The following is a 104,764-nucleotide window of genomic DNA, read 5'->3' as shown; positions in this document are numbered from 1 at the left end:
TCAAGGGGCAGCCAGCGCTTGAAAACTGAACGTTTCCCAATGTTTAATATGGCGATAAAGAAAATAGACGGACTTTGTATCAGTCCGTTGCGGCGAAGAGGGAGCTAAATTGAAAGGCGAAGTTCTCAATTTACCAGTCGATCTACGTTCCTACCCTCACCTATGGGCACGAGCTGTGGGTCGTGACCAAAAGAACAAGATACAAACGTCCGAAATGAGTTCCCTCCGCAGAGTGTCCGGGCTCTACCTTAGAGATAAAGTGAGAAGCTCGGTCATCCGGGAGGGGCTCAGTGTTGAGCCGCTGCTCCTCCGCATTGAGAGGAGCCAGATGAGGTGGCTGGGGCATCTGATTCGGATGCCTCTTGGACGCCTCCCTGGTGAGGTGTTCCAGGCATGTCCCACTGGAAAGAGACCCTGGGGACGACCCAAGACACGCTGCAGAAACTATGTCTCTCGCCTGGCTTGGGAACACCTTGGGATCCCTCCGGAAGAGCTGGAAGAAGTGGCTGAGGAAAGGGAAGTCTGGGTATCCCTGCTGAAGCTACTTCCCCAGCGACCCGACCCGGAAAAGCGGTAGATAATGGATGGATGGATAAAGAAAATAGAAGTCAGAAGTGGGATCCAATGATTGATTAGGCCCACAATTCCACAAAAATATCGCACTGGGTTTCCCTGAATGTTTATTTAAAAAATATAACGTACTGCTACAGCTGGTGTCAGAAGCCTTATTGATTGGACTGCTCCACAAAAAGTTAATTCATATGGAAGTAAATATGTGCCATCGAGATTTGAATTTGAAATGCAACAGAAAACAGGATTAGAATTTGAAATGTAAAGTGATCATATTTTCAATTCTTGTATTTGAGTGTAACTTTTCAATGTTCACAATTCAAGTGGCTACAATTCGCTGTCCAAAATTCACCGATTATATGTATGTATGTGATGTCACATGAGTAAGAAAACGTAACTGCGATTGGCCGGGTGTTCGGTTCTGACCTGAAGTAACCCCGCCTGGTGGCACAGACGATGAATTTTAGACAGCGAATTGTAGCCAGTTGAATTGTTAACATTGAAAGATTACACTGAAATACACCGATTGAAAATGTGATCACTTTACATTTCAAATTCAAATCCTGGTGGTATTTCTTTACTTCAATAATTACAGGGATACAGAAAATATTGCTAAAATCATCATGCCAGAGGTGGGATCCTAGGATTGACCACCCGCATAAAAAGCCCTATCTCGGTGTACTCCGAGGTGAACGAAGTAACGTCAAAAATAACACAGCGATTGGTGTCAAAAGTGGGATAAAACAATTGCTCAACGCAGCTGAGTAGCCAAATAGCAAGCCTTGGTGTTTCCTAACATGTATTACAGTAATTGTATCAACATCAAAACATGATGGCACGTAAAAGGTGTCAGAAGTGGGGTCTGTGGATTGAGGACTCGCTCCAAACAAATCTTGATGTTTTTGTGGTTTATTGCAGTCATTCAGAAAACATTGCCACAATAATTGGTATCAGGAGTGGGATTCAGTGGTTGACCTGGCCCATAAAAGAGCAAATAGATGACATTTTTTGTCGATATTGAGTGCCCTAATATAGCACGTCACACACATCCTTGCACCAGTTGGTCACAAAAGGGATCCAAGATGGAGACTACAAAAAACAGGCCTTATTTTACAGTGGGCACCACAGTGGTTCAGCTGGTATACTCTAAATTGCCCAAAGGTTTGATTGTGAGTGCGGCTGTTTGTCTCTATGTGCCTTACGATTGGCTGGCAACCAGTTCAGGGTGTCCCCCGCCTCCTGGCCGTTGACAGCTGGGATAGGTTCGAGCACTCCCCGCGACCCTCGTGAGGATAAGCGGAAAAGAAAATGGATGGATGGATTTTACAGTATTGAATGAAGTCATATACTGCAGAACACATTGTCACAAAACGGCTGTCAGAAGTGGGATCTAAGGATTGTCCAGACCCACAGCAAGGCAGCTCTTTGTGTATGCCGGCATTTAATAATATCTTACCACCACAATTTATGTTCAAATTCAGTTGATTTTCATGCACAAGATTATTAACTAGTTATTTTAGTTTATTTGATCAAAATTCCAATGTAATTTTTATTGACCATTCCTTTATTGAATTTCTCTTGGACAATATTTCTCTCACTGGACTCCATTTCATAATCCACCCTGGATTGTAATCGACCAGCTCTTTGGTAACGGCATTTGTTTGCGTTCCGAGTTTGTTTTGGACCTTCGCTCGGCTGCTCGGCCTCCGACGGTGACGCAGAACTTGCGCAAAAAAAGAGGCCAGCGACCCCCGACCTCCGTCCAGACCCAACCTCCCACCCCACCTCCAACAACACGCACACACCTCCCGAGAGAGGTGCACCCACCAGAGTCAATGTGATTGCGCAAACAATGGCAGAAGCTGAGGTTACACAATGACACCCGCTGATCAATGATCAGCTCGCCGGGTCGCCTATCCTCACAGGGGTCGCAAGGAGTGCTGGACCCTATCCCAGCTGTCAATGGGCAGGAGGTGTGGTACACCCTGAACTGGTTGCCATCCAATCGCAGGGCACATCGAGACAAACAGCCGCACTCGCAATCACACCCAGGGGGAATTTAGAGTGTCCAATTAATGTTGCGTGTTTTTGGGATGTGGGAGGAAATCGGAGTGCCAGGAGAAAACCCACTCAGGCACGGGGAGAACATACAAACTCTACACAGGCAGGGCAGGGATTGAACCCTGGACCTCAGAACAGTGAGGCCAACGCTTTACAGCTGCGCTACTGTGCTGCCTTGACATCCTGTTTTCTTACACTTTATTTTAAAATAATATATAAGTTATCAACACAATTATTGGCATCTGGAGTAGGCTACATGAATTGGCTGGCCCTATATTGTGATTTTCCAGGGTTTAGTACAGTAATATATTGGAGAAAATTGCTACGATTGCCATCAGAAGTGGGATCCAAATATTAACTGAACCCACAAAAAGGCAAACTCTTGGTGTATCCCAAGGATTTATTTCAGTAAAAGATAAAATATTCAGGCAGTCATCGATATCAAGAGCAGGAAGTTTCCACTTCTAACCCCGCAAAATGATAAGAGACAACGCTGAGATTTCTCAGTTTATCTCAGTGACGCTTCAAATACAAACACAAAAATGGCGACAGAAGTGGGAGTCAGTGATTGACAAGTGTCACTAAATGACAAAAAGTCAACTCTTGGTGTTTGACTCTTGTGGTACACACGCCTGATTTTGGTGCAGGCAGTGTGGGATCGATTCCCGTTCAGTGATTGTGTCGATATCTCCTGTGACTGACTGGCGACCAGTTCAGGGTGTAGTCCCCCTTTTGCCCAAAGCTAGCTGGGGCCGGCTCCGACTCCCCCGTGACCCTTGTGAGGATAAGTGGCTTGGATAATGGATGGAATTGTTTTGTGAGAAAAGTTGGATGGTTCCAATAAATATTTTTTTCTCAGAAACAAAATAGTCATGGTGTATGAAAAATGTATTTTTTTTTAGCAGAAAAAAAATTCTCTGTGTATTTTTTTTCCCCAAAAAGTTCGATTTTTTTTTTTGTTGTTGCTGTTGTTGTTGCACAGTTGTTGTCTTTTCGAGGAATGACAGAGTTGCTTTCACCCAAAAGATTTTTCTTTTTTTTACAAGATGAAAGAGTTTTTGGGAGAAAAAAATCCAGAAGAAATAATAATTTTAGGAGATTAAAGACCTGATTTTTTTCTCACAAAAAATGTTACTTCTTGAGAAAATTTCAACTTTGTTTTTCCAGAAGAAATGTTTCCTCAGATGTGAATATCAATTTTATGAGAAAAACAACAGGGCATTTCTTTTGATGAAAAAAAAGGTCACGCTTTTCTAAATCAAACAAGCAAAGTTACAAAAATAAATCCCCCAAATTCCCATCTCTTCCCCAAATTTCTGGAGGAAAAGATGGCGATATTTGTTTGAGGAAATACATTTTTAAAATACTTTTTTTAAATAAGAAATTGACATTTTCAATGGTAAAATCTGTAACTTTTTTTGCAAATGAAATTTTTGGAATGTGTTTTTGAGCAGGAAAATCATATTTGGGAGTTTTTGTTGTTGTTGTTGGTTAAATAGAAAAGATGTGTACTCTCTTTTGGAGCCTTTTTGGGGGCAGTCACGGAGGGGGCTGGTGGGTAACCCAAGGTTGCGGTCTGAATGTGAGCGCAACCTTGCTCAAAGCAGTTCTAACTGCTTTAATGGAGATATGTTTCAGTTAACCATCAACCTGCTGCAAACACACGCGAAAGTTTCGATATTGAAAAAAAGTGATATAATTGAAAAGAGTTCACAAAACGGACGTCCAACTGCACAGTAAAAAAAAAAAAACAACAAAAAGAAAAAAAAAAAACAATTGAGCAGCCCGCATCTACTGAAGCATCGCAACAGAAAAACTGTGACCCTGGATTGGGATTTGAGACTCCGCGTACTACATACTGTTCTGTGCTGTTTCTTTTTTTTTTTTTTTTTTTTTTTTTGAGTGGGGGGGGGAAACCATAAAAATATGGCACGATTGTCAAAAGACGAAGTGGAATGCTGCGAAGGGAGGGACGAACCAAACGTTTTTTTCCGAGGAGAATACAGTGTGTGTCCTGTTGCTATTTCTGCTACTAGATAACTAATCATCTACTTCTACTAGTATTACCATTACTACCCATCTATTAAAAACACTACCTGTTACTACTACTACTACTACTACTACACCTACTTCCACTACTCCTACTTGCAATGGTAGTGGTAGCAGTACATCGATAGTAGTTCTACTTGTAGTAATGGTACTTCTACTTCTGCTACTATTTGTAGTAGTATTGGACGGGCAGTGGTATTAGTTGATGGGTAGTCGTAGTGGTGGTACTAGGCAGAGTAGTACCAACAACACAACCACTACTGCAAGTGGGGTTACCACTCATACCACTGCTAATACTACTACTACCACATATACTACTTTTAGTTGTAAAGTATTGTCATGAGCAAGGCTGGACTACAGCCAAGACCTGCCGCTGGTCACAGCTTTGTCACGTGAGGCACTGCGATTAGACAATGTATTTAAGTTGGAGTTTTGTCACTGTTTTTTTTCCAGTTTGTTGATTATGCTTTCCCGCATCCAGGGTTACTCCCCCACTGCGCCATTATAGTCCAGTCACGCTCTTGGTTATCCTTTTTAGTAATCTGACATTATTTCTTGTGTTTTGGATCCTGCCTTCTTGGACTGTGTTGTCGTGCACAACTTTCGTTTATAATAAACCCCACTGAACATCATGTCCTCGTCTGGGAGTCCTGCATTTGGGTCCGCCCGTGCACCGTTGGTTCGTGACAAGTATTGGACAGATCATGATATTAGTAGATGATAGTAGTGGTACTACTAGTAGTGGCACAACTACTACTACTACTACTACTTGTATTTGACAGTTAGTGGTAGTAGTGATAGTAGTCCTGGTAGTAGTCCACAGCTACTAGTCGCACCGTTGCTCGTATCACTGCTATAACACTACTACTACCACTACTACTATTTATAGAAATGCTAATACTTCAACTATTACAGTAATTCTATTAAAAACTACTAGTAGTACGTCTATGCCAAGTAATACCACCCCTACAACCGCATGTACTTGTCCTGTACACTATTCGCCGTAGTCGGTGTGCCACTTGGCCTTCTAGCTGCAGTGCATCCAGTGGCCAGAAGGTGTCAGCATCGTCCCGGACGCAACGGCATAATAGTTTGACCTTTTTGTAACTCACAATTTGCTGCAAAAAAAACCAGCAACATTTGTCTGTTTGACGTTTGATTGGAGTACAAGTGTGTTTTCCAAGGCTGCATTTGCGGGTCAGTTTCCTCCCCTTGACGAGCACTTGAGTTTGCAATTCTCCGGTCGGAGGATGTCGAGGACGAGGAGGAGGAGGTTGTGCGCGCAACTCAAGCCTGAGGAGCTCAGCCCACGGAGGAGAAGTCCTTCTCCCAAGTTCCAGTTTGGGTGCGGACGCGCTGCCGGAGATGAAGCTGTTGACGTTTTGCGTGTGCGCGCTGGTGCCGGCGTGCGCGTGCTGTGAAGTGTTCACATCGCTGCTGGACGTCCGGCAGGCCGCCAGCGTGGAGAGGAAGCTGATGGCACACTTGAGGACGTACATCCACGCGGAGTGGGACAGGCTGCAGAACGTCAGGCGGTGAGCACAATTCCCGACCCGTGTTCCCCACTTCGAGTGAAAATCATCGCATGCCAAATAAGCAAATGGCAAATAAGCAATCCTGTAGTCATGTGTCCTACACCCTTCCAAAAAATCTAGGGTTATTTCATGGATATTTATTTAATTGTGCAGGTTTAGCTTAATTTGACAGAAATATTAATGTCATTTAAAAGATATTTTGGTTGTCTCATCCCTTACCCGTCACCTTATGGTGATGAAGCGGACCTGTTGGGGCTTTACACCCCTTTTAGGTTCCTCCAAGGGAAACAGTTCTCAGATGAGAAACCAGAATAAGCACAGTCCAAAGACCTCTAATGAAGAGAAACAGTTCTGGACCTCATTTTCCCTCCCCTAGACCCAGGTCTTGAGGGAACAGCTCTGGAGACTGGCCTCAAGGTGGCGCCTGATGGCGAGTGCCTGGCACCTGATGGCGAGTACCTGGCGCCTGGGCTTGGACCCACGTGGCGCAGTCCAAAAAGCCAATGTGGGTCCCCCTTCCATAGGTTCACCACCTGTAAAAACGGCCACTGGCGTCGGGTGAAGTGTGAGCCAGGTTCCGGCTGAAGGTGCACCTTGACCAGTGTATTGGGGACCTTGGGAATCGATAGGCCGAATACTCCTAAAACCTACTCAATTCCACCGGCATGCTTTCCTATGAAGAAGCACAGTCCGGGTAATTTGTGGCAGGTTTCCCTGTCTCTCACTTCAAAGTCACCATCATAATTAAAAAGCTCCTCGGTGGCAGAGGGTGGATGAGATACCCCCAGAGTTCCTGGAGGCTCTGGACATTGTGCAGCTTTCCTAGTTGACTCTCCTCTAAACATTGGTGACAGTGTCTCAAGATTGGGAGACCGGGGTGATGGTCCCCTTTTTGAGATGGAGAACTGGAGGGTATCAATGCCCCTGATATAAGGGCTATTCAATCCCTTTTTGCCTTATGGCAGAGTTTGTTCCGCATTGCCGGCAGTAAGTCGAGTTGACTCTGTCAAGGCTCCCCTTTTGTCACCGATTCTGTTTGTGACCTTTATGAATGGCACTTCTCGTGGGGTCTGATTTGATGACATCGGTATGGCATTGCTGCTTTTTGCAGATGATGTGGTTCTCTTGACTTTGTCAAGCCGTGATCTCGAACTCTTGCTGGAGCAGTTCGCAGCTAAGTGTAAAGCGGCTGGGATGAGAGTGAGCAACTCTAAATCGGAGACCATGGTCCTCCATCGGCAATGGGTGGCGTGCCCTCTCCAGGTCGAGGACGAGATCCTGCCCCAAATGGTAGAATTCAAATATCTCAGGGTCTTGTTCACGAGGGAAGAATGGAATGGGAGATCGACAGGTGGATCAGTGCTGAGTCTGCCATAATCCAGACTCTGTATTGGTGTCTCGTGGCAAAGAAGGAGCTAAGCTGACAGGCAAAGCTTTTGATTTACTAGTTGATCCACGTTCCTACCCTCATCTATGGTCACAAGCTGTGGGTTGCGACTGAAAAAACAAGATTCTGGCTCTAAGCACCCAAAAAGGGTTTTCTACACAGGGTTTCCAGAATCTTCCCTTAGAGATAGGGTGAGAAGCTTGGTCATCCGGGAGGGTCTCAGAGTTGAGCCACTGCTCCTCTGCATTGAGAGGAGCCAGATGAGGTGGCCGGGAGTGCTGGTCAGAATGCCCCCTCCCGGTGAAGTGTTTCAGGGAAGTGCCACTGAAAGGAGACCCTGGGGACGACCGAGGACATGTTGGGAGACTATGTCTTTCGGCATGTTGAAAAGGCTTTTTGCGTTAGGTGTTTGAGGATGTTGGAAATTATGACGACTTGAGGATGCTAACAGTGACTGCCCCCGTGTTTCCCCTCATGAACTCGTCCTGACTCACACACTCAGGTTTTATTCCAAAGTGTCGAGCATGCACAAGGTGCTCGACGGGGGCGCGTCAGACGGCGTGGCGAACCCGCTGCTGGCCTTCACACTCATCAAGCGGCTGCACGCAGACTGGCTCAACGTCGTCTACAGCGACCGAGCGTCGGACAACGCGCAAGGTTCACACTTTTACAAAACAAGGAATGACGATGATGATGATCTTGTTGCTGTGGTCGCCTGCAACCTTTCCGCTCTCCCATGTGCATGATCGCCAGCCCTCAGGTGGGGTTTGGAGCAGGAAGAAGCCAACTTGCCCAAAGAGGAGGACGTGCAAGGCGCGGCCAGGGCCCTCATGAGGCTACAGGATGTCTATGCGCTCCACGTGGCCAGCCTGGCTGCTGGGCGCTTCCGGCAAGCCGGCGGAGGCCAGCTGGTGGACGTCTACGTGCCGGCTGTTGTCACGCCACTGTCTGCCGATGACTGCTTTCTAGTGGGGAAGGTACGACTCACACATTCCACGCGATGGCGTGCCGTCGCTATACTTGCTGTTGGGCAAGAAACTTCAGTGCTTATCCTAATGGGCATTTTTTTTCTGGAAAAATCAATACAACCTTGTTCTCATCATGAAACTCTAGTCTTAAAATTTGACATAAATGTGACTTTTTATATACATCGTACGATACATATACTGTAATAGTTGAACAAGTTTGACTTTTTTTCTCAGGAAAAATGAGACTCAACTGGAAAATAATCAGACTTTTTTCTTGTAGGTCAGGATTCGGGCACACAATCCAAATTTCTCCCTCCAAACTTTTTTTTTCCCCGACGGCAACTCCGTTCTTGCCACTCTGACACGAGCGAGGGAACCTCCTCATCTACTGTAAGCAATTTGTGGGCACGCCACGTCACGAGTGGATGAAACGTTCAAGTCGCGCTCACGTCCAAAGCACGCGGTGGTTGGAATCCAAAGTATATGACGGGCGCAAGAAAAATATTTCTTCTTTCAAGGGAATGACGAGGCCGCGGGACCGCAATTCATTCCGACATCGGCGTACGCTCATCGTAACTTTGGCACACGGCTGGAGAAGTCATTATCTACAATACTTGCTTCGACCCTTAAAAATCTTCTTCCACGTCTCATGCGCGCACAAGCAGCTGCCTACTCTCGTATTTCCCACAAAAGCAAAAGTTCGCGTTCCTGTTTATCTCTTGCAGAAAGAAAGAAATTTCCAAGACTGAACGCAGTCCACGAGGTCTTCTGAGTAACATTGAAGTCAAACAGGATGTTGCCTTGAGGGTCACAAACATATAATTACCTCCTGGAAAACACCAAGAGTTTTTATTCCTGTTTATTCCTTGCCAAAAACTTTTAGAAATTTCCTAGACTGAATGGAGTCCACGTGGTCTTCTGGCGAGCTGCTGGCACACGTTGGCTAACCGTCATTTGTGATTGCAACTGTACAATTGTGTAAACGCGTCAATGCGTATTGCCCTAGGTGGCCTACGATCAGGAGGACTACTACCACTCGGTCCCGTGGCTGCGGGAGTCCGTGAAGCTCTTCAGGCGTTCTGGAGGCCGCCGGAGCCCCGAGAATGGAGGCAATCTGGAGGACGCGCTGGACCACCTGGCCTTCTCCCACTTTAAGGTAACACACCCACAAGCAATGATACAAAGCCACCATCACCAAGTGCGTCTCCCAATTTCAGAGCGGAAACATCTCTGGCGCGCTCAGCCTGTCCCAGGAGCTGCTGCATCACGGTAACTCGTCAAATCGAACGGCAATATTTACAATTGGCCAATGATCGAGGACCAACCTAGAAAAATGTGCTCGTTATCATGATCAGGGAATAGCGAATAAGTGAATGATTGCAAATGCAGCCGCTGCTGGATAATCATCAATTCCTCCCTAATCACTATACAACAGGATAATTAGTGGATTTTCGGTCCAGATCCCAATAGTGAGAGAGCCGCGCCTACGTGAACGTTTCAGATCCAACGAACAGAAGAGTTTTCCAGAACGTGGCGAAATACGAGAAGCTGCTTGCGACGAGACCGGCGAGGTCAGCAAGGGCGCCCGTGTCGCCGGGCAGACCCGCCGGCAAATGTCCAAGGACCCAGGACGCTTACGAGAAGCTTTGCCAGACGCCGGGGCCGCAGGTGGGCTACAGTTTTCACTATAGACCGAGAAACCCTTTTTTTTGCTTGAAAAATATGACACCGAATTATGCTTTCTGAAAATCCATCTTTATTCTTCGTATATTACAATGTTTACAAAAGTACAAACTTTTGCTTGTAAGATTCTAACTTATCTTTTTCCCCATCAATATCCAAGAAAATCTGTAGCGACAAGTGAAATCCCAATTTCCTCAGAGCTCTGGCAAACTGAGAGCCATTTGATCCCATCCCTACATGAAAAAGACATGTTTGTTTGTTTTTTTAATAAATTCTTATTTTATTTTTCCTCCACGGGGCAGCCGACCTTTGCGCACGACGGCCGATTGTTCTGCGACTATTTCACTAACGGGAGCCCTGCGCTGCAGCTGCTGCCCGCCAGACGCGAAGTGCTGAGTCTGCGTCCTCAGGTGTTCCTCTACCATGACTTCGTCACCGAGCGCGAGTCCGAACGCATCAAAAACCTGGCCCAGACCGGAGTAAGCACCACAACTGTAACCTTTATTTCCAATTTCTGTGCAATTTCTCCTTTTTTTCATTTTATATATTATTTTTTTTTGCAAAAAATGGAGTAGGAAGACAACTTAAACCGGTGTTTGAAAAGCCATGTTTGGTTAGCATATGACAGCAGCTGATGTTTTTCATGAGAAGACTGCAGTTTTTTTTCTTGTGAGATTCAAACTCGCAAGGCAAGTTCAACTGAGTCAAGTGTAGCTTTAACGGTTGAGGATTTCATCGGGAAAGAATTCTTGGCCTAGCACGCATTTCTTCAGGGTCGATCTTGTTTGTTGAAAAGTAAGCTGTGCCCGCACATCCACGCAAGTAGCAGGCGGGCTCCCACGGGCGCTTGCCGTTAATTTTGGCACGACTCCCTGAGAGTTTCCTATGGGTGGTGGTGGTGGTGGGGGGGCATCGCGGGAATCCACGGCGAGCTCACATGTTGTGAAAGAAGCTCTCCCGCGGCGAGGTGTGTTTTCACAAAGTGACAAATTGCGCGGTTGATAAAGCGTGTCACCACTTTTCTCTCTGAAATTAATCGCGAAGCGGGTGCGGAACATCTGGAGCGCCTTCTGGCGTCAGTCCCCGCTAGCAGGCTGCGGCTTGCGGCAAACTTCCCAGGCATTAATCATCATAAATGGACTCAGAGGAGATGTGGCAGCTTAGGGGGAAAATCTCTCTCTCTTTTTTTTTTCTTGTCTGACGCCACGTGGAATTTACTGCGAATTTGTGCAGATGTCGTGATAATGTGTACGTATATATTTTTTGGGGGGATAGTTGAGAAGATCGGTGGTGGCAGCTGGAGAGAAACAGGCGACGGCAGATTATCGCATCAGCAAGAGGTACTTGTGCAAAATTCATTGTGTCTATAATAGTAGAAATGTAGTTATTGAAAATTCATGAATGGTCAGGGGAGGCTAACAATTTTTATTTACAATATTTTGTATCCATTGTATTTAGTTATATATTCATACATTTTGAGTCGCGACTGTTATGAACGCAACATGCTAGCTAACCTTGCAAAGGGTGTGCAAACCGCATCAAGACGTTTCTGCTCGTTCCAGCGCGTGGCTGAAGAACTCGGCACACGCCACCGTCGCCAAGCTGGACCGGAGGATCGCCACGGTCACGGGTCTGGACGTGACACACCCGTTCGGCGAGTACCTCCAAGTGGTCAATTACGGCATCGGCGGTCATTACGAGCCTCACTTTGATCACGCCACGGTAAGGCTCGCGCGCCCGCTCACTTTTCGAATTTTACCACGTCAGATGTTCACCTACCAACTCACATCGTTTTGTTTCCTGCCACCAGTCGCCGTCCAGTCCCGTCTTCAGGCTTAACACGGGGAATCGGGTGGCCACCTTCATGATATACGTGAGTATTTTTTCCGAGGGAATGGGCGCTCGAGTTGGAAAATGCCAAGACATTTCCCAGCTGGAAACTTTCCAGAAGAATTTGTGGGAATCTATAGGGAGGAAAAGGAATACAAAATTGAGGAATTGAGAGGGAACTTGAATATACGGTAGTTGGGTAAAAAAGATTTAAAGAAGCAGATTTCATGCGAATAAAGGGGTACGTTGACTTCTGAGTTCTTCTAAAGAAAAGTTGTCAAAATGTTTGCTATGAGTGAGGTCCAGGTATGCCGCACCTTCATTCCCATGAATCCTGAGAAAGTTTACCATTTGGAATATTTCCAAAATCCCCAGTTTAACTTCCCATGGAAATTAGCCAAAAACTTTCTGGAAATTTACCTGAATTTTTCCAGCGCATTCTACAATATGGTGACTAAAACTTCAATTTCACCTTAAGGATACGGTACATATGTATTTACTCTCCATCTTTGCATTTAAAATAAATATTTTCAAAAATAAATTCTTTAAAAAAATGCTTTTCCAATTTTTCATGATTTTGAAAACACATTTAAAATGGTTTTAGATTTAGTTTTACTAAATCTTATTATGATACCACTTTTATTTTTTTTATTTTAAACATGTTGTCATAGTTAAATTTTTGTTAATATTCAAGGAAATTGTAAATATTTTCCATCCTAATTATTTGTTAAATTTAACCCCACAATTTCATTACTTTTTGAAGAAATGGAGATGTTTATTTTTTTTTTTACATTATCAATTAGAATGCATGTAAAATGAATCCGTCCATTACCTGAGCTGCTTATCCTCACAAAGGCGTGGGAGTGCCAGAGCCCATCCTGGCTGTCCTCACCCAGGAGGCCGGGCACACCCTCAACTGGTTGCCAGCCATTCGCAGAGCACATAGAAGCAAACAATCACTTGCACTCGGATTCACACCAAAAGACAATGTAGAATCTCCAATGAACGCAACGTGTTTTTGAATTGTGGGAGGAAACCGGAATCCCCGGAGAAAACCCACACAGGCACGGGGAGAACATGCAAACTCCACACAGGCGCGGCCAGGATTTGAACCCCGATCCGAATTTTGCGGGCAATGCTCACTGTGCCGTATGACGTCTTTTTTTTTTTTTTAACATGAGCACAATTGATATTGTTTCTCAAGACCAAGCACTTTTTTTGTAACAAGATCCTTTGTCGCTAGGCAGATGGCTAAAATGGGGAGAGATTGTACAGAGCAGACATGTGGAGTGACACAGGCAAAATCTTGCACCCACCACAGCAGCTAGCTGCTTTTTCTGCTTCTTGAAACTGTGAGCCTGCCTCCTGTGCTCACAAACGTCCATTTGACACTAACATTGCCAACGGGACGAACTCGGTCAGCGGGCCACACGCCGCTTGACCCAGACATTTTGCTCTGCTCACCAGCTGATAATTCCCCTGCGAGAGGAGGAACATATTTCCTCGTGGAAATGTGGAAACCAAAACCTCTTTGGCCGCGTGAGCGCTGCTGAACTTTGGAAAGACCTTGGCCTATGAGCTCACGCTCCGTGGCAGACACGCTTTGAGATTTATGTGGTCTTTCGCTCACCCTATCATTGTCTCCAACTTCCGCCTGTGAGTTTCTTGCATTGTAACACTTTTTTCAATTGGAATTGGATGTCATGTTTAGCTGTCCTTGAGTTCCCTGAACAGGCGAGGCCTTTATTTGCAGATCAAATGAGATTTCACTTACATCAATATGAAAAATAACCATGAACACCACATAAGTTCCAAGATGAAATCAAAATACAATGATGCATGCAGCTGTCATTTTATAAACAAAAAGAAAATGACCCTACTCCGTTTTCCAAGGTAGCTGATCCAAAATTCAACACTGCATTTCTTTTCTGGAGCCATTGTCTTGTTTTTTCTTGTGATCTCTCGGGATTAAGGCCGGTCCCACATCAAGCGTGTGTGCACGCTTCCACAGGTACTTTCCATGGCAACTGCTTTTGCTGCAAATGTTTCTCAAAATTTGAATTGCCACTAATCGGCAACCCAGCATAGAAGATGTAATAGCCCAACAAAAATGCACATTTCACCCAAATGCATATTTGGGTTCCAAGTACCAGACTTTTATATAAATATGTGTAGTATTTGACAATAATACTCAACTATGGGCGGCACGGTGGGATAATCTGGTAAAGCATTGGCCTCACAGTTCTGAGGTCTCGGGTTCAATCCCAGACCCGCCTGTGTGGAGTTTGCATGTTCTCCACGCGCCTTCGTGGGTTTCCTCCGGGCACTCCGGTTTCCTCCCACATCTCAAAACATCCACCGTTAATTGGACACTCTAAATTGCCCCTAGGTGTGATTGTGAGTGCGTCTGTTTATCTCGATGTGCCCTGCGATTGGCTGGCAACCTGTTTAGGGTGTACTCCGCCTCCTGCCCGTTGACAGCTGGGATAGGCTCCAGCATTCCCCGCGACCCTCGTGAGGATAAGCGGCAAAGAAAATGGTTGGATGAATAGATGGATACTCAACTATGCTTATAATTATTTTTTGGAGTCTGTTGCTCTCCTTTATTCTCGCTCATCCCTTCTCTTGGCAGCAATCTGCCTCTTCCTTGACAATTGCACCATGTTCTTGTGGTTCAATTTAGAAACAACTGCAACAGCAAAAAAAAAAAATACTGTTTACTGTGTGGAGCCAAAGCAACCTGGTGGACATTGGGGGCACCCCCCACTTTTTACCCAAGGTGTATATGATATGCTCCTTTTCAGTTTTCAGGGGCACAAAGTGTTTCAGGAACGTAAAATCTCAACGGGGGATGTCATTTACACACCCCAAGTTCTGTCATGTCATTTCCACCATCAATCATCAAGGAAACATGACATTTTGCGTTCATCCCACACAGCTCAGCTCTGTGGAGGCGGGCGGCTCCACGGCCTTCATCTACGGCAACTTCAGCGTTCCCGTCGTGAAGGTAAACGTCCTGATTTGCACGAAACAGAACCCCGCCAATGTGGTACGTGGCTAATTTGGGAAAACTGTTTTGTTTGAATCGCAGAACTCAGCCATTTTCTGGTGGAATCTGCATCGTAACGGTGGCGGGGATGAAGACACGCTGCACGCTGGCTGTCCTGTGCTAGTTGGAGACAAATGGGGTAAGAGGCCCATCCATCCATTTTCTTTGCTGCTTCTCCTCACGAGGGTTGCGGGGCATGCTGAAGCCTATCCTAGCTGTCAACGGGCAGCAGGGGGGGTACGCCGTGAACTGGTTGCCAGCCAATCGCAGGTCACATCAAGACAAACATCCACACTTACAATCACTCCTAGGGGCAATTTAGAGTGTCCAATTAATGTTGCATGTTTTTGGAATGTGGGAGGAAACTGGAGTGCCCGGAGGAAACCCACGTAGGCACGGGGAGAACATGCAAACTTCACACAGGCGGGTCTGGGATTGAACCCGGGACCTCAGAACTGTGAGGCCAACGCTTTACCAGCTGAGTAAAAGGCCAATGCCAAATTTAATTTTAAAAGTAGTCAGTCAAGATTGGTGTCAGAAATGGGATCCAAAGATTAAACCCCCACCCCCCCAAAAAAAAACAACACAAACATTGTTCATTGTATTTACCTGTTTTAAAACAGGAATAATGTATATGGAATATCACGCCCCACAAAACGTGGTGTGAGAAAGGGGATTCAGATCTTGACCCCCCGCCACCAGAAAAAGGATCTTTGTGTAGAATCTACGGCTAAAACACCTGATTCACCTGCCCCCCCCACAAGGAAAAAAAAAACAAAAACACAGTATTGCTTTTTTCTAGTGCAACTGGTTTCAGAAGTGGGACCCAAGGGCTGTTGAGCCTAACAAAGCAACAAAATGAATGCTTTTTTTTTCAATTATTTAAACAGTAATATAGATAATATCCCCAAACTCGTTTGTGTCAGATGTTGGATCTAAATATTGGCATGGCACAAAAATTGAATAGTTCTGTTTAGTATTTTCACAACACTTGATGTAAGAAGTGGGACTGGAACACTCTACTGACCTTTCTAATGAAGTGGGACAGTGCGTGCCAAAGCAAAATAAACCCAATATTGCTAAAACTGTTGTCAGAAGTGGAATCTAATAATTGACCAGTCCCAAATAATGATAAAAAAAAACAATGTTTTTAGTGTTTACCAGTATTAGTTATGATTATTTTGCCCAAAAAATTTGTTTCAGAACTTGAATCCAAATGCTGGTGACAGAAAGAAAACTTGAGCTATATCTCGGGACATGTATGTATTAAGGTAATATCAAGAAAATATTGGCACAGATTGATGGGAAAGAGCGTCCCCACAAAACCACAAAAGTATTATTACTGAGTGTTTCCCTAGTGTTTATTATGGTAATATACAAGAATATTTCATCATAATATTCCAATTTTTACAGAATTGTTGTTGATGTTGCTGCATAATATGTAAAATTAATTGCTGTCAACCCCAACCTCTGACTCCCACTCTTTTCCCTATTCCAGTGGCCAACAAGTGGATCCACGAGTACGGCCAAGAGTTCCGCCGCGGCTGCGGCTTGAATCGTGAGGAGTGAGGAGTTCGGGCGCGAGTGTTTGCGCCGGGACCTTCGCGATCGTGAGACGCACGTGCAGGTTGCGTGGAACCAGGCCGAGTCGAGAGGACGGCGCGCGGCCGAGCCGGAAGGCGCGTTACCGACCGGCTTTAAGGATCGGGGGCCCTCCGGAGACCGAGCGCTGGATGGGCCAGTTCCTGTGGACGGACTCAAAGCAGACTACGCTGCAGGTTTCACTTAGTAGACGCTTTGCCCACAGCGAGAAGGCATGAAATATGCAGCAGCGTCTCTTGCCATTGAGTTGGACGTCACGAGAACAATGCCGCCCAGATCACTTTCTTTATCAGCCAGGGAGTCTTGTGCCCAAATCTTCTGCTACCATAATAAACACTGCGAAAACACCAACAGTCGAAGTTTTTGCTTTGTGGACCTCAAACAATTCTTGGATCCCACTTCTAATACCAAATATCGTGGCAAAAGTTTATTTAAAAAAAATTGCAATGAATACCATTAAAACATAAAAAATGAACTTTTTGTTGTTTGAGAAGATAACTGAATCTTGGATCCCATATCTGACACCACATGTCGTGGCAATCATAGCTTAGCAGGAATGCCCAGACTTCCCTTTCTTTAGCCACTTCATCCATCTCTTCCAGGGGTATCACGAGGTGTGCTAATGCCAGCCGAGAGATGTCCTGGCGTCCTGGGTCGACCCGGGGTCTCTTCCATCTATCCATTTTCTTCGCCGCTTATCCTCACGAGGGTCGCAGGGAGTGCTGGAGCCTATCCCAGGTGTCAAGGGGCAGGAGGCGGGGGGCACTCTGAACTGGTTGCCACCCAATCGCAGACCACATAGAGACAAACAGCTTCACTCACAATCATACCTACGGGCAATTTAGAGTGTCCAATTAATGTGGCACATTTTTTTGGGATGTGGGAGGAAACCGGAGTGCCCGGAGGAAACCCACGCAGGCACGGGGAGAACATGCAAACTCCACACAGGCGGGTCCGGGATTGAACCCGGGACATCAGAACTGTGAGGCCACGATGCCGCCCCTGAGGTCTCTTTTCAGAAAAAAAAAAAAAAAAAAAAAAAGGAAACACTGATAGTGTTCTTTCTGTTGCTGGTCAATACTTGTATCCCATTTCTGGCGCCAATTCATGTGGCTTTTTTTATGCATAAGGGAAGCAAGAATATTATTTTTGTTTTTGTGGTCTTGAATCTAGCTTCTGACACCAAGTTTTCACAACAGATTTTTTATATTATCCAAATAAACATTTGGAAAGAGTATTGTTGCTAAGTCTCCGACACCGATACTTCTGGCGACGCAGTATGTCCTTTATGACATTAATAAACAGTGGGAAACCCCATGCATTTATTCATCCGGTGGGCTACACCCTAACATATCTTTTGCAGAGCTGACCAAATCTTGGATCCCACATCTGACATAAACTGGTGGTATTTTCTTTTATTTTTTTAGACCTGTGCTAAATGTTTGGAAACAGCAAGAATTTCCTTTTAAGTTTCTTTTTTTATGTGGGCTATGAAACCTTACATCCAACTTGCGACACCCATTGTGGTAAAAACACCAAGAAAATTAATTTTGTTTTGTGGGACCTGTTATACCTCGAACCCCACTTACTAAAATAAACGCCAAAAATTATACTTTTCGGGCTATTTTGTAATGCTGCCTCATCTTTGGATTTGACTTCTGACACCAACGGCTTTGGGGAAAATGTCTATATCATCATAATAAAGATTGAGAGCCTTTTTGGAAATTTTGCAATGCTGCGTGAAGATTATAAATAAAAATAGAAATGTAACATTACCGGACCAAATTGGAGAATAATCACCTGAGGTTATAATTTATATTCATTGTCCGATTGAGTTCCTATTCAGGAATGGATCCGCTTGGTAACATCAGGGCCGTGAATAGAAGCTAAAAGCTATGATTCAAAAGGAACAAATTGCCGGTTGTTTTATTTTAGGCCAATGTGACGCAGCGTCTCATTTTATTGATGACAGCGCACGCGACACCCCCTCGCCGTTTTAATGAGCAGTCCCTTCTTCTTTTACTGTACTTCAAATCTCTTTGACCAAGTGGTTGCGAAGCTTTCATACACGGCCTCCGAAATGACTGAGGTGGGACGGGTGGGTGCGGCCCACGAGGCACCCAGGGCCCCCCTGAGCACACATCACGTGATGCGCCGTGCTGCTTGAGCGACAGGAATCTGGAAGGCTTAAAAATGAAGAGGGGGCGGCGAGGGGGAAAAAGAAATAGGAGCGGGTTTCCTCATTCATTGTCTGCGTTTCAAATCTCTGCAAAGGGCTGGTCGTTGCCGAGGCAACCAAACAAACATAGCCGCAGGGCCAGCTGTTGCAAAGCAAAAGAGAAGTGCCTCACTCGACACGCACTCTTTCTTGGGAGAAAAAAGTTTTTATTTAAGTGATGATTTATGAATTATTTTTTTTCACATAGTTTTATCAAATGTATACAACTTTTGGGTACAGCAGACTGCGAGTGGAGCAAATTTTACCACTGGTTTTGGCACAAAATGACTGTTACAGCAATATGATGGGAGAGGGCTATTTCCCATCATGCCTCTATGATAGGCAGAAGAGGAGGGACTTCCTTCGGATAAAATGTATTATTATTATTATTATGCATTCTTTGTAGAATCATTACAAACTAACAAGTACTGTCAATCTGCCGGTGTTAATGTAAAACGCCTGCCTGTCACTGACACGTGAACTGAAGTTCCCCTTGATGCCAAGGTGATTATATTATATTAATGACTTTTCCGAGCCGCTTATCCTCACAAGGGTCGCGGGAGTGCTGCTGCCTATCCATACTGGGATAGGCTCCATACCCCTGGCTCTATTCTGGCAATTTGCTCATTATTACAGTCCCAGCTAAGATAGGAGTCAGAACTACCGCGACCCTGGTGAGGATAAGCAGCTTGGAAAAGAGATGAATGGATATAGTATTAGATATTGAATTGTATAACATATTGGCTGATACTGTACATGTATTAACGGCTAACAAGTTAAGTGCCGCCATCTTCTGGTGATGGCAAAAAAATGTCCCACGGTCTTCTGTGAACTCCGTTTCCCATAATGCCTTAGGGGTGTTAGTGGAAATGCAGCTTTCATGAGTGCTTTGGTTTACTAGTAGTGTATCACATGTCAAATCTAAAATTAAATTAAATTAATCAAATCGCTACATGGAACTGTTGCCAGGGTGAAAAGTGACTATTGGCTGAGAACTACATTTCCCGTCATGCCTCAGTGGACACTGGGAAGCAGTGGAGGCGGGACTCGCGTTTCACTCAACAGTTGGGCGCGAGTCAGCTTGTATCATGTCAATAACGTCTCGGCGGTATTTCGCCTTTACAACTGCTTCTCAAGTCGCCGAGACGTGATTTTTTTTTCAACATGCCTTCGAACGTCGGTCTCGTCTCCTCGGCCGCTTTCGTCCGCCTACATCGCCGAGTGGCGTCATGAAGAACCGAAGTTTGGGATCCGTCAAAGCCGGGGGCACGAAGAAGAAAGGTAGCACAGCAGCAGTTGTTAGTAGCTTTTTAGCTTGCTAAGTTGTCAAGTAGCTGGCAGCCCGTCACATTGTTGTTAAGCATTATGTTTGAAACTGTGCCTCCGAACGATAGTTCTTCAGAGGCAGAACTTTGAGCTTTAGGGTTAGCATTTCGATGATTTATGGAGTATTAGGATGCTAGTCGCTCCTTAGTCCTGTTCTGTTCTATCGTGCCAAGCCGCTCTTTGAAGCAAGTATTTATTCAGTAGTTCTATTGCGTCGCGAGACCTTTAAACTTCCAAAATACGACCGCCTTTTTGAAGAAAGTAATTACACTCTACAGATGATTTTTGTCACACGAAATATTTCAATCGCAGTTATTTTTAGCAGATATTACAATCAAACCACAGCATCCTTCCTTCCGTCCGCCCGTCCACCCATCCATCCATCCGTCCATCCGTCATCTTTCTATCCTCACAAGGGTCGTGGTAGTGCCAGAGCCCACGCTGCTGTCATAGGCCAGGAGGCAGGGTACACCCTTAACTGGTTGCCAGTCAACTGCAGGGCACAGGGAGACAACAGTCACAATCACACCCAGGGGCAATTTCGAGACTCAAATAAATAAATGAATGAAATAAAATTTTTTGAAATGTCAGAGAAAACCCACGCAGCCACGGGGAGAACATGCAAAATGCACACAGGCGGGGCCGGGATTTGAACTCCGGTCCTCAGAACTGTGAGGCCAACTCTCTAACCAGTAATTTGATCGATAGAGAATCAACATGGCAGGGTGATGATGTCACGTCGTGGCATCCATAGTGCCTCCGAAGGGTGGAGACACGTTGCAATGTGTGCCTTGCTTGTACAATGAAAATAACCGACCCCCCCACTTTGCAATAAAATAAAATAAAAAATTCCAGTTGAAAATTGATTTCACGGTATGCTCAATTTTACATGGACGTATATGTAAAAAAAAAAATAAAAAATCAAAGTGGGCAATTTATCATGGTATAGTCACTTTGCATGATACAAATGAACAGAATGACGAGAAATCATCTGCAGTCAAGGAAGTCACGCTACATGCTGCCATGCACATTTAATTACAGCTGCAAAGGGGTGGGAAATTTACTGTTAATTTCATGGGAAATTAATTTTGGAAGTATTCATTAGAATTTATAGGGAATTAAATGGTAATTTAATGGGAAAACACCATGTTCAAACATGAAATGATTTTTCTATCAACAGGCATCCATGCAAAATTAATAGTTCTCCTTGGCTGCATACAAGGGTATGACAGAACCCAATACCTCCCCAATTTCCTCAAGACAGCATATCTACCTCTGACTTTTTCTTGCAACACAAAACCCAAAATGTTTTTCAGAGTCTTTCATAAGCAGAAGTTGAAGTGGCCCCCTCGCTTCCTTGAAATGTCATTTATGTGAACTTTAGTTTGAATACTTGAACAGGATCTCTTCGTAATTAGTATACTGGAATGTAATGACACGACCTGTAAACTGTTTTGCAGTCCAGTCCGATGTGGTGGCCTCTACCAGCCTTCCCCCACTGGTGGAAGGTGAGGTGCGGTGCTTCCTGCGCGTGACCGTCAGCCGCCTGCGCTGGAGCGCGGCAAGGCCCCTGCAGCTGTCGTCGGTGCGCCTGCGCTGGTGGGGGGAGTCGTCCGATGGCACGCACTTCATTCCTGAGGGTGCCGTGCTGCCTTGGCAACGGGGCGTCAAGACCACGGCGCGCTTCCCTGTGCGCTGCGGCCCCAAGCAGCTCACCTCGTACCTGGCAGGTAAATCGCTGTGGGGCTTGCAAGAATGTCTAAACAGTGAAAATTAGGCTTTGGAGCGGTAGATGACGGTGGCGATTTTTCACCAAAAACAGCACATTATCAACAATTCTTCACAAAAAAGGCCAAGTGCTTTCTTTTAGCTTTACAAAAAATATGTAATTACACATTGTGTATTTAAACACACCACTTAGCATTGACCAACGTTGGCTGGATTAATACTAACACACAATGGGAACCAACATAGACAGACAAGCTATGGAAAGTAACATAGATGTTACAGTATGTTGTTACACTTTAAGCAAAAGATATTTGAACAAAAATGGTGCATATTCCATACGCCCAGTGAAAAACTATTACTGTGGCTAAAAAATGGCTTACGCTGCCCACACATAAATGGAGCAGCACAACGTCAATGGGCATTGAAGCATGAATTCATGACAGACACATGTTTTAAATTGTGTACTTTCTATTTGATTTTATGTAATTACTGTATTTTTTATGAAGTGCAATACTGTAGACTGCTTTTGTTTCTAAAAAAAAAACAAAAACATTTCCCTGCGGAAATGATTTGTTTGTAACTTCCTGGCTCATTTTCAACAGATATGGGAAACCTGGTGCTGGAGGTTCTGAGCAACCAGGATCGCCTCCCCATCGCGCGAGCTCAAGTCACGGAAATCTCCCGCCTGTCCCGGTCGCAGCCCATCACCGGCTTTCACACCCTGCTGTCGCCTACATCGAAAAAGCTCGGCGAGTTGGAGGTGAGGCGATGACATTTTGTTGAGTGTGTAACAAAACATCAAAAGCCTTGTGATGTCACAACGGAAGGGCGCGTCCCTCTGCTGAGGATTTAACATCACTCACTCGGCCAAATAAATGAAGCGCTCCGGTGGAACAGCTGAGGTCGGAAACGTTCTGTTCTGCTTCCTTATTGTGTTGACTGTTTTTTCCATCGTAGGGAACAATATAAATGGCAATAATCACACCTTTGAAAACTTTTCATGACAGGTAGAGGCAATCTGTTAAGCAACAGAAATACTTTGTTCTGAGAGGTTTAATAAAGGAAGTGCTACTTCTGTGAGAATATGTGGATTTTTTTTTTTAAAGGAAAAAAAAAGTCCTTTCATCCAACATTCCCTCCAATTATTTACGTATCTGAGCAAACACACTAAGGCCGTGAGCGCTCCTTTTACCACTGAGCAACAACAGATCTATGCACTGCGGTCAATCAGTGTTATCCATTGAAGTTACATGCCTCAATAAAAGGTTCAGATAACATTTCCATCAGAACATTTTTAAGAACGATTTTGTTTTTGCAAACTTACATGCAAAATGTCAACAAACAAAAAAATACATTACAGTACAAATACATGCCAAGCCAAGCATTAACTATAAATTTGAAATGTCGCTTCCAACTTTGTTTCTTCTTTTTTTTTTTTTTTTTAAACCCACAATGATATCCCTGTCTGTTGTTCTTGGTGTAAAACTGAATTATTTCTTGCAGAATATCTTTCGCAATGCATGTTGAAAGCTGAATGACGCTCCCAAACGCTTCAAAGGTTAATGTTATGTTGCCTCTGTGTTGTGTTGCGTCTGTGCTTTCGTCCTCAATCAGGCTGTGCCAAGGTGAAATTTTAATATCATACACCATCTCATCATGTACTTTCTACTTTGGCTTCAGACCAGAACTTTCTCACTCAAAAAAGAAAAAATCTCGTCCAGTTTCACCATTTTTTTCTTCTATTATTCACATACCCCGGTGATTGTAATTATGAGTGTACCCCTTTAAAATGGAGGGGGGCGGTGTCACGTAAACTAGGAAGTAGCAGTCTGTGGCCTGGTGTGGCCGAGCAGCAGCTCTTTGTGAGCGGCAGTGTGGTGCCATGTTAAAAAAAACAAAAATAAAAACCATCAGGCTGTAGTTCACTGCGCTGGATCTGTTTTCCTCTGCGCTGAGTGTGCACAAGAGCACAAATGCACAGTCACGCAGTTTAGAGGGAACATTGCTATCAATCAGAATAGTTATACTTTGAGAACAAAAGCAAATTTTTTTCCCCTTGAATTAAGAAAAAAGATGTAATGTTAGAAGAGAATTGAGAGAAGTTGTTGAAGTCGTGAAGTCATAATTAAAAAAAAAAAAATTAGCATTGCCTCTCCACCCCAGAATAGTGTCATGATCCTGCCGCTTCAGCACGAGCTGTGCGGCTGCGCTGATTGGGAGGCACACACCTGTGCCTCATGCGGCCTGATCATCCCCCGTATATATAGGACCCGGTGACGACTGGTCCTCCGCCAGTTCGTTGAGCTTTATGTCCCGTTCCAGCACTCTCGTATTCCTGACTGAACCTGTGTGTACCGACCTTCGTCCGTTCTCCGACCAACCCTGTAAGCCTGACTCCTTGACACTTCTGCCTGCGTTGATTGTTTCCCCGTGTACCGACTCCTGCCTGTCCGCTCATCTGTTCTCGTCGCTCGACGTCCCAACTACCGCTGCTGCACCGGACTGCCTGCTCGATCCCCGACCTCTGCATACAATAAACGTGTCTCTTCTTGAACTACCTTGCGTCTTCCAAGTTCCTGCATTTGGGTCCTACCTCTCGTTCCGATGGGACGTGACAAATAGTTGTCATTTTTTGCAAAAAAAGATGCTTTTCAAGAAAAATGTCAACAAGAATTTTTTTTGTTGAAAAACTTTTGACTTTTGAGGTTCAACTGTACTAAGTCACAGTTAATACCATCCCATTATTGTGTACTGCAGGAAGCATAGTGTATTTCAAGCTGTCAAACAAATCGCAAAGAAAACACCCTTTCCTGCAGTAACAGTGACAATATGACAAATAATAAATCTGAATGGGCTCTTACTCCTTAGCGCAGGTAATCTTATGCTTCCTGATGTAGGCTTCTTCTGCTTGTAGGTCTCTCTTCATTTGGAGCCCCTGGCTGCAGAATGCGACAAGCACACCTCTGGTCCCAGCACTGAGTTCGGCAGCAACATCCCTCAGGGCGGCTCACTGGCCACGTTTGACGACCCTCCGCCGTCTGACGCAAACAAATCAGATGACAGCAGCGGTGGAAACACGCTGAGGTTTGCAACAGTGTTTTTCCATTTGTGCGCCAGAAAAAAAAAGAGACTGATGAAGTTTCTTTTTTTAGAGGAAAAGATGGCCCATGTTCTCAAACCACACAGACAGATAAAGATGAGTCGGTGGGGAACGTGAAGTTGCAAGCAAATGGTCAAATAGCTGTGGATCAGCCAAGCAATGACATCCTCTCAGGTGCCTCACTAAAGAAAAGAGCCCAAATATCCTTGACTCCAACGAAAGAATTCAACTTTATTGATTTGCGCTAATCCCCTAATCCGAATATATAATGTAGCCTGTTTTTTTTTTTTTTTTGCCGCAGTGATTCTGGAGCGTGGCAGCAAACTTCGGGACGCGATGGTTATGTCAGCATTGAAAAGCGACATGCCTTCTGCCCCCTTTCTCCAAGACTTCCAACTCCCTCTCCAGACAGACAGCGCCAAACCCACATCCATGTAAGTGTCCCAACAAGTGCTAAAAAAGCCAGTTTGAGTTGTGTATGGATTATTTCTAATTGTTGAATTTATTTCTTTGCATAAAATGGGGAGATGTAGGTCACTCATGATAGTTTGCTGCATAGTTCACTAAAATCCCCACTACAAATTCATTTATAGGAAGAAGCAAATGAGTGAATGATCAGTGATTCTTCTTGTCATTGTGTCTTTAGGCCCTCTGAAATGTTGCTTGAAAACATTCAGTTTGCTGATCCAGCCGTCAAGTCCGCGGATGATGTCGGAGACTACGGTCTCCGTTGTTCCCCCGACATGGAGCACAGAGCTGTGGATCTCATCCTTGGCAGGTACAGACGTATGCTTACTGGATGAGTGGTTTGTTTGAGGCGAAGCGTTTTATCTGCAGCTGGGGTTGCAAAAAACGAGAGTTAACCAGAAAGTTACAACATTGAATTGGCACTTACAATGGAACTCCTAATCCCACCCCTTAGCAGGGTTATTTATGACACCTGATGATGCTGTCCGCCTTCTCTTTAGGTTGAAAACGTCCCCGTCGCTGCTGTGGCAGGCCGAGGGCTCTTTCCCTGACTCTCTGTCCAGCATGAGTGGAGACAGTGACCTCGGCGATCCACAGTATGATCAAAGCTTGCTGGAAAATCTGTTCTACAAGCCTCCGGTCAGTATTTTCCATTTGTAAGAACAGCTTCAGCGCTGCAGCGGTTAATCCCTCGTTATGATTCAGTCACCAGATTTGAGAGCAGATGAGATGGCAGGGGACGCTGAAGGCCAGAAGAACGCTTCTTCCAGGACTGCGAAGCAGTTAAGACAATCTGTTTCCAGTACACGTGATAAGTAAGGCTGATACATACTCTCCAAAATGGGATGCTTCTATAGCAAAAGAAATCTCCCTTCTATGTTCAGTGACATTTTCTGGATACATTTTAAAAGTTGCAATGTTGCAACCTTTTCCTGTTCAGTTTTAAAGCTTCAGTTTGCTCCCACCGATTTCACAAGTGTGAAGTCTTTGGCTATGTCCTGTTTTTCGGAGGAACTAAATGACATTTTTCCCCGCATTCACAGTGCTGGGACTTTGTCTAGTCCGGTTTCAGAGCTGCAAAACACTCTGGCTGATTCCCAGATTCCTTTGAGTCGGGAGCAGCTTACGTTTCTGAGCTTCATGCGATCGGCAAAAGTGACCATCGACTCCATGAGTGTGCCCACAGGCTGCGCGAGCCCCCCGGCCACTAAGACCCCTAGCAAATCACCACTGTTGCGCAGAAAGAAGTGGTAGGTGATATTTTTCAACTCTCCTATTCTAAAAAACACAAATAAACCCAAATCACACTATTTTTTCCTGTCTTTCCTACATCACTGGTAATTTTACTGATTACTTTGCACTGTAGCATAGTTTCCACTTGACTACCGTAAATGGCTATCACTCAACAATTCACTCCTTTGATTGCTACTTTATTTTTTCCCAACTCGCTGCTAGCTTTAGTGGTTAGTACATCAGTGAAAAGAATCAACCAGGGTCCCACTGTTGCGGCGTGATGATTAACCAAAGCGCCCGTCTTTTTGGCAGCACGTATTTTGTCGAGTATACGTTCCCCAAGACTTTCTCGTCTGGCCGACATGGACAAAGTGTGCTGCCGGGGGTGGAGGTGACCAGGGCTGCTTCCAGTAACGTCACAGAAGGAGGTACATACAACCTGCTGGAATATTTGCTTCTTTTGATCTGTGGTGAACACATCTGGCATGCTGTTTTTTTCTTTATTTTTAAACTCTGGAAGAATCTTACACGTGCTTGTTTGTATTTTGAAGTGGTGAACTTCAATCAGCTGTCGGTGTTCCCCGTCCGTTTCAGCAAAACCGCGGTGGAAGCTTGGTGGTCCACAGATCTCCTTTTCCGAATTTATGCACGAAAGAATGACCAGAAGAGGGTGAGTGTGTGATAGAATAATAATACTATTCATACCTACCGTGGTCAAAAGGAGCGCTCATACCATAACCATAATATGTAGTGTTCTCTTATTTTTTTTACTGGAAGTGTATATCGTATATACAATTACATGCTTAGATGTCTTGAAAATTAGATTTTTATTATTGTTTTTTTTTTTTTTTTTACTATAACATCCTACAGTTATATGAAATACCCATAGTATATAATGTTAGTAGTAATACTGTTTTTTTCATATATAGAATGAAAAACTATATAAAAAATAAAATTTAAACGTTTCAATTGAACTGCCATGAAAACTGAATCTATTCTTTTCAGACTCAAGCTATAGTCATTGCAAAATTATTCATACCTTCACCAGCGTATAAAATAAAAGTAACAAACAAGTGAGCCTTTGACCATCCCATTGGAGAGTGAGAACATCCCTCACCTGGCTTGTCGCTGTCATTACCGCCCCAGGCCGTTCTCATCGGAGAAGCCCATCATCCGTTGCGCAGTCTGCTGCGGAGCAAGCAGCTCAGCGAGTCGCTCACGCTGGGAGTGCGCGGCGTGGAGGCAGCAACGCGGGAACTCTGTCTTCTCAAGGTAAAAAAAAAACCTGCGTACTGTGGAAAATTTGCTTTTATAATAATCAGGTTTGGTATTCTTAACAGAATAGTCCTTTTTTGCCCCCAAGTTGGATATTTCCAATCCCCATCTTTTCAGGACAAAGGTTTTAGTACAAATAAGTGGTCTTTGTTTGAGGAAAAGATGTAATCTTACTAAAATTGTTGCCTTTAAAGAAAAAAACGTAAGATCGGAAGAAAAGCCAAAATATTGCAAGGACAGTTTAGGTTTTTGATTTAAAAAAAAAAAAAAAAAAAAAAAAAAAAGAAGCCTTTTTGGAGTGTAAAATGTTCTCAAATTATGGGATAAAATTTGAAATATTAAAAGCATAAGGCTGTGATTGTTTCATAAAAGATTACATTTTTGAAGATTATAAAGTAGTTGCCATTTTTCTACAATGTAGACATCTTTGAAGAAAATTGTGTAATCTTGTGAAAATTAATTACCTGTTGGTCTGTTTTGAAAATATTTTATGAGGTGGAATGAGGGTTGGGGTTTTTCGCCCAAAACAAAATTATAATCATACTTTAACTATATTATTTATTACTAGTATCAAATTGAAGTTGTAAAAGTTGTCATACTCCCCCCCCCCCAATAAACAGCCTTATTTTTCTAAAAGCAAAGTTTGACTGTTTAAACAGAATACTGTATTCTTTTACTACAAAGATATAGCTTTTTTCATTATTCTTGGTAATCCTACAGGAATAAGTTATGAGAGTCAAGTGATTTTATCTGGCAACAATGAAGTTGTTTTTTTTAAGGATAAAATTATCTTGGTCAATAAAAAAAATGTTAAATAACGTTGCTGTTGCCCAGGTGCTGCTCGAACTGTCGACCAACAACAGAGTCTCTGAAATCTCTGGAAAAAGAGAGCCCTCTTGGTCACGCACTACACGTAGTCCTCAAAGAGAGCCCTGCACTACGTCGCAATGTGTCGACATTTGCTCGGACGAGCTAGCAGTTCGCACTTCAGAAGACTTCGCCGTGGATGTTCCCATTCAGTACTCCACGGCGGCCCCTCCTCTCACTCATCACGCAGTGCCGTACGTGTCTCGGGGTCCTGTGGCGGAAGAACCCGAGGTTCTGTTGCACACGTTGCTCATGGTGCCGGATGGCAAGAACTTCACTGGTGGGCTGGCGCAGGCCGTCAATGTCTACTTGAACTGCAAACTCTTCTGGTGCGACGAGGTGGCGAGGTCTGTGGTCAGCTGGGGGCGCGCCAACCCTTCTTTTAACTTTGTCCAGGTAGGTAGGCTGGAACTTTTATTTGGAAAGCACCGGCTGGCAGAAGCGTACATTGGCTGGACTTACAAACGGGGGTGGAAAAGAAGTAGAAAGTGTTCAAATGTACTAATAAATACTCAAGTTGGTTGGCCTGGGCGATTATTTGATTACTATTAGTGATTGCCATAAATCCATTTGTTACGATTGAAATTACCATTTGTACTTGTTTGTAGATTTGCTACTACAGACACAAGAATGCCTGTTAAGCTGTTAAAAGCTTCAAATAGCTTTAAAATAGCTTTGAAGTTAAAACTCTAAAATAATATGCTATCTACAATCATTTACTCTAAACATATTAGTTTGATCAGACATGGCAAAAATGTGGGCAATGACAGGTAGCCAGACCTCAAACTTTTCTTGCTGTACTTTTGCGTGTGTAGTGTTGTGAAGAAACTGTCTTTTGTATGAGAGCCACAGTGAATTTTCTCCTGTGCGACTCAGAGTTAGACATTGCACCCTCCTACTCTGTCATTTCTTTTCCCCCTTCTGAAAATAGCCAGTGATATAAAACAACCATACTCTGATCATGGTATTTTCATTCCCCAAAAGCACTCAGGACTGTTAACTAGATCAGTTATTTTAGATTTTTCTACATTGTTATAATATAGAGTAAAACTTATATTTTCATTTTTCTATAGTTTCTTTAGGTTGCTGTACAGATGCAGATGCAACTTAAAAATATTAAAAAATGTGATAAGATTAGACCCCCCCCCCCACCTTTTTGACCAGCCTTTTGCTCAATTACTGTAAAATACAATACTTTTAGGTTATTAGGTATATTTACCTGATGATTTCCCACTACTACCTGTAGGTAACACCCGTGGCTTTGAACTCACTCTTATTGGAGCGAATGAGGAACAACGTGATGGTCATCGAAGTGTGGCAGAAGACTGGCAGCTCCAGCCACGAGAGACTCTTCGGTCTCGTTAAACTGCCTCTACACCAGTTCTACATGTCCTTCAGGCAAGTTAGGTGATTTTAAATATTAACATTTGGTCCAGTATCGGGACCAGTCCTGTACCTCTTATGTGTTTTGCGCTCCTCAGTTCCTGTGAAAAAGCGCAAGCAGTCTGGGTCAGCGATTGTTTCTATGAACTGAGATACTTGAAGTCATGACAGGTTTTGCCCCATCTAGTGACAAAAAGGATGCATTTATTTGTTCAAGTGTAACTAAGTCTCGACGCTTTTCCTCACAGGGATCCAAAGATTACCCACCTCCTTCTCCAGGCGCAGTACCCCGTTTTAGGGGTGGATTGCTACATGCCGGTGGTGGACGTGTTCTCGGGCAGCTGCAGAGGAAGCCTCAGGGTCACACTGGCCATGGGCCTCTGCGAGCAGGTACTGGCCCTGCAGCGAGCCAGAGACGAGGAGTGCGATCCGCCGGGCCGAACCCCCCTTCGACCTCTTCACCTGCTCGACCACCAGCCCAGTGCACCTCCCAAGGTTTCAACTGCCTTCATCCTTTTAATTGCTGCCCTCCATGTTCCAAGTCACTGTAGTGTTTTTAGAGCTTTTCATAATGTTTTAATAGGTGCTGGGTAACTTGTGGGTGGCAGAAAAAGTGAGTGACTAAAGCTGACCTGAAAACCTGTTTAGGTTTTACTGTCAAAACGCAGAGTTATTTGTAGTCAGGGATCAAATACTACTGCTAATAGCCATAAGCAATGACTAACTGACACCCCCCAAAGAGGTTTTTAAATTTATTTTTGATGCTACAACATGGTGGCAAAGCACAATTGCAATACTACTACTTGTATGTAAATGAATTAGTGAATGTCTCAACCAGGGGTGATTCTAGTATCATAGGTTAAAAAAAAAGAAAAAAAAGCTGGAAATGCTCCTGGTCTCAACTAAGTTCTACTTATGTCCTTGACACCAACACGCCACCAGTTGGAGACCAAAACATTGAATACAATACAAAAACAGGGAGGAGATAAGATATTCAGGGATTAAATCAGCAAATAGAAGTATGTTGAGCTGTATTTTTTTTATACCTCAAGTTTGAATTCATCCAGTAGAACCTGTTGGTGAAGATGGGGACATCGTATTTAGTTGTCCAGAAAAGATCACGAGATGGCCTCGTGCCCAAGTATTCTCTTTACAGGGGAAAGACTAGCATCCAAACCTCCAGTACATTTGCCATCCTGGTGAAAAGGTCTACTTACAATGTGTGCCTCAAGTGCTTCCTCCTTCCCACTCAGGTAATCACCTCACAAGCACGAGCTATGACGGAGCACGTGTTCATGATCAGGGTCGAAAAGCTGTCGGGCCTGACCCCTCTGCAGTCTACAGTGTGGGGCGAGGCCGACTGTTACGTACAATACACGTTCCCGTCCCAGAAAGGTGCCGACGTCACCCTGGATGAGTATAGTAAGTAGTAATTTTATGGTTAACCCTCTTGAAATGGCTTTGTCTCTTTCACAAAAACATACTAATTCTTGCAGCTGATTAGGGAATTGGTCAGTGTCATGAGAAGACCCGCCAAAAAAAGTCTAAAGCAATTCCCAAAATGGCATTATGCTCTCCAGGATACATTTTGGACACTTTTGTAACTTGTCCTAGAGATTTTGTGACTGCTACCAAATTTTAATTCGACCAATGATTCTCAAAGTAGAATGATGGCTCCCTCTAGTGCAGTGATTTCCAATCTTTATGGAGCCAGGCCACATATTTTAAAATTTGAAAGATCTCATGGCACACCAACAGATACAAATGTCAGGAAAAAGTGGATACATTAATTAGTGTACGTAGTTCCTGCCATTGTTTTATTTAACTTTTAAATTTAATACAGATGCATTTGTTTAAGATCTGTTTTAAAATTTATTTCATTGCAATTTAATGTGCAACACAAATTTTTCATTCCCTTCCCCCCCCTTTGTTTTCCTCTGTTCAAGTCCAGATTTAGTGTTCAAACAGTGAAGAGTTATTTATCTGCTCTTTTCTTTTGATGCTCCCCTGTTCTCACTGTTGCGTCTCATCTCTTCACAGACGCCAACCTGAAGCCTTTTCGTACCACCACCACGCTGTGCGTCCCCGATCCGATCTTCGGCCACACGGAGGCGCACGCTCTTTTGGCTCCTGAGGGCGTTCCCATTCAGAAAGTGCTCCTCAGTTCTCTTTCCAGCCAAGGTCTCAGCGGTGGTGGGGGTGTGCATTTTGAAGTGTGGTGCAGGTTTGTAGGCATCATGTTATTACTATGCTCAAGCAAAGTGTGACATCCTTTAATTTGCTCACTTTCCTGCAGATATTATTATCCCAATGTCCGAGACCAGCTGGTGGCCAAAGGAATTCTCCCCTTGTCCAAGCTCTGTGCCATGGTCACCTTGCAAGGACGGCATCCCGACGAGGCCCAGATGTTCTCGCTACCCCTCCTGCCGAAAGTTGATGGCCTTGCGACGCCTCAGCCTCATCCCTCTGGTTTGCACTTTCAGCTGGATATTAAGTATTTATATCTAGAGTCATCCCCTGCATATTCGCAATTCAGTGTTCACAAGTTTGCACGTTCTCACGGTGCCTAGGTTGGCATTCTCCGGGCACTCCAGTTTCCACCCATATCCCAAAAAACGCATTAATTGGAGACTTTAAATTGCCCTGCGGTCTTATTGTGAGTGTGACTGTTGTCTGTCATCATGTGCCCTGAAATTGGCTGGCAAACAAACAGTTCAGGGTGGTGTTTTGTAATATAAACATTCCTTCTTTCAAGTGGAAAGTGCACAATTAAAAAAAAAAATTAAATTATTAAGATAGGTAATTCTAAAGATTTTTGGAGAAGGGCATTAATTACTAGATAGCTAAATTTAAAAAAGCCATGAGTTTTTTTTGCTATTTTGTAGTGTTTAATTGTGTGACTTCTGTGTGTTTATTCAGGCCTTCTGGATGTATGTGTTCGATACAAGTTCCGTCCACTGAGAGCAGACGTGCTGCCTGGCAGAGGACCCCCCTCATCCCTTGTGACCCTCGTGGTTCAAGTGCATAGGGGGTCTGGTTTGCAGGCAGCAGCCAGGTAGACCTCAGGTTTCAATGCTCGGACTGCTAACACAAATCCAAAATAATTTGATCGAGTTTCTGCATCACAGAGTCATAGCCCAGCAGGACGAAAGGTTCGACTACTTTGCCACCGTAGGAGTTAACTCCTACGTGACCGTCCACCTGTCCTTCTTGCCCAATGACGAGCCGACATGTACCCGTACGGCCGCCAGGACCTTCTGCCCCGAGTTCGACCACCATGCCGAAGTGCGCTGTGACATACTGGTCCACAAGAGCGGCGGAGAAACCTGCAGTTTAGCTGAGCAGCTGGCGGAAGCTTGGGCTGTCTTCACCGTGTGGAACAAAGACAGCCGCAAAGGTTTGGTACCACTTATTCAAGTAATTTGTAAGTAGGCTTATCCAACCTATATTGAGTCAAGGTGCATATTTTACATCACAAAAATATTACAGGGTATAACAGCTAAAAAAGTGGTCACAAATTTTTTACACTGGGCTAACTTGATCGTTGAGTTTAATGCTTTGTTTTATAGCATTACAACATCCTTTGTGGTAAATTAAGTTTTGTATGTACAAATTTGTGTCTATAAATGTGTTATACACCAAAGCTCTGTAAGGTGGTGGAAAAATTTAAACCTTGATCCTGTTGGAATTTGAAGTCTGATCACCATTTCTCATTATGACCCATGCTGTTTGGACTTAGTCTTTTTTTTTCCCCAGGTATTACCGCCAAGCCTCCAGATGTGATGTTGGGCACAGTGAAAATCCCCCTACTCGACCTCCTCCGTAAAACAACAGGTGTGCTTCTCCTCCACAACTATGTTAATATTGTTACTTTATAACGTCGTACAAAACAAACACTCCTAACCCCTGCAAATTATGCAACTGTTATCCCACACTAACGCACTTCCTACCCCCACTTAGATGTGAGTAGGAAGAAGTAAAATGTTTTTGCAACATATCCATTACCTTAACCTTTCTTGACCCAACCTCGACTGCAAACAAAAATACATAATTTTAATTTCATGTATGCATATAGTGGATTCAAAAAGTCTACACGCAATTGTTCAAATGTGTCATCTAAATTAAAAATAAGGCTTTTGGATTTTGATGATGGATGATTGTGTACAGCTTTGAGACTTTTTGACCATTTTTCATTTTTTAAGAATGTTACAAATGATTTGGGAGTTTTGGAATTATGTTTTCAGGAGTTTATAGAATTAAACAAATATGTTCATTTTACTCAAACATTCTTTTAAATAGGAAAATCAGTGAAACTAATAGCTGTTCCCTCCCCCCCCCGAACTGTATCCCGCTACCTTCCTTTTGTTTAGGTATTTTCGGCTGGTTCTCTATCTATGCATCCCGGGAATCCCCTCAAGGTCAGCACACGTCGGTTGGAGGCCTGGAGATCTCGCTTGGCTTTTCCCACCACTCTGAGCGGGAGCGGGTCATTCGGGCCGCTCAGGATTTGGGCTGGGATCCAACCCAGGCTCAGGTAGACTGTGACGACCAAGGCGCCTGGGAACAGAGCACCAGGAAGTTATCACTGACCTTTTCCATGCCCAGAGCATGGTTACCGCTCCACTGCCTGTTCCTGCCGGGACACGACACCCTGCAGCGCTCCACCTACTGCTACCTTCGTTACAAGTTCTACGAGAACGAGGCCTACTGCTCGCACATGAAGCATCCGTGTGCTGGCGAGGGTGGCCAAGCCACCGTTACATTTCAGGGGAGTCGCACCGTGGAGCTGATGAGCTCCCAGCCACTAATGTGGTACCTTCGAGAGGAGAAGCTGGAGGTGCAAGTGTGGGTGGCTTTCCAGAAGGACAAAAGCCAGAAGCCAAGGGACACCGACCGCCTGCTGGGGTCCGCCTTCATTCATCTGTCCTCGCTTGCTCAGGCTCACCAGGAGAAGTTGACTCTCAGTGGTATGAAATAATCAGCAATCTTCTTTTTCTTTCGGGTTGTCCCATTCGGGGTTGCCACAGCGTGTCATCTTTTTCCATCTAAGTCTATTTTGTGCATCTTCCTCTCTAACACCTACTGTCCGCATGTCCTCCCCCACAACATCCATCAACCTTATGAAATAAACAGCAATAGACTAAATTTTAGAACCATTCTGTTTGCATGACTCAAGTTAAAAAAATAAAAAATAAAAAAACAAAAGACGCTGATGACCAGTTTAAGGAGTACCCTGCCTCTTGGCCAAAATCAGATGGGATTGGCTGCTGCTTGTCCAGAGAGAAGAAAGTATATAGAAAACATGGATGGAAAATACATTCAATGAGTATTTGGTCTTAATATTTGTCGCAAAGACGATAAAATAAAAATACACTGTAGGTCCTGACATCATCAAAAATATATTAAGAACCTTTCAAGATTCCACATATAAATACAGATTTCTCAGTTCAGTAGCCAGCCATCTTTGCAAGGAAAACAGTTGTGAAATATAGCTGCATGCTTTGCGTGAGATAATGGTAGCCCCAATTACTGAACAGTTGTTAGTTCTTTTTGTATGCAGCTTTGCCATTTTAGGCCAGTTGATAATATACAACTCTTAAAAAAAAAAAAAAAAAAAAAAGAGGAGGTTGCTGCAAAATTATGTTTTCTATTTTTGCTACGTACTGGTATTTGTTTGCGTAAGTTAATTTTAAAATTCTTGTATACAACTGACATCTCCCAATTACAAATGCAAATATTGTCATGAAGAACTTTTATTTGCAGAAGATGAGAAATTGGTCTAAACACCACAAACGGTTCAATGTCTTCTTTTCCCCACAGCCATATTTCATCGTAATATAAAGAATTTTAACAAAAAAAATAATAATCATTATCCTCTGGCAAATTCAACCTGTCTATATTTAAAAAAAGCTAAATAACTTGGTAGGGCAAGTTTTATTTACATTTCTTTTTTTCTCTTTGGGCTTGTTGGTTAGGAGTGTATCCACTGTTCAGACGCTCGGCGGCAGACTTGCAGGGCGCCGCTCTACGGGTGCACATCAGCCTGACCGCCGGCAGCGTTCCAACTGCAGAAGATGACCCGATTGAATCCGACAGCCAGGAAGAGACGTTAATAGAGGAGCAGGCGCCGCCCACCTCACCTTCCACCCCGCCCCGAACTAAAGAAAGTCATCCCACAGCAGATGTCACGTTTTTGCCGCCTGTGGCGATAATGACTGAGGATGAATCCTTCCCAGTCACTGTTGGCGTGCATGGGGCCAAGAACCTTAACGGTGAATCTTCGCACCCCTTATTACCTCTGTAAAGAAGGGTTTCATGTACTCAGATGTTTGTTGATTACCAAAGAAAGTGAGCCTGTTTTGACGTTGGAAATGAAACCTGATAGTTTTTGGTTACTGGAACGTATTAATGGTATTTCCATTAATTCCAGTGGGTTATATTGATTTGTTGTGCAAATAAATTGAATTATTAGCTTCGTCACAGAACAAATTAAGCTTGTAAGACGAGGTACCAACATATTTTCTGGACTTATGAATGCTGATTTTGAGTCAACCCTGCCTTTTCTGTTAGGCTGTCTGCCATCTGGTAGCAGCGAAGGGAAGATGTGCTGCTTTGTCTCGTATGTCGCTGCTGACTGCACCGAGCCCATATCAACGGTTGCGGTGGCTGACACCAACTGCCCTGTTTGGGACCACGAGCACAACTGCAGGTGGGTCCTCTTTCGTCAGAGGTGACGCAGGAAGTCACCACAGTGGACTGTTTTAACAATGCTTTATTTTATTTCTCAGGCTTTCCAAGCAGCTCCTACTTGACCCTCAACAGAGCTTGGTATTCAAAGTCTGGCACAAAGGCACCGCAGAAGCGGAGCAGGTGATAGGCTTCGCAGCCGTTGACCTGTCCCCGTTGCTGTGCGGCCTGCGGTTGCTGTGTGGCTGGTACAACGTCACAGATTTCAGCGGCCATTGCCACGGTCAGCTTAAAGTGTCTGTTAAGCCTTTGAAGTGGGTACAAGACCTCCGTGGGGAGAGAAAAGCTGCGGTAGACGCAGAGGTAAGAGAAAAGATTGCATTGTCTGTGCAAAATGTTTTTTTTCGTTTTTTTTTTTTTTTTGCTGACCACATTTGCTTGGTGTAGTTTAGCTTTGTGAAAATTCGAGTTATAAAATGGGGCCACACGAATACAAAAAAAAAGAAAGAGCTGGATTAAGTGGGTGGAGAAAGTGAGGTCTAGGTGTACCTGCTAAAGCTACTGTCCCCGCAATCCGAGCTCGGATAAGTGGTCGCAGATGGATGGATGAATGGATGGATCAGTGGAGCTGCCTTTGGGGACTGAATTGACAATAAAGGAGAGCCATACTCACCAATATACTTTTCATATTGATTAAACAGCAAGCAACTAAACACAAAATCTCAAATGGAAGAAACACACACGTGGAAAATGGGAGGGAGGAAATTTAGCTGAAGTCAAGGTACCACTGTATGTTAATGTTAGTAATTTGTGTTATCTCTACAGCCTTTTTCCCAGGTTGCGCCTTGCAGCTACCAAACCAGCGCCATGTACACCAGCTTCCCTTCTCACATCAGTCGATACCCCGAGCAGCACATCTCTTCACCTGACAGCGTGGGCCCACTCTTTCACAAATTGTTTGTACCTCCACACTTGTATGATTAACATGGACATATCGACTTTTGGTTCCAGCTCAACAGATCAAGTTGCATTTTTTTCCTACTTGTGTCTGTAACTGCTAAATTTTCAGGATTATAGAAAATAATTATACGGTACTGACAAACTGATAGAAAGTGGGCCCTCGATACAAATGTGATTCACTTGTACGTATTTCTTGCCATCAATCAAAAATGTCAGAATACATTAAGAATAACCTTTCAAATTGAATACAACACAAAAAGCACAAACTTGATTTTCTATTTAAAATCAAGTTTTATAAGAGCACATAGAAACAACCAGCCATTCACGCTCACTTTCACACCTATGGGCAATTAAAAGTCTTCAATTAACCAACAGATTCCGCTTCTTGTCATCTCTTGACTAGACCTGTGCCCAGTGAAAGCGAGCGGCACCATGAGCACATGGAAAAGGTACGTCTTCATCATCAGAGCCTTCAGGAGCAGGCTGCCCCTCATTTGGTCTGCGACGGCAGTGGCGGGGACGTTAATCCCTCAAGTTCTCTGCTCTTTGCTACGATCAGGTAGCCCAGCAGCATTTACTTTTCACTTGTTTAAAAAAACAAAAAAAAAATCCCGAGATGCGACGTTAACCTAGGGGTCTTAACACGCAGGAAGATAATGAGCGAGCAGGACAACATCCAGAGATACTTCAGCAGCAAGCTCGGGTCGCCTGCCTTCCCGTCTACCACAGATCGAGACGAACAGAAGAAACAGACTCCGAGTGACACGTGTCTGCAACTCATCAGGTCCCCACCGTTAGCAGGCGATGGCCGCAGTGGTAAGCCTCTTGTGAATTCTCTGATAATTCATGCTGTGTGTGCAATGAATCATTTCCTATACCATGCTCTTAACTCAGAGCTATTGTACAGTATCTCAAATCACCTTTCACCATCGAAATGAATGGAAATGCTATTTATCCGTTCCAGCCACCCAAAAACATTTATTTGGAAAACTAGCATTGTAAAATATTGTGCCAATATAAAAACAGCAATAACAATTAAATAGAAACTAAAGAGGTAAACAGCTTTTCCTTGATTACTACATTGTTCTCCCACTTATTTATTTTATTATTATTATTTTTGCCTTTTTGACCACTCTTTCCTAATTTTCAGCAGCTTCACTGTATTCTCAAGGACAAAAATCTGCATCATTAAATGATCTTGACACGTTCAAGCCTGTATTGACTCCTCCTGCTCCAGTTTAATGCAGTGATTCTCAACTACTGTGTCATGAGAAATCAAGTGTGCTGTGGGAAATTATCTAATTTCATTTAAGTGGCCTCAAAACCTTTGGCTTAGTTCAAATGTTTCTTCTATTATCTATGCCAATGAATTCCAGTGACAATGAAATGCTCTTCCACTACACTGCAGAAGTGACATAGTCAAGCTTTGTATGCTCTTTTTGTTCGCATTGTTGCCTGGAGGTGAGATTTTTCTCACCCTTTCTTTTTTTAAGGGTTGAATAACATAGATACACAGTGTTACCGCTACTTACGAGATTAATCGGTTCCGGAACCCATTGCTTAACGTGAATTTTTCTTAAGTAGAAGCACATGTTACATGTAAATAGCGTAATCTGTTTCAAGCCACCTAACTTTTCTGCCAAAAATAGGCATTCAAAGTACATAACGTAAACAATAATTAAAAAAACTTATGTTAATTTACCTTTGCCGTTGACTATGCGAAGATAAGGGTGAGTGACAAGCAAAAGACATCATGGGGGGACGGAGGAGGAGGCAAACTTTGACAGGTGAGAGAAAACATATCTACAAATATATGCACGCACACAATTCCACTAAAGTTTCTTGTTGCCTGTGGAAAAGCAAGTGGAATAAACTTGCAAAAAACACAAACAAAAAAAGTGTACTCTTCCAATGTGTGCTAGCTTGTGACAGCGCTAGCGTGATTTGGTGACAGTCGAGTGTCCACATGTTCCATTCAAACTTTTAGAGAAGAAGGCTGACATCATCATTCAAGCCGTCTACCCCCTTTTCTCAATGGCTCTTGTGCTGCGATTGTAGCAACTGTCTCATCACTAAGATGGACAAGAGGTTCGTTGTTAAAAAAAAAAAAAAAGTTAAACTTTTTTTTTTCTTTTTAATTGAAGGTCAATGCCTACCAGCTTTGTCTTCCATCGTCCATGGGAGCTCAGCCAATGAGAACCACCCTGAGATGATGAGTTCTTCCGTAGGATCCTCATCTTGTCGCCGGCTGCCATTTCCAGCATCTCAACCTGAGGAAGAAGAGGACGACGGTTGCAACAAGGAACCAGAAGCCACCGATAATGATGATGAAGATGATGAAGAAGATGACGAAGAACATAAATCCCAGTGCAGCACTGAGGACGAGGAGGAGGATTATGAGGAAGAGGTGGTGGAGCCAAGGCATTTAAACGAGGTGACGTTTTCCACGGATAAGACGAGTCCCTGGAATAGCATCTTGTCAGATCGGGACCTACCAGAGGCACAAGACGAGATGAACTCCAGCAGGAAACAGGACCTCTCTCAACGCCGCCGAGCCGACAGTTTTGACAAGTCATCAGAAGCAGCTTCAAACTCGCAGAGTGACGACGGCGACACCACGGGGGCTACAGCGGCCCGTTCTGGACGGTCCATGCCAGAAAATCAAGTGTATCCTCAATGCTAGTTTTCGTTCTCATGGTAGGCCATTTGAACCTCCCGACGTGCATTGAACCCCCCAAAAAATATTTACCCTGCATTATTTTTAGTTCAGTTTACTGCTTCACCTTTAACTCCTTCACTGCCTACCTTTTTAAAAGCACAGTTTCCCATATTGCCAGCTGTTTTACAGTATTTTGACTGATCTTCCAAGACCCACAGAATATTATGTTCTTTTAAAATATAAGCACTGAAACCTACCTAACGGGGAAAAAAAATCTCATCAACCCAAAAAAGTTTTTTTCTCTCTCAAGTTAAATAATCACCAGTTGAACATGGGTTGCTTCCACCAATAACACTGCTGACTTAAAAAAAACATAACAAATGGAAGAACAGTGAGAGACATGTATAAAACTAAAACAGGATTGAGAAAGTTATTTTAATGGGAACATAATAATTCAATAGAAATGCAGCCCTATGGGGGCACAAACCAGTGCAATCTGTAGGCCGGTCCCAAGCCCGGATAAATGCAGAGGGTTGCGTCAGGAAGGGCATCCGGCGTAAAAACTGTGCCAAACAAATATGAGCGTTCATCTAAAGAATCCCATACCGGATCGGTCGTGGCCCGGGTTAACAACGCCCGCCCCCGGCACTGCTAACCTGCAGGGCGTCGGTGGAAATTCAGCTACTGTGGGTCGAAGACAAAGAAGAGGAGGAAACCGGATCCAGCTTCAGAAGAAAAAGAGGAATGCACAGAGCCTACAACTGAGTGTAGGGACTTTGAATGTTGGGACTATGACAGGAAAAGCACAGGAGTTGGTTGACATGATGATTAGGAGAAAGGTTGATATTCTGTGCATCCAAGAGAGCAGGTGGAAAGGTAGTAAGGCTAGAAGTTTGGGAGCAGGGTTTAAATTATTCTACCACGGAGTAGATGGAAGAGAAATGGAGTAGGGGTTATTTTAAAGGAAGAGCTGGCTAAGAATGTCTTGGAGGTGAAAAGAGTATCAGATCGAGTGATGAGACTAAAATTTGAAATTGAGGGTGTTATGTATAATGTGGTTAGCGGCTATGCACCACAGGTAGGATGTGACCTAGAGTTGAAAGAGAAATTCTGGAAGGAACTAGATGAAGTAGTTCTGAGCATCCCAGACAGCGAGAGAGTTGTGATTGGTGCAGATTGTAGTGGACATATTGGTAAAGGAAACAGGGGCGATGAAGAAGTGATGGGTAAGTACGGCATCCAGGAAAGGAACTTTGAAGGGCAGATGGTGGTGGACTTTGCAAAAAGGATGGAGATGGCTGTAGTGAACACTTATTTCCAGAAGAGGGAGGATCACATAGTGACCTACAAGAGCGGAGGTAGAACCACGCAGGTAGATTATATTTTGTGCAGACGATGTAATCTGAAGGAGGTTACTGACTGTAAAGTAGTGGTAGGGGAGAGTGTAGCTCGACAGCATAGGATGGTAGTATGTAGGATGATTCTGGTGGTGGGTAGGAAGATTAAGAAGACAAAGGTAGAGCAGAGAACCATGTGGTGGAAGCTGAAAAAGGAAGAATGTTGTGCGGCCTTCCGGAAAGAGGTGAGACAGGCTCTCGATGGTCAACCGAAGCTCCGGAAGACTGGACGACGACAGCCAAGGTGATCAGAGAGACAGGCAGGAGAGTACTTGGTGTGTCATCTGGTAGGAAAGGGGAGAAGGAGACTTGGTGGTGGAACCCCAAAATACAGGGAGTAATACAAGGAAAGAGATTAGCGAAGAAGAAGTGGGATACTGAGAGGACTGAGGAGAGGCGAAAGGAGTACATCGAGATGCGACGTAGGGCAAAGGTAGAGGTGGCAAAGGCTAAACAAGAGGCATATGAAGACATGTACACCAGGTTGGACACGAAAGAAGGAGAAAAGGATCTCTACAGGTTGGCCAGACAGAGGGATAGAGATGGGAAGGATGTGCAGCAGGTCAGGGTGATTAAGGATAGAGATGGAAATGTGTTGACTGGTGCCGGTAGTGTACTAAATAGATGGAAAGAATACTTTGAGAAGTTGATGAATGAAGAAAATGAGAGAGAAGGAAGAGTTGAAGAGGCAAGAGTGAAGGACCAGGAAGTGGAAATGATTACTAAGGGGGAAGTCAGAAAGGCACTACAAAGGATGAAAACTGGAAAGGCAGTTGGTCCTGATGACATACCGGTAGAGGTATGGAAGCAATTTGGAGAGATGGCTGTGGAGTTTTTGACCAACTTATTCAACAGAATACTAGCAGGCGAAAAGATGCCTGAAGAATGGAGGAAAAGTGTTCTAGTTCCCATTTTTAAGAACAAAGGGGATGTTCAGAGCTGTGGGAACTATAGAGGAATAAAGTTGATGAGCCACACAATGAAGTTATGGGAAAGAGTAGTGGAGGCTCGACTCAGGACAGAAGTAAGTATCTGCGAGCAACAGTATGGTTTCATGCCTAGAAAGAGTACCACAGATGCATTATTTGCCTTGAGGATGCTCGTGGAAAAGTACAGAGAAGGTCAGAAGTCTTTGTGGACCTAGAGAAAGCCTATGACAGAGTACCAAGAGAGGAACTGTGGTACTGCATGCGTAAGTCTGGTGTGGCAGAGAAGTATGTTAAAATAGTACAGGACATGTATGATGGCAGCAGAACAATGGTGAGGTGTGCCTTAGGTGTGACAGAGGAATTTAAGGTGGAGGTGGGACTGCATCAGGGATCAGCTCTGAGCCCCTTCCTGTTTGCAGTGGTAATGGATAGGCTGACAGATGAGGTTAGACTGGAATCCCCTTGGACCATGATGTTCGCAGATGATATTGTCATATGCAGTGAAAGCAGGGAGCATGCAGAGGAACAATTGGAAAGATGGAGACATGCACTGGAAAGGAGAGGAATGAAGATTAGCCGAAGTAAAACAGAATATATGTGCGTGAATGAGAAAAGTGGAGGGGGAAGACTGAGGCTACAGGGAGAAGAGATAGCGAGGGTGGATGACTTCAAATACTTGGGGTCAACAATCCAGAGCAATGGTGAGTGTGGTAAGGAAGTGAAGAAACGGGTCCAAGCAGGTTGGAACAGCTGGCGAAAGGTGTCTGGTGTGTTATGTGACAGAAGAGTGTCTGCTAGGATGAAGGGCAAAGTTTACAAAACAGTGGTGAGGCCGGCCATGATGTACGGATTAGAGACAGTGGCACTGAAGAAACAACAGGAATCTGAACTGGAGGTGGCAGAAATGAAGATGTGAAGATGAGGTTCTCGCTCGGAGTGACCAGGTTGGATAGGATTAGAAATGAGCTCATTAGAGGGACAGCCAAAGCTGGATGTTTTGGAGACAAGATTCGAGAGAGCAGACTTCGATGGTTTGGACATGTTCAGAGGCGAGAGAGTGAGTATATTGGTAGAAGGATGCTGAGGATGGAGCTCCCAGGCAAAAGAGCGAGAGGAAGACCAAAGAGAAGGTTTATGGATGTGGTGAGGGAAGACATGAGGGCAGTTGGGGTTAGAGAGGAAGATGCAGGAGATAGGCTAAGATGGCAAAAGATGACACGCTGTGGCGACCCCTAACGGGACAAGCCGAAAGGAAAAGAAGAAGAAGAAGATAATAATTCAATAGATATGCAACTAAGAGCATGCATCATGAGCAATGTTGACTCACCACATGGTTCCAGGTGAATGCCTGGGGCTCATTTATTTATTTATTGAACAGTCTATGAGTACATATCTTTTCAGACACATTCCATTAGCTATTATTTTTTTTCCTTAACTCTTTGCCCTAAAAGCTCCCTTCCGAACTATTTCCTGCCCTCAGACCAGCTGGAGGCCTCTCTCAAAGTGGTACACTTGGCATCCTCTTTCTCCAATTTATCTAGCGACAGAGTGAGTATAACGTTTGCACCCATTTGTCGTTTGTTGCGAAATGCTTTTTCTCCACAATAGAGGCCCGATTTATGAAGACATTCACAATTCTGAACCTTTCATGTTACATAACTGAAATCAGACAAAGACAGGTTGACAATGTTGTAAAGTTTGAAGCTTATCCAAACAAACTTTGCTGTGAAGATCTAATGCTGCCGCAAATGCGCTGTTGCACATACGACTTATGAACAGGTTCCTCCAGGTTCCTACTTTGACACACTTTCGTGTGCTTAATCTTATGTACAACTAATTTATCTTTCGTGAGGTCCACACCAAAATTCATTGCCAAAGATTAGCATTTGCAGTATTCGTCACATACTCTGGCCATGGATACATCTCACTCCAACTTCCTAATAAGTTCCAAATTGTCACCAATACTAAAATTAGTGCTCTTCCTTTTCTCAACTCAGTTCTCACTTGATGCAGTAGGAAAGGGCATTACAAAACTGTTTTGTTTTGCTGTATAAAAATTGGTGGAACATTCGAGAAATGAGACAGAACAACTGCTCAAGTAAACAACGGCCATAGGTATGAACAGGTGGACACGACACACCCCTTTTTAGCGGCGTGCTCATGGCGAGGTCAAGCTAATGTCCATGCGTTGCCTTAGATGGTAACGTCGGCCCTGTCAACATGACCGCCACTTAGGCATGTCGGTTAGCCTACAGCGTGCTGCGTATCCAGTCTTCATATATGTGACAACGGTGGCTTTTTCCGGAAGCCTCAAATACCAGCAAACAACTGGAAGTAAGGGAATTTGTTCACTCCAAAGAGGCATGCTGAGCTCCAAGGGGACTCTTATCATTCTCTCTGTTAAATCCAAAGTCCGTTGATTACGGATCTATTAAATCGAGGTTCCACAGTAGGAAAACTCCTTTTAACAAACCACCTTCAAAGAGGATTATCAATAAACATTATTAACTAGCTTACTGGCTTAAATAATTGATCATAAAAAAAAATAAGCTACCGCATAAAATGAATGTTTGTAATATAGGCAAGTTGTAACAGGAGAAGTAGCCTACACCAGCTAATATTCATTGCTACATCAGGAGAGAAACAGAAACGTACCTTCGTCAATTTGCGAGATGCATTCAAAGACTGGCAGCAAAACCATACATCTACACAGGTGAAAGAAATGCATTCATTGACTACAACCTTATAACATCACCAATATTCCACCAGATGGTGCAAAAGTAAGCATTTTATTGCATCCATCTCACCATAAAATCAGTTCATAGAAAACTGTGTATAGCTGAAGATAGTTTTAAAATGAAATGAGTGAATTAGCGAAAAAGCCGAACTCCCAGTTACGTAGAAGTTCACTGGAACATTTTTACTTTGTATCTTTTTATAGCACTTGCAATTCAACAAGAACAAAGCCACAGTTTGTGCTCGGCTGTGTAAGAGCAGGGTTGAGTTCATATGTCTTAGTCAAACACCAAGCGCGATAGTACGTCATCATTTTGCAAACATGATCCATCAGTCTGTTAGGCTTTGTGTGTGCATTCCATAGTACACGTCAACGAAAATAGGAACGCCTTATGTAACATAAAAGACCGGCACGTGCATTTTGAATCTCGTGTCTACAGTGTTGACAAAGCAAGTGACAAAGCGTTTTGGGTGTTATCAAGGCTTCCACCTTTTGTTCCCTCTGGACTTCATTGAGACAGATGGGGTTTTTTTAAGCCCCCCCACCCCCCAAGAAAAAAAACTTTCTCAGCCTTGAGAGATTGACAGTCACTTTTTTCTTTTAAACTCAAGGGTTGTGTGTTTTTGGTTTTCCATTGTTAACTCTGCACCTTTGACCGCTGTTTTTTTGATTGAAAATACACAATAGCCTGATGTCTAAAAGCATTAACTAACTCCTCCTGCGGTAAAGCACCGTTAACCTTTTTGACTGGTATGTTTGTTTTACCTATTAGATACAATTCACCAAACTAATGGTTCTCTATGTAAGTCATGTTTGTGTTTTAGTTGATTAACATTTTTATCCCAGAATGGAAATACAGTAATCACGTTTGTCTGATGTATAGTAGTGCGTAGTAGTATATTAGTAGTATTACTATATTTATCTTTATTATTATTTTTTTGTGTCTGTTCAATTTACTGCACACATTTTTTTAAGTGTTACATAATCTAAGAAGGAGAATTACAAACTTTGGGTTCCTTGTTTTTTCAGTTTTGTTTTGATTTATTTTATTCCTGCAAAAAAATGTTCAAATGTTTTTTTATTTTTTCAATTTTTTTCATTATGCATTTTAATCCCACAAGGGAAAGGACAACCATGTTTTTTTTTTTAGGTATTATATTATTTAAATTATTTCACATTTTAATTTTATTCAGAATTTTCATTTCAGGTTAAGTTTGAATAGATTACACAAACTGTAATCCCTGGAAGGCACGTGTCTGCATTTACATCTATGTTTCAAGTGCTATTTCTTCAGCCTTGTGGTTCAATAATATGTTCTTGTTGGCAGGAGCGTGGCGTCACTCCGCATCAAATTCCTCGCAGGGGTCCATGGCGCTGTCCCGACATGTCACCCACCTCCAGGAAGAGAGAGACTGAAAGATTTGCTAGAATATGCGCCACTCGCTTAGATATTGATGACGATTAGCATGCTGTGTGTGTTTTGATGTGTAGAAATGGGGGGGAAGCTGCTGTAAAGTAAGTGTCCTGTTTTGTATTTTTCTAAATAAATATTTGCAATCCATTCAGTGTTCTCACTAGCACAGACTCGTTATGTTACACAAGTTTGTAATCAAATAGTTGCACAGGTGATGCAGCTGATTTGCATCGGGCGTGTCTTCATACCTGGCTTGCACAGGACTGAGCCCCTCCGCCGATCTTGTCCTCTTATAACGCCATGACAGCTCACAGCTCGTGTGGGGCTGGAGGCGCGAGACCAGCGCTCCGCTTTCAAAGGACTGACTTTCCCGTAAAGTAGCTTTAATGCAGCTCTCAGAAACGCCAAATTGTCTTAGTGCTTAAGGGCAGATTGATCCTGAGCCGGACATTTTTAATTTTTTTATTTTGACGATGGTCGGAGGAGGAGGTTCTGGCGATCTGAACCCGTCGGTGCCCATCAAGATCTTTTCGGCCGGGGCGGCTGGCTGCGTGGCGGATCTGGTCACCTTCCCGCTGGACACGGCCAAAGTCAGACTGCAGGTAAGCCACAGTGACTGAAAAAAACTCTTGGTATTTATGCAATTGATCGTCATAATAGCTTTTAAAAATAAATGTAAAATTCAGCCCCAAAGCTACTTCCACTTGGCAACATGACATTTGAAATGCATGTCAAGATTAGAGCAAAATATTTTCAAGTATCCATGGCAGAAAAGACACGGAAGCTGCCATTTATGGTACTTTTGGCCTTTTCCAGTTGTCCTTCAAAGAGGAACTTATATGGGACTTTTTTTTAAAAATCCAACCACATAAAATTCGGTGGGCACATCTGTCAAGATTTAGATAAAAAAACGTTCCAAGCAATGTCAGAAAATGTACAGCTTGGCTACTGTTTTGGTTGGAAACTCATTTTGGCCTTTTTCAAAGCCCTTGTACAGTAAATGTGAAATTACAAATTTGTTTCTGAACATTTATACATTCCTCACTGGCTGATTAAATGAAGATGGTTTGTGGTTGGGGAATATTTTCCTTTTGATGTAATCAGAAAATGTCGAAGTCGTGGGACCATCTTCCTGTGATGTGCAAAGACAACGGTGGTCAGATAGATCATGCGCAGTGTTTACTTAAGATAATAGTGTTTGATTTACAAATGTGTCAAAGAGAAGCTTGGAGAAGTATTATTTAAATAACCTTGGTGCACACTTCTTTTTTTTTTGTTTCTTGCAAGAATATAAAATCATTTTCAAGATCATCCTGGTGGAGGTATTGTTTTAAGTTTTTTCAAATAATTTTTTTACCCTGAACACCCTCCTGGGGCCAACTACTTCACTTTTTTTCTTGATTGCTACCAAATTTGAACCTTCGGCCAAACAGACGGGAGATAGAAAATTGCGAGGGTTTTCATCAATAGGTGTGGGCGGAGCTTGGCAGTCGAGTTTTCTGCCTTGTCATAAATCACAACACTTCTAATAACATGTTTGCGTTTTGAAAAGTCAAACCTTCCATTTTGCAACGTGACATTTTTGCAGGCACGTCCGCACGGGTTGGCGCAAATTAAACTGGACTCTTATTTTCAAGATAACTTCAGCTCAATTCCAAAAGGCTTCTTCATTTTTCCATTTGAAAGTGAAGTGTTCCTCTTGATGTCTCTGGTGGGTGTGTCACGTCACTGTGGGTGTGATCACCGTGAGGTTGCTCTTACCTGGTGTGGCTGCTGAACAACTAACTGACTGGCATCCTAATTCCTGTTGATAATTTTTTTATAGGAAGTCCCCCCTTTTTTTTTTAAGATGGATGGAACTGCCAACTCTGAACCGGAAGAAACTTCTTTCCATGTCTTGTACAGTGTGTAGTAATTCTGGTTTGTTTCATTTATTTTTTGATAGGCCCAGATTTTTGCAAGCGATTTGATTTTGAGGTTGGCGTCCAAGTTTGATTACTCAACATAAATTTCAAGGCAGTTACTTCGCCATTGAAGCTCCAATTTCCTTCTAATTTATTCCACTCACTCCTATTCGCTGGTAGTGCCAATCAAAGGTGGAACATGTGATGTTTTGCACTTTCTTCCTCTCTTGTGTAGATCCAAGGCGAATCCAAGCCCTTGGTGAGAGGCCAGAAGGCCACGTACAGAGGAGTGTTCGGCACCATCTTCACTATCCTGAGGAGCGAGGGCGCCAGGGGCCTGTACAACGGGCTGATCGCCGGGCTTCACAGACAGATGAGCTTCGCCTCGGTGCGAGTGGGCCTGTATGACACCATGAAGGAGTTCTACAGCAGGGGCTCGGAGAGTAAGTGCAGCCGTTTGGTGAAGAAACGTGATCGAACACGTCGGGCGTTTACAGGAATTGAATTTCTTTCCACATCTGAGAAACTTCCTGACTTGTATTCATTTGAACTGCATATTGACTATGTTTATGCTGCACGCCTTCTTGATTCGACATAACCTTTTGACAGCTAGAAACTCAATTTATGTCATCTTGCAGATTAAATGTCTTTAACAGCTCCGGCCAGTTATAGACACCACTCATTTTGATATGTTTTCTCTGAATGACTGTCAACCAATTCAGGGTGTAGTCCGCCTTTCGCCCCAAGTTAGCTGGGATAGGCTCCAGCTCCCCTTTGACTCTTGGAAGGATAAACGGCTTGGAAAATGGACGGATGGGAATGGACATTTCGGATTGTGTGCAGCACATTGGTGAATTCTGAGAGGTCGGATGTGAGCCGCGGCCTTTCGGTGGAGTTGGTTTGGAAATTGGATGGATGGACATCATGCACCCCACGGCCGTTTTGCTCTCAGTGCTGCCTTTACTGTCACGTGAGCACTTGGTAAATCCCCGTGCGGCACGCTTGTGTGTTTCACAGATCCTGGCATCGCGGCCCGACTTCTGGCGGGCTGCAGCACGGGGGCCTTGGCGGTGGCCGTGGCCCAGCCCACCGACGTTGTGAAAGTCCGCTTCCAGGCTCAGGTACGCCTGCCCCAGGGCGCATCAATAACCAGGTACAGTGGCACCATGGACGCCTACAGGACCATAGCAAAGGATGAGGGCGTCCGAGGGCTGTGGAAAGGTAAGAGTGGCCCCGCACGTTTGTGATGAAATGTGGCTTTTAGTGTAGTCAGTTGATCCAGTGTTTCTCAACTTTTATCGCCAAAGGAAAATGTCACGAAAACTATTTGGGTCATTCCTGAAATAAAGGACAATTTATGCATGTTCTAAAGAATAAAAATAAACCATCAGATAATTACATTTGTGCAGTTGAAGCATCAGTGGTATGCATTTTATACTTAGGTAACTGAAAAACATTTAAAAAATATTGCTGAATAAATAATTTATGTTAAATATTCACATTTTATTTGAATACTTATTTGAGTGTGATTCATTACTTTGACAGGCAAGGCAGTGCTAATAATCTTAGAGTTTTTTTTCCTCAAGAATCTGTGCTGGCTTTGTTAGCCGCTTATACAAACTAGGTCAAGAAGAAACGTAGCTATCTAAAAAAAAAAAAAAAAAGTAATGTGAATAACAGTGTTATTACACTCTGTTGTAGTTGAAAATATTGAAGGAATATGAAAAGTAAACGGTATGTCTTACCTTTGGTCTTGATTTGAGTTCTGTCCTGCACCTCACTTTTGTTCTTCTTCCTCTAGATGACTAAAAGGGTTTTTGTAACATGGTTCCGCATATGTTGAGAGTCATAACTTCAAAGCATCATGACTTCCATTTAAAATATGTCTGATCGAACAAAATGTTTTAACAGTTACGAGGATGTTTATCAACACAATCAATCATGCCGATTCAAATCCCATTTTAATTTGTGAGTCCATAATCAAGCGGGGAAGATGAGAGGAGCTGTTTTTGCTATTTTAGATCATTTAGGAATTACTTTTACTGCAATATGTACATTACAAACACAATGAAGTACAAGCCATACAGTTACATTTTGTCTCAGGCCAACGATACAAGTGCATGCTTGTCTTTTTTGTAATTTCCAAAGAAAATGATGACGATCTTGTCTCAATTTACGAACGCGCTTACAATGCAGATCTGTTTAGTTCAATACAAAAGCTATACTTCCGAAATTGCAACAAGAGGCGACACAGCATAATCAACCAACGGAAGAGCATTTCATCGTTCTTCCCTTCGCTTTATACTGTTGGCAGCGATAGAACCAAAATACATTATTTGCAGTAAATTAAATGACAATTTTTCGACACTTGATCTTTAACGGAATCTCACGTTTAGGAACGGTTTGGACTCGACGTTAATGGAATGCCTCTTGCGCAGGTTGCCTGCCAAACATCACTCGCAACGCCATCGTCAACTGCTGCGAGATGGTCACCTATGACATCATCAAGGAGCGCATTCTGCAATATAAGATGATGACGGGCAAGTTGCAACGTTGCATACATCATGCATCTGTGTGACGGAAATTGACAAGAGCAGGCTGCTGGATGTGAACTGAGGCTCATGAATGTCTTTTGCCTTTGGATGTGGCGAAGTTGCATGCCGCGTGTTCTGTTCCAAGTTAAACAATTGTATGTATGTGGTCACGAGGCCGCCAGATGTTTAGTGTAAGTGTGACGACAGCTCCCGTGTTAGTCCGAGGGCCCTGTCTCCCGCATCTGCCCAATGCAATTTCTCCGCATTCCCCAACCAGACAACTTGCCCTGCCACTTTACTGCCGCCTTCGCCGCCGGCTTCTGCACCACGGTGGTGGCGTCGCCGGTGGACGTGATCAAAACGCGTTACATGAACTCGGTGCCGGGCCAGTATGGCGGTGCCATCAACTGCGCCTTCACCATGCTGCTCAAAGAGGGAGCCACCGCCTTCTATAAGGGGTATGTGCTGTATTAACAACTCATTCACTGCCATGGCCGTTAACTGGAATCCTACAATGAACATCAAGTACGTTAGCTCGTTTGAAAACCGCTGTAATGACAAACATACCCGTAGATGGTGGCATTTGAGATAAACAATAGAAAATAAAGATTAGGATTTTAATTTTTGGCATGCCCCGTCGATAGCTTGGGAGAAAAATGACAACAGTTAGTTGTCAGTCAAGTTAGCCACCTCATAAAAAAAAAATAAAGTATGTTCTTAGCATTTGTCGCGGAAGGTAGTAGAATGTACATCATGATTTTAAGACTAAACGATGACACAGTTCATACAGGTGAATGGCAAATGCTATGGAAATAGGCAACTCTCGTTCAACTGTGGCCATGTGTGAGTCAATGTCACTCACGGCACATTTCTTGTACATCTGTAGCAGAGTGATCATTTTGCCATCAAATGCCCTTTCTCACAAAAGGGAAAAAATATACAGCTTTGTTTTCTTTGCTTTTTGACAAACCTCTGTTTTGGTGAAAGCCAGCCATGTTATACTCCTGATTAGTAAAGAAAGGAAAGTGATAGAAAGGATGTGAGGCTACTCTTTCTTTTGATCGGTTCAGTGCTTAAATTGTCACGGAGCACTTCTCTGTGGTTCTTCAAATTATGTTAAAATACTTGTAATTGTCTGGAAATATGGGGAACTCCGCTGTAAAAATGGCTGGCAGTGATTGGGTTACAGGGGCTGTGAAAAAAAACATTTCCCCCTCCTCAAATACTCTTTTTCTGCATAGGTTTGCATTTTTAAAATCATCAAACAAATGTCAATATTAGACAATGCAATCCAAGAAAACTTAAAATTCTGTTCAAAGTTACCTGAGCCTGTGTGAAAAGGTAATTGACCCCCCGCCCGCTCATGGATTTATTGTGGCCAATCACATTTCTTGGAAAACTGAGGTCATTTGCACTCACCAAAGCCGAGGTTGATTACCTCCAGGCCTGTTGAATCAAGAAATCACTTCAATAGAACCTGTCTGACGAACTAGTAGGGCGAAAGAGCCGAGAAGGCGGCAACAAAATCCCACGATGCAAAGAATTTGGAGAGTGGCCAGAAATGACCAAAATATCTCCACAGAGGTGTGAAAGACTCATCGGCAGTTCTTGAAAACGTTTGCTTGAGTAGGCCATTGATTCTTCACAAAGGGCCAAGTACCTTACGGTCCTTCTTTTTCTTTCAACAGTAAAATCACCTTTAAAACGAGCATTTTATGTTTGTCTGATATTTACATTTGTTGGGTGGGCAAGTACTTACTCACCGCATTTACACAGTACAAATGACAACGTTGAAATAACAGATATCTCTCTTTTTTACATTTTAGATTCATGGCCTCGTTCCTGCGGTTGGGCTCTTGGAACATTGTTATGTTCATGAGCTACGAGCAGATTAAAAGAGGTGCGGCTAAACTGCAGAAGTCCATGGAGTCTTCGCTGTAACCTGTCTGACAGGTTGTCTCTTTGTATCAAAAAATTTAAATACAGTACACAAATAAAATAAAATACAACTACATGATGGAAACGCCCCGGGAGGGCGCTTGGGCCTGACTCTCTGGATGGGTTTCACTGTAGTTGTGTTGTGAAAACAGCATGAACTATAATACTGCCACATTTTGTGCATTACTTTTTTTTTTTTTTTATCCATTCATTTTCTGTACCGCTTATCTTCATGTGGGCTGCTGGCATGCTGGCGCCAATCCCAGCTATCTTCGGGCGAGAGGCGGGATACACCATCCACTAGCCGTTAGCCTATTGCAGGGAGACAGAAACAAACATTTGCACTCACATTCACACCTACGGGTTGTTGTTTTGGAGGGGAGGAAACAAAAATACAACAATTTTTTTTTTATCTGAAAAACAGAAATGACTCCAAAAAGGAAATATACAAGCATTTTATTGTTTGATAAAACTGACAACTAAACGCTAATTTGTATCATATTTACTGTAATTTCCGTCCTACAGAGCACACCGGATTATAAGCCTCAACGATTACATTTGTAAAGGAAATACCATTTGGTACATACATAAGATGCACCTGTGCAAAAGCCGCAAGTGCCCACATTCAAACCCATATTGAAACACGAGATATTTACAAAGAAAGACGGTACACAGAGTTTTCGAAGTTTTAACCCATTCATGGGGAGGGTGGGAATTTTTTGCCCAATTGAGATAAAAGTCTCCTAACAGGCCACAATCAAGGAAATACCACTTCTTTTTCGTTTATCGTTACGTTACATGATAACTTTACTCATTTATAATCTCATCCCAAAAATGGGACGCTGCCCGTGAGAGGGTACTTGGGTTTTCTTAGTAAATCATCCCCAAAACCAAAATCAGAATCAGATTAAAACGCTTAAATATTTTAATATACTGAAGGATATAATACGTGAAAATCATCATGTCCCAAAAATGGGACGCTGCCCATGAATACCTTAGCTTCGTTTAACATAGCGACAACATGGTAGCACAGGGCTGGTTAAAAAAAAAAACATACTGATAAAAAAAAAAAAAACAAAAAAAACAGCTGCGGCAGCTATACATTAGCAACACTGTAGCACAGCACTAACAGAGCCGGTTTGAAAAAAAAAAGCTACCTAAATCACTGAGATGCGGCAGAAACACGTTAGTGTGGCGCTAATGCTGGCGTGGCGCTAACTGGGCTGGTTAAAAAAAAAAAAAAACACCGGTAAAACTTACTGAGACGGCAGTAACACAGCAGCAACACGCTAGCGCTGCGCTAACAAGGCCGGTTAAAAAAAACATACCGGTAAAAATCACTGAGACACGACAGCAACACAGCAGCAACATGCTAGCACAGTGCTAACGGCCAGTTAAAAGAAAATTTACCGGTAAAAGTCACTTTCTCGGCACATATATTCCACTGTTATCACGCTTTTCCGCTCTAATGAACCCTTGCACAAATGCACAAATTAGCCGCATTACCGCATAAACTGCAGGGTTGAAAGCGTGTGAACAAAGTCCCGTTTTATAGGCCGGAAATTACGGTATTTAAGATTAAATGAGAAATATAATCCAAACAATTTATATATATATAAAAAAAACATGGATAAGCAGTGTTGAAAATGGATACATGAATTTATTTTGGGGGCAATTTTTTTTCAAACACGTACGGCTTTGTAAAAACAATGGCATCCTGTCATTGCAAAAAAAACCCAAAGACAAATCAAAGGTTTATATTCCATTTTCCAAGCCACTTATCCTCCAGGGTGGCAGTCGCGCTGGAACCGATACCAGCAAACATTGGGCACTACACTCTGAAAATACTTGAATTCATCCGTTTACATACTTGGTGAGATGAAGTTTTGGTGTCTTTGAAAGTTTCACTGTGCATTAAAAGGAGATTTCAAAGGCCAATGACACTGGGGTTTATTTTAATTTGACATTATTATGGATGATTACTCTTATAAATGTGTAGATGTTGTAGCCTGTCCATGATTCTGTGTGTGTGTTGTCTCATGAAATTCTACAAAGACCTCTTGTGGAGGCCTCTGTGCTTATTTCACATTACCTTTGTTGACAGTGCATTTAAATGTGTCTCTTTTTACTTGTTTGTGAAAAATAAACGTCTCAGATGCCACTTGCTCAGATCCATTTTATAAAATCAATACTGCTATCTGCTTCAAAAATAAAATCAACCCAGTTTTTTGTATGACAGTGCTGACAAGCATGATTAAAGATGTTTTTTTTGCACTGGTCCATTCGTGGATCAAACAGCTGCTGTTAAATTTGAACAGTTTGACGTGTGTCTGTGTTTGTGTTTTTATGTTTTCGATATAGAGCGCGTGCACGTGACGTCACCATTTTCACGGCGCCATTTTGCCGGTCAAAAAGAGCTGCTCAACAGTGTGGGGGACATTGAACCGGAGCAGAATATTCACAATGCCCGAGACTTGTTGTCCTATTGGTTGTCACAGCAGACGAGACAGATATTCAAAGACATCATTCTATAAAATACCAGCTGAAAAGACCAGAAAATGTCGATGGATTTCGGCAATTAAACATGATGGGTGGTGCCCAACTAAAATACGCACACGCTTGTGTAGCGATCGCTTCATTTCATGTAGAAATTATTCTCAATCTGAAATTCCGAAGAAGTATTTATAATGCCAAGTTGGCTATTTGAGAACAATGCCTCAACAATGCCTTAAAAAAAAAAGAAAAGAAAGACAGGGCGTCGTCTCCAACATACACGGCAACGTGTTGCAGCCACATGTTAAACTTGGGTAAACCTCTCCCTCACAGATGTTTTTTTTTTTTTTTTTTAAATATGCATTGTTCTCAAATGAGTCCAACGCGTAATTAAAAAAAGAAAATAAACCGTCGGTAACAGAGGTTTCCGTAGTTAAACATGGCTGCAACACGCTTCCATGTACTGGGGCTGAAGCCTATCCCAGCGGTTTATTTTCTTTTTTTTTAAATATGCATTGGACAGCCGACTCGCGCCCCCCCCCCATCATAGTTAATGAATGCTAGTTTGTGTAAAAACAGGGGTCATTTATTTAAATATTTGTATTTGTATTGAAAAAAAAACTGAGTGACTCCATCACTATGTGGGATTTATTCTTGATTAAGAACAGATCCAACAACAAAGTATTTGTACGCATCCAGAGTTTTCTAGACTTTGAAACTCTTGCGTTGTAAATCTCGACGACTTACTCACCAGATCCATGTATAGCTCCAGTTGTCCAAGACAAGCGGAAGCGGGTTAACAATCCAGTTTCTTATTCGCGAAAACGTCGACTTCGGCATTAAGTGTGCCAAGTTTCTCTCATTTTTCCACGTACCTTCGTTTATTATCACCATCTAAATGTTTAATGGTATTGGAAAAAACTCTGGGCGTCGTGCTATTAGACGTATTTTTGTGTCATCTCTTACCGACTTACCATTGAAGAATGTTTTTTTTGACCGGCACTTCCGGCCAGCGACTGATTTGATGACGTAGGGCCACGAGATCTATAAGTTAAAGTGCATTTTAGATTCTTTCAAATTTCCCCCAAAAGCAGAATAAATTGGTGCTTTGAGATACAATTTTAATTATGCAACCACACTCATTACTCAAAGCACTCCCATGTCATCATCTTTCTCCACTGAAATCATGGAATTATGTAACAGCCTCTCCCCTGAAAAAAAACCCAGGATAATTATGTAATTAAATAGAATGTAAAGAATTGAATTCTTGTGCATGATGATTTCATTTTGTGACCACCATCAGGCAGTATAATAGGTATGTAAACAAAAGAAGAATACAGTAGTACACTGGTTCTACTATGACCATAAGTGTGATAGTGAGATAAAGAATATGCCAGTCAGTGTTCTTAATAATTTCTTTCTACTTGTGTGGCACCACCCTTTGTGTTCAAATATCCACTGCTTCAAGGATTCTACAACCATAGGCATCGGTGCTAACAACTTCTTTGGAACTGGGGTTTGCACAAAAGCGACCCCTGTCCTGTTCTGTCCTGAGCTCGTGGGTCATGTTGTGGCGTTTTGAAGCGCTCAGCTGCGCTAAATGCGGCGCGGGCTAATCCCTAAAGACCGCCGCTGACCAGGTCCTCTTCCTGATTAGCAGGGAAAGTACGCCGCTCAGACACAAAGGTGCACCACCACGTTTTCAATCTCATGAAGGACGCCGACACCGGATGCACGGGGGACAGCCTCACCCTCCTTTGTAAGTACACTTTTTTTTTTTTTTACTTTTTTAAGTCCGTGTGCTTGAATTTGTTGGCTTATTGTGCAAACAAACATGTTATTCCTTTTGATATGTATGTGTTTTCAGCTGTGTTTGTCACCCATCCCCGAGGCACAAACATGATCATCCCTTGGCAGGGAAATTTTTTTCCATTCTTGTTGCATCATTGTTGTTGTTGCGTAAGAAGCTTTCGGGCCTTCAGCTCTTGTATTTTTAGGCAACGACCTGCCTGACAATCGCATTGAAATATATTCAAATATACTATGCACACGTTTGATTTACTCCATCTGTGGATGGCTCGGCCCATTTGTCCCTGTTAAAAATTAAATGGGGCCCTCGAGCACCGAAAAAGTAATTAAATTAAATAATAATTCAGGGAATGCAAAGTACAGCCTACAGGGCGCATGCCCCATTTGTTCATTACATTAATGAAAAGAAAATACATGGGTTTTGTATTTTTTGTTGCATAAGTTTTGACATTTCCCCTTAAAATTAATTGATTCAAATGTCTTGTTTTGTATCAATTTAGCTCATGAGATAAGTTCATTTATCCTCCAGCCAATATCCGAGCCGCTTATCCTCACAAGAGTCATCTTCGGACAGGAGATGGGGTACACCTTGAACTGATTTATTTATTGTAAATGATCAAAAGAATATTTTGTAGGATAAACAATTTTGTGTAATTTAATCAATGTATTCTGCTGAACAATTTAATGACCTTGGTTTGAATTAATAAATGTTAGAATAAACAACTTTACATATAAAATTTAAAGTAGAAGTTTCCATACACAACTGAATGTAAAAAGACCTAATTGCTAAATGCCAGCATAATGAGGATTTAAAAAAAAAATTATATGAAGAGGAACATGTGGATGCAGTTGAACTTGGCACACCTGAAACACATTACTACTTTGTTTAATATCATAGGAAGTTAAAAAAAAAATCAGCCAAGATCTTGGGAAGTAAGATATGGACTTTCATAAATCTGCTTCATCCTTGGGTGCAATTTCCAGACATCTGAAATAGTCATGTTCTTCTGTTCAAACAATCATATGCAAGTATAAATAAACACTATAGGAATGACCTGGGGAGAGTTTCGAGCGAGGGTTAGGGCTTTGAAGTAGTATTTCAAGTTTGAGTTAGAGTTGTAAAGTAGGGTTTCATGTCAGCGTTGGTTTATTTATCAGCAGTTATTAGGGTTTCAAAACAAGGTTAGGGTTTCCAGGAACGGTTTCAAGCCCGTGTTGTGGTTTCTTATGTATTGTTTCAAACAAGGGTTCGGGTTACAAGCCTCAGGTAAGGTTTCAAACATGGTATGTTTCGAGTTCAGATTTTTTTGTCATTTGGTTTTACTGTTGACTATTTTCAACCAAATCCAAAGTCTTCCTAACTGTCCCTCCTGACAACCCCGTAGCGACGCTTCCCGAGTGAGCGTCACCGCCCCCGTCGGGCCATCATGAGCGTAACTACAGGCGACGACCCCGACGCCGAGCACGACGCCGAGCTGGCCGACATGGTGGCGGCTATGAACGTCACTGTGACGTCGGGCTGCGCCGCCGCACCCAGCAACAACGGCTACCGGCCGGCCGGCGCCCGCCGGGCCCGCCTCTCCGACAGGAAGATGTCCCTGCAGGAGCGCGGCGGACGCATTGTCAGGCAGCCCACCGTTGAGACCAAGAGGGTCTCCATCACTGACGCTGAGGTGGGTCAGTTTTTTGCGTGACGTCAAAGTAGACCAAGTCACATCGGTCACCAGACTGGACGGCTATCTAAAAGCTGTCTTGGGTCTGATGTAGTTTTTCACCAGTCGCTACAGTCGATGGAATTTGGAGATGCTTTCATGTCAAACGTGCACATCAGTTACTACAGTAGAACTTTTTTTTTTTCTCTTTTTTAAAAGATTAGCTTGTCAGATTGTCACAATTGGTCGTGACGGCGGAGAGCCACTGAAACGCAGTTTCCGTTCTCTGCACAGCGGCCACGACATTCGGACACTTCTTCAATTGTTTCCTTCAAGTCTAATCCAAGTTGTGCGTCGTTCGCTACGGCGAGAGAGAAAGATCAATTTGAAAAGATGGCTTTCTGCCATACGCGAGCGAAAGACTAACAAATTAAAGGGTGGCTTGTTTTTCTGCTTTCAGGACTTTGTGCAGCTGAACCAATACAAGCTCAAGAAAGAGATTGGAAAGGTACCGATTGGGATTTTTTTCTCAGTTAGTGAGCGGCATAAACCACAAGCGATCAGGTGAAGAAATCACATTGCAATGTACGTACAGTCATAGGATTTGTCGGGAATGTTATTAATACTGCACCGAAAAGGAAATTTTCTTTTTAAGTAATTTTTTTTACCTCGGTTTTTGTAATTTTGCAAGACTAGTTTGATTTATTTTTTTATTATTTTAAACTTTAGGGTGGCACGGTGGGCTCAGCTGGTAAAGCGTAGGCCTCACAGTTCTGAGGTCCCTGGTCCAATCCTGGACCCGCCTGTGTGGAGTTTGCATGTTCTCCCCGTGCCTGCGTGGTTTTCTTGCAGGCACTCCGGTTTCTTCCCACATCCCAAAAACATGCAACATTAATTGGACACTCTAAACTGCCCGTCAGGTATGATTGTGAGTGCAGCCGTTTGTCTCAAAGTGCCCTGCGATTGGCTGGCAACCAGTTCAGGGTCTACCCCGTCTCCTACCCGTTGACAGCTGGGATAGGCTCCAGAACCCCCTGTGACCCTCGTGAGGATAAGCAGTGAAGAAAACGGATGGATGGATACATTTTAGTTGAGCATTTTGGGGGGGGGGGGGGTGGAATACTGCCACCTTGTGGCCGGAACATGGTTCTCCCTTGACCACTTTCAACATTTGACTGTCTCCACCGAGTTCTCTACACCTTTGCATAGATGAATGAGTATCATAAAACAATCAAAAATAGTCATAATAATCACAATATCCTGCTTTGTGGACATTGATAGGGTTCTTACGGTGTGGTGAAACTGGCTTACAATGAAGACTCTGAACAGTATTATGTAAGTGGACGCTACTTTCTTTTTTGTTTGATGTATGATAATTTTTTTTGTATCCATGTACTGTTCAATAAAAAAATCTGCATTTCATCCAGGCTATGAAGGTTGTATCAAAGAAGAAGCTCATGAAGCAATTTGGCTTTCTGCGTGAGTAACCACAATCAAAATAATAAGTGAATGATCAATAAATGCATCATTGTCCATGTTTTCTTTTTGTATTCTTACTTGAAATATATATTGCAAAAAGGCTAGGTCGTTTTCCTAAAATAGTCAGAATTTTTTTCCCGATAAAAGATTGGGATTTTCGTCCCACCAAAAAGTTGTTTTGAAAGATTTTTATTTATTCAAAACTACTAATTTATTTACATTCAAAAACAAATGTTTAAAAGCATAGGAAAATAAAACTTTTAAATTGGTAAAACATCTCTGACAATTTTTTTTTCATGAAGAATTGTCAGGAAAATCTGTTTTTACCTGAAGGATTTTTTTTAGATGGAATTTTGTTTCAAATTCAGGATAGTAAATTTAATATGAAATTGGAAGAAAAAAATATTTTTATTGATTTTGTCAGAAAAAAAATAAAATATAATAAACAACATATTTTTCATGAAGTGACTCGTTAGCCAAGTTTTTTTCTGGGGTACCAATAACAAATAAAAGTGTAGAATTTGTTTAGCCCGGCGATGACAGCGACTGCCTCCGCGTGTCCTCTCGTTGCGTCTTATCTGCTGTGTCCGATTTCTTGATTTTTGGGGTGGGGGTGTCACTCCAGGTCGCATGGCGCCCCCCCAGCAGGAGGCCTTCCCCAAAGCCTCCATGCCCCTGGAGAAGATCTATCGCGAGATCGCCATCCTCAAGAAGCTCCACCACCACAACGTCGTCAAGCTGGTCGAGGTCGGTCGGATCACTTCATTAGGAACACCCGCGCCCATCGACAATTTCATATTGATTTTCCACATTATCCGTTGCAGCAGTTGTTTTCTATATTTTCAATCAAGGCACGGTAATATGGAGGAGAAATTGTACAGTCACGCTTCCGCTCGAACGTATAATTGTTGACTTGAAGTTAAACGCGGAACAAAAGCCTGCGTGTCTTTCTGGACTTGGTGAAAAGCAGGATGCGGTTTATTGTTCAGCATGATTGCGCCACTGAGCATCAAATCATTGAAATGATCACGAGGCGACTCATGTTTTGACACTTTTTCAATTTTTGCATTTGCTCTGTACAATTTCTCCTCATTTTCAGAGGGAATTCAATGCGAAAGAGATCTCTTGGTGTGTGCCAGGATACAAGCGTGTATTTGTCACGAGGTCCACGTTTAAAGTGCGACATGACCCGTGGCTTGAATCCGTTGCATTTTCTTGCAAATTGACGACTCCTCGTATCTTTGCAGGTGCTTGACGATCCCGATGAAGACGGCCTTCACATGGGTACGATCTTAATTACAATTCCTGTACTGCATTTATTGTGACTTAAAAGAATGTTGTAAAATGTTTGCAATGACAACAAGGATTCTAATTCAACGTCTTCTTTTTTTTTTTTTTTTTTTGCCTTCGTAGCCTTTGAGCTGATGACCAAAGGGTGCTTAATGTTGCATTTTGACATCCTCACAGAAAGTTATGGCGTGAGTTTGTCAGGATACGATTTGGACGCCGCTCTCTTTTTATTTGTTTTCCTTGCAGGCCCGTGATGGAGGTGCCCACAGATGAGCCGCTGACGGAGGAGAATGCTCGCTTTTACTTCAGAGACCTCGTGCTGGGCATTGAGTATCGTACGTTCGCGCACCAATGTCATGTTCTTTACATTTTAACTTAAAAGAATTTCGCATTTTAGTTTTATGTAATTTCATTTGAGGCACGGTGGGGAACTGTTTGTACCGTTTGCCACAGTTCTGAGGGCTGAGGTTCAAATCCCTCTAAATTGCCCGTAGGTGTGAATGTGAGTGCGAATGTTGGCTTGTTTCTATGTCCCCTTCGATTGGCTTGTGATCAGTTGAGGGTGTGCCCCGCCACATCCCCGAAGATACCTGGGGTGGGCTCTGGCAATCCCGAGACACTTGTGAGGATAAGCGGCTCAGAAAATGAATGCACGGGTATAACATAATTTTGGATTTGGTCAACCTCTGAAAATGTAAATTGCACATTTTCAATTTAACCTAACAAAAAAAAAATTCAATGTTGAGTTTGATTTTGATTATAAATTGTATTTGTAATTTTCATGTTCATTAATTGGACACTCTGAATTGCCGCTAGGTGTGATTGTGAGTGCGGTTGTTTGTCCCGATGTGCCCTGCGAATGGCTTGCAACCAGTTCAGGGTGTACCCCGCCTCCTGCCCGTTGTCAGCTGGGATAGGCTCCAGCACTCCCTGCAGCCCTCGTGAGGATAAGCGGTAAATGAAATGGATGGATAGGTTAAATTTTAATTTTAAACCCAACCCCTTTAATTTTAATGTTTGACTTCAAATTGAAATTGTAACATTGGTCTTTACTTTAGTGATAAACGTTACCCTTTCTTAATTTTAGTTTTGTGAGAGACAACATTTAACCTTAATCCCTTCATTTTAAATAAAAAAAGTTAGTTTTTGCTTGCTTAGAAGTTAATGTTGACCCCCTACATCCATCCATCCATCCATCCATCCATCCATCCATCCATCCATCCATCCATCCATTCATTTTCTTGCCGCATATCCTCACAAAGGTAGCGGAAGTGCTGGAGCCTATCCCAGCTCTCATTGGGCAGGATGCTATGTACACCCTGAACTGGTTGCCAGCCAGACAGTCACACTTTAAAGTGGGGATTTAAAGTGTCCGATTAATGTTGGATGTTTTTGGGATGTGGGAGGAAATCCCATGTAGGCACGGGGAGAAGATGCAAACTCCATACAAGCTGGGCTGGGATTGAACCCAGGTCCGCAGAACTGTGAGGCCAACGCTTTGCAGCTGCTCCACCGTGCCGCTCATTGCAATATATGCATTTTTTAATTACGGTACTTTTAATATATATGATATAGCATTCAGTTAAATTTAAGATTCATCCCAAACCCTTGAAATTTGATTAAAATGTGTGTGTAATGGCAGTGCACTACCACAAAATCATCCACCGGGACATCAAACCGTCAAACCTTCTTCTGGGCGACGACGGCCACGTGAAGATCGCCGACTTTGGCGTGAGTAACGAGTTCGAGGGAGCGGACGCGTTGCTTTCCGGCACGGCCGGCACGCCCGCCTTCATGGCGCCCGAAACCATGGAGGAGCACCTGCGAGAGTTCAGCGGGAAGGTGCCCTCTCGCCACCGACCAACACGCTTGCAAACGCGTCGTTATTTGGCGCCGGGTGAGCGTTTGACTATTTTGCTTACAGGCGCTGGACGTCTGGGCAATGGGGGTGACGCTCTACTGCTTCGTCTACGGGAAGGTATGCAAACTGAGCGTGCGCACATGCGTGGAGAGTTGGGCAATGAGAATCGACAACCTGTTAAATTAAATGACCGGTCAACCGAGTGCAACACTTTCATTAAGATTATTCTGTTCAAAGGAGGCGGTGCTTCATTCCAATTCATTGGCCGAGTTTGCAGCTAAAATACGTCCACGCCAGCTTTCAGGCAGCTAACAAGTTGAACGCTGATGCATTTTAGTTTTTATTTTAGTCTTCAAACCAACATAAGAACTGATGAGATACAAAAATAAAATTGAAATGACTTCACAGCAGTAGAAAGTCGCAATACAGCTAAAACTTCACCAAACTGGCAACTTTGCATCACAACGAATTGGGACAAAATTCACCAAAACGTTGTCTCACAGTATCGTAAACGCTAACTTTGTGTCTCCTCTGTATGTAGGTTAAGCAATCAATGTTTTATTGCATTTTATGACGTTAATTTCTGCTGTCAAAACTCACTGGTGTGTGAAGTTACTGTCCATGCCAAAATGTTGGGTTCTGACATGTTCCCTTCAAAATTCAAAACTACATGCTTAAAACACGAAGTCAAGTTAAAACTTGTACCAATAAGCCATTTGACATAATTAAACAATCAGAAATATTTATTTTAAGAATGCTGTATTTAACTTTTAGCCGAAAAACTAATGAAAATTCAATTGTGTTAGTTCCACATACACAGCCTTTTAGTTAATGTTTGATATTGATATAGGTTATAAAGAACACAGTGTCAAATATTCATTTTAGTTTATTCTGCAGGGTGTGAAGAAAATTAATGTTTATAATTTGGGAACCCTTTAAATGTAGAAAACGTTTTGGACCCAGCCCCCCCAAGAGATTCAGAATTGAGAATTATTTGTGACTGGAATCAAAATGAAGAGCCAGAGTCCCGCGTCCAGAATCGCTGAAATTCAAACAATGCCCAACCCCATGTTTGTGTCGCTTGTTGTGTGCATGTTTGTATATTTGTCTGCACATTTTTGTGTTTGTGTGTTCCTCCATATGTACGCATGTGTGTGTGTGTTATCTGCGTGCACACCTCTGAATGTGTCATGTTTGTTAGTGCATTTTTTCTTGTATGTTTGTGGAAGGAAGATGAATGTGTGTGTTTGAGTGTGTACACGGCACCCATCATTGCATTCATTTCCTACACATAGTGTCTTGTGTGGTACACGCGCACAAAAGCATACTCGTGTGTGTACTAACGCACAGCGTGAGCATTAACTTTGGGTGTGTCCTCTCGCAGTGTCCTTTTTATGATGAATACGTCGTGTCTCTGTACAACAAGATCAAGAACAAGCCTGTGGAATTTCCGCTCACGTAAGCACGATGCCGTATGAGCCCCAGAGACAATATTATAGAATACTATCGGTGAATAATCAAAAGTGCCCATTTCCCAGCCAAAATCACAGTGTATGTTTTCCCTTGCCTGTTCCACAGCCCTCGGATCAGTGAGGAACTGCAGCATCTCATTGTCAACATGTTGGACAAAAAACCCCAAAGCAGAATCACCGTCCCAGAGATCAAAGTGAGCAAGAGACACTCAAGCGTCCCTGACGCACTCAGTGGCTGCCTTGTGTACTTTGTCTACTTTTTTTTCCCCTTCAATTTTGTAATATTGACTCTACACTGTTCATTTGTGCATGCCATGCCTGTTTATTCCTGTGTGCGGTGTTGTGTGTCTGCTTCTTCGTGGGTTTGTGTGCATGTATTCGAGCATTTGTGATTGTGTGCACACATTTGTGTTGATGGGAACGCGTGTTAGTGTGTTTTTGTCCACGTTTGCAAGTTTGTGTACCTGTGGGCATGTTTGTGTGTGTTGTGGTTTTATTTTGTTTACATTTGTGCGCATTTCTGCATATGTGCGCGGGCACGGTCCCACCCAGCTCCACCCGTGGGTGACCGAGTCGGGCGCCTCCCCGCTGCCACTGGAAGAGGACCACTGCACGGCCGTGGACGTGACGGACGAGGAAGTTCAGAACAGCGTCACGCTGGTCTCCAGCCTCTCTGCCGTGGTGAGTGACTCCGATGTCTCCCGTGAGAATATGTTCTCCTCACAGGTTTTAATTTCTATATTTCATACATCTTGAGTTCAAGGATAATTGTCTTATATTAGACAGAGAACCCTACTGATTATGAGAGTACAATGTGCGGTTCATGACTTTGAGGAGAAAGTTCAGATGAGAAGACTTCCTCATTGCCATTCGAGCAGTCACACTATTGGATGATTAAGATTTGAATTAAGTGATTTTTTTTTTTAATCACATAACATTATGTTTTGAGGCTATAACATCCAAAACGATTTAAAAACCAGCTGAAAGGTGAGATGAGAACACATTCTTGTCAGTGGTCGAACGCTCACCTTTTTCAGTAGTTCTTTGTCAAACTACGAGTTTAGGGAGGACAGTTTGAAATCATGTAATGAATCCGACTAATTTTTTTATCTGACCCAAAGTGGAATAGTGTGCTATAGTGTGATTCATCCAGATTTCAAATTGTTTTTGAAAATCACGGAGGAAAAGGACCATTCGACTTGTTCTCAGTGGAAAGTTTAAAAGCTGGCATCTGTGATGGTATGCGGGTGGGTTACCGGCCATGGCATGAATGACTTGCGTGACTGTGATGTCTGCCATTCATGCTGAAAGCAACATGCAAGTTTTGGAGCAACATATGCTGCCATCCAAGCAACGGCTTTTTCAGGGATTCCCCTGCTTATTTCAGGAAGACAATTCTGCTCGTGTTACAACACCGTTGGTTAGTTAAAGAATGCAAGTACTAGACAGGTCTGTCAACAGTCCAGAGCTGTCCGCGATTAAAAATGTTTTGCAGGTGCATTATGAAGCTCAAAATACAAAAGATGGAGACATTGGAATGTTGATCAATTGAAGTGGCAGATTAACCAAGAATGGAAAGAATTCCACCTCCAAATCTTCGAACACTTTGTGTCTTCAGTTCCCTGGATGCAGCATTACTCAACTTCCCCAGTCTTATTCCACTGTTCCCAATTTTCTCCTTCTTTTTTTCTGATTCTTTTTTGTTGTTCTTGTTGCTCCCATTCACAGATCCTGGTGAAGTCCATGCTCAGGAAGCGCTCGTTCAGCAATCCCTTCGAATGTCAGGCCAGGCGGGCGGAGAGGTCCATGTCTGCCCCCGGTGGACTTCTCATGTAAGTCCAACCTGATCAACTCTAAAGCAGTCAAAGATTGGAGTCGGATAGAAATGTCTTTCAAAAACACGCAATTGTTCTTGAAGTGAAAAACAGCAACAACATTGAAGTAAATGAATTATTTTCCAGATGGTATTCAAAAACTTTCATTGATTTTTAAGCATGAAATGATGAACATAATTGATTTTGAGGAATATTTGCATTGGACCTGGACGTGAGGAGCACGGTCTTTTCCTTTCAGTGGTTCTTGGGGTCTTTTGGGGTCTTCGGCTCAGCTTCACCCTTCTTTGAGGTAAATTGTTTTAATTGACCTCTCCTCATCCCCAACTTTTTATCCTTTGTATGAGTTTTCCTCTTCGGATTTTGCGTCCGGTCTTCAAGCTTGTAGCAGCTTATACAGAAGGCTCTGACCAGCCCGATCGTAATTCAATAAATTCTGCTGATTTTGGACTGAATGGTGTGAATACTCGATGTGGGACGCACCTGGCGACGACTTCTGTGGACTAAAACCACCCTATGTGCAACCTTAGTACCAAAATTGGAGTCGTATCGTTCGCGTCGAAGCAGCTCGGCCTATGTTAGCCTAGCTGAGACGCTAACAACAAAAGCGTCTGTTTTCCAATATTTACCGAGGAGGAAAACATCAAAAGCTAGTATCTACACGTCCTGCAAAACCAACGTATCGTATACAATGAGGATAGTGAGTACCAATAAGAAGTTGGCGACCCCCAACGTGACAAGCCGAAAGGAAAAGAAGAACAATGAGTTTTTCTCTTCCTTTATCGTCAACCCACCCTCGTGCCCGACTTCCTTTCATTTTTCTCCTCAAGTCGTTCTGATGCTCGTCGCAAACTTTTCCAACTTTTCATCTCAGCATCCCGCCACGTTCATCCGTATCCCCAATTTCTGATCTCCATTTTTTCCCTTATGCCGATGGTCTCTTTGGCATCCCCTAATTGTTCTCCCCAGTCCCAAATTTTCATCTATATCAACAACTTTTCAGTGTCATCCCCAATTTCCCGTTATCATCGTCATCATCATCATTATCATCATCCACACGACATTGTCATCCCCAACATTCCGCCCTCATCGCCACCTTTTGCTCATCTTCATCCCCGATTTTTGCTCATCTTCATTTCTCACCTCACCCGTCAGGAACACCAGCCGCGACGGCAGCCGGGACGGCGAGCTCGAGGACTTGTACGAAGACGAGGCGTTCGCAGATAGCACGGTTGCCGCCCAGACCTGACGCTGCCCCCCTTGTGGCAATTGCTGTGTCGCCATGGTTTCGTGGGTAGCGCAAAAGATTCGCCATGCAAAAAACAATCTCAGTACATGCACGCGCTAACGTTAGTGTAATGGATTGTTAAAACCTAGAAGAAATGCTCTGTGAAAAATAATTGTTTACATTTTCCTACAAGAATAAAAATGTCAGCTAGCAGCTTTTCGCGTGTGTCCAGTCTTAAACACTAGGTGGCAGTGTTTGTTCTCCCGAGCTAAACGTTTTTAGCCAAAGAGGAAGTGCTAGTGTAGAGAATTCATGTGCATACTGTTGAATGAAAAATAAATAAATGATTAAATAACAGATGAGAGATGAAATAATTAAAATTGTTAGACTAATAGCACACTTACCTATGTCATTTTTTTTACATATTACAATGACAACAAAATACTAATATCCTTGCATTTTTTTCTTTTTTAATTTCTGACTTTGTGGATTCAAGGTCAAATCGAGTCAACTGGACTTGAATACACAAAAATAAGCTGAACCTTTTACAATAGCAGATATAGTTGTGGTCTCAGATTTTGGAACAGTTTTGCAAGGCAGGTCACTATTTTCTGAGTTGTGCTGGATTTTGTTTCAGGCTAAGAGAGGAAGGGGCCCGGAATATTTGTACGTTTTTCTTCCTTAAATGAATAAAAAATGAAAACTAAATTAAATACCGTTACCTCTGTAATAGTAACCTGGCAAAATACCAAAGTTTAAAGAGTAAGGGTATCTTTTACAAGCTGTAGAGTTTTTTTTTTTTTTTTTTTTTTTAAATACATGACATTGGTTTAATTTTTGACGTTTTCAACTTTTAGGTTTTTTGACCGACGAGCCATTTTTTGTGTCTGTGGTGTGATTTGTGAGTGAGTAGCAGTGCACGTCCACCATCACTTCAGTTTTTGTGCAAGTATTTATTGCACCCCATAACCCCCACATCCCTAACCATGGCTGTGAAGAAAATGAGCCCTTTGAACGCTGTCCGTTACCCAAGTGCGAGTTGTTTTTCACCGAGTACCCGTCTTCTCAAGTAAGTCATTGGAGGTTTTCTTTTTATTTATTTTTTTCTTCAATCATCAAAATGTGTTTGCCCATTGAGTGTCCCACTTGGACAACACTCAGCTTCTTCAGTCTTTGTAAAAACTTTATTTAAATTCATCCACCTATCTATTTTCTGAGCCGCTTATGCATATATATTGTATTTGCATGAAACAAAAAAAAAAAAACCTGAAAATGACAGGCATGAATATATTTACGCTCTTCACAGAAAAACAGTTATACATTCAAATCTCCTTTTAGCCTCTTTTATATTTGTATTTTTTTAAAATTCCCATTTATTACCCTTGGTTTAATGGACTTTTAGATGTAAATTTCATACATCCATTGAGCTTGATTCTTTTTTTTCTATGTTCTGAATATTCCATAACATCACACGTTTCACAACTGTGCTCCTGTAGTGTTTTTATGACTTTTATACCTTTAAAATTAGAGTTGCTTACAATTTTTTCACAAATTTCATTTGAAAATTTATTGGTAAGATATTTTTGTGAGCCTTGTGGATTGTTTTCAGGACAGTATTTTAAAATGGTCAAAATCAAAGAATTTCACTGTATTATATTTTATAAATATTAAATTAGACGACTCACTATGTTGAATGGTTTTAAAGCTCTTTTCTGTTAAAAAAATGGTAGATCAAGTATGGAACAATTATTAGGGTTTTGTGTATTTGTTCTCTGTAAATAGTACTTTATAAAATACCGCAATTACTTTTGCTGTGTTACCTTTTATATAATCTGTCACATTATAATTTTGAATGATACAGCATTCTTCATTCTGTCATTAACCCATATCAAATATCCGAACTACTTCCCTGTGTAGGAAATTAATGCCTTTTTTTTTAGCATATAACCTTTTCAGCAAACGTTCATTCGTAATTTCATGACAAATATGTTCACGTGCAATCTTAAGAATATGAGAGCAAAGCACTTTGAAAACATGTCCTTTTATTTTAGTAATATTAGCAACTTTCATAGAAAACAAGACAGCCTAAAACATTTTCCAGCATGCAAAGACATTTCCCCCACGCCAACAACAACGTTCCCTTTTTCTGTTTTCAGGTGCACACAATGACAATGCTTGTACGTACATGTTCTGTTTAAATTTACTCAAAGGACAATTAAATGCAGGGTTGAAATCAACACCGTGCAGATGCGAGTGTATTTTGTACTGAAAGCAGGAGAGTGTGAAGTTTGAACGTGTCACAGATGAAGGCAGCGGGAAAAGAAAGACGCTCTCAGGACACAAACGCAGCTTTCACGGGCGTGACCGACACTTTGAGGTGACAGAACAGATGGTACATGAACACGACTCTGAGGCTCTGATCTCTCAGCCCGTAAACGAGAGAACTCAGACATCGGGGTAAAAGGAAAAGGCACACAAACAGAGTGGACTGGAGTTGTACAAAGACCATGTGGCTCAACACAGTGGAGATACGTAACAGGAGGGTGGTGTAGAACACTGACAAGAGGCTGAGGCCCAGCTGCGCAAGGTGCAGCAGCAGCGTGTCCCGAGCCTTGCGGGCCGAGTCTTTGTCCGTGGCCGCCGATCTGGCCGACACAATCACGCCCACGTAGCTGAAAACGATCGTCAGGCTCGCAGAGATGAAGAGGAAATATGTGTAAATGTTGAAGTAAACTTCGGAAATGGGTACAACCAACATGGTGAAGAAGCTGCAAAACTTGGACATTTGCAGACTCTCCAGCTGGTCAAAGGGAAACATCAGCAATAGAAGCCCCTGAATGAGAACATTTAGAAAACAAAAGACCCACGCGGCGAGCACGGTCCCCACCGTGTTCCTGCTGGTAATGATGGAGGCGTGCCTGAGAGGGTGGCACACGGCCACGTATCTTTCCAGCGACATCACCACCAGCACCAGGGGGGATATCCGACTGAAGAGTTTGGTGAGCATGACGATCACGCCGCACAGGGGATACGTGAGGGTGACGCGAGAGGCGCTCAGCAAGTACAGCAGCTGCGAGATGACCAACTGCAGCGTGTCTCCGAGCAGCAGGTTCGACAGCAGGATGTAGCGCGACGTCTCCCGGAACACGCGCTTGCTTCCCAGCGTGAACAACATGACGCTGTTGATGAAGAGGAAGATCAAGCAGAAGAAGGTGGTGGAGGTGCCCCCCGCCACTCGCTCCTGGAGGCCCAGCCATAAGGTTGAGTTGGCTGACAAAGTTGCCATGAATGTGCAGGAGACTGAAAAAGTGAAGAAAGGAAAAAAAAAAGGGGGAGACTGTCGATGTTGAGTCACATCACAGCAACTTTATGTTCACTTTATATGCTTGAAGGTTCCATAACAACACGCAACACACCCCTCCCTTCACCCCTTCAGCCAAGTCCCCACCCATTGTCAGCATCACACTGGGACACACAAAGTCAACAGAAGAAAAACAACAATAATAACAAGGCCAAGAAAAAGGTACTTGAACTCCTCCACTTTGGGTAGGATCTCTTCTTTGACCCAACTAAGTTTGAAAACAGCCAGCCTTCTTTTGATAGGCCGAACAACAAGCCTGGTATGCCACTGTATGTGAATGTTGCTCCTTGTTAATTTTGGGAGTTGGTACTTGGTGTAAAATGTTTTTGAGAGCCACTGAGGTCAAGCGTGGCACAAACAAAACGTGTACAATTGACATTTAGAAAAGGTAGAAACAACCAGGGCCTCACGTTCCAAAGTGTCATATTTCCACCCCCATGCTTCACAGTAGGTATGAGGTTGTTTGGATCCAACTCAGCATTCTTTCTCCTCCTAACACGACATGTTGCGTTTGTACCAAAAATTTTAAATTTGGTTTTCTCTGGCCATATGACTTTCTCCACAGTCCTCTTCTGGATCATCCAAATGTTCTCTATGTACTGGGTTAAACACGGGGACAGGTCTCACGCTGCAGGATTTGAGTCCCTGATGGTGTTGTGTGTTCTTGTTGTTTGCCTTTGTTTCTCTCCAGTTCTGGGATTCTTGTGATCATTTCGACTTGTATGTATTGTATGTCTTCCATTTTGCACCCCCCAAAGCAAGCTGCTTACCTTTTGCAGAATCAGTCTTTCCAGCTTGGTGCAGGTCTACAATTTTGTTTCTGGTGTCCTTTGACGGCTCTTTGGTCTTGGCCATCGTGGATGTGTGGAGTGTTGTGGACAAGAGTCTTTTATACCGATGAGTTCAAACAGCTGCCATTAATACACGTAACGGGTGAAGGATAGAGGCTTGAAAAGAAGTTACAAGCCTGTGAGAGCTAGAAATCTTGCTTATTTGTAGGTGACCAAATACTTATGTTCCACCATCATTTGTGAATATTTTTTTAAAAATCAGACTTTGATTGTCTGGATCACCCCCCCCCCCATTTAGTCTCAGTCCGATGTGGTACACCTATGATTTAAATTACAAGCCTCTTTCATCTTTTCAAGTGTGAGAACTTGCACACTAGATGGTTAATTAAAACTGACATCCCTATATATATTGTAAAATTGACATTATGAAAATACATATATTATTCACTCCAATGTCTATGCAAAAAAAAAAAAAGAGCGTAGACCACGTCATTCATGCGCAATGTTGCGGAAGTCTCACTCGACATCCCAGTGGTAGCCATATTGCCTGCTACGTCACTTACAGCTGTCATGCTGGGACAGTCGCCATTGAGATGACGCTGTGCCACCTGCTATGGGAGACGAACAACACAGATTTTTGGATTTTTCCGACGCCTCTTCTGACACGAAAGCTCTTTTCAAGTGAAGTGACTGGGGCAATAACACCTTATCGTTTTGAGCCATATTTAGATGATGTGAGGATCACTTCTAACAGACTCCTCGATAGTATGTATGACTGTATGTAGCATATTCAAGAGGACCAATGCCGGGCGAAGTAACTGGCCGGTGGGGGTGGGAGGGAGCTCCTTTATCCTCCCGCATGCGGACAAACCATCCCCTCGCCTGATTCACCTCCGCGGCCGCAAGTGACGACAGTGCTGCGGCGACACATTTAGCACCCCTGACTTATGTACTTTATTAAGCTATGATGTGGATCTTTTGTTACTTCTGAGAGGATTACACCCCCCCCCACTGTTATTTTTTTCTAAATAGCTCTATACACCCCTACCTGTCATTTGGAACCCACGAACCTGTTGCCCATTGCACCTGTGCAATCCATTTTTAACGACGAACCGGGTCTTTTGGAAATGTGTGAATAGTGAATCCATCCTCCCGAGTGTTTGAGCAATATCCAGCAATACAACGAGATGGCATTTTGGCTAACGCACAGGAAAAACAGAGCTACTTTCCCGAAACCGCCAGTGTGGGCGTCTGGAAAAAAAACTCACTTCCTGCTTCTTCTCCAAAACGAATGCCTCGATTTTCGTGGAGGGAGATACAAAAATCCACATACGACAACATCATGACGTGTGGTGAAAAGAACGGATGGGTCCATTCCAGCAGCCTTTTTTTTTTTTTAAATTAAAAACATACTAAAAAAATCATGCCATACGTGTTGGTAGACCTTTAAATACTTTTCTGCCCCAATGTAAGTTCCCCTCACACATACTTCGAAAGTGGACAGCAATGTCATGACGCTGTCTCTGGCTGGTGAGCCGATTGTGGTCATGCACGAGTCTCAACAAAGGAAGTTCATTTAAGGCCGCTTCTTGCATTTCAACATTTGGGTTGGGTTTAAAATTAAAATTTAACCCATCCATCCATCCATCCATTTTCTTTGCCGCTTATCCTCACGAGGGCTGCAGGGAGTGCTGGAGCCTATCCCAGCTGACAACGGGCAGGAGGCGGGGTACACCCTGAACTGGTTGCCATCCAATTGCAGGACACATCGAGACAAACAGACGGACTCACAATCACACCTAGGCCCAATTTAGAGTGTCCAATTAATGTTGCATGTTTTGGGAATGTGGGAGGAAACTGTAGTGCGTGGAGGAAACCCACGCGGGCACGGGGAGAACATGCAAACTCCACACAGACGGGGGCTGGGATTGAACCCGTGACCTCAGAACTGTGAGGCCAACGTTTTACCAATTGATCCACCGTACTGCCCGGATTCCACATTCATGCATTGTTAAAATAAATAAATAAACAAATAAATAAAACAATTGAAATGACTTAGCAGTTATTCAAGTACTTGTAGTTTTCCACAGAGTACTTCTCTACTCTCAATAAATTGTTGGTTTTCTTTTTACTTTTTTCCCCAAGGAACAGTAGTTGTACTCGAGTAGTTTTTGGGTCCTCTGGCTTCTTGCCTCTGCTTGTTGGTTAAACAATGGTAGGTGGCTCCCCGCTGCACGGTGGAGCGGCTGGAAAGCGCTGGCCTCACAGTTCTGAGGTCCCGGGTTCAATCCCAGCCCCGCCTGTTTGGAGTTTGCATGTTCTCCCCGCGCCTGCTCGGATTTCATCCAGACACTCCGCTTTCCTCCCACATCCTCAAAACATGCAATATTAATTGAACACTCTAAATTACCCCTAGGTGTGATTGTGAGTGCGGCTGTTTATCTCGATGTGCCCTGCGATTGGCTGGCAACCAGTTCAGGGTGTACCCAGCCTCCAGCTGAGATAGGCTCCAGCATTCCTTGTGAGGATAAGCGGCCAAGAAAATGGATGAAGGTGGTTCCCCCTGGTGTCTTGCAGTAAACACAGTTGGGGTTTAAATTTATTTTAGGTTTCTTTGTTCCAGGAATGAGGCAATTTTTTGGCTCAAGGGCCACATTGTGTGGTGAATGAAGCACAATAATCTGAATTCATTCTGTACTGTACACGACACATGGCATGGAGAGGAGCTTGGTTGTCCAAATTGGGACGCAGAACAAAATGTGGTGCGTTTTCCCTGAGCGAATCAGGATACAGATCATAATGCCGATTTATACGCAATAAAAAAAAAAGAAAGCCTGCTACACTGTAAAAATGTGCACACACACACACACACACACACACCACACACACACACACCACACACACACACACACAAATTGTAATCGGCATGAAGTGAACCTCGTTCTAGCAAGAGAATATAGTAGGTGGAAAGGTGTCAAATTGGTGAGCACATCTGCCTCACAGTTCTGAGATTGCGGGTTAAAGTCCAGCCTGGCCTATGTTTTCCCCATCCCTCTGTGGCTTTTTTTTAGGTACCCCCTTTTCCTCGCACATCCCAAAAACATGCGACATTAATCGGACATTCTAAATTGCCCTTAGTTGTGATTGTGAGGCTGGCTGTCTCTATGTGCCCAGCGATTGGCTGTCAACCAGTTCAGGGTGTACCCTGCCTCCTGCCTGTTGACAGCTGGGATAGGCTCCAGCACTCCCTGCGACCCTCGTGAGGATACGCAGCTAAGAAAATGGATGGATGGATGCCCGTAGGTGTGAATGTGAGTGGGAATGTTCCACCTAGATGTGCCTTGCGATTGGCTGGCGACCAGTTCAGGCTGAAGCCTCCCTCCTGCCCGAGCATAACTCAAATGGGCTCAGGCACACCTGTGACCCACGTGAGGAGAAGCGGTATGGAAAATGAATGGATCGAAGTTGCAAAGTTTTCCGTCGATCCTCAAATTTCTATGCCGAAGGTCAAGTATGGAACAATCATGATGTTGTATCATGTAATGATGGATGTTTGTTGAACGTAAGTTTGACTATTTTCAATTTTACTTATCCTACAATGACTTTTACAATTTTTCCTTTTGTATAATTTGTGATTTGCAGGTAAGATATTCCCTAATCAAGATTTCTAAAAATGTGGTTTTGTAACCCTTTGAATTTCTGTCACATTTATTTTTAATGATCCATCATTCTTAACCAATTAAACAATGTGAAATGTGTCTGAACTACTTCACAGTGTGAGACAGTACTAATCATTTCTCGTCATCCCCCCAACAGTATATAACCTTATTACCATAAGTTCATTGGTCGCTCCTTAAACAATACATGCATGGGCAAAAAAAAAGATTAGAAGCACTTTGAAAACATGACCATTTATTTATTCATTTTTGCAACAATGCCAGAGCTTAGAATACGACAGCCAAATAGATTTTCTTCTATTGTTCCATCATTTGAAGACATTTTATCCACCCCAAGTCAATGTTTCACATGGACAACATTCTCTTTTCCATTTTCAAGTGCACTCAAGAAAGTGTACAATACACATCCTGTTTAAATATACATGAAGGACAATTAAATGGATTTTTAAAATTGAGACGGTCCACTTCTGAGTGTATTTTGTGCTGTATGCACGAGAGTGTGAAGTTGGAATGTCACAGGTGAAGGCAGGAGGAAAGAAAGAGGCTTTCAGGACACAAACGCAGCTTTGACAGGAGTGACAGACACTTTGAGGTGAAAGTGCAGGTGGTCCACGAACGCAACTCTGAAACTATGATCTCTCAGTCCGTAAACGAGAGAACTCAGACATCTAGGAAAAAGGAAGAATAACACAAACAGAATGCACTGGAGTCGTATGAAGACCACCCAGCTTAATAGAGTTGAGATTTGTAACAGGAGGGTGGTGTAGAACACTGACAAGAGGCTGAGGCCCAGCTGCGCAAGGTGCAGCAGCAGCGTGTCCCGAGCCTTGCGGGCCGAGTCTTTGTCCGTGGCCGCCGATCTGGCCGACACAATTACGCCCACATAGCTGAAAACAATCGTCAGGGTCGCAGAGATGAACAGGAAATATGTGTAAACGTTGACATAAAATGCAGAAACAGGTACAAGCAACATGGCAAAGAAGCTGCAAAACTGTGACATTTGCAGACTCTCCAGCTGGTCAAAGGGAAACATCAGCAATAGAAGCCCCTGAATGAGAACATTTAGAAAACAAAAGACCCACGCGGCGAGCGAGGCCCCCACCGTGTTCCTGCTGGTAATGATGGAGGCGTGCCTGAGAGGGTGGCACACGGCCACGTATCTCTCCAGCGACATCACCACCAGCACCAGGGGCGAGATCCTGCTGAAGAGTTTGCCCAGCATGACGAACACGCCGCATAGGGGATACGTGAGGGTGACGCGAGACGCGCTCAGCAAGTACAGCAGCTGCGAGATGGCCAACTGCAGCGTGTCTCCGAGCAGCAGGTTCGACAGCAAGATGTAGCGCGACGTCTCCCGAAACACACGTTTACTTCCCAGCGTGAACAACATGACGCCGTTGATGAAGAGGAAGATCAAGCAGAAGAAGGTGGTCAAAGTGGCCGACGCCACTCGCTCCTCGAAGCCCATCAAGAAGGTCACGTTAACTGAAATTAAAGTTGCCATAAATGTGGAGGAGGCTGAGAAAAATGGGAGACCCTGTTAATGTTGAGTCACATCACGGAAACATTCCGTTCTATTTATATTCTTGCAGGCTCCATAACAACATTTGGAGTCACCATGCACCACTCTCCTCCCATTCCCCAAGCCAAGACCCACCCCTTGTCAGCAATACGCTGGACACACATATTCAACAGATCTATCTAATAAAATAATTTACGGTTAAAAAAATGTCACAGACAAGAAAGCAAAATCAAAAGCACCTTACTTCATGTCACTCTGGGGTTTCGGTTGGCCTAAAAATGCAGTGCACAAAACCCTCCATAAATCCTTGCTGCTTGGATCAGTCGCTTCCTTTCTAGCTGGCAGTCTGGCGATCTGCCACACCGTGTTGGATCACCAAATCACCAAACTGGCTGCAGCTAAAAATGGATCTGTCATCATAATTAACAAAATCAGTGACAATGGGACAGCCTTGGTGGAGTCCAAGGGACCAAACAGGCAGTATTCAGGGGTCCAGTACCACAGACCCCTGGTACATCTCCCACAGGACTCACCGAGGAACATAGTCAAATGCATTTTCTGAGTGTACAAACTACATATAGACTGCAAATTCCCATGTACAACTCTGAACCATGCAGAAGCTGTAGAGCTGATCCACTTTTCCACAGCCAGTACGAAAGACACACTTCTCATAAATCTCAGATTTGACATTCTGATGAAACCTGCTCTAAAACACCAACGAATTGACCTGAGCAGGGAGGCTTCGGAGAGTGATCCCCAAATTGTTGTAACACACACTCTGGTCCCACATGTTATAAAGGGACCACAGATTATCAATCCAGAGGTACACGATGAAGTCCATCATTGAACTGTGGCCCATGATATCCTTGTACCAAGTGTGCAAATGACGTTTCCACATTGTATTTTTTTCTGGACAATTTATTACAAGCACAGAACCCCACACGGGAGGATTTGAACTTAGGTCTTCACAACTGTGAGGGAGTTTTGCTTACCAGCCTCTCGCCATGCCCCTCCGAGTCTTGGTCCAACATTTTTTCTCTTTACTTTTTTCTGAGGTAGGCTCCAGCACTCCCGCGACCCTTGTGAGGAAAAGTGGCTAAGAAAATGGATGGATGGATGGATATACACTTATTGCCCCCCGGCTCGCTGCCGGTACGTTGAGGTTCACCTCGGTGGAAGAGACGGGAGCCTCCCTCCCCCTTCGGGCGGGTGGAAGGCTCCTGACTGTTGTTTGTGCCTCCAGCACATCTGTGACCCACGTGAGGAGAAGCGGTATGGAAAATGAATGGATGGAAGTTGTAAAGTGTTCCGTCGATCCCCAAATTTCTACGCCGAAGGTCAAGTATGGAACAATCATGATGTAGTACACAGGTGTCAAACTTAAGGCCCAGGGGCCCAGACCCAGCCCACCATATGATTTTATGTGGCCCCCGAAGCCAAATCTAACGTGTCAATTTCAATTTTACTTGTAAAAATTTTGACACAAATTTCAAATTATCACACATCATAAATGATAAAGTTGAGATATTCCAAGCATTTTTGTGTTACCAAACATGAATAGTTGAAAAACACACCACCCTTGATTTCTGATTCCAAAAGTAGATCATAAATTGATGATGTAAATGCAATGAGACGATTAAATATTTGTATTGTTTCACAGTCATAACGGCCCTATGAGGGAAACGGGAACCACAACGTGGCCCGCGAGAAAAATGAGTTTGAGACCCCTTATGGAGTATAATGTAATGGTGAATGTTTGTTAAATGTAAATTTGACTATTTTCAATTTTACTTATCCTACAATGACTTTTACAATTTTTCCTTTTGTATAATTTGCAATTTTCAGAGAAGATATTGCCGAAACAAGATTTCTAAAAATGTGGTTTTGTTTCCCTTTGAATTTCTGTCACATTTATATTTAACGATGAATTATTCTTAACAAATTAAACAATGTGAAACAGCTTCACAGTGTGAGACAGTACGATTCATTTCTCATAATCCCTCCACAGAATATACCCTTTTTATCATTAGTTCATTGGTCGCTCCTTAATCAATATATCCATGGGCAAAAAAAAAGCTTAGAAGCACTTTGTAAACATGGCCATTTATTTCTTCATTTTTTGCAATAATGCCAGCAGTTGAGAATACGACAGCCAAAAAGATTTTCTTGCATCGGCAATTTGAAGACATTTCATCCACCCCAAGTCAACGTTTCACATGTACAACATTCTCTTTTCCATTTTCAGGTGAACTCAAAATGGTGTACAGTACACATCCTGTTTAAATGTACACAAAGGACAATTAACTGAATTTTTAAAAGTGACACCGTACACTTGTGGGTGTATTTTGTGCTGAAGGCACGAGAGTTTGACGTTGGAATGTCACAGGTGAAGGCAGCTGGAAAGAAAGAGGCTTTCAGGACAGAAATGCAGCTTTAACGGGCGTTACCGACACTTTGAGGTGACAGAACAGATGGTAGATGAACACGATTCTGAGGCTCTGATCTCTAAGCCCGTAAACGAGAGAACTCAGACATCTGGGAAAAAGGAACAACAACACAAACAGAATGGACTGGATTCGTACAAAGACCACCCAGCTTAAAGGAGTTGATATCCGTAACAGGAAGGGGGTGTAGAACACTGACAAGAGGCTGAGGCCCAGCTGCACAAGGTGGAGCACGAGCGTATCCCGAGCTTTGCGGGCTGAGTCTTTGTCCGTGGCCGCCGATCTAGCCGACATAATTACGCCCACGTAGCTGAAAACAATCGCCAGGGTGGCAGAGATGAACAGGAAATATGTGTAAATGTTAATGTAAACTTCAGAAATAGGTACAAGCAACAAGACATGGAGGCTGCAAAACTTGGACATTTGCAGACTCTCTAGCTGGTCAAAGGGAAACATCAGCAATAGAAGCCCTTGAATAAGAACATTTAGAAAACAAAAGAGCCACAGGGCGAGCACAGCTGCCACCGTGTTCCTGCTGGTAATGATGGAGGCGTGCCTGAGAGGGTGGCACACGGCCACGTATCTTTCCAGCGACATCACCACCAGCACCAGGGGGGATATCCTACTGAAGAGATTGCCGAGCATGACGATCACGCCGCATAGGGGATACGTGAGGGTGACGCGAGAAGCGCTCAGCAAGTACAGCAGCTGCGAGATGGCCAACTGCAGCGTGTCTCCGAGCAGCAGGTTCGACAGCAGGATGTAGCGCGACGTCTCCCGGAACACACGTTTACTTCCCAGCGTGAACAACATGACGCCGTTGATGAAGAGGAAGATCAAGCAGAAGAAGGTGGTCAAAGTGGCCGACGCCACTCGCTCCTCGAAGCCCATCAAGAAGGTCACGTTAACTGAAATTAAAGTTGCCATAAATGTGGAGGAGGCTGAGAAAAATGGGAGACCCTGTTAATGTTGAGTCACATCACGGAAACATTCCGTTCAATTTATATTCTTGCAGGCTCCATAACAACATTTGGAGTCACCATGCAACACTCTCCTCCCATTCCCCAAGCCAAGACCCACCCCTTGTCAGCATTACGCTGGACACACATATTCAACAGATCTATCTAATAAAATAATTTACGGTTAAAAAAATGTCACAGACAAGAAAGCAAAATCAAAAGCACCTTACTTCATGTCACTCTGGGATTTCGGTTGGCCTAAAAATGCAGTGCACAAAACCCTCCATAAATCCTTGCTGCTTGGATCAGTCGCTTCCTTTCTAGCTGGCAGTCTGGCGATCTGCCACACCGTGTTGGATCACCAAATCACCAAACTGGCTGCAGCTAAAAATGGATCTGTCATCATAATTAACAAAATCAGTGACAATGGGACAGCCTTGGTGGAGTCCAAGGGACCAAACAGGCAGTATTCAGGGGTCCAGTACCACAGACCCCTGGTACATCTCCCACAGGACTCACCGAGGAACATAGTCAAATGCATTTTCTGAGTGTACAAACTACATATAGACTGCAAACTCCCATGTACCCCTCTGAATCATGCAGAATCTGTAGAGCTGATCCACTTTTCCACAGCCAGTACGAAAGACACACTTCTCATAAATCTTAGATCTGACATTCTGATGAAACCTGCTCTAAAACACCAACGAATTGACCTGAGCAGGGAGGCTTCGCAGTACCTGGAGAAAACCCATGCATGAAAGCTGAAAACATGCAAACTCCACATAGAGGAGGATTTTTACCCGGGTCTTCACAACTGTGAGGGAGTCGTGCTAACCAGCCGCTCACCATGCCACTCCAAGTCTAGGTCCGAAATTGTTTGTCTTCGCTTTTTTCTGAGATAGGCTCCAGCACTCTCGTGACCCTTGTGAGAAAAAGTGGCCAAGAAAATGGATGGATGGATGGATATACACTTATTGCCCCCCCGGTTCGCTGCCTGTATGTTCGGGTTCACCTCGGTGGATCATTAAATATCTCCTCATTGTATTCTGGTTAGTCACGGATGGTGTCGTGGTTCACATGCCTCCCTTTGGTGCGGGCAGCGTGGGATTGATTCCTGCTCAGTGATGGTATCGTTATATGCCCTGCGATTGACTGGTGACCAGTTCAGGGTGTTCTTCTGCCTTTCGCCCAAATCTAGCTGGGATAGGCTCCAGCGCTCCTGCAACCCTTGTGAGGCTAAGCGGCTTGGGTAATGGATAATGCATTCTGGTTCTATTTACGTTTTGCATAACATCCCAACTTAATTGGAGTTGACGTTTAGACATTTAAAAAAATGTTCATCAGTCGTGCCGTGGAACTCCTGATTTGCTTTGCACTGTACTTTTGTAACAATGTTCTTTTTGATTCTTTCATGCATCCATTTTCCACCCCGCTTATCCTCACTTGGGTCGTGACGTGCTGGTGCCTAGCCCACCTGACTGGACAAGAGACCAGGTACACTCTGAACCGGTCGCCAGGCAATCACAGGGCACATACTTCACACTCATAATCACATTTATGGGTAATTTAGAGACTTCACTTAACCTGGAGGAAAAATCTGCACGGGAGAGGCCAGATTGGAACCCGCAACCTCACAACTGTGAAGCAGACGTGCTAACCAGTCTTCCAGTTCTTTCTTTTGTCATGATATTTTTATATATCATTAAGATTTTCAGATTTATTTGTACTAAATGTTTATTGTGGGAGCGTGGGATCATATATTGCACAATTGATGATAATAATAATTAAAAAAAAAAGGTACCTACCTACATGAAACATCTTTATCCCATCACTGAAACAGTACCATTGCAAAAAAATTGCAAAAGTTAACACGGAGCGATCTATAGAAAAAAATTCTTGTGTATTGATGTTTCGGATAAGCGGCTGGGAAAATGGATGGATGGATGTTTCCCATCTTGTTAAATCATTCTTACTAATCATGATCTGTTTCTTCAAAAAAAAAAAGATGAACGGCAATTGATAATGACAAAAGTAATTTGAGCAAATTTGATATTTTACAAGTGTATCGGAGTATAGGGAGCTCTTTGCATTAATTAGGGGCCAAGAAGTTACTCTCATGCTCCAAAAGCTCTTTGGCCCCTGGCCTGAATGTCGTTCTGAAAAAGGCAAAACGTGCTTAAGCTGCTGTGGCTGAGTCCCGACGCTGAATATGCAAAAGATGGATGGATAACGGAGGGATGGATCTTTCACACTGACAAATGAGCACAGACGTCACATGCCGGCTGCACAAAGCTGAGCTGGTCAGCACTGGAATATACGTTTGTATGGCACCTTTTTGTCATTTATTTTCCTTCTAGAACATGTAAGCCTCTTGCACAACTGAACACAATTTCATTTCATTGGAGCCTAAATTCTTGAAAATCTTTTTTTATACAATCGTGATCAAAAAGACTTTTGTGTGAGACTACATGTTAAGTCTGCGTAACATCTGACTGCTTTGTACACTTCTACACTGGCGAATATTCCCATTGTGGGGTTGTCTGCTTTTTATGGATTGTTTTTAATTCGTCTGTATACATGACCTTTGCGGTACAGGTTCATTGGTTAGTTCTGTGACCAACACATTCAAGGGCCTTTTTAAAAATAGCAGAATTTTAGGGCAGACGGCACGGTGGATCAGCTGGTAAAGCGTTGACCTCACAGTCCTGAGGTCCCGGGTTCAATCCCGGCTGGAGCCGACTGTGTGGCGTTTGCATGTTCTCCCCGGGCGCTCCTGTTTCCTCCCACATTCCAAAAACATGCAACATTATTTGGACACTCTAAATTGCCCCTAGGTGTGATTGTAAGTGCAGCTGTTTGTCTCCATGTGCCCCGCAATTGGCTGGCAACCAGTTCAGGGTGTACCCTGTGTCCTGCCCGTTGATTGCTGGGATAGGCTCCAGCACTCCCTGCGGCCCTCGTGAGGATAAGTGGCAAAGAAAATGGATGCATGGATGAATTCTAGGCCAAACCACTTAGAAAACATCATTTTATTATGCAATGAAGCCAGCTCAGACAGAAAATAACAGGACCGTCGACAACATTTTCCATACTGGAGAAAACACTACCAAAAAAAAATCATGTGGACACAATTCTGTAATTTCATGTTGCACATGAATCACAATAAACTTGTACGATCACATCCTGCTTGAATGTTCCATAAATAAGTGGCAAATATGTGCAGGGTTACAAGTGAAACCGTGCACATGGGCGATTTTAAGTAGTACAGAGTGTGAAGTTTGAATGTGTCACAGGTGAAGGGACAAGGAAAGAACGAAGAAGAACTCTCAGGACACAAACGCGTTTTTAACAGCAGCGACCGACACTTTGAGGTGACAGAACAGATGATACACAAACACGACTCTGAGGCTCTGATCTCTCAGGCCGTAAATGAGGCTACTCAGACATCGGGGTAGTAAGGAAAAGCACACAAAAAGAACGACCTGGAGCCGTTGAATGACCACCCAGGTCAACACAGTAAAGAGGAAAGTGAGGAATTTGGAGTAGAACACCGAGATGAGGCTGAGGCCAAGCTGGACCATGTGCAGCAGCAGCGTGTTCCGAGCTCTACGGGCCGAGTCCTTGTCCGTGGCCGCCGATCTGGCTGACTTAATTACGCTCACATAGGTGAAAGCAACAGTCAGGGACGCCGAGATGAACAGGAAATATGTGTAAACGTTGAAGTAAACTTCATAAGCCGGTACGAGGAAAATGTTTATGACGCTGCAAAACTTGGACATTTGCAGACTCTCCAGCTGGTCAAAGGGAAACATCAGCAATAGAAGCCCCTGAATGAGAACATTTAGAAAACAAAAGACCCACGCGGCGAGCGAGGCCCCCACCGTGTTCCTGCTGGTAATGATGGAGGCGTGCCTGAGAGGGTGGCACACGGCCACGTATCTCTCCAGCGACATCACCACCAGCACCAGGGGCGAGATCCTGCTGAAGAGTTTGCCCAGCATGACGAACACGCCGCATAGGGGATACGTGAGGGTGACGCGAGACGCGCTCAGCAAGTACAGCAGCTGCGAGATGGCCAACTGCAGCGTGTCTCCGAGCAGCAGGTTCGACAGCAGGATGTAGCGCGACGTCTCCCGGAAAACGCGCTTGCTTCCCAGCGTGAACAGCATGACGCAGTTGACGTAGAGGAAGATCAAGCTGAAGGAGGTGGTCACGGCGGCCGCCACCGCACGCTCCGCATTGTCCAACCGGGCGGACACGTTGGCCGACAACAAGGTTGCCATGAAGGTGGAACAGCCAGGTTTAAAAAAAAAAAAAAAGACGCTGTCAATGTTCTGCAGCTTGTTGAGTCACATCACAGCAGACTGCAGGCTCGCTTTATGTTTGCAGAGTCCATGTTGACACGTCACGTCACCATGCAATCCCACGCCCCCCAGCTGAGCCTCCACCCAGTGTCACCACTGGACCACAGGAAGTCCATTAGACATAGGCCATAATCAGAAGAGCACAAGAATGAGGATAAAAATCCTCACATTGACAAGAAAAACAAGTGACTTAATCCTGGAGGGTACATGAAAATTCACCCGAGCATCTACATGTTCTGCGTACCTCTCGGGGTAGTCCTATAAGGGTTGCACGGACATTCAGTCTGTGTAATACCAGCCTGGACCGGGAGTAGAGTCGCTGCTCTTCTGCATCCAAGATGAGGAATTTGGGCCTCCCTGCTCTGTCTGAAAAATCTGTACATAATGGAAAAATTACGATAGCTGAGTCCAGGGGTCGGGAACCTTTCATATAGCTGCATATCATCTGCATAGCTATGAGTCATAAGGTCCTGAAGAATTTGGCACAAGGGTAGCAAATCCAGGCTGAACATGAGGGGTCCATTAACTGACCCTTGAAGGTGATTGCCATTTGTGCACATTACCTACTTCCAATTGTTACAAAGTAGCTCCTTTCCTGGAGGTAGGACCTGGAACATATTATTCATCCATCCATTTTTTTTTAGCTGCTGAGGCTTACAAGGGTCGCGGGAGTGCTGCAGCCTATCCCTGCTGTCAACGGGCATGGGGGGGGTACACCTTGAACTGGTTGTCAGCCAATCGCATGGGCACATCGAGACAGACAAGTCGCACTCACAATCACAGCTGGGGGGCAATTTAGAGTGTCCAATTAATGTCGCATGTTTTTGGGATGTGGGAGGAAACCCACACAGGCACGGGGAGAACACGCAAACGCCACACAGGCGTCCGAGATTGAACCCGGTACCTCCGAACTGTGAGGCCAACGCTTTAAAGCTGCATCACCGTGCTGCCTGAACCATATTACGACTGTTCCATTTATTCCTACCTGGGTCGCTAAGCTATTCAGCAGTATATTATGAGCTAACGTATCAAAGCCACACTGTGATCAAATAAGACCAAAACTGACACCTTTCCGGAGTCGGTATTCAAACTCATTTAACACGTTGATGAGTTTGGAAACCTGATTGAAATTTGTCAAAAAGTCCATTTCTATTCAAGAAATTGCTGTCTTGATTAAAAAATAATAAAAAAAAAAACCCTCAACAATCTTGGCTATGAAAGGAAGATTCAAGATGGGTCTTTAGCTTGCTAACATGGAAGCGTACAGCTTTCATTTTTTTTCCAAGCAGGTTTAACAGCAGCTACTTTGAGAGCATTAAGAAACTCGTCAGACTGAAGTGAGCAATTGATTATTTGCTGCAAATCAGCAAGCGCAGACTTCACAATAGTTTGGAAAAAGTCTGATGGTAGTGAGTTAAGACGGCTTGTCAATGGTTTCAGCTGCTAAAACCATTTTCTCTCCAGTTTTTTTTTTTTTTTTTGGTCAACTGTGGAAAATTTTGACTTGGTAATGGAGTTTTCCCTCGGTATTGTCCAAATGGTTGTTTTTCCATGTGCCCTGCGATAAACTGGCGACCAGTTCAAGGTGTACTTCACACCTAACCCAGAGTCAGCTGGCGTAGGCGCCCATGTTTACATTGTCAAGTGAAGTTGTCGTTTTTAATCCAAGTTGCCATCTGACCGCACACTCCGCAGACCATAAATCATGACGGAACGCAATACCTGACGCCATCTTTGTATCATTTAAGTTTGGGTTGGATTTCATTTAAGACAGAAAGAGATTTTGAGTGTTTTAGCTGAAAGTGTGCTTCATTCATGTCTTTTTTTAAAGCCCAAGTGACATGCCGATAAACATTCTAAAATAGATATTGTAATGAAAAATACAAAAAAAAACATTATTCACTTCAACGTCTATACGAAAAAATAAATATGAGCGGAGAACGTGTCATCCATGCGCAAAGTTGCGGAAGTCTCACTGAACATGGCAGTGGTAGCCATATTGCCTGCAACGTCATCAGCAGATGTCACATTGGGACATTCGCTATTGAAAACACAGAGTGGCACTTGGTATGGAAGAGGAACAACAGAGATTTGCGGATTTTACCGAGGCATCTTCTGACACAGAAGCTCTTTTCGAGAAGAAAAGATCTCACAATATTCTCGGAATATTAACCCATCGTTTTGAACCATATTTAGATGATATGCGGATCACTTCTAACTAACAGCAGACTCCCTGGCAGTATGACCATACATAGCGCACTCAGCTGCGAGCGACGACAATGCCCGGGGGCGACGAGCCGATCACGGCTTCGGCCGGATTGGCTTATCGCAGCGCTGAGCCGGGCTGCTTTACGCCGTTGATGTTGCTTGCAGATGAGTACGCCATCGTCGGCAACGTTGTTGATACGTCGGAGCGATGAGCATCGCCTCTGCCGTCGGCGATGAGCAACGTCGATGGATGAACAACGCTGCCGATGCCATGATGAGCCACCCCAGCTCGGAGCCGCGATGAAGCACTTCACACAGCACCCCTGACTTACAGTGAAGAAAATAAGTATTTGAACACCCCGCTATATTGCAAGTTCTCCAGCTTAGAAATCATGGAGGGGTCTGAAATTTTCATCGTCGGTGCATGTCCACTGTGAGAGAAATCATCTAAAAAGAAAAAAATCCAGAAATCACAATGTATGATTTTTTTTTCCAACAATTTATTTGTGGGATACAGCTGCAAATATGTATTTGAACACCTGTCTAGCTGCTAGAATTCTGAGCTTCAAAGACCCATTAGTCCGCCTTGAAAAGTCCACCTCCACTCCATGTATTATCCTGAATCTGATGCCCTTGTGTGAGGTCGTTAGCTGCATAAAGACACATATCCACTTACAATCAGTAAGAATCAAACTCATAACATGGTCAAGACCAAAGAGCTGTCCAAAGACACCAGAGACAAAATTGTACAACTCCACATGGCTGGAAAGGGCTATGGAGAAATTGCCAAGCAGCTTTGTGATAAAAGGTTCACTGTTGGAGCAATCCTTACAAAATAGAAGGAGCTAAAAATGACAGTCAATCGAAATCAGAGTGGAGCCCCATCTTGTCGGGTCTCCATGATCCTTAGAAAGGTGAGGAATCAACCCAGGACTACGCCACAGGACTTGGTCAATGACCTGAAAAGAGCTGGGACCACCGTTTCCAAGGTGACTGTTACACTATACACCAAGACGTCACGGTTTGAAATCATGCATGGCACGGAAGGTTCCCCTGCTTAAACCAGTCATGTCAAGGCTCCTCTTAAGTTTGCCAATGACCGTTTGGATGATACAGAGGAGTCGTGGGAGAAGGTTTTGTGGTCAGATGAGACCCAAATTGAACTTTTTGGTCATAATTCCACGAACCGTGTTTGGAGGAAGATCAATGATGAGTTCATCCCAAGAGCACCATCCCTACTGTGAGGCATGGGGGTAGTAGCAAGGTTCTGGTGTGGCCTAGCCAGTCTCCTGACCCAAACCCAATAGAAAATCTATGGAGGGACCTGAAACTCTGTTTCTCAGTGACAGCCCAGAAACTTGTCTGGTCTCGAGAAGATCTGTGTGGAGGAGTGGGCCAAAGTCCCTCCTGCAGTCTGTGCAAACCTGGTGAACAACTCCAGGAAACCTTTGACCTCTGTAATTGCAAAAAAAGCGACTGTACCAAATATTAACATTGGTTTTCTCAGGTGTTCAAATACTCCTTTCCAGCTGTATCATACAACTAAATCGTTAAAAAAATGACACATTGTGATTTTCCTTATTGTAAAAGTGCAAAATTACTACTTTTTATAATTATTGCATGTAATAGTTTATCTAAATTGTGTGATGTATATTATATTTCATGTGGCTCTGATGGAAAAGTAAAGTTTGGACTAAACATGTTGATTACATCAGTGTTTGTTGTTGTTTTTTTTTAATTAAGTGTTTTCCCCCCCTCGCTTTTCTCTGGTGTACGCGTGGCCGACCACGTTGTTGTCAACAATTCTGACCTGGTCCCCAAAAGGCTCATTTAGGCGCATTAATTATTCAAAATGTTTTCACGAAATATGGATTTGATTAATGAGTCCTGTGGGTGTTGCGTGTGCGTGTCTGCGGGGACAGCAGTTGAAAAAGACCAAAGAAGTAATGCTTATTGAGCAAATATTACAAATCTTAACAGCAATATTCATCATTTTTTTTTTTTTTTAGCAAAAACTCATCTAATTACAGTCACGAGCATTGAATGTTCATTTTAATACTGTATTTGCTTTAAACATGGACGTGAGGACCGTAGTCCGTTCTTGGGGTCTTTTGGGGTCTTGGGCTCAGCTTCACCCTTGTTTGAGGTAAGTCATTTCGACTGACCTCTTCTTTAAATTTAAAACATTTAAAACATGGTTAGGGTTTCAAAGTAGGGTTTTAAAACACAGGGTTAGGGTTTCAAATTGGAGATTAAACATGTTTATGGTTTCAAAGTAAGGTTTTGAAACAGAGTTAAGGTTTCAAAGTCTGATTTATAACAAGGTTAAGGTTTAAAAGTACAGATTTAAAACATGGTTAGGGTTTCAAACAGGGTTAGGGTTTCAAAGTAGGATTATAAAACACAGAGTTTCACAGAAAGGTTTTAAAACAGGGTCGGGGTTTCAAATTGGGGATTAAAACATGGTTATTGTTTCAAAGAAGGGTTTAAAGTAGGATTAGGGTTTCAAAGGTTTAGGCTTTTAAAGTACATCTTCAAAACAAGATTAGGGTTTCAAAGGAGGGTTTTAAAACAGAGTTTTGGTTTCAAAGCCAGGCTTTTAAACACAGAGTTTCAATGTAAGGTTTTAAAACAGAGTTGGGGTTTCAAACTCGGGATGAAAACATGGTTATGGTTTCAAAGATGGGTTTAAAACAGGATTCAGGTTCAAAGTAGGGTTTTAAACAAGGTTAGGGTTTCAAAGTAGGGGTTTGAAACACAGTTTGAATTTCAAATTAGGGGTGAAAACATGGTTATGGTTTCAAGGGAGAGTTTAAAATAGGATTAGGGCTTCAAAGTGAGGTTTAGGCTTTCTTAATAGGGTTTAACACAGGATTAAGGTTTCAAAGTAATGTTTTGAAACAGAGTTAAGGTTTCAAAGTATTAATTTATAAGATGGCTAGGGTTTCAAAGTAGGGTTTTAAAACACAGGGTTAGGGTTTCAAATTGGGGATTAAAGCATGGTTAAGGTTTCAAAGAAGGGTTTAAAGTAGGAGGAGGGTTTCAAAGTAAGATTTAGGCTTTCAAAGTAGGATTTTGAAACAGAGTTAAGGTTTCAAAGTAGGGTTTTAAAACACAGGGTTAGGGTTTCAAAGTAGGGTTTGAAACACATTTTGGGTTTCAATGTTGGCCTTCAAAACACAATGTTTCAAAGTAAGGTTTTAAAACGCAGGGTTTTAGTTTCAAAGTAAGGTTTAGGCTTTCAAAATAGGGTTTGGAACAGGGTTAGGGTTTCAAAGTAGGGTTTTTAAACAGAGTTAAGGTTTGAAAGTACAGCTTTAAAACATGGTTCTAGTTTCAAAGTAGCGTTTTAAAACAAAGTTTAGGTTTCAAAGCCGGACTTTTAAATAGAGTTTTAAAGTAAGGTTTTAAAACAGGGTTAGGGTTTGAAATTGGGGATGAAAGCATGGTTATGATTTCAAAAGAGGGTTCAAAACAAGATTAGGGTTTCAAGTAGGGTTTTAAAACTGGGTTAGGGTTTCAAATTGGGGATTAAAACATGGTTATGGTTTCAAAGAAGGGTTTAAAAATGGTTATGATTTCAAAGTAGGGTTTTTAAACAGAGGGGTTTTTAAATAATTCAACTTTCCTGGTTGTCGCAGCGGTGCATTTAAAGTATACTTTGCAAGACATGCAAATTCAAACCCAAATGCATCAACAGCCAGGCGATCTGACGGTTATTATGGTTTTGGTATGCAGTGAATACTTGTTTTTCCTGGCATTACCATCAGTAAAAAAAAAAAAAATCAAAAATGATCATTATGAACCACACTATAACGGGGCGGGGGGGGGGGGGGATCTGTGCTTTACGTACGACCTTGGACCAATTTCAGCATCTTCACAGAAGCAATAATAGCAACCGGTACTGTCAAAACGTGCACTTTTTGATCTGTTTTCAAATGCTTGTATTTTTAGGATTTCGAATATTATTTTAAATCAAAAGCCAAAAGATGGCTATCAGCCGTTTCCATCTGACAACACTGTCATCGAAACATCCCCTCAGAGAGTGCGAAGTGGAATAACTCAACAACATCCCCACATACAGCCGTATGTCCTTTCTTCACCTTCCTTTGAACGGTACTGTAACTTCATAGGAAATATCATTCTGTGAAACTTGATTATTGTGGATTATTTTGAGAGTTTCATCAAACTACTCCGATATTAAGACAGTTTTAGAATAATGAAATGAGAGTGAACAGACGAGTCAAATCATAGCGGTCTGTTTTGTTTCCTGCAAAGACCTCGCCACTGATGCAAGACGTTGTAATACTTTCAAGTTTTCATCTTCACCAACACGAAAACACAACTTTGTAGATGCACTTCTGCGTATGCCAATATCATTTCCATACTTTACATAAAAACCAAAACGTTTCTACAAGCAGTCTTTACACAGACATCAAAAGCACTAATCATAATTCATGTGTTCATCTCAGGAGGACGCCGGCCCTTAAATATGTGTCAAAAGAGTCAAAAGGTAATTGGTGAAAAATATTGCTTGAGTTAGTGAGTGCCGAGTGGCGGTTTGAACGTAAAAGTCTGATTTATGTTTCAATAGTGACATAAGTTATGAGAAAAAAGTGAAAATTCCATAAAAAATAATAAAATACATTTTCCAGAATAAAGTTCACAAGGGCGGTGTGGGCAGTTCTGCGGACCAGGGTTTAATCCCGGGCCCGCCTGTGTGGAGTTTGCGTGTTCTCCCCGTGCCTGCGTGGCAATTCTCCGGGCACTCTGGTTTCATCGCACATCCCAAAAACATGCAACAATAATTGGAGACTCTGAATTGCCCCTCGGTGTGATTGTGAGTGTGGCCGTTTGTCTCGATGTGCCCTGCGATTGGCTGGCGACCGGTTCAGGGTATACCCCGCCTCCTGCCCGTTGACTGCTGGGATAGGCTCCAGCACTCCCCGTGACCCTTGTGAGGATAAGTGGCAAAAGAAAATCAATGGATGGATGGATGGATGAAGTTCACGAGACACAATCCATACATCAATTTTATGCCACATAAAGCTTTTCCCACGTTTACCCAAGATTTACTCTCTGTGGCACGTGTACCTGTACCTTTTTTTTAAAACTCCTGTAAGAGTATAAATACTTTATTACAATATTACTCAAGAGCATCCATCCATTCTCAGAGCTGCTTATCCTCACAAGGGTTGGGAGTGCTGGAGCCATTCCCAGCTTTCAACGGGCAGGAGGCGGGGTACACCCAGCGCACATGGAGACAAACAGCCGCACTCACTCACAATCACACCTAGGGGCAATTTAGAGTGTCCAATTCATGTTGCATGTTTTTGGGATGTGCGAGGAAACCAGGAAAGTTGGAAAGGATTTTAATCATCACAGTGAGATCGACTGACAGGTCAAATAAAGGCCAGGATACGGTTCAATTAAGGGCAGTCTCGTTCACGCTTCACAGTCAAGAGGTTCAGGCTTTGAAGATTGGCCAAAATGATGCAAGACTTTGTAAATCCATAAATAGTCAGAAGTCACAGTTGTCTTCATCCACCATTTACAGGGAGGAGAATGAAGAATGGAATGAAGAACAGTTTTAGCAAAATCCCCAGCCAGAGAACTTTGGTGTCGTAGTGTCCTGCTTGTATCTTCACTCAACACTCAAACACAAATTAGATCATCAACAAGCCGTTAAATGTGAGATGCATCACTGCGGCGAGCAGAACATGATTGGCTGACAGAGTGGCTGTCTGTCATGGCGGACTGTGACAGCCTCACAGTCCGGATATCCGGGTTTGAATCTGTTGGCACGTCTCAATGTGGAGTTTTTAATCATCATTTATTGCATATTAATTTTGTATTGATTGGAGTGTTATATAGTTGTTAAAGTCGTAGTCACTGTGATTTGATGGAGACGTATGTGCCCGTGCGCCATCGCACTCGCAAATCTGCACAGTTGAGCACGGTAAAATCATGCACGTAAAATTTGTTACGAGTAGACATACATAGATATTGAAAGACATTGCATATTTTGTGTTGTCTTGATCAATGTTCCCTCTAAGCTGCGCCACTGCGCAATTCCACACTTGTCGCACACTCTCAGCGCACATGAAAACTGATCCAGGGCAGTGAACCAAAGCCTGACATCTTCTTTTTTTTTTTTTTTAACACGGAAGCACACGGTCTTCGCTCAGCCTACTTCTACTTCCTAGTTGACCTGACACCGCCCCACCCTCCTCTCTTAAAGGGGTACACTCCTAATTACGTATTAATTAATTAATAATTACGAAGAGAACACACACCCGCAACTTTATACCTGCGGGCATGACTGACCACACCCCTACATTTTTCAAATGTGAGTGACTGCAGTCATGAGAGCCTAATTTTTAGGTTCTTGTTCTGAATCTTGGGCCTTCCTGTGTGGAGTTTCATTTTCTTCATGATGCTTGTTACTGGGTGGCACGGTGGCTTGGCTGGTAAAGCCTTGGCCTCACAGCTCTGAGGTCCTGGGTTCAATCACGGACCCGCCTGTGTGGAATTTGCATGTTCTCCCCGTGCCTGAGTAGGTTTTCACCGGGCACTCTGGCTACCTCCCACATTCCGAAAACATGCAACATTAATTGGACACTCTAAATTGCCCCTAGGTGTGATTGTGAGTGCGACTGTTGGCTGTCTCCATGTCCCTTGCGATTGGCTGTCAACCAGTTCAGGGTGTAACCCGCCTCCTGCCCGTTGACAGCTGGGACAGGCTCCCGCACTCTCCACGACCCTTGTGAGGATAAGCGGCAAAGAAAATGGATGGGTGGATGGTTGTTACTCTCTGTTAATGGAAAAGTCTTTGGTGATGGAGGAGAATGTTTATGTGTGTGTGTTTAATGGTTGTTTGCATATATGTGCCCTGCAATTGACAGGGCATAATTTTCCCCTCATCCAAATCAGATGGGATAACATCCAGAAACTGGATAGCTGGATTATGCGTATTTTACAATATATTATTGTCTGTCCATACAACGATTTTTCATACGGCTATTCCACACTAGGGTTGCAGCCATGCTGGAGGGGTGGGGGGGGTGCTTCACCCTGAACTGGTCGCACCTGCACATTCTTACCTACGGGCAATTTAAATTCTTCAATTAGACTACCACGTGTGTTTTTGGGATGTGGGAGGAAACCGGAGTACCTGGAGAAAACCCACTCAGGGCCGGGGGGGGGGGGGGGGGGGAGAGACATGCAAACGCCACACATGTATTTCGATTTTGTAGTTTCCCGAATTGTCAGATTTGTTGAATTTGTTCATGAAATTATAGGCCAGAAGAGACAATTGAAACAAATAATCCAACAACATTATTTTTTGACAGAAGAACCATATTTTTTTGTTCCCTGCAGGGATATTTCTAATTCCTCCAAATGACTTGCACAGACAAATCTACCACCGAGGGAATAAAATACAACATCTTCTCCCCCTATCGTGTTTTTCCCCACAAGTGGCACAATATCAGCACAACTTTTATCGATCATTACCCCGCCCGGAGCGGTGTCGAAAATAATTCGACTTTTGGCATCCGAGTGCGACTGCAGTATTCCACGTTAATAGCTGATTGATTCATCTTGGAAGCAGCAAGTGAACTCTTTAAACCGTCTACACACCGAAAAGCCCCTTGATTGATTTCCTCTCTCCGCAAGATTAAACCTTTGATATTTAATGGGGGCAATTGAAGTCCGACCCGGTCCTTTGCATGCGTTCATACAGATGACAACTGTACATCCGTTTATTCGGAAGTGCCAGCCTCTCTGGATCGCGCCACTGTTCTCGTGGCAGGTACACTTTCCGTGTCAGGGAGCTTTATTTGTCCCTGCAAATAAAAATAAGCCGCAAAACCTGTGAGCGAGACGCAGTCTGACGGACTCCAAGAGACAGGGACAGAACGGGATGTCTTCGAGTGTTTAGTTTGGCAGTGCAGTTGTAAACATGTTTTGCTACCCCAAACGACCTGTAGAGGTCCCTGTTGTACCACACTTGTGGCCATCCGACACCAGGAAATGACTAAAGTATTGAGGGATGTGCTAAGAGGCCCTGTAGCTCAGCGGTAAGAGCACTGGTTTGGTAAACCAGCTGTTGTGGGTTCGTATCCCACTGTGGCCTCCACTCCCTGAGAAGGGTTGCGTCAGGAAGGGCATCCGGCGTAAAAATTGTGCCAAACATATGACACGCTGTGGCGACCCCGAAAGGGACAAGCCAAAAGATACTTACTTACTTACTTACTATTGAGGGATGTCCTAACAGCAGCACTCTTCTTGTCTCTAAATATGATGAGAATATACACTATGATGACTAAGTAAGATGATTTCAATTTAAATACTAATTTGGGATAGATCGATGCAAATGTTAATGTCGTTTGTTCATTTCCACCATGTTCACACAGTCGACCTGAAATACCCGTGAATGGACAACATGGCGACCCCGGAGGCCACGATGTCTGCCTGTCTTCACATAAGCACAGGCCATCGGGGCTACCAATGAGCGGAACCTAAGAAGATCAGACAAACGGCGTCTGGTTGGGATGAGCCTTGATTTACTGTATGCTCCATCCATCCATCCATCCATCCATAATCTACCGCTTTTCCGGGTCAGGTCGCTAGGGAAGTAGCTTCAGCAGGGATACCCAGACTTCCCTTTCCCCAGCCACTTCTTCCATCTCTTCCGGAGGGATCCTGAGGCGTTCCCAAGCCAACCGTCTCTCGGTTGGCTTGGGACGGTCTCATATCACCGTTTTAGAGTCTAGTCTCTAAACAGAGATGATTTTTTTTTAACGGTTGAATTAGGCACCATGATCCTAAGCATAGTTGCGGACCATGTCCATCCTTTCATAACTGCATCATGCCATTTTGATTCTATTTCCAGCAGCCCAATGTTTATATCGTCCTAATCTGATTTCTTGACCACGATTCTTCTTCTTTTCCTTTCGGCTTGTCCCGTTAGGGGTCGCCACAGTGTGTCATCTTAGACGAACGCACATTTGTTTGGCACAGTTTTACGCCGGATGCCCTTCCTGACGCAACCCCTCTGCATTTAGCCTGGGAGAGAAGCTTTCAGCACCTGGTATTCCCAAGCAGTCTCCCATCCAAGTACTAACCACGGGCAAAACCTGCTTAGCTTTCAAGATCTGACGAGATCAGGTGTTCTCAGGGTAGCATGACTGTAAGCCCTTGACCATGAGAAGTTGATTTTATTTAAATGACTGCCACACTTCTCATACAATATAGGACCCCTTTGGGACTTGGTCGAACATGCAATCGGTATAATTGATGAGCAGAATGTGAATTTATGCAGACAATTTAGGGCGAAAGGGGGGTACAGCACAGCGTTGATGACTATCTGATGACTCTATCAATCAAACGTGAACCGAATAACACTTGGAGTAATTGATAATGTATCCATAGATGCTACGTTTTCCTGCTAACTATCCATCCATCCATCCATTTTCCATTATCCTCACGAGGATTGCGGGGAGCGCTGGAGCCTATCGCAGCTGTCAACCGCCAGGAGGTGGGGTACACCCTGAACTGGTCGCCAGCCAATCGCAGGGCACATTGAGACAAACAGTCACACTCAGAAGAACACCTTGGGGCAATTCAGAGTGTCCAATTAATGTTGCATGATTTTGGAATGTGGGAGGAAACTGGAGTGCCCGGAGGAAACCCACGTAGGCACGGGGAGAACATGCAAACTTCACACAGGCGGGTCTGGTATTGAACCCGGGACCTCAGAACTGTGAGGCCAAAGCTTTACCAGTTAATCCACCGTGCCATCGGCCTGCTAACTACTACATCCGTCAGTGTATGTGAAGTTTTGCTTTTGTTTTGAAGATTGCGAAGCATGACTGCAAAAGTGAACCCACAATCATTCTGACTTTATATAGACGCCTTTGGTGCGGGCAGCGTGGGATCGATTCCCGCTCAGTGATGGTGTCGATATCTGCCATGTGACTGACTGCCGACCAGTTCAGTGTGCAGTCCGCCTTTCGCCCGAAGCTAGCTGGGATACCCTCCGCAACACTTGTGAGGATAAGCGGCTCGGATAATGACGTGACATTTTGCCTCCCTTCGGTTTGCACAGGGCGGCGAGGCCCCCAACTGGAGTTGTGCGACGTTAATGCATCAAAGCAGCTATAAATTGTTTTCTCTTATTGGCATTTAACACGCGCAGGTTTGTCCAAGCGGCCTGTCAATCCAAAGTCTCTCACCGCTGCGTGCCGTGTGCACGCACATACACGCGCACACACACGAGCTCGTGGGATTTGGGCAGTTTTTAATGAAAACGAATGGGCTGTCATATTTGAACCCGGCGCGCGGTGTTGTTTAATTCATTCAGCAAGGACACGCTAGCGTTAACATGCTTCCGTAGTTCTGACAAACTAAGAGGCGGCTAAGAAAATGCATCCTCGCGCTCGCCTGCGTGGGAACGAGCCCCGCGGAGTGAGACAGAGTGCGACCCTGAAAATGCACTGCCTTCGAACGAGCGCCGGAGGTTTTACCGAGAGAAATAAAGTCGAACAGCAAAAGCCGTCCTCATATTCATCTCATGAGTATACTGTTGGTTTGCCTCCGTTTACGAGCCAGTTCAAACCCGCAGTATTCGGAGACCCGAGTCAGCAGCACCGTTCTGCAAGACGGATCGCGACGGAGTTTAGGACAGCCGTTGTCAAACTCGTTTTGTTTCATTTAATTGTTCTTCTTCTCTAAGTCTTCCTAAAAGTATGTTGTGTCATTCTATTATTGCATTGTTGCCTTTTTACATCAATGTTTAATAGCAAATTAATGTATTACTAGCTCAAGAGTTAAGGATTAAACCGTTGTCTCACAAATAATTCTCTCAAAATGGAGAAATAATAGTAGCTATTTAAAAAATGTAAAACACGTTTAATTAATAAGTTGAACCGCATTGTGCACTTATGGACATAAGCTTAATTGAGTCACCTTTTGCATTTGTAAAGTCAATAAATACTTTTGTGGTCTAGCAAACAGTCTGTGGCAAATGAAGAGTTGGTGTTAAACAGGTCGTGTGTGGAGGATGGCAATGTGTGCTATTTTATTTTCCAAGAACAAACAAGTCACAATTAGCCCAATCACGCACTCTGCTGAGAGCGTGGCTTTGGCTTATTGGCACGGCTGTCGCTTTTTAAATTTATTTTTTGGGTGGTTATGACGAACATTCTGTTCTCCGTGTTTGGTTTCAAAGAACTGATATAAATTGTTTCCCTCAAACTTTTATACACTACTCAAGACTGAACTGTTTACCAGTCCTCCTGCTAGTGGACAGCTGGGATAAGCTTCAGCACTCCCGTGACCCTTTTGTGGATAAGTGGCTCAGAAAATTTATATATATATATATATATATATATATATATACACAGTTAAAAGGTTTGATAACAGCAACAGTTGAAGCCTAAACCCGATTGCCGTAATTTCCGGCCTATAAGCCGCGACTTTTTTCACATACTTTCAACCCTGAGGTTTATGCGGCTAATGTGTGCATTTTATTCTAGCGGGCGCAAGGGAGCTCTCGAGTGGAAAATGTAAGAGTGAGACGGTGGAATCAATGTGGCGAGGAAGTGACTTTTACCGGTATGTTTTTTTTTTAACCGGCCCTGTTAGTGCTGCGCTACCGTGGCACTGCTAGCGTTGGCACGCCACTGCTAGCTTGTTGCTGCTGTGTTACTGCCGTGTCTCACTGATTTTTTGCCTGTTTTTTTTTTTTTTTTTTTAAACGGCCCTGTTAGTGCTGTGCTACCACGTTGCTACTGTGTAGCTACCACGGCTATATATATATTTTTTACTGGTATGTTTTTTTTTTTTTTAACAGCCCTGTTCGTGTTGTTGCTATGTTAAGCTAAGCTAAGGTATTAAAACTTTGAAAACTCTTTCTGTGTACTGTCTTTTTTTGTAAATATCTTGTGTTTCATTGTGGCCACTTGCGGCTTTTACACGGTTGCGGCTTATGTATGTACCAAATGGTATTTCCATGACAAATGTAGTGGGTGAGGCTTATAAGCAAGTCCGCTCTATAGGCCAGAAATTATGGTACGTTTTCTATACCCTATTGTAAAGTCTAAATAATTTGGAGTGTCACAGAATAGATTTTGTTGGTTCCGAGAGCTTTCACAGCATTAAACAGACCGCCTTTTGTGATTTTGCTCACGATCATCACATGACTGGAAAAGCACTCTTGAAAGTGTCTGACTTAATATCAGATCTCGAGATGGTGACAGAGAGCTGAATATCGCAATGGGTGGGGGGAAATCAGGCGAGCGGATGTGTCTGACGGTTGACGTGTGCATCTGGTCATAGGGGGCCCCTGACGTTGAGCGGAGATGACACGGGCACTTGTGTGATCGCCGAGTAAGCCATTATCAGTCGCTATCTCGTAGCGCTCCCCTTTTTAGTCTTTCTGAGAGTTTGTCAGTCTTCTTCTTGCCGGCATCACTCACCCAGTCCCCCTTCTTTCACTGTGTGTCATCTCTACTTTGGGTCCTCAGACAGAGAAGCCATTAGCCAACACCCATGTGCTTTTAAACAGATTACACTCCCGGCTGTCAGCTGGAAACCAAATGTGATTCAACTCTCCCCGAGTGCTTACTATCACTGTTTGACTACAGCTTTATCCTTTTTGAAGTTTGCATATGCAAGTATGAGGTCCCAAATGTCCACGGGATTTAATTAAGTTACACTCTGTCAGATGTTTGAGTGTCAAAGCCACACAGTGGCGCCGCATCGTCCGGTTTGGCGAGCGGCTCAGGAGGCTTCTCCTGACCGTTCGATAACCGGAAATGATAGAAATGTAAGATGCATCCATTTATGAAACTATATTATGCAGCAGCGCAGGTTTTTTTTTTTTTTCTGTCCAAATGCTACAGCTAAGCAATTTACCAGGGATTGTGCTGAGGAAGCTCTATTCGCTCTACAGATATGTATTCTGAATTCTAATGCCTCTAATAAAGATGCATTGTCATGATTTTACTCGCACGACGGGTGCTGTAGTTTGAAATGTAATTGATGCCCAGTGCTTGTATTATGATACGATATCTGGTGACAAGCGATGGCCATCATCCCAGACTCGACACAGAGGACACTGCTGAACATTTCATCCTGCATATTTTCATAGGATATGCCAGAGAGGTGCTCTTCTTCTTCTTTTATTCCTTTCGGCTTGTCCCGTTAGGGGTCGGCGCAGCGTGTCATCTTTTTCCATCTAAGCCTAGCTCGCCCACAGTCTTCATGTCCTCCCTCACAACATCCATCAACCTTTTCTTTGGTCTTCCTCTCCCTTTTTTGCCTGGCAGCTCCATCCTCAGCACCCTTCTACCAATATACTCACTCTCTCATCTCTGGACACGTCCAAACCATCTAAGTTTGCTCCGTCTAACCTTGTCTCCAAAACATCCAACTTTGGCTGTCCCTCTAATGAGCTCATTTGTAATCTTATTCAACCTGCTCACTCCAAGCGAGAACCCCAACATCTTCATTTCTGCCACCTCCAGTTCTGCTTCTGTTCTTCAGTTCTACCGTCTCTAATCCGTACCTCACCTCTGTTTTATAAACTTTGCCCTTCATCTTACCAGAGACCTTCAGCCAACTCTTCCAACCTGCTTGGACCCGTTTCTTCACTTCTTTCTTCTTTACCACACTCACCATTGCTCTGCATGTATTTATCCTGCCGGTCCTAGCCCTGGCTGTGCAGGTCCCCCGACACACCTACAGTTATCAGGAGGCGCACACCTCCGCCTGATCCCCAGTGATTACCTGCAGTACTTTTAGGAAACAGCGGACGGTCTGGTTTTGCCAGATCGTTGTCATTGATGCCTCGTTCCCACACTTCCTCGACTCTGATCTCGACTCCCGGCGTACCGACCCCTGCCCGTCTCCTGACCTACCCCGTAAGCCTGACGTCATTATCACTACTGCTCTTGTGGACTGCCTGCCTGGTTACCGACTCTGGACTGAATAAAGATATTTCCTGAACTGCCTCCCCGTTTTCCCGAGTCGTGCATTTGGGTCTAACTCCGCGTTCTGGTTATGACACTGGAAGTATTTGAAGTCATCCACCCTCGCTATCTCTAGAATAGAAGGAATACTCTGGATTTGCATGTCATGGATTTTGCAGGAAACCAGTTTCACTGACATGTTAGTAAAGGCAGAAGACTGACGTTACAGGGTGGGTAGATGGATAGTTTCTATCAATGCAAAGTAATGAGTCATATTCCAATATCGGTGTCGGCGTCTCCCGATTCTGCGACTTTCCCCCAAATCATGACATTTAACTTTAGTGCATCGGTGGCCTTTAAAAAGACAATAATGCCATTCTATTCTTGCCACAGAGGAAATATTAAATAGCATTTAGTGCTCACTGACGAGATGTACACAACATACAACACACTGCGCGAAGAGCTCGGATGAACTTTAAACTGGATGCTTGAAAATGTAATGGTTTTGCTGTATTCTTTTCAACACAGGCAAAGTGAAGTGTTAATTGCTGCCGCCTGCCCCCTGATACTGTGGGAAAAAAAAAGCACGTGTGCTTGTGCTTTCCTGTGTGGCAAGGAAAAAATAAAAATAACCGTGTCCTCGGTGAGGTAAGCAAAGCAACATCGTGTAATTCAGTGGCATAATATCACTTAATAAGGCACGATCCTAATTACGAAAATCATGAAAAATACATTATATTTCTCATTCAGCACACTCTCCTCTGCAGCACTTTTCAATCTGCCTAATTTACATCGGCGCAAACGCTTCCGTCCGTATCGTCCCCGGAGAAGTCTTGACCCCGTGCGTCATCGGCATAACAGTTTTAGGGTGATTACTCCGTCGAGGGAGGGAGGTGCATCGGTGTGGAAAACATCACGTCGCTGGTTCCTGATTAACAATCTGTCCGTGACGTGCCGTGCGCCGCCCGCTTTCCTCCGGCGATGCTGGCCGCCGGCTCGCAGCTCAGCAAAGCGGACAATGACTGAGGTCCAAGTGCATTAATGGAATCGGGTGCACGTGTGCGTGCGCGCGTCAAACTGAGGATAGAGGCTAAATCCGAGGGAGGTAACAAGACTTTAGAAAGATACAATTTCATCTGTCACACACTTTTGTGTTTATTTACATGTTCATTCAAGTCTGATGTGCTTGACCCGCACCTCTGCTCTCCAAAGCAAAAAATACACTTCAGCCAAACTCAATAACACAGTATGTATTGCTCCAATTCCCTCTCGCGGATACAACAGCGCAAAAAGCCACAACAGGTTCATGGCTTTACAGGAAACATTTTTTGTTGTGACAGTTATTGAAGTTTGGACTGGCAGGGATGTTAAAAAAACAAACCAAAAAACAGATCAATAGACAAACAGAATGAAAAATGAAAAGTTGGAGGATAAACTTGACATAGTGTTTATGCGTGTCAGGGGCATGGCCAAGCCACTGCTGTGGGTGGTGCTTCCTGTGAGGAGCGTGGCCAAACCACTGCCCTGGGCGGTACCACCGCTGACAGCTGTCACACAGCTGCTGTACATTGGACACTAATTAGACCAGCCATTTAAAGTGCTACTGTCATGAAATGGATGATTTTTAGTATGTTATTAATGAAAAAACGGATGCCGGTATGGACGCGTTTTTTCACCCCGAAACATGATTTTGACGTACATGGCTTTTTGTGACTCCCGCCATGAAAATCCTCTTGAGGGATTTGTTTTCGACAAGAAGCAGGAAGTGGCGTTGTTAGCAGGAGCCCACTCAGGCAATCTCGTGTGTTTGTACTATTTTTATCTGCTGGAAGGTAGCTCTTTGTTACTTCGTGTTAGCCAAAATGCCGGATGAGCACGGCTTCGGCCGGACTGGCTCATATTAACTGTCTGGGAGTCTGTTGTTAGTTAGAAGTGATCCACATAGCATCTAAATATGGCTCGAAACAATAGGGTAATATTGCCCCGGACACTTCATTCAGTTGTGAGATTTTCTCTTCTTCGAAAAGAGCTTCTTTGTCTGAAAGGGTGTGTTCGTCTCCCATAGTAGGGGCCACAGCGTGTTTTCAATGGCGAATGTCCCAGTGTGACGTCACGGGCAGGAGATGCAGCCAATATGGCGACCACTTGGATGTCGAATGAGACTTCCGCAACTTTGGGCATGGAAGACGCGCTCTCTGCTCACATTTATTTTTTTTTTGTATAGACATTAAAGTGAATAGTGTTATGTATTTTTCATTTCAATATCTATTTTACAATGTTCATAGGGATGACACTTGGGCTTTAAGTTTTGAATGTGTCATCGACGTTTGCATTACTGAGTTTTGGGGTACTCTGCTACGGTGCGTAAGTTCACAAGTTTTGTGTTGAGCATCCACTTGTCACAGCGTAACTGTGCCTCCATAGTCTTGGTACGTTTTTGCTCACGTGTCAAGTGTTGCCTCATAGTCATTGGACCATTCTTCATGTTTTTGGATCTCGCCTATAGCCTAGCGTTATTTTGTGCTTCTGCCTCTTTTGGACTGGTTATTGGTCTACAACCTCAGTTTGGGATAAAACCACACTTAACATCATGTCCTCATCTTGGAGTCCTGCATTTGTGTCCAGGCTAATACCTCATTTGCATGACAATGAGGTCCCATATTAATGCTGTTAGATTTTTTTTGTTTTTTTGGTTTAGGTTTCAATTCACTCCCTGACAAAAGTATTGAAGCAATGAGGAAATTGCTTTATATTTGCTGGGGATTTGGGTTTGACATCAAAAGAGGAATTTAGCACAACAGACTCACAACTCAGCCTTTGTTTCCAGGTGGATCTTAATGTGACATGAATGTTTA

The 104,764-nt window shown here is 43.5% G+C and overlaps 8 protein-coding genes and 1 pseudogene across 14 annotated transcripts; 4 read left to right on the top strand and 5 right to left on the bottom strand.

The window, feature by feature from the left end:
* Positions 1 to 5,962: 5,962 nt before the first annotated feature.
* Positions 5,963 to 17,085, top strand: p4ha3 (prolyl 4-hydroxylase, alpha polypeptide III). Of its 2 annotated transcripts, XM_061827245.1 has the most exons (13): positions 5,963 to 6,215; positions 8,105 to 8,259; positions 8,356 to 8,579; positions 9,577 to 9,726; positions 9,788 to 9,839; positions 10,072 to 10,238; positions 10,556 to 10,732; positions 11,529 to 11,593; positions 11,816 to 11,975; positions 12,064 to 12,126; positions 15,022 to 15,090; positions 15,175 to 15,271; positions 16,631 to 17,085. In XM_061827245.1, exons 1-13 carry the CDS (start codon positions 6,046 to 6,048, stop codon positions 16,699 to 16,701), a joined length of 1,620 nt encoding a protein of 539 aa, XP_061683229.1. In that variant the 5' UTR covers positions 5,963 to 6,045; the 3' UTR covers positions 16,702 to 17,085. The 2 variants fall into 2 exon arrangements, with proteins under 2 accessions (XP_061683229.1, XP_061683230.1); XM_061827246.1 differs by lacking the exons at positions 15,022 to 15,090; positions 15,175 to 15,271.
* Positions 17,086 to 19,186: 2,101 nt separating this feature from the next.
* On the top strand, positions 19,187 to 47,262 carry c2cd3 (C2 domain containing 3 centriole elongation regulator). 4 transcript variants are annotated; one of them, XM_061827243.1, is made up of 33 exons: positions 19,188 to 20,233; positions 21,739 to 22,008; positions 22,609 to 22,766; positions 24,921 to 25,090; positions 25,159 to 25,280; positions 25,408 to 25,540; positions 25,753 to 25,884; positions 26,075 to 26,213; positions 26,280 to 26,389; positions 26,618 to 26,824; positions 27,120 to 27,235; positions 27,359 to 27,477; positions 27,954 to 28,079; positions 28,917 to 29,345; positions 30,196 to 30,347; positions 30,581 to 30,827; positions 31,586 to 31,754; positions 32,373 to 32,556; positions 32,629 to 32,801; positions 33,252 to 33,387; positions 33,461 to 33,484; positions 33,584 to 33,729; positions 34,089 to 34,166; positions 34,703 to 35,299; positions 36,308 to 36,604; positions 36,903 to 37,041; positions 37,121 to 37,382; positions 37,845 to 37,975; positions 38,383 to 38,538; positions 38,629 to 38,795; positions 40,124 to 40,646; positions 44,416 to 44,512; positions 47,029 to 47,262. In XM_061827243.1, exons 1-33 carry the CDS (start codon positions 20,182 to 20,184, stop codon positions 47,164 to 47,166), a joined length of 6,099 nt encoding a protein of 2,032 aa, XP_061683227.1. In that variant the 5' UTR covers positions 19,188 to 20,181; the 3' UTR covers positions 47,167 to 47,262. The 4 variants fall into 4 exon arrangements, with proteins under 4 accessions (XP_061683228.1, XP_061683227.1, XP_061683226.1 ...); XM_061827242.1 differs by having other exon boundaries at positions 26,280 to 26,356; positions 33,461 to 33,729; XM_061827241.1 differs by having other exon boundaries at positions 19,189 to 20,233; positions 33,461 to 33,729.
* Positions 47,263 to 47,461: 199 nt separating this feature from the next.
* Positions 47,462 to 55,704, top strand: LOC133505263 (dicarboxylate carrier SLC25A8-like). Its single transcript, XM_061828331.1, has 6 exons — positions 47,462 to 47,717; positions 49,255 to 49,462; positions 50,037 to 50,240; positions 51,458 to 51,559; positions 51,831 to 52,011; positions 53,380 to 55,704. Exons 1-6 carry the CDS (start codon positions 47,589 to 47,591, stop codon positions 53,492 to 53,494), a joined length of 939 nt encoding a protein of 312 aa, XP_061684315.1. The 5' UTR covers positions 47,462 to 47,588; the 3' UTR covers positions 53,495 to 55,704.
* Positions 55,705 to 59,220: 3,516 nt separating this feature from the next.
* On the top strand, positions 59,221 to 68,949 carry camkk1b (calcium/calmodulin-dependent protein kinase kinase 1, alpha b). The gene is made up of 16 exons (XM_061827161.1): positions 59,221 to 59,466; positions 59,906 to 59,953; positions 60,727 to 60,780; positions 60,873 to 60,924; positions 61,550 to 61,671; positions 62,172 to 62,208; positions 62,338 to 62,359; positions 62,461 to 62,549; positions 63,857 to 64,056; positions 64,139 to 64,192; positions 65,460 to 65,533; positions 65,654 to 65,741; positions 66,100 to 66,228; positions 67,276 to 67,379; positions 67,621 to 67,672; positions 68,521 to 68,949. The coding sequence occupies exons 1-16, from the start codon at positions 59,221 to 59,223 to the stop codon at positions 68,626 to 68,628; spliced, it is 1,479 nt and encodes a 492-aa protein (XP_061683145.1). The 3' UTR covers positions 68,629 to 68,949.
* Positions 68,950 to 70,673: 1,724 nt separating this feature from the next.
* Positions 70,674 to 72,867, bottom strand: LOC133504743 (odorant receptor 131-2-like). Of its 2 annotated transcripts, XM_061827296.1 has the most exons (3): positions 72,739 to 72,867; positions 71,495 to 71,907; positions 70,674 to 71,407 (listed from the first exon to the last, which is right to left on the bottom strand). In XM_061827296.1, the coding sequence occupies exons 1-3, from the start codon at positions 72,821 to 72,823 to the stop codon at positions 70,940 to 70,942; spliced, it is 966 nt and encodes a 321-aa protein (XP_061683280.1). In that variant the 5' UTR covers positions 72,824 to 72,867; the 3' UTR covers positions 70,674 to 70,939. The 2 variants fall into 2 exon arrangements, with proteins under 2 accessions (XP_061683280.1, XP_061683279.1); XM_061827295.1 differs by having other exon boundaries at positions 70,674 to 71,907.
* Positions 72,868 to 76,983: 4,116 nt separating this feature from the next.
* On the bottom strand, positions 76,984 to 77,940 carry LOC133504950 (odorant receptor 131-2-like). The gene has a single exon (XM_061827700.1). The coding sequence runs from the start codon at positions 77,938 to 77,940 to the stop codon at positions 76,984 to 76,986; it is 957 nt and encodes a 318-aa protein (XP_061683684.1).
* A 2,432-nt stretch (positions 77,941 to 80,372) lies between these two features.
* On the bottom strand, positions 80,373 to 81,293 carry LOC133504949 (odorant receptor 131-2-like). The gene has a single exon (XM_061827699.1). The coding sequence runs from the start codon at positions 81,291 to 81,293 to the stop codon at positions 80,373 to 80,375; it is 921 nt and encodes a 306-aa protein (XP_061683683.1).
* A 3,118-nt stretch (positions 81,294 to 84,411) lies between these two features.
* On the bottom strand, positions 84,412 to 85,763 carry LOC133504761 (odorant receptor 131-2-like). 2 transcript variants are annotated; one of them, XM_061827337.1, is made up of 2 exons: positions 85,243 to 85,763; positions 84,412 to 85,155 (listed from the first exon to the last, which is right to left on the bottom strand). In XM_061827337.1, the coding sequence occupies exons 1-2, from the start codon at positions 85,642 to 85,644 to the stop codon at positions 84,688 to 84,690; spliced, it is 870 nt and encodes a 289-aa protein (XP_061683321.1). In that variant the 5' UTR covers positions 85,645 to 85,763; the 3' UTR covers positions 84,412 to 84,687. The 2 variants fall into 2 exon arrangements, with proteins under 2 accessions (XP_061683321.1, XP_061683320.1); XM_061827336.1 differs by having other exon boundaries at positions 84,412 to 85,763.
* Positions 85,764 to 97,012: 11,249 nt separating this feature from the next.
* Positions 97,013 to 97,132, bottom strand: LOC133505464 (5S ribosomal RNA; annotated as a pseudogene).
* Positions 97,133 to 104,764: the final 7,632 nt, after the last annotated feature.

The sequence above is a fragment of the Syngnathoides biaculeatus genome, chromosome 8 (assembly GCF_019802595.1).
Source record: "Syngnathoides biaculeatus isolate LvHL_M chromosome 8, ASM1980259v1, whole genome shotgun sequence".
NCBI lineage: Eukaryota > Metazoa > Chordata > Actinopteri > Syngnathiformes > Syngnathidae > Syngnathoides > Syngnathoides biaculeatus.
Note: the sequence above shows the minus strand (reverse complement) of the source record. Positions and strands in the feature narration are given on the sequence as shown.

Bases quoted from the DNA above. Each gene is read 5' to 3' on its own strand.
- p4ha3 (XM_061827245.1), top strand. From the start codon at position 6,046: ATGAAGCTGTTGACGTTTTGCGTGTGCGCGCTGGTGCCGGCGTGCGCG. The intron at 10,733-11,528 runs GTAAGCACCACA...TTGGGGGGATAG, and splicing joins AAAACCTGGCCCAGACCGGA to TTGAGAAGATCGGTGGTGGC. The intron at 15,091-15,174 runs GTAAACGTCCTG...TTTGAATCGCAG, and splicing joins TCAGCGTTCCCGTCGTGAAG to AACTCAGCCATTTTCTGGTG.
- c2cd3 (XM_061827241.1), top strand. From the start codon at position 20,182: ATGAAGAACCGAAGTTTGGGATCCGTCAAAGCCGGGGGCACGAAGAAG. The intron at 32,557-32,628 runs GTTTGTAGGCAT...ACTTTCCTGCAG, and splicing joins CATTTTGAAGTGTGGTGCAG to ATATTATTATCCCAATGTCC. The intron at 38,539-38,628 runs GTAGCCCAGCAG...CTTAACACGCAG, and splicing joins CTGCTCTTTGCTACGATCAG to GAAGATAATGAGCGAGCAGG.
- LOC133505263 (XM_061828331.1), top strand. From the start codon at position 47,589: ATGGTCGGAGGAGGAGGTTCTGGCGATCTGAACCCGTCGGTGCCCATC. The intron at 47,718-49,254 runs GTAAGCCACAGT...TCTCTTGTGTAG, and splicing joins CGGCCAAAGTCAGACTGCAG to ATCCAAGGCGAATCCAAGCC. The intron at 52,012-53,379 runs GTATGTGCTGTA...TTTACATTTTAG, and splicing joins GCCACCGCCTTCTATAAGGG to ATTCATGGCCTCGTTCCTGC.
- camkk1b (XM_061827161.1), top strand. From the start codon at position 59,221: ATGAGCGTAACTACAGGCGACGACCCCGACGCCGAGCACGACGCCGAG. The intron at 60,781-60,872 runs GTAAGTGGACGC...CATTTCATCCAG, and splicing joins AAGACTCTGAACAGTATTAT to GCTATGAAGGTTGTATCAAA. The intron at 61,672-62,171 runs GTCGGTCGGATC...GTATCTTTGCAG, and splicing joins ACGTCGTCAAGCTGGTCGAG to GTGCTTGACGATCCCGATGA.
- LOC133504743 (XM_061827295.1), bottom strand. From the start codon at position 72,823: ATGGCCAAGACCAAAGAGCCGTCAAAGGACACCAGAAACAAAATTGTA. The intron at 71,908-72,738 runs GTAAGCAGCTTG...TCACTTTTTCAG, and splicing joins AAAGACTGATTCTGCAAAAG to TCTCCTGCACATTCATGGCA.
- LOC133504950 (XM_061827700.1), bottom strand. From the start codon at position 77,940: ATGGCAACTTTAATTTCAGTTAACGTGACCTTCTTGATGGGCTTCGAG.
- LOC133504949 (XM_061827699.1), bottom strand. From the start codon at position 81,293: ATGGGCTTCGAGGAGCGAGTGGCGTCGGCCACTTTGACCACCTTCTTC.
- LOC133504761 (XM_061827336.1), bottom strand. From the start codon at position 85,644: ATGGCAACCTTGTTGTCGGCCAACGTGTCCGCCCGGTTGGACAATGCG.